This window comes from Sparus aurata, chromosome 24 (assembly GCF_900880675.1).
Source record: "Sparus aurata chromosome 24, fSpaAur1.1, whole genome shotgun sequence".
Lineage (NCBI taxonomy): Eukaryota > Metazoa > Chordata > Actinopteri > Spariformes > Sparidae > Sparus > Sparus aurata.
In genome coordinates, this window is record NC_044210.1 from 8,106,968 (window position 1) to 8,251,146 (window position 144,179).

Sequence of the window (144,179 nt, forward strand, 5' to 3'; positions counted from 1 at the left end):
TCTGTCTCTGCTGATTAGATTTCCAAAAACGACAGTGCTCCTATTTAAAAAAACAAAAAAAAAACAAAAAAAAACAAAAACAACAAAATAAACAAGACTATTAAAGCTGATGATTCTTTATAATATATCTATCTATCCAGCCGATTCTTTTCTCCACCGGTGATGAGACAGCGGCAAACACGGGAGGAGAAAGTGGCTGGAATTGCACCTGCGACAAAGGAGAAGAAAGGAGTGACAACAAAGGGCTGCCGAGATGATTCCACTTCCATAAAGGGGAGGTCAATACGACGCTAAATTACACAGCTGAGCTGAGCTGCACGGGAGAGGACTGAAGATGAGCCGCTGGGACAGGGATCCCACATCTCTTCTCGTCCTTGGAGGACTGCAACGTCTGTTGAGGTGAAGGAGAAGTTGCATTATTGTAATTCCAGACAAAATCTCATTATGAATATGTCTGAGCATGCTGCCGAATACCAGACTACCAGCTGAATTACACATATACCGAGTGTACTTCCATACTCCCTAATTATTATGTCCCATTAAATCACCAGTTGAAAATTCGGACCCTTAGATTCAGCACCACTCCACTGACCAACAAATCTTGCTCTTCTCTATTTCCAAGGTTTTTAAATCATCCTCCTCCTCCTCCACTGCATACATCGTCTCTCCAGCATCCAGTACGGTGATTGTACCTCCACACAACCCCTGTCGTCTCGTCCATATTCCACCCTCCAGCACAGTTTGTACACGGATTGAAAAAAGGCAAATAATAGATTAGAAAAGAAAAGAGCTGGACTTGCACCTGTGACCAAGGAGAAAATGAAATAAACATCAAGAACTGAAACAACACCAGCACTTTTGTAAACTATACCTGACAATAAAGACCTACTGGAAATACATGTATGTTTCGGTCTTCATGATCTCCACTTTAACATGGAAATCCTCCTTACTGTCCCCTCCTTCTCTCAAGATTAGTTTCTTGCTTCCGACTTTCCTAGCAGTTCCTCATCACATAACACCTAGCTTACTGTCCCCTGTTCCAAGAAAAGCTTCTTTCATTTCTTCTTCTCTTCATGCTTCCTCCCAAGAAGGTGGTTTCTCTCATAGCAAGCTAGGACACGTCTCTTCATTAAAGAAGGCTTGTAGCTTCATGCTTTCCAGTAAAGCCTCCAGTTCTGAATGAAAGCTTCCTCTAAGGGTTTCAATAAAAGTTCAGTAGCTGATGGTTCATCATCGTATAACCCCTGCTTACCATTGCTGAGAAACCAGGGGAGGAGACACGGCCCCCTCCCCCGGCTCCGCAGACCAGCAGGCATTGGATTTGAACCGGCCTCTTGCACCTTTGGTTACTGCAGTAGCACCTGTTGGTCACTGAACTGCCAGTTGCGTAACCCTCCACACTACCAAGTCCACTTTGCAGTGGGACTTCTTCTCTGGGCGCTTTTGACTTTCAGCTTTTCAGTCCGACTATTATAAGAATTGAACCCAAACAAGACTCGATCCCACGACCTCAGGACCGCTGACCAGGCCTCTATCAGCCCGAGCCAACAGATCTGACGGATGTTCTTCTTTTCTTTCACATTTCACTCTTTCGAATGTCAACCCTCAAAATTTAACCAAGACTCTGAACCCACAACCTCTAAACTTCCAACCCTTGTCTTATCCTGCTGAGCTATTGTGTTCCACAGAATTGAAGACTCTCTCAGAGTTTTGGAGTCTTTTTTTGAAAAGCAGTTTTAAGAACTCAGACAGACTCAAGGATCAAACCTAGAATCTCTGAGCTACCTGACAGCCCTCCAACCCACCGAGCTACAGGGACATCTACCTCAGGAGAGCTTGGTTGAATTCAATTAAAGCCCCCACAGTGTTGGACTGAGAGACTGGCGCTTCTGATGACAGATATTCTTCGTTTAGCTGTAGTCAAAGAGTATTTCAGAGGTTTTCACCCGTTCTTCCGAGCAGCAAGAGCCAGGAGCTTTTGGCTCTTTTATTTGAAGAGCGGTTTTCAAAACTAAGACTGACCCAAGAATCAAACCCTCATGCTCAGAACTTCACGACAGCGCGCTAACCCACCGAGCTACCTTGACATCTTCTTTGTGACAGGTTGAATTCATTTAAAGCCCCCACAGGACGGTCAGATGGGATTCGAGCACCAGCCGGACAGGTTCAACTACTGAAACAAAGCCTCCTTTGAATTATTGAAAGGAGGTAGGTGAAAAATTCCACTTTTTCCTTAGTTGTTCACACTCCCTATTTAAGCAAGCGAGTAAGATCACGAGAACTTCCTCATTGACTAAGTTGCCTGGGGAGTAGCTGTAATACTTTCTAATTTAGACAGTCTAAGAGTGTGTGTTCGGGGGGTTGGGTTTGAGTGGGGCTAGTACAATATTATGGCACCAGTGAGGGTTGGAAAGTGTGTGAAAACGATCTTGTGAAATGAAAGTCCTGTCTGTAGAGAACCTTATCAAGATGAGTTCCGCGGGACTTAAAGGATGTAAACATTTACTCAGATAAAATCAGCGCCGGCGGTGGAAATGAGGGGGAATGCCGTTCCCGAATCACCTCAGGTGTGTTACAGCGTTAACTACAGGCTACAAAAATGGATTCATGATGAAAATAAAACCATTAGCCCGCTGATTATTGGGCTATAAATATGAGTAGATTATACTTTGAATGAGAAATATTTTTAGTCATAATTAAATAAAAAAAAAAAAAAAAAAAAACAAATGGAAAATGTAATTAAAGTTTGTTATTGTACCACGCTCGTCACTAATCAGGCCACAGTTAAACTTAAAAAGAAAAACCCAATTTGAAATGGAGAATTGAAAAATGCGCCAGCCAAAATAGGAACGCTCGAGCCGAAAATTAAAATTTGTGAAGTCAAAAATTGAGATTGAAACCTCAAACGTGAAACCGGAAATGAGGAATAGACAAGCTTCAAATGGCAACACTTGAAAGTTTAATCGGGAATACGGAATTAATTCCATTTTCCCGTTTGCGTTTCAAGTCCATCAATAAGAAAATATCAAGGAGGAATAAGCAGGTCTGGATGACAGATTGTTTCAGGTCGTAGCTGTCTACAATATCCAGTTTTTATTTTTTGTGCAATCCATTCAATTCTCTTGGCTTGCTTGTTGTTGTTACTAACAAATCTCTGAATGTAAAAACATGTTTTCTCCCAGGTGGCATCCCCCCGAGCTTCAACGTGGACATTTCCACCACCAGCTCGGGGGTGGTGGCTTGAAGCACGCAGTGAAGTGGATGCACTGTGATTCCTCCCCCCTGAGCTCTACACAGTGACCTTGCAGCACAATGTGGGATTTAGACCCGCTGCCTTCCACTAGACGGGTCTCCACGCCGTGCAGGAGCCATGTCCTTTGGACAGAGACAAATCCAGACGGCTTATCCATTCATGAATTTATCAGCAGCAGTTGGAATCGTAACTCCTTTTTTTAACAGCTGATCAGCCTGAGCTTTAATCTTTTATGTCGTCTTCATTCGATCCCCTGTTTTCACCCAGAACATGTTCATCTTTCTCAAATTGTGGCAGGATTTGGGCCGTTGAAGGCTTTATTGATAGGACGGCTTCAGAGATGGCAAGAAACAGGAAGAGAGAGAAGGCGGGTGACACCCAGCAAGGGGCCCAAAGGTGGGACTGGAACCCAGGGGGGCGCTGCTGCGAGGGAAAAAAAAGCCTTGGTTCATGGGACGCACCGCTCTACCAACTGAGCTAATGGGCTTTAACACGTTTAACCCTGGTTAACAGTTATCACCAGTCTGGGATCGCTTAATTACACCTACCCTCCGAATCCTCAGCGCCGTCTATTAAGCTTCAAACGGCACGACTCGACGACTTGCAGATTCAGAAATGGGTCTGGAAATCCCCCGGCCAAACTCCGCGGTGACCCTGGGATTTGAGTAATTTGATTTAGAACCAGTATCTAATTGAGGCGTCACTCTAGGCGGGTGTTCGCGCCTTACTTTTAAAGGGGCTCAAAGCGTCCCTGGGTGTGTGAATAATGCAAGTTCATCAGCAAATCTTTTTGGTTCTCCGAGTGATCCGCTGCCAGAACCCCATTAAAAAAAAAAAAAAAAGTTTGATAAGGCCCCCAAAAATCCTGATCTGAATCTTCTTTGGAGAAATCTGAGGGAACGCCACCAAAGTTTTCTTTTTTTTGCTTTTTGTTATCCGGTAACTTCTCTTCATGTTCCTTATTACGTAAAGATGCTGAATTCTCTGTGGCAAAGGATTAGACATGCCTGCCTTGCACCATCCATGCAAATCCTAACAGGAGAGCGCAGATCAGAGCGCAGGCAATACAAATAATTAATACTCAGGGGCACTGGAGTTCTGGTGCTGGAGGAATGCTGCAATAAGAAAATAATTTAAAAGAAAGAAGAGGGGGAAGGAGAGAGGGTGGGGGAGGAAGGCATTTGACACCTGTCAAATTATTGACTTTTACGCATTTGATCATGCGAGGTGGAGACCTTAAATCGATGCGATGAGCTGTTGCGTTCACCTTGAGGCCGGCGCAGAGCTGTGGAGGAAGCGTGTTACAGGTGAGGTGTCAATCAGCAGGACATGTGGACATCACCATCCATCAAGCGGTAAAAAAAAATCCCCCTCCTCTTGTCGCATCCCCCTTTCTCTGTGTGTTCTCTCTGCCCTCTTCTCTTTCTTTTCGTTGTTGCGATTGCAGCAGCGCACTGCAGGCGCCTTTCTGCTGGCGTGTCAGCCCGCGATGACCCAACGTGGGCAGCGCGAGAACATCCAATTGTCTCCGCACAGCGCAAGTCCACAACCGCACACAGCTCCGAACATGTACCGCCGCTGCTCGGTTACTGCTTCAGGTGAACGTCGTGAGGCTTTATTTTGCAGCAGTCGTCTCACATTTAGCACTGGCACGCATCCATGCTTCAAGTGCTCGCAGTGTTTGTACCAAACCTGCTCATTTGTCTCTAATTAACTGCATTCCATGTTTTTTTTTTTTCTGAAAATTGCACAAATAAGTGAGGGAAAATCACATCAGCAGAAGAGCAAAAACAAGGAAACCTAATTAGCTGTCGATGGCCTGCGTCAGGCTTGATCAACACCCCGCGCTACATCCGTTGTTATTACATGTGATGGGCGCTTTTGATACAAACGGATGAATTGTTGTTGCTTCGGGGATGGTTGACGAGCCAGAGGATGGATCTAAATGACCATCGCTATGCACATTTGGAACCTCGGCTGAAGATTGCGGAGTAAAGGGGTCCTCCAGCGGAAGACACATTGAAGCAACACGTTTAAAGAAATTCTGGAGAAAGATTCATCCATGTTTATGGTCCGACGCCAAAGACCGAGTATTTTAATTTCATTGGTATTTGACAATTGTCAGGGCATGAGACTTTGTGCAGAAAGTTGCATAATGTTGCTTTAAAGTGACAGTGATCAAAAGCAAAGAAGCAAAGGCCCAGATATGCTGACTTTTAGCCCAAAGTATGAAAGACAAAAGAAGAAATAAGGCCAGAAATCTCTTGACTGTTTGTTTGTCCCTCGTATATCTCAAGAACTGTCTGTCGGATCTATTTCATACTTGGCAGGTGCGTCGCTGAGGAGCAACGGAAGTGCAGTGTCAAATTTGGTGTAATTTGGGATCGCGACATATTCATGAAACTTGAGTAAAGAGTGACAGCAGCAGGGGAGGGGCTTAGGGCTCAACCCAAGTCACTCAGTTAGATACGCACACAGGGAGCACTCGACAACAGTAAAAGACCCGGTATTTGATCTTTATTGGTATTTGATGATCTGGGTATGAGATTTTTTGCAGAAAGTTTCATAGTGTTGCATTAAAGTAAGAATCAAAAGCAGAGGCCCCAAGTGTGGGTCAAACTCAAAGAATACTGGAGCCTAACATTCCCATGATGCTAAATAACCCAGATGACATAACCAGTGTCGTCTAATCTAACTATAAAGCCAGAAATCTCTTGCCTGTTTGTTTGTTCCTTGCATATCTCAAGAACCATCTGTCAGAGCTACTTCATACTTGGCAGGTGTGTTGCTGAGGACCAACAGAAGTGCAGTATTGGATTTGGTGTACGCAGCAGACAACAGTCTGAGTAATAAGTGAGTCATAGAAAAATCATTTTACACGCGTGTTCTATATACAGAAAAGTAGACAACGTAAACAAATATTGCCTTTACAATAAAAGTCCCCTTTTGTGTATTTTTTTTTAATTAACTTGTAAAATTATCGCAAAAATGCCTTTCTCAGCCCAGCCAAAGATAAAATCGAAGCTGTTGTTGAACCATTTGGAGTATGGACATGATTCTGGACTCTTTTTGAAAAGTCTGTTTTTTTTTTTCCCCCCAAACAGTCAGAAGCTCTGTAACTGCTTCTGGCATTGATCTACAAGAGTTCGAGCACACTGAAAGATTTATTATTCTTTCTGGTTTTCTTTGGTATTTTTTTTTTTATGCAAAAATCAGCCTGCAGTTGACCTACAACTGCTGCTATTTGCTGTAAAACATTTTGGGATTCTTACATGGACCAAGTTCAAATTTAATGACAGTATCACTGAAAATTCAGATCCAACACTTGTTTAAAATATCCAGATGCCTGGCAAAAAAAAAAAAGGGGAAAGAAAATTGCAATTTTGTGACCTCAAACTACCACTGCCTGAGAGGAAAAGTAACAAAAACTAATAGTAGTTCTTCATGACCTCATTTACACAAACTCTGTGCTTATAAAATGGTCAAAAGCAAGTGCTGAAGTGCATAAAACTATGTTTAGGCCACGGCACACCGATCTTAACTGCATATTCAAGGATTTTAAATCTCACTGGCTACATGATGCGTCTGTCATCTGGTGGCTGGCGTGTGAGTGGCTCAAGGGAGAGGGGAGGAAACAGAGTGGGTCTTCTGTCTACACGATCCTTCCGCTGGCTGTTGTGGGCTCGAGGGCGGGCACAGAAGCTAGTAACTGGTCAAATGTCAATCACCTGTAAATAAGTCGTTTGTCCGCTTCTTTGTTGGTTGGTTGGTTTGTTGACTGTTCTTGCCCGAAGTGGTTTTATTTTGAAATGGTCTTCAAGAATGGAATCGCAAGTATATAAGCTTCTCTAACGACGACCTCAGTTTAAACGTGGTACTCGTGCGGAGTCGGTACACCCAACCAAACTGCAAGTGTGCGACGAAGGTCTGCCTGGTGCTGGCGTCACTTGCAAACGATGACAATGATTCAGATTATAAACTGTGCTGTCACATTGTACAATCCGTTTTTTTAGGTGCTTCTGAGACTCTAAGTTGCCATCGGTAGTGTTTTACATTTAGACGACTGGATCACACGTAAAGTTGAGTTACAGCCACCGCGGAGCTCAAAACGCACGAATTTAACATGCTCCACAGTCATTGTTCTCTTCCCTCCTTTTTCCCTCCGCTCATCTGTCTTCACTGTCCCTCAATAAAGACCTGCGCACCGCCGGAGTGATCAATCATCGCGGCGGTCGGTGAAATGTCACCCGGAATGGCGTCCCACCTTTGACCCCTTTGTCGGCGGGCAGCACATGTGTGCACGTGAATGAAGACGGATGACTCGACGGCGCTCTGGAAGTGGTAATTGTCAGGTCGCGGCTAATGAACTTCAAGGGAAGGACTACGTGGTGAAGAGAGAACAGAGGGCTGATATAGGTGTGTTTATTGGGATATATTTAAAAAAGTACAGGGGATTCTCTCGCCTACAGCGTTGCTTCATTATGTATGGAAATGTATGGCCGACCGGATGAGTTTAATAAGCACCAAAACAGCTATAATGCGCGAGCACGGTTTTGATGACACTGAATCATGTTTCTGGAGGAAAATGGTAATCAGGGTGGACGTGAGACAGCAGTTTCAGAACATATCTTTAAATAAAAGCGATGGTGGGATTAGCGGGAAGAGGACCTGCATCAGTGTATTGCAATAATTTGCCCATTTAAACTTGTTGCTCCGCAGATCTATAAAAATGAAGTAATGACACTTCGGAGGCTCGGCCGGAGTTAAATCCAATCGTATCGATCCTCCAGAAGCTCCCATTGTTCTGCGAGTCTTCCACTGCACTAATCAGTCATTTGTAAGAGATTTCATTTTGGGAGTAACCGCACCAGACTTAAGCATAATGGATGAAGGATGGGGGTGGGGGTAAGATTGGGGGGGGAGATCAATCACGACGCGGTGGAGCCGAGTGTGATGACAACATGAAAAAGCTTGTCAAATAGCCCCTTTTAATGCGAGGAGCACGAGTCAGGTGCACACACACACATACTCATAATCGTGATTTATTCATAGACTTTTACAGTGGTAGAAATGCTCCATTTTCTAATACATCTATTATTTAAAGATGGGACCCTGTAGACATTGCTCAACAGATTGTGGTGTAAAAAATGAATGCAAACTCCCGAAAAACTGGGAAGCGCGCATACGGATATGTGTGCCGTCTCCCACGTGTGTGTCTGTATACGGGCGCCCGTGCTCCCAGTTTTGTTTTTTTTCCCCCCTCCGCTCTGAACGAGCGCTTGCAAACTTCTCTATAATAGATGACAATCACAACAGTTGCCTCGAAAACACACCTGCTCCTCGGAGATAGAGCTACCGCCAAGCTCCTTTTTTTCCCCGATGCCGAGCAAAATGTATTTCGCAGGAAAAACTTTCTCGCCCAAAAACACAATTTTCTGTTTGCTTTGAGATCCTGCGAAAGATTGGAGACCCTATACAGATTGTAAACACGAGTATATGAGGGCGTGAAAGGGGGCCGCCACTGTATATCTGACAGAGGCGAAGAGGAAAGTCGTCCGTGTCCTTATGAATTCCATTTTCCTGTTTCATATACATGAGGGACAGCGTATGTAAAGCACAGATAGGACTGGATATGTGGTAACAGATATTTGGAAACAGGGTCTCACAGGATCAAGCGTAAACAGCGTAAGATCCTGGATGGCTCGCTCTCTCCAGCCGCAGCCTCGCCCAAAGTATAAAGAGAATATCTTTGAATGTCTGGAACATGTCTTCTTCTTTATGCTCTTTTAATTTGCAATCTGCACGAGTGAATGTTGCATGCCGGCGGCATTAGTGAGAGGAGAGCTGCTGGAAAAAAAAGTCCAAAAAGGGCTCAGTTTGACATCAGTTACATGCAGACAGTCTCTTTGTGACTCTGTCTTTGACTCTGACACCAGACACTGCTGTTCGATACCAGTCAACACTGACCCAATGTACACTTTACACATAGTGTTTGAGTGGATCAGAGTGCTCTTAAATATAAAAAAATGTGTAAAAATTGTGATGCATCCACTTGCGCTCCAAAATTAAATGTTCAATCAACACAGACGTGGCAAATGAATCATTGTGACACTTCGGAGGCCAGTGTCCATTATTTTGCTGGTATTGCTGGTAATGGTATTGTACGGAAGAGGATTAGAATTAGATTAGAATTTTTTTTGTAGTTCTGACTTTAAAGTCAGAATTCTGAGAAAAAAGTCAGAATTCTGAGATTAAAGTCAGAATTCTGAGATTAAAGCCAGAATTCTGAGAAAAAAGTCAGAATTCTGAGAAAAAAGTCAGAATTCTGAGATTAAAGTCAGAATTCTGACTTTAAAGTCAGAATTCTGAGAATAAAGTCAGAAGTCTGCACATGTAAAAAAATTTTGAGTTCTGACTTTAATCTCAGAATTCTGAGAAAAAAGTCAGAATTCTGACTTTAATCTCAGAATTCTGACTTTTTTCTCAGAATTCTGACTTTAATCTCAGAATTCTGAGAAAAAAGTCAGAATTCTGACTTTAATCTCAGAATTCTGACTTTAAAGTCAGAATTCTGAGTTTAATCTCAGAATTCTGACTTTTTTCTCAGAATTCTGACTTTGAAGTCAGAACTACAAAAAAAATTCACATGTGGCCCTAATCCTCTTCCGTAGTATTGCTATCACTATCAATACTAATATCCATGCTTTTGCTTTCCATGCTAAGATCATTGCTGAAATATTTGTGTTTCTGGTCACTGTCCATGTTAATATCCAAGCTATTGCAATGCATTTTAACAGCCATGCTATCGTTAGCCATGCTTATATCCATTCTTTTACTGTACATGCATCAGTATATGCAAACATATATTATGCTATTGCTAACCACACTCATATCCATGGTATTTTGTCTATGTGAATATCCATGTTATCTCTATACATGCTAATACCCATGCTAAAGCTGTCCATGCTAAAACGAATGCAGTAGCTGTCCGTGCTAATGCCAATTGTATAGCTGTCCATGCTTATATCCATTTTTTTACTGTACATGCTCATATATTATGCTTTTGCTATCCACACTCATATCCATGGTATTTTCTCAGTGTGAATATCTATGCTGTCTCTATACGTGCTTATACCCATGCTATAGCTGTCCATGCTATTGCAATCCTATTGCATTTACATTTAGGACATTAAGTACATTTGCCGCAAGAAAGAAACCAAAACATATCACCGTGGATAAAGTCAGAATGAAAAAATATAAACAATATAAATGTTGCTTTCCACCCTTGCTATTATTATCCATTCTAATGCCTTGCTTTTGCCATCAATGCTAAGAGCGTTAGCCATTAAACAGGATGAAACAATGGCTGGAGTGGGGCTTCAAACATCAAATGATGGCGGATGAAGACATCTGAACTGTATGATGAGATGAAGACACTGTAAACTTCCTTGGCCCTCCTGAAACAAACAGAATTATCACATTTCCATCATTATTATTTCAGTCATTTTTCGTCCATATGTGGTTTAACTGGCACAATTCTAATTAAAATCATCTCAATGTTTACTTGAAAATTAACATTCATTACCTTTAACTGCTTTTAAGAGACAAAAAACATAAAAAAAAAAACAAGCAAGTAAATAGTTAAAAACATATTTAAAAGACAGTAAGAAAAAAAAGCAAGAATACAATAGTTACAGGTTGAAATGAGGAGAACAAGATTTGTGATGTGGCCACCAAAGACATATATATGTGGCGAGGTGAGAGTGTTTCTGGTCACTGTTTAATAACTGACGAGACGCTTGAACACTTGAAATGACAGGTCTGTCCATCCTGGGAGCTTTCTCTGTTAAAGGTTATTTTAGGAGACTTTCTGTGCAAAGTGTAGAGCTTCTTGTTGTACCATAAGCAAGTAGTGAAAAGCGATCTTTGTTTAACGAGGTTGCGAATCAGAGAGCGACCGCATCCATCTTGTCTGTAAAGGTCATGCTGGTCATCATCTCGATTGAACGTGCGAATTTGGTTACAAGTACCGAAGTGGGGCGAAATATATGAAGTTAGACCAAATTCATCGGCCGCTTCTATTCTGATCCGTCACTTTGTTTGTATGCGGTTGGAAATCTCCTGCCAGTGCACAGAACCGACTCTCTCAATTCGGTCGAACGGGGTGAATGATGGCCGGGGTGACTCGAGGTGGCCGACGAGACGGGGCATGTTTTTTTTAACAGAAAAAAAAATCTATTCTTGCGCGGCTTTCAGGGTAATTGAAATCCTTCTTAAAATTGAATAAGCCATTTTTTTTTTCTTTTTCGATTCCAGACTGAGTTTTTATGGTCCATCTTTAAATGCCCTCGAGGGGTTTCGGTCCGCGGGAGATTCTTGGAAGCGTACGCTGGGAGGGTCTTTTCCACTGTAATCCAGATCTAAAAGTGTCCCTGAGAGCTTTTTTCTCCATTTCCAATCCACCTCATTAACCTTTGTGACACTCATTACAATGTGTGACTCCCAGTGTGAGGTGGGGGTGGGGGGGATTCCAGGGGAAGTCTTTCATTCGCACAAACACACGGATCTATTTGTCGGTGTGCCAATTCAACCCCGACTGACCTTTTTCAGTCTCACTTTCTTCGATATATGCACTTAAATGGGCGCGCAGGTACACAATTATCTCAAACGAGGTCAGGCTCTACGATAAGAGGACCGCCAGAGTTCATTATAGAACTCAGTGGGACTCGTGTAAGTCGTGAACCATCGTCCCAGAACATTCTTTTATCTCCTGGATAGCAGGATGGAAAAGGCAAAACAGATTGTCAGTATTCAGCTCATGCCTCTTTCTACTTATTTATTTATCTCCCCTTCCTCATGCGGGGTGGTGAGCAGGTCTAATTAGTCTCAGGTCTTGGGATCATCATGCTGAAAGTACTTTTTTTTTTTTTTTTTATTCACAGGACAAGAAAAGATAATGTGGTGGGAAAAAAATGATGATACCAGTAATGACAACAACCAGTAGAATCAATGAAGAGAGGCCAGAACTGGGGTTATACAACGCTGTCTATTGTATTTTCTTAAAGCAGCGTCATGTAACTTTTATAGGCGAGCTATGTTGTTGTCTTTTTTTTTTTGTTCTATGCCTGGAAGCAACTAAATAAACAAACAAACAAACAAAGAGTTGATTGTTGAGTCTCGTTCGAAGGTCGTCAAACACCAGCGCATTAGGTCCGACGCCAAAGACCCAATTGGTGTCCGATTTTATTTGCCATTTGACGATCCAGACATGTGGGACAAGTGGGTAGATGATGGATGGATGGAGAGAGGCTCATATTGCAAATGGAAAATTCCGCCAGAAGTAATTTAAAACCGAACCGAAGAGGTTAGCTCTCAGACGGCGCTCTCAGAATGTTAATAGAAATGGGTTTGAAGGGGCAGTATGTCGGAACTTATGTTAATTCACATTCTTCAGTTAAAAGTAAATATTTGAATGTTTTTCAATCGCAGTTTTGACATGATGATGTGCGTGCTGTGCTGCACAGAGTGAATTTAGCATGCTGACCGGCTAGCCCCAGCTCGTCTGCCGCTAAACCTCACAGTATTAGCTGCTAGCTGCTGGTTCAGAGTATGCACTCAACAGGGGGCCATTTCTTATATATAGAACTTTTAAATGTTATTAAATCGAAAGGGTTGAGGGCTGGGTTGTTTGAGACAGGAGGGATACATGTCTAAATTGTTGGGCAAATAGGTTTTTAATTTTCAAAATAAAAGTACGAATTAACAAGCTTTTTAATGCGGTTCAATAACTGTGACCGAAGCCAAGTAGCAGCCCTGGTGGAGGAGGATGTGCCGACTTTCGTGGTGGAGTCTCTGGGAAACAAATTCAAATCACCTGAATAACTGAATAAATAGGGGATGTTGGCTGTTGCCGGTCTTATGTGTGGGCATCTTAGCCTTTAAATCACGAGGGGGGCCCCGACACGAAAAATAATAACGCAAAATTTAAGCGTCGCTCAAAACGCCGGTGGCCACCAGGTTCTGAATCCTCTCATGATCCAAAGTGTTATTTGTAGGTTTCTCGCGAGCTAATTTGCTGGAAACAGAACCCTAATGCTGAGCAAACGAGCGCCGCGCCGCACTCTTGTTAAAGACGTCAATCAAGCTGTCACTCCCTGCGGTGCAGGTGGAATCATCAATATTTCACACTACATGCACAGGAAGGAGTGAGAGGAGATATTCAGGGTTTCTCACTTATTTATTTGTGTTTCTTCCCATCGCATGTTCTTCCAAAGCCTGCCTGTTAAAATCTCTGTGGTGCACGGGGGCCGAGCGGTGGGGGGGTAGTAACAGGAGAGTGGAACAGAGGGAAGTAATGTAATGGCTCCGAGCCAAAACGTTTGACAGTTGCATTATTCAAATGAAAATCGCAGGAAGCTACTTGAAAAAAAAAAAAAAAGTATGAAACTCCCACATGTGCCCCGACAATTGAATTCATCCGACTCGGAGCTCGCACGGCGACGGATGTCTGCGCTGCCATTCGATTCGGCGAAGGGGGTGCGAGACGGCGTGAGAAATGAGCGGGGACAGACTGGAAACTGGAGCCTCGCTGAGTGCCTGTAAACAACCGGAGCATAAGTGGAGTTCAGGGAGAGGTAAAGTACTCAAGCGCGACCCCGTCTGAATAAGTCGCCCGCCGTCGACCTTTTTTTTTGTTTGTTTTTTACGCCGCGTCTGGAATCGATGACAACAGCGAAGCCACGACGGCGAGGGGCCGAGAGTTCCCTCTGTGAGGTCGAAGTGACTGCTCGAAACATTTCATGGCACCGATAAAACCCACAAGGACTCGAAGGGACAAGAGGCCTGTACTTCTAAATGTACCTCCGTCGCACCGCAGTGAGCACAAACAAACATTTACGAAGGACGTCTACCTTGCATCCTCTCCAGGATTGAACCGTGTCCGTCCTTTTCAGCGTAAAAAACAACTGTGAACCTTTTAAACGCAACAAGCTGGCAGGCCTTTGCCTTTCCTCCTTACTGATTTTCCTTTGAGATGAACCCCCCATCTATCCCCGCAATATTTCTATATCTTTCCTTTTGAAGAAGGGGGCCCTCTCTCCGTGAGTATGCCTCCCTTAGAAAAGCGGCATCTGAATGAAAGGGGCTTTTACTTTGATAACTCACTACGAGCTGTTTGATCAAACCACGGGGGCCAAATATTCTGCAACATTTTCCAACGCTGAAGAACCGTTCTAAGAGTGGCTTTTTTTTTCAAATCTCCACCAGTTCAAAAGGCAGTGTGGGAGGATTTTTTAATCAGGGAACATGCACACAGGCCACATATTATTAACATAATGCGTTATAAGTTGTAATTAAGGCTTAAAAAGCTCTGAGAACCCTATGGGAGCATTGTGTCTTCCCTTTTCATTTGTTTGAATATGTTTCATAATTAATTTCCTTTCGGGCTGCTTAATGTATTAAAATTCAGACAAATGTGTCAACTATGCGCCAGTGACAGACATCAAACTGTCATACCGTCACAGAACAAGAGCGTTAGTCACTGTTTGTGTTCCGAAAATCAATGTAACGATCAATTATTTTGGCAGTTATTCCTAATAATTATATTTATGTATTCTAACGATGACTGAAAATCAAAGGGGGTTAAGGAACAGACAAAGGTGACACTAATTAACTCATTAAACTTTAGTTGAAGGAGGAGCATTATGCTTTTGTTATTCTTTTCTTTCCCTCAGTTTGTTATATATATGTAACTGAAGCTCCTCTCTCCCACAGAAAACACTGCTCCTGAAAGGCATCACCAGTAGTCCCGCCTTTACTTCTATTGCTTTGTGACATCCAACTGTGTCAGAATTTGGGCTTAAAGAGACAGGATGTAGCTAGGAATGTTGCTAGCGCTAGCAAGCAGACGTTACCATTACTAATGTTAACGCTGCTAACGCTGAGACCCAAGTTGTACAATGTGTGCCCATTTGTACAGTTCAGTCAACGTTGCTCAGGCTAGTTAATGTCGCTGACAATAGCAGGCTTGCGTTGATCTTGCTAATGCTAACTAGCTAACATAAACGGCGAAAATGTACAGTATGCGCCCATTTGTACAGTGAAGTTAGAGTTAGAAATCAAAGCTGTCAACGCTAGCTAACGAGTAGCTAACGTTGGAGCAGCACAGTATGCTGTGGTTCATACTGTAGAACCATGTTTGCGTATTTTCTTAGTGTTTTTCCCCCAAATACTGGCGAAGAATCCACAAAGACTGTTGATCGCTGACGAAACACAGCTCTCACCAGCGGCGTCACAAACCTTGTTAGCGGGTGGAGCCAACTGTCAGAACTCAGCAATCGTTTTGGACTCGACACACATTATGAAAATAATTGATCAATCATAACAATGATTTCAAGGAAGAGCTCTTTAGACCTTTAATCACCGATACATTTACCATTATTAATGATCTGTAAAAATGATCTGTGAAAGGAAGCTCTTGCCGGTGTCACGCCGAGGTCGTTTGCGAAGCAGAGGAATAACAAACATCGGCAGCAGACCGTTAAGTTTTTGTATTGAAGCCAAATCACGAAGGGCAAGTGTTCGGCTTGAGATTGTTGTCGACTCTGGTCAGGCGTTTCCAAAGGAACCCCGTCAAGATAAATAACTGGAGATGGAGATGGAACAGTGGATCATGCCTTTGACACATGGTGTAGGCCACAATTACAACTGAACGCCCTGTGTGTGTGTGTTGTATGTTCGATCAAGTGTGTGGATCTGACCACGGAGGCGCACTGTATGGATGTGTGGGGGAATTACAACACTGTACTGTACATTCACATTGTGTGTACGCTATATTTAGTCTCTACTTTGTCTGCGAGCGTCTGTCAGAAGCTTTAAGGGAGCATCGCGGCTGAAGCCTGCCAGTTCCCTGCCTTCCTGGCCACCCTGTTGACCGCATGCGTGCACATGCACACACACACAATCTCCGACCACCTCCCTTTCTCCTTTTCCCTCTCTCATGCGTCCATGTGTCAGGCCGATGTGGAGTCAGCTCGAGCCGGGACTGCGGGACCGTGAGCCTCTTTTCCCTTTGCATTTGTTCCAGTACCCATCACCCCGCCGCCTCTGGCTCTCCCCCAGCCGATCGTTGGTGGCCAGGGCCGCCTTACCTTTCCTAACAACAAGCACTGGGCTCGCTCGCTGCAACGCGGTCCAACACAGCTCACTGCACTCCCCGGTAATTTGCCTGTGTGGGTTGTTAAGTGTCGACGTATTATCATAATGCTGCGCCGGGTGATGTTTCATAAGGCAGCAAAGTGCAGAGGAGTGTGATATCCTGTCCACCTCGTGTTGTAGCAGGGGATGGGTGTGTGTGCGTTTGTGTTTGCAGCAAGAAAACAGTGCAGCCTCCAGCGAGGCTAAGGTCAATAATTCACCTCTAGATTACAGGATCTCACACATTGTTGTCTCAGAGACTCGGACAATGCCGCGTGGCGAGTTTTTCTGCTTTTCTGCGGTGTGAAAAAAAGATAAAAATATATGCATGTTTACCTTCACTATGCATGAAAGCACACGTGTTTGCAAAACAAAGATGCGGCAAACTCTTATTCCGCCTGCCAATATTGTGCTCATTCTGCACGCCAGAGCCGGAGGGACAACATATATAAATGAGAAATAAGAGCGAACTCTCAGAACAGCGTCTATTTATCTTGTTGTGCTGTTGCCGAGGTTTGATCTACGGCGCCGGGACGGTGTTCAAGACGCGCGTGTGAGACTCCAGCTGAGCGAGGTAATTCTCTGGATGCTCCTCGTTGAACCAGGGGCCCGCACAGATGCACCGCCGTAATAACGCACATCTGAAGGATGTGGCAAGTGATTGAATTTCCCCCCCTTTTTTAAATCCCCGCATGCCGGTCTGTCTGCCTCCTCGCTTCGCCACACAGGGGATACAATCACTCGATGATTGCGCGATTCCCCCTGTGCAGCGCCGACGGGCGATGCATAGAGCTTGGACACGTATCAAAGAGATAAACCGCGTGTAGGAGATAAAGGTAAAGAAGTGTTTTGGTTTTTTTTTCAAGGGGCACTGTGTGGCTTTGGAGAAGAAATTCAAACTTAGATTTGAATATTTACAGTATAAGAGAGGTAATCATATCAAATCAAAAGGCATTTCTTTTCCATTGATGAAGAAACAAGCTGTTCTCAGAGGAATTTAAGCTCCCCAGAACACAGTTTGAAGCTAAAAGGTGGCAGGGTCCGCCACATATAAACACAATTTGTCATTCAGTGATGAAAATGAGGTTTGTTTAGACATAAAAAAAATCAGGCAATGGAGGCCTTCCTCTATCCTCCCCAGAACTACCCAGTGCACCTTCAAACCTCCCCGACTTGTCAGACCACATGCAGCCCTGCTGGCCCCAAATCAAAACCAATCTTCCTTTGTTTGCCTTCTCCCCTCCGCGTCCCTCTCGGCTCTCTGAAAGAACGGGTCTGTCACGCTGCTTCCCCTCCGCTTTTTGCCTGCTTGAACTGATTTGGGTACGCGGGTCAATAGTTAAAAGCACGCCACAGTCATCCAGAGTTCGATTGGACGACGGTCAATCATGCTAAATGCAGCGCTTTAGCCAGTCTGGAGCACGCCAAGGGCAGCGCTGTTTTCAAGTGAGGGGTGGGGGGGTAGTGGGGGGGGGGGGAGGCAAATTGATTCTGTTGTGACAGACAAGTTGATGTCTGCAACAAAACAGCAGCCGGTTCAATCAGTAAAAACTGAAACACTGGCAGTGAGCGCAGTCACGTGGAACCACATCAAATCTGATGTGGGCTTACACGTCCCTGTACACAGTGGGGTTCAGCTGATATGGGCCCTTTTGATGGAGGGTATTGATATTTTTAGACTGGAGATGCTGGAAGATGATATTCGGTATCATTAAAATCGGAGGATTCTTGCCAAGAGCAGCATCCCTTACTACAACACGGAGGGGAAGAATGGGAATATGCACATCGAGTCGGTAAATGTAGTAAATCTGGGGGCGGCAGAGGAAGAGGCAGACCGCTGTGAGACGCATTACGTTCTTGCCGTACTGCATCACAACGAAGAACATTTCATTTCGCTGATTAGCGGCCCGCTGAGCCCCCTTTCGTAGTCCACTTTTTTGCTCCTATTAATACCAGAAAAATAAATAAATCACCACTACACAGATTCGGTATTTCCCCGGAGAATGTATTCTTGGAAGAGTGAGAAAGCCTATTAAAAGCCTTTGGAATGTTATGTGACAACAAGACTCTCAGCTAAAATCCATATCAATTAAAGTCTTTCAGGGTCAGCAGCTCGTAAAGGCAAGGTGAGCAACAGCACCTATTTAATGATGAGTGAAAATGTGGAACACATTCGGCCTTTGAATAGAGAATTAACTCACTAAAGAGATGCAGACAGAAAATTAGCCCTCTCAGGGTCTGGGGTATAATTGGCCATTTTTGATTTTATTATTATATTTCCCCTTAAAAACTATTTACCGTGCCTTGTTAGGTGTTATTATTTTCAGCACAACCTCACGTGTGTGACTGCACAGTTATTTTTTCATTTTGACACTCTGTATTAACACAATAGACCTAAAATCACAAAAAAAATAAAAAACATAAAATCGGAGTAGGAAAAAGTTAGATTTTTTCGCTGTGAAAACCACAAATATGTTTAACAAGCCATTTTTATTACTTGTAATGCAAATTTATATTGTTGTTTGCTAAAATTGTGCATAAGTTTTTGAAATGTACAAAGTAATATGTAACTATTTGCATTTAAATGCAGGCATTGCCTCAGGCTCAGGGCTCCCTCCGCTCCTTCCTGCCTGCTCCACATTCAGCAGTCTCCTCATTGTTTTGATTCATTAAACAAAAAAACGACTACACTACACACTAAACACACTACACCAAACACTACATAACACACTAACTATACACTCCAAACAGGCTAAATGTCACAAATCTCTCAACTCTTGCTGTCTCTATCAACGTCACTGTCGCTGTCACTCTTTCGCCACCGTCCCTCCCACAACTTCCCCCTGTTCCTCAGCAACCATATCATGTGGTTTGCTATATAATTTTGTGACTGGTTGGTGTGGTGCCTTTTTCCACCAATAGGAAAAGGGGTGTCACATGTTTAATTTGCTTGCAAACACTTCCTGCTTGCGGACACTTTCGTGAGAAAAGCCCGTTTTTATCGTTTCTTCCTGCACCAAATTCGCAGCAAACCCGACAGCAATGTTAGTTAAAAAGCGTTGCGTACATTATTTATCATAAGTCTGGTTTTACTTGGCCTATCCACACAATTTAAAAACTGGTATATAAGTTTGAAAGCCGCACCAACACATAAGTGGGAACTGAGACTCACTGAGGCTGCGTCTTGCTGCTACTTCATCTTAAATTGGTCATGTGATTTGGACGTGCCGGCACGTCCGGCAACCTCAGCGGGTTAAAGGTGTTATTTAAAACATTCTGGCTAAATGTTTTTAATAACACCCAAGTCAGCCAATTTCCTTTTTATTTTTTTTCCCCACAAACTGGCAAAGATCCAAACATCACAGCACCATTGTTGTAGCTACCAGTTTGTGCATTAGCTAACGTTGTTATCGCTAGCTTACTTGAACACAGGTCATTTTGTCTTCAAAAGACCCTTCATGTTTCCTTTGCAGGAGCTAGTAAGTGCAGAAGTGCAGTATTACTGACCAAAAGCTCGCTCTTAAATTGGCATTTTGTGTGACTCAGCGCCCCCTGCAGTTTCTGAGTGCAACACCACTGTCGTATATAGAAATCCCTGGTCTGTAACGATTTGTCAGATAAAATGTAGGTGTTAACTACAAACCAAACGCCAATGTTATGTGTTGAAAACTTGTATCTTTATAGTAAAAAGCTCTGATGGACTCTCTGTATGCTACAAGCCCAGAACCAGGCAGACAGAGAAGCGATTAGCCAGTGAACATGGCGGAATATTTAGCAGCTAATGCACAAAACCAAAACGAGGAAACCAAAACGAAGCTTAAAGGGGAGTAAATATTTAAAATGACATAATGTTGCTTTAAACAATATCACTATTTTCGAAAAATGCCTTTTTTTTTCGTAGTGTGGGGGTCCAACAATCCAGTACGAACCATTTACATTTGGATAAGCAGCTTTTTGTAATAAATAAGTAAGAATTGGCCACCTATCAAATTGGCCACCTATCAAATTGATAGTCCTAACAAATAGATGGTCGCCTATCACCACATTACCAGCTACTGGTGCTAACTGCAGCTACCTTAGCTAGTTACCTTAGTTAGCCGTGCAGCTAGCGGCTCAGACGGTGTGCTCGAGGCACAGGGCAGCGTTAGTGTAAACACTCCTAGCATAGGAGCTTTGGACCAGGACGGGCCAATGCTAGCTGTTTAGTATGCTAAATTTAGTAGGTATCTAGCGGCAACAGAATACATAGACAAACATTCTTACACATTGCCCCTTTAATACAATGGAAGAGTTACGTTTGAGAACCAACCCCAACCCCAAAATGAATCTAGAATATGACAAAAATAAATCCAGCCAACAAGCTGGCCTAATCCAGTGTGTCAGAGTAAACCTGAAGCAATGGTATATGTGGCACCACTGACTCAGCGCATGTCCTCAAGAAAATTCTTGTGTGCCTCGCCACAAATAAATGAACTAAAGGCAGAAAATAGGAGCTCGGAGGCAGGCGGGGACAGGACTGCCGGTGAATGACGAGAGCTGAGCTGTGTTTAATGGGGAATGCTTTCATGCAAATATTGTCACAGCGTCACCACGGCCAGGCGAGGATACGCCGGCTTGTACAACAGGCGATCAGAATGTCTCTTCTTCTGTGCAAATTTTTCTGGAGTGGAGCTAAAAAAATAAAGAAATAGAAATGGAAATTCTCCATTACCTGCAGGCAGTTTCTCACACATGGTCGGGAATAGAACCTAATGAGCTGCCAGACCTTGAGTGGGAAGAGAAGACTTTTACCTCTGGTGGTAGCAGGCTTTCCTCTCCACCAGGCGGTTATACAAAAAAACAAAACAAAAACAAACAATCGACCAGATACAGTGAGGACTCACCTCGGTCTCGATTCCGTCTTTTTCAGACCCCGAGAGTTCACAGCGCTGAACAGTTGCAGCGCAGCACGAAGGTGGATGAAAGGAAAACAGAAATGAGGATTGCTGATGCCCGAAGAAGGCGTTAAGAACGTAACAGTGCATTCTAGGAAGGCTTATTTTTATGCGTTCGCTTTTCTTCCACCTCGAACACCATAAGGGTTTCTGATCAGCGCTGTTAAAATATGAATATAAAAAAATCTCAAAATATAAATGAAAGATATTTGGAAACTTTTGTTCAGTGCTAAAAAAAAAAAAAAAAACAGTAGCAGATTGTAGTAGTATTCCACACAGATTTATATCTTGTACTCCATGCTTCAATTTAATATTCCCTGCAGGCTACGGCGTCCCTGTTCGCTATTTGACTGTGATCCATGGGCTCACATTTTGAGCTACGCCGCTGCCCACGGGAGCTCTATGCCAGACCGTTGGGCCGATGACCGCTGCCCGGGCACGCGTCCAACAAGGCATCCCAGAGAAATAAGTAGTCTCTTTGGTCACTGTGCTGGAGCGGAATGTAAGGACACAGCTACATTATTTCCCAGACACTCATTGTGAATGCAAACTTAATTTCCCGTGATTTATCTTCGTACTGAGAGCGCAGAGAGTGATCTGTAAAAAGACAAACACAATACATAATATCCAATAAGGCCACTACAAGCGTGTCTGTCTGCAGCCCAGCCAATAAAGAATAAAGATTGTAAAATGCCAGATGCCCAGAAATGGTCACCGGCCTCTCAGCTTAAACGTATCCACCGAAATCATCCAAACCATACGAACGCCACCTTCGCCCGACCTCGAGCCGTCACGCCATCGTAATGCAGCGCGTCTTCAAGGGCGTACAGAGTAAACAAAGACCTGACCGGACAGAAACTGCCCCAATCGCCGTGCAAGACAATTATGGGATTATGTGTGTAGATTAATCCAAAAACCTAGGAAATTAAGAAAAAGCAAGGGCACATTATTGTGAGCCCAAGGCTGTGGTTAATACAAGAAACACCGGGGTCACGTCATTGGTAATCATAATGGATGATTTGGGCGAGATTTAATGAGGTTTTAAAAAAGGTCACATTCAAACACATGTACCACGTGTAAGGCATTCTTAGGCTGTTTCTAGGCCTTGTTTTTAATCTAGATAGATTTTGGACAAAAACTGATGAATCCAGGGCCACAACCTGCATACCACCTATATAGTATGCAAACTAACAATGCAATGTGAATGGATCAAATACCAAATCAGGTCTTTGACATTAGACATGGACATAAACTCAAAGAATCATCAACTGTCTCTCTCCACTAGCTTTAGATGTCACATTGTGTTGGCGGATGGTGGCGCTAGGTGAAATATCCCAGGACCACTAAATACTCATAAATAGTCATCCACTCATAGTTGTACCTGATTTCATGTCAATCTGTGTGGCAGCTGATGAGATATTCCAGTCCGGACCACAGTCCTGTATCGACCAGCAGACAACAGACTGACGTCCCCGGAGCCACGCCGCTAGCATGGCCAAGAATACAAACAGCGAGCCTACATTAGCATGCCGGTTTTATTGCCACGCCACTAATGTAGCTGAAAGGGAGAAGTAAGTCTTCTCCACAAGGATTACACACATGGCAACATAGGGGAAGGCTTTGAAACAGGATTTAGGCCAACATGAAGGCAGATACACTCCACGGAAACCATAACTGACTGTCTGGCCATTATGTACCACAGCACCAAGGGCAAATGCCTTGTAGAAACCAACCCGGCAATGTTCATGATTTCTGAAATGAGCAAACAAAATGTGGGGACGTATTTTTGGGAGCGTAGAATGTTTTAAACTGGCCTGAGGTTGTGCTGGGGGGGTTCGTGACCTCAGCGGGGCGTAACGGGCCTTTGTGACCTACATATATCAGTGAAAAGGGTTTAAAATAAGAGCCGAGTGTCAAAACCTGTGTTACTGGATTTAAAATAAATCCACACACATCCATCACCCTGACCACCAACAAATTCTTTCAACACCAACCTTTTCCGTGTCAAGATCCCTCCTTGTTTGGGTTTGTGTCTCCTTCACATAATCCTTTGGTGGCAGGGAAAAAAAAAATAATTTTCCCTCCACTTTTTGAGAGCACACATTTGCATTTCAAGGCACCCGTCTTGCGGTGCAAAAAGTTTTGGGAAAGCAGTTTGCTGTGCTCCGGGTCTCTCTGTGTGCAGAAATCAATCAGTACACCGCCACAGCTGTAGTCACTTTAGGAATAAGAGCAGAAATGGTTGAAAGGGCCTGTGTTTTGAGTTTGAGAGGCAACGGTTTTCTGCCCTTCTCGCTCCCACAACTGTGGTTAACAGCTGCTATCAGGAGGCTTTCACCAAAGAAACAAAAAAAATGGTTTAAAAATGTACAGGAATCCGAAATAAAAAAGCAATGCAAGGCAGGTTTTATTTGTATAACACCTTTCAACGAGGCAATTCAGAGTGCTTTACATAAGACATAGAGGGCCCTAAGCAAGGGAGCGCAAGGCAATATAGAAAGATGTGGTAAAATAGGATTTAATAGAGCAGCATAGAGTAGAAAATAAAAAGAGAAGCTAAAAAAAGAGAATGCAGCTACCTGGCAATGCAACTATAGATTGTGTATTTTGGTGGTGTGTTTCAGATGTATTGTAGCTAAAAAAAAAAAAAACTGATTGCCGTTTCTCTCTGCTTATTGACCTGTCCCAGGGGGAGCGTAGCACAGATCTGGATCAGAGATGGTTTTCGGCCCTATAGCAGTACAGCGTGCTGGGTTCTTTCCATCAGTCGTCCTTCCATTTTGCAGGGAAATGATTTATTCTTAGGCTTTGCACCAAGAGAGTTCCAGAGAAGACTATAACTCGCCGATTTATTGGCTGACAGGCAGCCCTCCTGCTTCTTAGTAGTCATGATGCCAGGGTTATTACAGACTGTTACCCAAATCAAAGTGTATATTTACATGAATAGTCTTGCGAGCTCTTGCAACTGTCAGTAAGTTGTCACTTTGGATTTATATTGTTAATGTTGAAATACCATAGGCTTCAAAGTGGTAGTTTATGAAGCCGTTATCTGCTGCGCCTCATGAACCTGTGTTCAGAGGAGGTATGTCGATGAAGGTTCAGTCATCCAGGTCGTGTGCTGTATCGTAAGCATTTGTGTTTCAGTTACTTGAAGAAGTTTCACCTCTCATCCAAGAGGCGTCTTCAGTTTTAACTAGCTGGAGGGGAGTTGCAGGCTTTCAATGTCTGTGTGGGAGTGTCCTCACAGAAGCAGTAATGTGCAGCTAACGCAAAAATTAGGAGTGCTTCGGAATGTTAGGTAATGTAGCGTTTGCTGCTGTGCCTAATGCACTTGTGTTCAGAGGAAAAACCATGCAGCCAATGCTAAACTGGCAGCCGCATGCTAGCATTCTATTGTTTTTCAGAGTTGGTAAAGTCAATGGTAAAGTCTTAGGGTCCAAGTCGTGGGGTCATTTTTTTCACAAGCTTCAATATATTGCGAAATCTCTTGAAACCAGTGGAGTGACTCCCTACTTGCCATTAGAAAGAATTTAGATCTAAGGCGCTAACACATGGGCTTCACTGTTCAGAGATGAAAGCATCGTCCATATTTCATACGTCAGTGGCGCTAACTAGCATCATCGTAGCACTAGAAAAGGATGTAAAAGGGGAGGTCGAGCAGCAAACAGCCTGCGCGCTATCAAAGCGGGACATTTGTTTACGGTTCGATAAATACAAAAAAATCTCGAACCTACCCTTTAGCCATTTCCCAGCACTGGCAGCAAACCGGGACTTAGTAATTGAAATGAAGTGCCAGACAGAATGAGTCATAGACTGTCAATTAGATAAATTGTCAAAGCATTTGCTCAGCGGGTTCCCAGTCCACACTTATTATCAAATCACCTCAGGTTGGCATCGTGTCATTTTGCACACAAATCATCTTGACAGCACAGATAATTGAGATTATGACAATTAGTATTCCTAAAGCACTTTGCCACCTTGGTATAAGACCATAGCCCATGTTATCACCAACAGTATGTGGATAATCACCGACAGGTCTTTCGGAGGCGGTTCGGCGCACGGTGACACCGTGGGCACGCACCTATCAGTCCATCTGTCTGTCTGAGTGCCTGTCTGGCTGTCAATCTAGTTACAAAACACTGCAGTGCTTAAAACTGTAGGGTCAACAGTATCCCGAGGAAGACAAGGACATAGATTATGACAGAGATTTGGCAACAGCTGCCCTCTTGGATTAACAAAAATAGCGGTAGGGGAAAAAATAGATTCATGGGCCATTAGCCAACAAACGCCAAGCCATTCTTTTCTCTTTTTTTTTCTTTTTTTTCTTTCAATATAATGGCTGCTTCCTTTCACTTCCCTGTTATTTTTAGCCCCGTTAAATCTGAGTCAGCGGCAACTTTCTCAAACAAAAGCTCACCCCGGATCTCCCGAACGCCGCCATACATCACGCTGACGTTGATCCATAAAAATGAATGAACACTCCAAGGCATATGCAGAGGTGCTGAAGGCGAACCTGTAAATGTTTAGCGTGTTGACGCCCTGCACGGTGTGTGATCCGAGAGGGCAAACAATCCAGGTGATGAGATTACCTCGGGGCGGTTTTTCCTGCATAAGCCTCGCTGTATGCAGTCGTTATCTGTTATAAAGAAGGGGGAAAAATGGTATTATGCATTGGATAGGATAAATATAGAATGTTTTTTCAACATTTGCATCCCACAACGTATGTCCTTTGTGCATCATTGCCTTAAAACCTCCTCTCTAAATCCAAATTTTCTTCCCCCCTCCCTCTCTGCTGGATAAAACCCGCCGGTTCCATCTCGTTTCTTTATTCGGTATCATATTAATTTCAGCAAGACCTGCAAATCCACTCTGCCATTGCATAATTCATGGAGCCCCTCTGACAAAATTCCCTTTCATGTGGGCAATGTGCCCTGAACGAAAATCCTTGGAAACCTGGATAAGCCCAAATGGCTTATACCTGATGGCGATGCACAGCTGCGCTCAGGTAAACTGTCATTCTGTCTCGCGGAAATAAGGTCAGGAGTGAATGGTGTGCGATTTGATGTCATCAGCTACTCCAAAGCAGGTGACGCTCGAAATGTTTTTTTCGACAGGGAGAGCGAAGGGGGGATTGTTAGCGGCTGAGGGCCATCTGTCGAGAGGTTCGCTCACTCATACATTTAGCATCTTTTTTTTTTTCCTTTTTTCGCGGCCGTTTCCTCTCCCCGCACCTGCTCCAGACCGGAGATTTGTTGTCGCACCGAAGCAATAAAAGCACGAGGCCGCTTGTGTATCTTTACATTATAATATTGCCATTTAAATCTCCGGACATATATGAAATGAAAGTCTCGAGTTAGTGAGCAGGTTTTTTATTTTTATTTTTTTATTTTTTGATGAATTGAGTGGAGAAGTCATTAAAGTTATTCAATATGCCAGTATTATTCATTGTACTTTAAGGGGGGTTTGAAGCAAAAAGTGGGGAATCGGGTGGGGGGTGGGGGGCCTGATGTTATTAAAATGACAGCCAACTAATTTCTTACAATATCTGCTCAGGCATGTTTTATATTAAACTCATGTCATAAATGTGTTGTTTTTTCTACATCCCTGCCTCATAATCATGCAGCATACATCCACATCAGGGAGCTCCCTAATTAGCAGCTGTGTTAGCTGTTATAGATCATCAATCCGGGATGTACACATCGGGGGTGGAATGCAGATGCGCAGGCGGCGTGTCTCGTGTTCTCCGCTCAGAGGGTTTTTTTTTTCCTACATTCGATGGAATTAACCTGCCAGCTACAGGAGCACCGTGCCGCCTATTAGGCAGCCTGGACTTTCGGGAGAATTTTTTTGAAAATATGGCTGACTGGCGACACAGCGGTCCCTGGTTTAATTACAGAGAACAACTTTGACAAACCCCGAAGAACAGGGCAGAACTTGGTTAGGGTCTTTTGAGGAACAGCAAGATGAAAGTTTCTCAAGTCGCTTAAGGTGGAATTTATACTTATCCTGTGGGGTGCGACTCATGGTAGAAGGGATTTATTTAGAAGCAAGTGGCGGATTATACTTATCGAGTAATGTCCCTCATCCATATGCAATAAATGCATGCATATATACATGTATTATAAACTTTGGTGCAGCATGGCTTCTTCTCTAACGGTGCTGGCGTGGTCACCGTTACTCCTGTTCATACGATATTAGACGGGTCAGGACTCTTCATACTGCTGGCCCAGGAAATGGAGGACAGGCTTCTTTTGGCTGTCTGTCCTGAGACACTTACCAGACAGAAACAAGACAAGCCCATTTGCAGGGTGTTTTAAGCTTGTTTTTAGCAGTGTAGCAGCAAAGCCAGACTGCTCCACAGTTCTGTGACGGCACTGGATTAAAGGAAAAAATCCCTTTACTTGGTTGTATTTCTTTAAACCAGGGCCGCACAAAGGCGAGGGGGGGCGGTGGGGCATGGGCAAAAGTTTGGGCACCCCTGCTTTAAACCGATCACAATCATCTTGGGCGCAATAAAAAGATGGAAGAAGTAATAGAAGAAGAAGAAGAAGTAGCAGCAGCTGCTAGCTAACGTTCATACCGTTATCAAACAGCTTGCCATTTTTAGCATGGGGGCTGCTAGCTTGGAGATCTTTGCCAATGTTTAGCGCTAGCTAGAGATGAGGATTTTGAAAGCGATAATACAAAGGTAGTTGAAACACCAAGGTTTATCAGTCAGAGCAAATAGATCACAATAATGAACTAGCATAAATGGACACAAGGTTTTGGTGTTTAACTCAATGAATGAGCGAAACACTACCTCTACTACGTCTGCTTTGTGGCCGTGTTGTTATCTGGATCTGTGTGCGCGCGCGTGTTTGTGTGTGTTTGCATGGCCGATTCACATGACCGGTTGGACCAAACTTGCATCCACCACCACCACCAGCAGCTAAGTGTCTCATTAGCTGCAAATACCAGCAGTCAGCCTTTTGCACACACCCTGTGATCCGATGCCTGGGACAATCACACCCCCACCCCTTCTCACTTCCTCCTCTTTTGAACTCTCGCTTCATGTCTCCCGCTCTTTACATCCCTCTCCCCCAGCGTCAGCTATTTCAACACAGGCCCCTGATTGGGGCCAAAACGTTTCCTGCCAAATGGCCAATCCCAAAGTGCTGTCTGCTGGATTAATACCTGAGCTCGCCAATTTATAATTGCCCCATTGTGGCATCCGTATACTGAGCAGATGCTGACAGGTTGGATCGCCCTCTCTCCCTCTCTCTCTCTCTCATTGTCTAATCATGATGCCCTTCTCTCCGCACCCTCAGACTTTTCCGTTTCTATCTTTCCCCCGAAGAAACAATAAATAACCCACTGTAAATTCACCGAAGCGTCTCCGGGATTCGAAAAGACCTTCCGAGACAACGATAAGAGAACAGAGTTTGATCAGTCCCCTCATTTTTCTCCCGGGGAAGTCTGTCTTAGCAACACGCGTCTTCGCATTACTTATTTCCGTAATAAGACTTGAGAGAGACGACTTTTTCTTCGAGAGGGGGTTGGGTAAAATCGAATGAATCTGTTTCGAGTCCCATCAGAATTCAGGGCATCTACCACAGGAATTTATCTCACGGGGCGGGCAAATTCAAAGCTAAATTAGGCAATGTGACATTTATTTGAAGAAGAATTTGCATTCTTCTTCATTGCCATTCCCAACGCTTGCCAGCGCGAAGTCTTAAGTGATTCGGCATGAATGAAAGCCGATTAAATGGAATTTGGATGAACCAGTGTGGCTGCTCCTCTGACAGGATCCATGGCAGGGCAGAGCGGTGCCAGAGCCGAGACTCCTTAACCTGTTGGACTGCATTTTTTATTCATGAGGGGGGGGGGGAAAAAACTGTTTTACTCATTTATCATGGGGATTTTTAATTAAATGTTAATGAAAGACAAAGAAAGGCAGATGGTGTTGTCCATTCTAAATGTTTCGGCCAATAAAAGTGCTACGAGTTTTGACTGTATTTAACTGCTTTGGTAGGTTAAGGCACCAAAACTACTTGGTAATGTTAAATGGGGTTAGGGTTATCTCTAAAAAAAACCACCTACATCTTTCTACTGCATAGACAGCCCAGTTTTATGAAAGGGCCGTCTTTTCAGTGGTGAAGTACATGCTAAACCCATTTGCCATGCAGCGTTCTTGTGTTTGTGTATGGTTTTTTTTGTTGGTTTTTTTCCCGCGCACGGGGGGGGGGTTTATTTGCTTCAAAGCCTTTGCGTGTACTGTACAGCCCTTTAGGTTGTTTATGCTCTGCAACTCAAAGGCTGAGTAAATCCTACAGAAATGTTCCAGAGGACATAAAAGGGGACAATAAACACATCACAAGCGCAGCAGTTAACACGCACGGCAACATACGGACGTGACACATACAGGCGTATAATGTCAGGGAACAAAACTAGAAAGTCGTCCTAGAAAGTAATTTTTTTTCATCATCATAGACATTGTAGTCTGTAAAATCTTCTCATGCATAAAAGTTTTCCACCACATCTATGACAAATATAGGCAGCTGCCATGTTGTCTTGGACGTTTAGTGCACAGAAATGGAGCCACTGGCAGGCGCGATTATGTTTTCCCCCTGGTTATAAATTAAGGATGCAAATGCAAACAAGGCCAGCTGGCCTAAAGTGATCATTGCACACTGGTCAACAAGACCCCGAGCAGCTGCCCCGCTCCACCTACACCTAATGCCGGGAGGAATCAGTGCTGTGTCAGCACAACAGAACAAAGGGGGGGTGGGAAGGACGAAAAGCGAGCTGGTCACGTGTCGCCCTCGTCACAAGGTGTCAGAGGCTGTTGCAGAGTGCCAGGGTGTGTGATGTTGAATGGTGATCCTGTAACAGCTTAGTGAAAGGGAAAAAAAAAAAGAAAAAAAGCCTTGAGTGCATAAAGAGAGCCACAGCAAAAAAGATCTTTCTATGTTAAAAATGCACTGCGCAGTCACGAATTCAGAATCAGCAAAATGGGAAGCTTTTTCTTCTGACAAGCCGTGAGAGCACTCGAGACTCACCAAGGATGACTCAAATTGCCAGCAAGTGTTTTTCTTTTTACTCCCTCCGCCCACGGCAGCCACTTGAAGAGAGGAAATTTAAGTGCAAGTTCCGTGCAATTTACTTACCTCACACAGACCGCCGTCCATAAAGCAAGATTTAAGGCTGTGTTTCTGGTGTTCTCTATTGATTCAAGGTTGCTTGTTCTCGCAACCGCTGTGGAAAAATCTGAAAAAAAAGAAAAAAATTACGCACCGTCATTTACCTTCACCTGAGTGCTAAAAACAGATTTCAAGAGTACACATGCGAATGGTGTAAGGCAGTGGAGCAAAAACTGCGAGGAGGGGAGGGTGGAAGGGGTTGGGAGGGGGAGCTACTGCGTAAGGTCCATTGAAAATAAAAATAATAAAACAAGAAGTAATTTGGATGTTGCGGGGTCAGCAGTCGGAACTGCCGCAACACTTATCTTGACATCACCTATTTGTTTGTGGACCACTGTTGTGAACCCTTGAGTTTGGCATTAAAGCTGTTGCCATTTTTGTTTTTGACGAGAGCATACCCTGCTTAACCATCTACTTCTTTCTAAACTGGGACCATAGATTACAAAATGAACATTGTGCTGTATTGAAGAAGACTTGAAACTAGTGATTCGGGCCACGAGCTCATTAGAAAACTGTTCACTGAGGTTATAAATCAAGCGAGAAGTAGGGTCAATCTCCCATAAGCTGACGTGCAACCGGATCTTTTCTGCAACCGGTTGTTACATGGGAACTTCAAACTGCTAATAACTAATTTGGCATTCCCTAAACAAAGTAAATAAACAATCTATCATCTTTTTCATGGCTGCATAAACAAACTGACCGCAAAGGACAACACAACTTCATACTGTTTTATTTTGTTTGTATTTGGCGGACCCTGCCACCTCTCTAGTTTCAACACAACTTATTTTCCTCGTAGAACAGAAAAAAATAAATATTTCTGAGTTTGTACTATTGCCTCATTAATATTGTAAATATTAAAATTCTGAGTTTGAATTTCATCTCTGCCTCTTTAATGTGATCCTTTAAAAAAAAAAAAAAAAAAAAAAAAAAAAAAAATTCAAGACCCTTATTTCTTCCCACCTCTTGAAAAGTGTGAAGTTGCGGACCAAACATGATGACGGCTGCGGTTTAGCAGTGTCGCGGCACACACCTGCAGGCACTTGCTCTTTCTCTCACACTCCCTTTGTCTCTCTCTCTCTCTCTCTCTCTCACACACACACACACACACACAAACACACACACACACACACACACACAGAAAGCAGCTCCTTTTGTTCAAATTACAAAGAGACAGAGCGAGAGAAAAAAAAAAACTAAATAAAAAATGTAAAAAAAAAAACTCCCACACACAACTCGGCTCTCGCAATAAACAAAACGAGAGGTTTGTTGGAGTAGTATTACTCACTTTTGGCGTCTTTTTCCTTGCGAGTGTGAGAAGAGAATATTGTTCAGTAACATCAATGTGACAGAATTAGAATAAAAACAATCCGTCAGTGAAAATGTCCCTTTGTGATTGATTTTTATTGACTTTGTAATAACAGATCAAAAGGAGGCAGGCTTAGAGGCGATATCCACATGAGATCAGAGCTCCGGTTACCCCATTTTTACACCAAGTACAACAAGTGGGATCTGCTTTGACACATTTCGCTCACCTGTTGGGATTCATGATAACAGGTTTGTGCAGTCGGATGATGTACATGCTCATTTGATTTGAAAGCAAGCCGAGAAGAGGAAGGCACAATCCGGATCATCAATGGCAGAAGGAGTGCGCTGTGGCCCTCGCGGTCACGGAGCAGTACGTCATGTGGTTTTTGATGTATGTTCCGGGAATACTGTCGCTGTTCAGTCAGTAAAACCAACAATAAGGCATCACTTATCTAAAATGACCCCCAAATTCAATGGCGTTACATTCAACTTTGTGTTACGGCAGCAGCGAGGTCTGATTGCAGCTTCTCCAGGCGATGCTCGCGGTTCCACTCGGCATGCCAAGGCCAAAGGAACAGCATACAGCACTCGGCCGGTTTCAAAGTAAACCACTCACATTTACAGCAAGTCAGAAATCACACTTTAAACTACCCATGGTAGAACCACAAAAATCAAGGAAAATAAAACAACTCTGGTAGGTTAGACGCTCAGCTTCAGAACGCTCCCAATGGGGTACGTTAAGGAGAGGGCAGGACAACGTGACCTGTGTAATCAAGGCATTAGGTCACTGGAGGCTTGTATTTTTCCGAGAGCCTAATGGCCTTAAATATGACATAATGAAATGAAAATGCAAGAAGCAGGGCTAAAAGAGACATGCATACCTGCCACCTTTTCCCTCCAAGGGACAGAAGAAACTGCCACAGTTTAAGAAATAAAAATATCCCAAATCAGATGTTCCAGATGCACCAATATCTTCTTAAGAATCTTCTTAGATTCTTTCTTAAGTTGTTCTTAAGAGGTTCCTTAAGAAAACCCTACAGTCAGATTCACCAACTCGTTCATAAGCCTCAGAATTGTTCGCAGCTGTGTTCTTACATTGATGAAGGCCGCAGGAGCAATATATATGCCTTGTTTCTTGTTTTGCGGGCCTTGGATGGAGAAATGCCACGTATAAATAGGGTGGGGGGGTTACTAATTGATGGCATGTTTCCAATTTACTTGATTTATCTTAAATCATTGGCACATTTAATTTATTTTAGAATTTAAATTCTTTGTAAATTACCAAAATTATGAATTAAATAAATAAATGAATAAATATGACAGAATGATCACTGTAATATTGCATTTTATTGAACTACACAAGAGAAGAAAACACAACCATGCCAACATTTCGGCACTGAAATGTGCGTACGAGTACTCCTGAGTGTTCGTAGGATTTGTTCTTGCCTAAGAAAAAATCCTAGATAAGAAAAAATTCATATATGCCTCAATCTTCGTAAAATCTTCTTAAGTGGGACTTCAGAACAAATTTGTTTGCTTTCTGTGTCTATTCTGTGCACTGCTGGTTTATCTGTTCAGGAAGATGCCTCCTCTGTCGCTCCTCCTGAGGTTTATTCCATTTTTACCCCATCCAATGGGTTTCATGGGGGTTTTTCCCTGTCCCAATTGAATTGGTCAAACTTTCTCAGGCAGGCACCTTCCAAGGAGGAGACGAGTCCCCTCTTTGGGGAACAGAATTTAGCAGAATCTTTCAAAATCTATCCGTCCTGCCTCAACTCAGCTCAAGAAAAAAATCTTGTCATTAGTCAACCCTGACTTTCAACGCTCAATGAGTTAATGCCCATAGAAACAACAAAAGGATTAGAAAATATGCTGCAGCTGTGGGCGGCTGCATATACAAGTGTCATATAAACCTAATCTATTACAAAACAAGGTGCTTGTAGATCATAATGGCAGCTATTATTATGGTGGGCACAAAATCAGAGGAAAACAAACACCCGGGAGTATGTATTTTGAAAGGCAACAGAGGCGCAGAAAACCAGTGATAAGGGACAGAAAGTGTGTCTATTACAGATAATGTATTTTGTCTATGGAACCAGGGCGATGCTAATTTACAGGCAAGCCCACAAAAATACATCATCTGTGCCGCCTCTCTATCGTTCTCTAACTCTTTTGATCAAAAACACTGATCTAGAGCTCAGTTCCGAGGCTGCTCTGTAAAAAGTTTTCTAATAAATATTAGCTATAGCAACGTGTGATTGACCAAAGTAAATTTCAGGCTTAAACTAACAACTTCAGGTTAGTCCCGCCCACTTTTGGTCTAAGCACCAGCAGCTACTGGTTAAGCCTTGCCCATTCTGTTGCAGATACACATCATTTCCTTGGCCAAATAGGTGCAAAAATGGGCCGACGTCTTCATGAAAAATTGGGATTTTTCATTGAATTATTCCTGAAAAAAAGAAATTCCACGAAAAGCCCTTTAAACATTTCAGTGAGACTACTACAGTATGTTGGTTCACACTGGCTCAACTTTCAAAAGTCATTTCACCAAAAACTGCATGGACCAAGCGCCTACATACAAGCACATTTGTCTTGATTATAGCATAGATAAGCATTATAAGTCGATTAGTCTTTTACATCACTCACATCAACCCCTTTTGTTATAATGCAGCGCTATTTTTCATTTTGAACTAGAACTAGAGATTTGGTTGTTTCCCTTAGATTCAATTAGTCAGTCACTTCACATCACAGTTGCACTCTGGGCACTTGTACTCTGGGCAATGATAGAAATTAGTTTTGACAAATTTGATTTTTGGCATTAAGATTCTTTCATTGCTTAATCACAGTTCTGGCTCGGTCATTGGGGGAGAAATTTCCCAACTGGGGTTTAGTGGAGCATATTAGGCCAAGTGTGCACATATTCAAATAATATTCCAGGCCAAGAGTTCCTCCTCATAGAGATGTCTAACGGCTATTGACAGGGGCAGACCAGCTGAACTCTGGGGCCAGCCATCTGAATCATACTGAAAAGGTCAGTGGTTTGATATATAAACACCAATGGTAGGCTCTCAGCTGGAGCTGGAGAGTCTTGAGGCCCGGACTGCAGGCTGCTGATGTGCACTTGAAGTGAAGCATTTAACCCGCGGGTGCTGTGCTGGAGCTGACCCTGCCCCTTCTGCGTCTATGTGGACTGGAATATATTGACATGACTTCAGTTATGCATGCCAGTGTGAGCTCTCTTGTAATATCAATGAATTTCAGGTAAAAAAAAAAAAAAAAAAAAAAAAGTCCTAAGAAGCAAGTTGGAGCAAAGATTACCCTTTCCAGACCAAACAGTCAATACCGCATATCAGTGTGCACAGTCTGAAAACCTACTGAACACACACCGAATACAAATATGTACCATATGCACCATAATCTAGGATGAGCTGTCTATTCATGTCATTACTGCATAATCCTTATTAGATACATGTAATCTTTGTTTAACCAGGACACATGAGTGGGAAAACATGTATTTGCTACGACAGCTTTGGCGTGCAGCTGCAGAGAGGAGGGAAGGACAAACAGAGACTTCCCTCTGGGAGCTGCCCAGTAAAAACCACAGTCTTTGCACTGAGCAGCTCCACTAGTGTAGCTCAGGGGTTGTGCATCACTCTCAAGCAGTGCTTGTTTACTACTCCCCCCGTCTAATCCAGATTCTCCCTGCTGGTCTGAAAGCAGCTGCCCTCAGGTCAGGACTGTGAAGTTATCAGCTAAACCTGGAAGGGACTGACTTTGTCTAATATATTCTTGAGAAATCCCTGTAATATAAAACCGTATAATGAATTGCAAAGTAAAGGAAAAAGAAATAAACCTGCGATTGCAATCAGGCAAACATAAGGAGACATAATGAATGCGTACCCACACACACACACACACACACACAGACGCAGGAGCGTTAAATGGGAGGAAAGCCCACGGGGAGCCTGTTGGAGCAAATTAGCTTTATACGTAAGTCTATCAGCACTCAACACTAATATGCAGCAATACAATTGAATCATTGGCGCAATTATCTCAGTGACTGTCAGCTGTGTTTTGTTGTTCGGAGCAGTCGCATTACCCCAAAGTGACTGCGCGTCTCAATTAAGGCACACAAAGCACGCGAGGTAACGTCACCACCCGCTGCACTCATTGCACCACGTCCCAGGTGGTGAACCCTCATAATAAATTCCCACTTTACTCCCAGTGTCAAATATCCCTTGGAACAGAATATCTCCCTTTATAAAATGAAAGCGGGAGAAACAAACGAGATTAGTTTTGAGGGATATTAGATAACGTAGCTCTTGGCTGACAATTTCAACACCTTCCTCTATATTTTGGAGATATTGAAAAATGGTTGTCAGAGTCCCAGAATCACTGCAGTGCATAGCAATTTTGAAATCAGTTCTTTTTATGTTCGCAGAGCGTACTACCTTATTCTTTTTAGGCTGGTAAAAACACATTTCATGAACATTAAAACTACGGTGTTAAAAAAGGAACAGGGCTAATTGCAGAGTAGGTGAACACCAGTTTGAGCCATTTGGGGTATAATTATCTCACTGCATGTTGGGGTTTTTTGTTGTTTTTTTTACATGTGAGCTCATTTTCATGGCCTCTTTTTTACTACAAAACCAACAGAGGCCAGCTCAGGATACTAACTCAGATATAAACAAGGCTTCAGCCATGCTAGCAGCCCTGTGAGGCACTACTCTGGCAATACCTCAATGCTAAAATACTAATATTTAGCAGGTGTAATATTTGGATGCTTAGCTATATTCCTTAATATGTTACCTTGCTAATATTTGCTAATAAGCACTGTCCATCTAATTGCTTCCTGGACAAAGCTAGCCAAGAAAAAAGTCAGGGAGCAGCTATTTAAATCTGCAGCGGCATGACATTGTTTCCGTGCTATCATTAACATGCTCACATGCCCACAATGACAATGCTAACATAATTATGTTCAGCGGGTCAAATGTAATGTGCTAATGTTTGCTAATTAGCACTATCCATCCAATCGCTTTCCAGATATTTAAGTAAAAGTGAAAAATGTCTACCTCATGCTACAGCGGGCTAGGACAAAAGTCAGGGAGCAATTCAAATGACAGTTAAATCTATGTAGGCTTGGCTACAGTGTCCAAGAATCACTGTAGTGTATAGCATTTTGGAAATCTTTATTTATAGCTTTATTTATGCTCACAAACGTCACTAACCTCTACTTGTTTTGCCATGCTAGCATCTCTTCCCGGCTGCATTTTTGCACAATGGCGCTTCCATGCTAACACTGACATGCTAACAATGACGATGATAACATGATTATGTTTAGCAGGTGTAACATGAATAATGCAACTTTACTAGGTTAAGTGCATTTGTTGCGTGTGTTGGCATGCTAACATTTGCTAACAGCCCAGTCGCCAGGATAAAATGTCTGTTAATTGTTAAAATGTAACAATTCTGCACACCACTGAGACGTTCGCATTTGCATTGGGTTGTTGCGTTGGAGGCGGCAGCAGTTAGCGTGGCTTAAGAAAATTGCAAGGCTGTATTCAATTAATCATTCATTCCATGCACCAAGGTCATGTCTACATATACAAAGTAATTGAATCTGGCAAAAGATTAAATACTGAACTTTAAACAGCTAATGAAGACACATCCCCCATCCCGCTGTGTATTTGTTCCGCTCCCTCTCCACCGAGGACCATCACATCTTCAAACCCGAAGCTTTAACGTACAAAACCGCCCGTCTCTGAACTCGCTGAGAGTAATTAGTAATGGATGCTCTCTCATGTAATCTCTCTCCCGTTCAAGCCTTCATTACATCCTGATCTGCGGGTGAGATGAGCATCAGCTAGCCTGCTGTGCCGCAGCTGGGTTTCCACTGATGAGGAGGTCCACACCAATCGATTTCCCAGCATTCACTCCGAGGCTCTGATCAACAGAGGCTGCCTATAACCAACCTTTTTTTTAATTGTGACTTTCTCTTGAATTTACTTTTGCAAAGCAGCTGAATCAACCACACACACACACACACACACACACACACACAGTAAACGAAGCAAGAAACTTTCCTTGCAGTTCACTTCAGGGCTTACAATTAAATTTTGGGTTTGTTTAGATTTTTGCGTCTGATTACCGCAGAACTATTTCCAATGGATTAATTCATTGAGTCCGCAAAACTCAGAAGTGCCATCTGCAATTCATGGAGTCTGAAAACAAGGCGACAGCGCCACACAGATGAAGCATTAGAAGCACTGAGAGACCCCACAAAAGAAAGATCACCGGGAGTCTGTTTTGACTAAAGAAATGTTGTATTTATAAAAGCTGCTGTCACGACAGAGAATGGGTAATGGCTCCTGGTGAAAGAAGTGAATAAAAAATATGCACTGGAGCAAAACGTTGAACTGAAACAGTAATGTTTATTGGATAATGTCCTCTGGATTTCTCCTTTTTTGGACTATTTTTGTTAATTTAGGACGGCAGCTGTTGGCAGATCTGTAAAACATGCGGCTGTATTTCTGGCAACCCTCTGGATATTGTTGACCTTCCTGCAGTGTTTTTAATTTCTGTCTTTTAAAAAAGGTGCACTAAAAACGAAATTAAGTGTGTAAACAAACTAAATAAGCAATCTCTAATTTATTTCATGACCGAATAAAATGAATCAACGAACCGACCTTAAAAAGGTTAAGATTATCGTTTACTTTGTGTATTTGTGGCGGACCCTGCCACCTCTCTAGCTTCAAACAGTGTCCTGTCAATGTTATTTTCATCTGAGAACAGCTTGTTTATTCACTTCTGGACAAAAACTAATTCTGACTTGGTATTATTACCTCAATAATACTGTAAATGTTGAAAAACTACATAATGCCCATTTAATGCAGTCATTTTCTAGTACGTCTCTCTCCAAACAAAGTAGAACCTGCTTTTGTTCCAACACAGCCTTCTATTTTTAACAAAGAACTCGTATGTTCTCTGCCGATGGCTCGCTCTGCCTTACCGTAACCCAGTAAATCACTTCCTTGTCAGTCAGAGCTCAGTCGGATGTAATTCAGGGGCTGATTTACACCGGAGATCTGAGGTGAATGCAATCAACTATAATGAATGAAGTGGTAGGATGGAAAAAATAAACAGAAGTTTGGCTCCTGATGATCAAGCTGAAGGTCACTGCATTTAACAAAAAAAAAAAAAGAAAAAAAAACTCTCCCGTTCACACATTAGAATATATTCATGATGGAACAACGTGAGCGTCCAACTTTCACCTGGGTCCACCTTTCGTCTTTTTCGAAAACAGTGAGGGTGACTCTGATGTCCCTTCCGTTTGCTGCACTCTGTGACGCAAAGAACATAAGCGGAATGTCCTTCATTCAGAGGTTCTTGCGGACAGCTCTCCTTTTTGTATTCCCACAAACACTCCCGGTCCTTATCTCGACTCTCAAACCACCCAAACTGCAGAGTAAGGGGGTGCACTCGGTTCCACGTTAGCGCACTGTCCTCCTTTGATGTCCTCCCTCCAGTGGGCCCTCTAGCGATGGAATTCGTCACGTCCAAAAGCGAGCGGTTCCTTCTGTTCTCGAGCGAGGGATCGAGTCGAGTTCACTCGGAGTGACCCTCACAAGAAGGGAGACGGTGGGTGAACTTTCCACTTTCGACTGCAACCTGTTCAAACTTTGCATTGCCCACCTCCACCTCTTCTAACTTGCTACCCTGTGACCTCACAAAACACATACTTTTTCAGTACTCAACAATTCAGATGATAACTATGACATTTATTACTACTAGTGGTCAGAAACTCTTCAGGATACAATTAAATTTCAACTTACATTTGAAGTGCCTTCGAAATGTAATGCCGTAGCACCTCCTTCAGCATCTAACATGGGCGTCCTTGAACTGGAGAGCACTGCTAGATGAAACTTCATGCTGGAAGAAAGCATACGTTAGTTTCACAGATTTGCTCCCTTAGTTGAGGGAAGTCAAGTATTTGTACATTGAACCTTCACTGTGCAATGTTATCTTTAACATTTAACTATAATCTTCAGCTCACCTGATTAAGCACAGTTTAATCCACAAAAACACACTATGTAATCCAATAAGATGAAATACTAGAAGCCTTAATTTTGGATCCCTGCATTTCAGTCGAAGCTAGGATAGGTAAGAATGAAGAAACTCGCAAGAGCTGGAAAAAGTCCAACCGAAAAATATCTGACCATCTCATTCAGACCTCCCTCCGAAACACATGAATATGCACTGCCTCTCTTTGCTGAAACCAACTACTGCCCGGCTCAGCGATGTATGTTAGAGGCTAATTCGCTACTTTCCGCAAGCTACATAGCTACGTGAAAGTAAAGTAAAATAGCTGTTACTAACATACCTCAGTCTGAAAAGGCTGGCCAGCACGATACCTACTACTTCCAGCTGTAGGTCAGGGGCTGTGTGCTTTGTGCTACTCACTTAGTATCTGAACAACAGTCTGTAGCTGCCACACACTTGTTCTTATCCTCAGGGGTTGTGTGCTTTGTGCTAATGAGTTAGCTGGCTGCTGAACAACAGACTGTACTGTGGCGAGCGCAGCACATCCGTCGTCAGCGCTACCCATATCTAACTACTGAATGTCTCACTCACATGTAAATAAGAATCCAACATCATCATCATGAATGTGAAACAACAGACATGGCTGTTTGTTAGCACTCGCCGCTTTCAAGCTAGCATGTTTGTATTGGGACTTTTGCCGCACTCTCCTCCATTCTTGTGAGACTAGCCGGCTAGCAGCTTTAGCAATACATCTGTTGGCCTTGTGAAAGGTTAGGTTTAAAACTGTCTATGGACTAATCTAAGTAACTTGAGAACAACCAAGACTTCTAGCAAGATGCAGCCACAGTTCAGATTAATATAACGGGCACGGTTGTGCTATTGTGTGACACGTGCACTGTTCATCATGAGCCACATACATCAATTCAAAACGCCCTCAGCCGCATGCTTGACTCACCCCGAGGCGACTCTGAAAGCCTTGCTCTGTGACTCTCAGAAAAACACCCAGTCACTCATAATTACTGCTACCTAGCATGATTCCTAAACGGATAAAGCCATTCTAGGGAGTAGAGACAAATGGCTTGAGGAAAAAACAATCAAGCACGGCGTCAATCTCCTCGGTTTTTTTTTCCCTGACAAAGAAAAAGTCGAGGCTGCCGCAGCGTGAAGGCCTCCTCGGTGGAAGGCGTGCTGTTAGGCCACAGAAATAAAAATAATTGTTCGTCTGAACAGTTATTAGATGCAACTCAAGAATAACAATAAATTTAAAAAAAAACAGGGAAACACAAATGAAATTCCAGGTGCGAATTCTCTGCAGGACGATGTTATTCCCTCGCTTCTGAAATTGTGTTAACGTGACAGCCCGGTCTCGACAGCACGGCAGCACAATCAAAAAGAGAGTAAAAAGTGAGAGGGAGGAAAAGAAAGTAAGCCAGGAGAGCGAGAGAGAGGGGTGGGTGGTGGGGGGGAGAAATGGAAAGAGTCACAGATAAAGTCAAAAAAGGAAAAGAGTTGGTGGGGGAGGGAGGGAAGGGGGTGCTAGAAAAGTGGCAAGAAAACTGCAGTCCCACTCCGGGGACTGTTTGGAGTCTGAAGTAGTGCAGTCTCTTTGAATGCAAGCCAACAGGAATCTGTGCCGCTGCTGCTGCTGCTGCAGAAGCGATTCCTTTTTTTGTGTTTGTTTGTTAAAGGCGGAGGGGAGATTCCTTTGCACCTTTCTGGTCTCATCCTTTTTTTTTTCCCCCCAGCGCTCGAGCTTTAAATGCTTTCTTCTGAGAGAACAGCGATCTCTAAAAGCAGCATTTAACTTGGATTAATTGTAACGCCGTCTTAGATGTGTCACGGGGGACCGCTGAGCTGCTCCGAAGCTTTTAAAACCAAAGCGATGACACACGCGTGTGGACGCTATTGACTGCCTTTACAAAGCCACTCGAAGGTTGCTTGCAGACAGTGCTTTAACAGTAAAGACTGGTACTTACAAATCTAGTTAACAGTGCCTTAACTGGATGGGAATATTGGCATTTTCTTCCCACAGACAAAAAAAAACAATTCAAAACCTCATAAGAAAAAGACACAATTTAGACCTGCGCTGTCACTTTCCTGCCATTAATGCTGGAATAAATCTCAGCCCAAATCCAGACATATTAGAAAACAGGGCCGTCGCTGGAGCCTATAAATAGAGCAGTATGGTGCTTTGTGTTATAGCATCTTCTTTTGATTTTGACACTAGCTGCGGCGGCTGTTTGATGTGAGCAGAGACGCCGTTTGTATCCTCGCAAATTAGGACACACACACACACACACTTTGCGGGAGTGGATGTGTCACTGCGCGCACAATGGCTCCATTTCGTTCCATCCGATTTTAATTAGATGTGATGTGTTGCCGGACTGTGCGCGCAAAAAGGAGACAGGCAGTTTATTTGTTACTTGATTACTTTCCGGATGTGGGTCTTCACAGAGGTGAATGGATTAATTGATCGTGCCGACATAAAAATGGATGCTATATATCTGTGACGGCCAACCACCTGCAGGGGTCTAGGCGGGTGGAGTCGGGGAGGATTTGTTCAACTTTGTGCCACTGAATATAGCTTTTTTCGTGAAGACTACAATCCCAAAATGCACCAGTTATACAGTTCAGCAGGAAATGGCTCATATTGGCCTCTCGATGACTGATGTTTTCAGATGCACCGTTTCTGATATTTTGTCACGCGCTGTTCACCTGCAATGCCGTGGCGCCCGTCGCCATCTTTGTCAGGGCTGGAGCTGCCATTTTGTCAACAGGGAAGCTTAGATTGCACAAGAGTACTCTCAAGAGTTAATCTTCGGAGATATTCAGACCCTTTTCCCCGCAGGAAGAGCACATGTGGAATTTGAAACATTTCTGGCCATCGCACTCGCTGACATGGCTTCCTAGTACACTTGAGAGAACGGAGCCGACATAGCATTTCTCCTTTTGACAGGCCAGAGTGGTCTTTGTTAAAAGGGTCTATCCGGTCCTCACTTGTACCGAGAAAAATTCTGAGACGTGGTGTGCCTTTTTTTAAGTCTGCTTCTGAGAGGCAATATCAAGGCAACGACCGCGGATGGTCAGGGAGGATGGAAGCCCGGCGTCAAGGATAAAGAGGGGAGAAACACAGAATGGATATGGATTGGAGATTGATTATCTGTTGTGCCTTTATGCAAATGTGTCGCGTCAGCCCCGGTCGTTTGGAATTGGAGTGGATTTCCTTCACCTTGCAGACGATTGCACAGTTGTCCAATTTAATACCTCGCAGATTTAATTAATTTCCTGAGGAAAATGAACCCCTTCTAATTGTCGCTGTTCTACTGTCCCCGTTTGCCCTCTATCTCCTCCGACTTTGTTGCCTCGACTCGGCATCACAAGTCAACATGACTACAAGCAAGTCATCCCGCCCAAGGATTACCGGTGTAAGCTGTCACGCTCAGGCGCGCCACAGATGTGCCTTTGCTTTGCTAAACCTTTTATAATTGCATTTTTTATTTATGGAATTTCCAACTATTACCGAGCAGTAAATGGATCACGGTTAGAGCTCCGTGTTCGCGTGCATTTATTTTTATTTTTTTTTGCGACAATCAATTGTGAGGCAGAGAAATGAAATGCTGTGATTACACTGAATCTGCTCCTTCTTGTGTAATTTATCATGCGGAAGAAATGAGGCATAGCTTGGCTGAGAACCTTCTGTATATCTGAAATTGCAAAGAACAAAATCTTACAGTATGAGAGCGGCTGTTTGTCTTTTTTCAAAAACACCTGATTAGTAAACCAGAAAGCTAGAGATAATGACTATAATGCATTGATTTGACAGTAGCTTGGATACAAATGGGTTGGTAAGCACTCAAGCAACCCCCGTTTCACCACTTGCAGGGAATGGTTTGGTAAGCAAATGGCTGAGACTGGAGATGGGATCACGAGTTTAGGATTTTAGAATTATTTCATTCTACACTACACTGTATACGATATAAACACTGTTGGACATTCAAGTAGCCACCCTCAAAGTGACTTCCTGCTTTTTTCCACATTGATTCCTGCTCCACACTGGGAGCTCTGTAAGGCTGTACTCAGGCATTGTGGTAATTTAAAATGCTATATTGAACGATGTTTAAAAAAAAAAAAAAAAAAACTGGGCATGTGCTGAATAGAAAAACAAATAGGAATATAAAAACTGCTAATAATGTAAAATAAATAAATACATTTCATTTGTAAACATTTTTTTACATTCATCGTATTCAGGGATCTACAACAGTCTCTAAACTCAAAGGAAATTGGTGTGTTGTCATATATTTGACTTTCTTTATTTAGTATTTTGCCATTATGAAATAAGCACATTCACATTCGCAATACCATTCCATACATTACATCCAAATGTGATTTAAATTAAACAGATACATATTTCAGTTTAACCATTCGTCCGTTTGTTTCCAAAACAGTTGGGCTCAAGCAGTGAAACTTCGTGATTTCAATATCTAAATTTGACATTACCTTTTTAAAATTGAATCTTAATCTAAGGCATTCACTGGAAGGATAAAGATCTTTAATTAATTTTCAAATTAATCTCTTTATTGTTGGGTAATATGGGAATATGTGAGAATTCCATGTTTTTGAATTGGGCTCATACTCCCATAGATGGTTTCTAGCTTATGTGTTTACTTCCTGGCTATGCTGCCAGTTGAGAATGTGCGATGAAGCGTTTTCTTGCTGCCTGCGAGTTCACACATGGTCCACAGACTTTACGTTGTAAAGACATCAAAGATTTTTGAATTGCTTCTTTGACTTGAGGAACTTTGGCTTTCATGAAATCTTCACGGCTCAAATACTCATATTGAAAAGAGTCGTAATTGACCTTTTAAGCTGTTCAAGGTGTCCTGTCAACACTCTTTAAGACATCACTTTGAAAAAGGTGGTGTTTGGATGAAATCCTTTTGGGGCCGTTGGGGAATGTTTTGCTGAAATACCTCAAGTTAGAAGCAGAACGTGGTGTATCCAGGTCTCATTATACATCCATGTTTAGCATATCTTTTTCAATTTTTTATACAGGCTAATGGCAACTCCTTTAAAAGTTGTGCAGGTACTTGATTATAAAAGACATCATTTGACATATAATGCCGCTAGGTTGTAGGATGGGAAGTTATTACACTCAAGTAAAACTGTATTTCTGACTCCAAGTGAATTACTTGTGCAGGATGAGTTAACCATGAAAGCTTTACCAGTCACAGAAAGTGATTTTTTTAAGTGGGTTAATGGACCTATTATGGGGGCTTTTAAGAAAGTTATATTTCTGTTGCTGAACAATTACCAGTCGGCAGCTCAAGGCAGCTTCAATCAATTGGCCATTGTTATGAAGACCAAGCACAGCTTCCCCGAGCACAATCTGACACAATGTACGCTACCTATAAGCACAAAAGAACTGAAGAAGCAAAGCAAACCAAGATTGAGTAGTTTGCAGTTGAATATTGGAATGTGCTGGGACAAAGTCCTCTAATGGCATACCCACTGAGACTGCTTGCAACACCATTAGCCATTAAGAAGTGACCATCAAGGCTCTTGGACTCAACTTTGTTTTGGATTTGTTCTTTCGGCAGCACTTGAAAAAAACAAAAGCATATGTGCACATATTCCTACAAGTGTAAACGTGCGTATGTTCAAACACCATGTGTCTGTGGGTGTCTGGGAACTACAGGTGTAACCGCAATGCGACCTACTTCAGCGACACCGGTGGAGACAACAGTCAGCACCGCTGAGGCCTCCACTGTGGATCTAAGAGCTTCTTAACAGCACTATGCCCTGCAGGTTAGCTTGATGAGCAAACATTAGTGAGGTATTCAAGAGTGCACTATGTCGCAGTCAGATATAATGAGCTACATTGCCCGCAGAGCTTTGTCTCTTTCTGTCATAGCATGCAGATATATTTAGCATATTAATAAGTTACGGATAACAGACACATTTAGCATGTTAATAGGACGCTGATAACATTTGTCTGTGGGCTTCGGGGACTGGCCTCACATCATTTTAGATGCAAAGCACCTAATGGAACTAGCTCTTGAGTCACTCAGGCTAACAAGTTGTGCATTGACGCTTGGCAGACTGCAGGTTGTCAGCAAGGTGACTATCCAGACCAGTTGTTCACTTGCAAACCTCACTGTTTGGAGTCAGAAAACCCCCTGATGAGTAGTAACGTAAATAAGAAAAAAAACCTTGGAACATAACATTACATAACAGTATGTTTTGTGCTAACTCGTGTTGTGGAAAGGACAGAACATTTTCTCTAAAACCATCCACTTCCTCCGAAACAATCAAATCACCCAAAACCTATCCAACACAGTAATGGGTATGGTCAAATTGAGGGGCCAAAGAGAGTTCAGACATGTGGTAATAACAGCAGAACAGAGTGAACCAACTGGTGTCAAAGGTGACTTCAGAAAAAGTATTTGCACCACGACTTCCAATAGTAAGTGTGGCGACAGATACAAGTGGATCATCTGACCCGGACAAGACATTAGGACCTTCACTCTCCATAACAGCAGCCATTTAAACTACTGCAGGTGAAGGAAGTAAAATGGGAGGATTATTCCAGCCGAGCGAGTCGAAATTACAGAAGTGATTACCTACTTTCTCTTACCAGCTGTTGGCAGGGCAGCTCTGCAACCATTTGTGCCTCGTTTCCAATGCTTCACATTAATAACACATTATGCTTATTATGCCAACATGAAGAACCTTGGCTTGTACTAATTAATATTCTCCTCACTTGGCGTGTTCAAGTGATTTGTTTTGACTAATATGTCTTTTCTTTCAAGTGTCTGCAATGCAGGAGACGTGGTGAAACAGAGCTGAAAGGAACACCTAAAGTCGAGCTAAAATAGAAAAATGAACCCTTTTAGACTACATCCACTGTCATATTGTCGACCCTCATAACAATAAATGCCAAAAGAATAAAAAAAAACCCAAACATTTCATTGTAATTTTATGTGAAAATAGTCATTTTTTCTTCCTGTAAAGCAAAACATTTCCAGGTCTTTACATTAGCTTGAACTAACCGATTTCAAACAACAACATAATGTCATCCACTCATCAGTCATCATCAAGACTTTATATGTTATGGCCAAAATGCTCTCAGGTTTCTTCTTCTACCTGAGCTAACAAGCTAACAGTAGAAAAAGTCACGTATCTAAAAACACAGGCTCAAAGTGAACGGTGTCGGTATCAAATCTCTAAGACCAACCGCAGTCAGTTTGACATCAGAGAACCCAGCGCTGAGGGGGTTCACAGACAGTTGTTTTGGCGCTATTGTCTCAGATGTGCCATATTTCAGGGTAAAAATGCAGATTGCATTGATTAACGTGTCTAACGTCTTTGCTAGCCTTTCTGTTTTATTATACCCAGTGTGTTTCACTTCCACAACTTAATAAAGGCGTTTGTTTACCAGTAGCTTGTGCCTGAGCGTGATGGCCGCTGTGTGAATAAGGTCAATTGGCTACTTTAAATACCAATCAATTCCTCTGACAAGCCTCTACAGGAAATACTTAACCATGTGGACAAATGGCAACAAATATGGCTTCCATTTCACGGGGACTTCGACATTTCCGGCTCAGCAGTCAGAATAATAATTAACAGTATAACTTTTATAAAGTGATATTTTAATATCTAGTCATAGTAATATAAAATGAAAACGTTGACCTCATTTGCTGGGGGGTTCAGTTAATTAGTTTCAATAGAAAATGGAATTTCTAGCTTAAAATCGTGGCCTGAGGGAGTCCACTCCCTTTAGCAACAAGCTCCCACCTGCAGCCTATTGATAAAGTGATGTCTGACAGTGTCTCATGTTTTTAACAGTTACAGTTACATTAGTCTTGGAATCCAATGTCACCACCCACATTTGTGATTTCCTTTTTATTCCCGGCTGCCAACACTGATAAGAGAAATACAGGAGATGTTTCCTCCGAGGCTTAACGGGTTGAAAAACGGAAGGTTACAATATAACCTCAACTTACCTCATTTCTCAGAGCTTAAAATACCTGCATCGGTGTTCACCCTCATTTCCTGCCAGACTTGTATGTTTTTCCTGTGTCTTTTAATCTTTTCAGGCAGGCATTATTCAGATGTTCTTGTTGTTCCTACTGGTAAGGTAAACACACACTGAAAGGATTATGTTTTCTTCGCAAGCCCTCCATTTTTCCTCAGCTAATGGCAGCAAAACTCTGTTTCATCTGCGATGACTAAGCTGGTCTGAATATGGCAGGTGAACACAGTGGCCTTCATAATGGGGACCCATGCTGTTTCATAAAATACCTCAGTGTCGGCCTACACAATGTTTTCAGTCTTGATCTGCAGTGACTCGAACTCTGAAAAACGTAATTAAAGTCCTCTTTCACTTGAAAAATGTGCTTTCGCTCATTGTTACTTCGGCTGGATGTTCGACCTTCACTGCGTAGGATGAGGTGTGTGTTAAACACTAGTAGGCTGTTTTTAGTCATCATTCATGTGCTAGATGTGCCCATGTGCAAGTCTTTGTGATGTTGCAATTTGTCATAAAAACATAGCCTGGTGTAATGGAAAAGCCCTTTGACCCAAACATTCTGATTCCAAACAGTGTATTTAGTACAGGATATGTCTAAAACATATCTGGAGGAAATCCTTGATGAGTAAACAAAACAATATATTTTTTTTCTAAGGTTACATTATCTTTCAGAAAATGAGCTTTATAAAATAAAAGTTTTGGTCTTGTTGGTCAGTGTCCCTTCATGGTCCAGATTTTCAACTAAGTTAATGGGATGGTGAAATTGATTCTTTAGGCTTCACCTCAAACTGTCTTCTCAGCTAGACATGAGATTTGAACAGGAAACCTACAGGACACATGCTTTATATCATATATGATTATATTATTTATGATTCAAACTAGCAAGTAGACAGGTTGCTAACACGTGCAAGAACACAAGACATAGCAAACTAGCCAGTATTACTTAAGCTAGCAGTCCAATAGCAAGAAGTCGAGCTTGGTGTCTTTCTTGTAGGCTTTATTTTATTTCATTTTTAAACTCTTGCCAGTGACTAAAATCCAGACTGAGATTGACTTCTTGTTCAATTAATCCCTCTTTTTCTATTTTTCCTATTCTGCTCTTCCCAGGTCCGTTGTCCACATGCCCGCCTCCAGTTCTGGTGCACTTTCTGGCGTTGCCTCCACCCAGTCTGCCGGACCACAGAGGTCAATTGTGAAAGCAGCTTATTATGACTCATTTAACGTCATTTAACGTCTAGTGGCTGTACTAAAGCACGAAAAGCACGAAAGTCAAGCATTGTAATATAAAGAGGGACAAAGTCTTCATCGGGAGGAGGTCGTGATGGATGGTTGGGTCACACAAGTGCGGATCTTTCAAGTTGTGACTTTTCACGCATTATCGATGCATTGGTAACTCAAGTCGCATAAGAATCTTAGTTATTTTAAGCCAATCCACAAACTTGATAAAGGTCCTGAAAGCCTGACGCTGGTATGCCACAATTGTGAAGTTGCCCTTTCGGAATGGTGATTTATGTTGTTTTGGGAGTCACTGGTAATCAACTGTCCTCTTTTGGTCCAACACTCGCAGTGCTAGCATTGCTAACCGTCAGACTAGCAGCTATTAGAGGTTACTTTTGCTGCAACTGAAGCTACCTGTCCATCAGGAAACTCTGTATATCATTTAGAGTTGGGGCAGAGCAGCTGGAGGACACCTTGCCATAAAAATGATCAGTTTCACCAATACAGCTCTTGGTGTGTGGGATTTAGTTCTGTGAAGCGTTTCACACTTCTTACATTAGGTCATACCCACTCTCCCAAGTTACATCGTGCAAGAGCAGGCATTCAGATTTTGAAGAAGAAATGAAAGAGGCACTATTCTCCCGATTGTAAATGAGCATGCCATTTAGCTGTTATTTAAAGGTGTAATTACGTATTGTTGCTTTTTGAAACTGGCAGCTCAACAGCAAACTACAAAAATACCAATGTAAGAATGGATGTTTTTCCTCCTAAAAAGATGACAATTTAGTCTGTATTGCTTTTGTGTTGCAACACTGGTCTGTACAAAAAGCATTTCCAATTGTTTGGTACAATACAAAATCAATGGGCATCCTGAATGGCAAGGTGAAGAGTCGAGATAATACATGTAAAAGCATAAGAGAGAAGATAACGGAGAGAACCATGCGGCGGTGGAAAGAGAATGGCACAGTCAGAGATAGATGATGGGTTTATGACCGATACCAGCATTTCAAAAATTCCATCACTCTGGAAGAAATTAACTTGACATTTCTAGGACAGCACAAATTGAAACATTAACGGTGTGCGGCCTCCTGCGAAGCAACGAACAGGCTCGAGCATCGCCGGAGCAATGTCATTTGTTTATACAGAGACTCTCAGCAAGCTAAAGGTCATGAGTTTTTTGAATCAACATTATGAAATGGATTTATGGGGTTGGGTAGTTATCTACAGCGCACCGTGGCTTTTTTTTCACATCTGCGGAATACAGCAGAGTCAGGTCGGGCTGATAATAAAAGCCAGTGCCAGTCAGTTATAGGGCAAGCAAAACAAACGCCATCCATTTGCATTTTTCTTTTATTTTTTGCTTCAGCCGTGCCATTTATATCAATGCTATATGAAGGACTATATTTAAATTTTCTGACATCTTCCCAAGGAGATTTGTAATGCATATCATGTAGGCTTTGCTGCAGTTTGTACACTGATTGATATTCATATAATGCGTGTTGTATTTGAGCTGAAATAAAGCTTCAGATTAGCCTCCTCGCAGGCACCTTACAAAGCCAATTGGAAACGCTGCAGAAACATGACTGCACGATTCCATGTTATTGGCACAGGGTACGATCCATGCATCCTTATTTACTTACTTTTCCTTTTTTATTTTCAGCTTTTGTTGGTTGGCTGGTGGCATAGTAAAAATTCCATTATACTTGAGATTTTTTGTGACTATAACCAGCTTTTTTCCACAGGAAAGTTGGACCAACTCAAGCCATTTTTGTGCCAACTAAGAACAGATATTATACACAAAACCATGATGTTTTTCCTAATCCTAACCCAAACGCTACGGGTTACAAAAGAGAACTTAAAATTTGAACCTCAACAAACTCCAAGTTGCAACATAAAGATTTAACTTAAATGTGGTTTTGCAGCTTCACTAATAGCAGAAACCTCTCAGCTTTTACCCTCTCTGAACCTCTTATCCCGTGTTTCTACTGCTGGCGGCACCGTAGCAAAGACAACACTGGCACGGTGGCTACCGCTGACAGCCTGGCTGCTGTCCAAAGCAAAAAACAAGCATCAGAATGCCAATTTGACCTGGAAATCTTGGTGCAATGAAAGGGCAAGTAAAATGCTTGGTTGTATTAATAAGCAGGCACATTTGAATCCATTTCAAGTCCTGGTGGTAAGGTGAAACACACATTGATGTCTTGGTTATGCAAGATAGTTGGCCACATTCCAAACCACCTTTGGGTTGGCTACCAAGCGCTTTTTGACTAGTTTGCAATGAGAATCATCAATCGTCACTCTTATAAATTGGACCTAGTACGTATAGTATGGATATGATTCCTGCTGTAGATCTTGATAGAAGACTAAAAACACATCATGCCCTATACATTTTCAGCAGAGGTTTGAAAATGTATTTTTTTGCCTCAGTGCAACACACTTGCAGGTCGGATAAGCAGGGTTGTGCCGACAAGGTCAGCAGTTCAGATCCCTGTGGTAGCTGTGAAATAGCTGCAGAGAGAAAGTGAGTAAGTAAGTAATTCTCCCCCCCACAGTGGTCTAGCTAAGTGCTTTCTGTCAGGGTTTAAGCCCCGCATGTATCCAGATTAGCCCTGAATAGCTTTTGATCAGGGAGTTTAAGTAACTTTTACATAATTCTCACCATCCCACCTCCCACTGTCGTCGTGCTTCTATGTGCACTGCCTACAGAAGTTCACTGTGCACAAAAACTGCAGGTAAAGTTCACATCAGCAGCCCCGGCAGCGGCGGCGTTATAATCAGCTTTGAGTGCGTCAGAGAACACACCGCGGTTGATGTGTCAGTGTGTGTAGTTTGCCAGTCATCTTTCTCCGTGTCTGAAGGGAGATGATCCATATAATTATTAAAACAGTGCACTGTCTGGGTCAGAGGAAGCAAGAAAGTCTGTTCAGCCTAGAGTGTCTGAGCACAGACATCAGAAAGAGCCTCATTTATCAGAGCATCTCTCAATCCTAGTCCAACTGTGAACCTGGCGTAAAATAGGAGTGCAGTGTAGTAACTACTTTCTGACCAACCCAAGTCTTTTTCATGTTCAGCATCCACAATGCCTAATTAGCACTTGCTACCTTTCTGTGTGTGTGTGGGTGTGTTGGGTTTGCTGCCTCAAGATAGCAATGTGCTAACAATGACACCTGACTACACATATTTTTAAGACCAACACAAAACCTGGTCTGAAGTCAACGGCAAGGATTTTATGTTTGTTTGCTTGTTTTTAAGGGCACCGTGCACTTTAGTACATGTGCAACAGATCATTCTTGAAGTCATGAAACATGGTTAGATCTTGTCCGTTTTATTATGGATTATTTTTCAAACTCCTTGTTAATATTTGGACTTGGAAATATGAGCAGTCCAGCGGATCAGGGGCCCCTTGGTCTGACAGGGCTGACAGTTTTCTGACTGAATAGGTTAATAGCCATTGACTCCCAAAACAGCCTGACCTTGTAGCATACCAGCGACAGGCGCACCAGACCTTTGTCCTTCGTCGTAGGGTTGCAAGTTTTTTCAGACTGGTACTAAAACTACTTGGTCAGATAAGAACAACTTAGTTAGGTTTAGACAAGTACTTTACCATGTTTAGGGACTAGAACTACATTAGATTTAGGCACTGAAAACACTTGGTTTGGTTTAGGGACTAAAACTACTTGGTTAGGTTCAGACACTAGAACTGTTTGGTCAGGGTTAGGCTCTAAAACTACTTGGTTAGGTTTAGGAAAACTTTGCCGTTTGGCTTGAGTCACCATTGTACCAGCGTTATTTATTAATATTAATAATTTACCATTGACTATTTCTTATGTGGACTTGCATCTTTACACCACTTACCTGACTTCCTCCCTTACCTCCGTAATAGTTACTACAACCGCTAGAGGTCACCACCTAACAAAATGTGTATGTCTGGGTCGTCATGAGCTGCGTTCTAAGTCAATCCACTGCATATGGTCGTCCTTTGATTCACCTGGCCTATCACAGTATTGTGGCCGCACACCTTTCCTTTCTTATCAGTTCTTTGTTGCAAGACTCAAGCCAGCTTGCCTTGCATGTTTTTTTTATATAAAATATGCCAAGTTTTTAGTCAGAAACACTTTGAGAGTATTTTGATGGTCCTATTTGTTTTGTCAGCAGTCTGTCTGGTCCTTCAGCTCTGCAGGGAAGCTATTGTTCTTATAATATCCCTGCAGCACCGACGTTATTGTCTGAGCCCGTCTCATAGCATCACACTCTTCCTCGACCTGTTAGGAATTGAATTACGTTTGGTCAATAGCTGTCTTTATAATTGAATAAACTGCATTAAAAATGCTGCGGCCATCTGTTTTGAACACAGTGATGCAGCCCGAATAAGCCCATGGCTTCACACGCTGCACACTGGCAGTTCTAAGTTTATCAAAGTCGTTGACCTATAAAATCCAAGGTTCATCGCGTAGTCCCGGGGTGAGATGGGTCTGTAAAAAATATCTTGCTCTGGGGACCGTCAGAAGCCACTAGTTACAGGTGTTCAAGTGAAATTGGACAGGGCTGAATTGTACAAGTGCCATGAGCCAGTGAATGCTGAGTTTTGGGGAAAAAAGGCACTCAGGCCTTAGGAATTTCCTCAGTGGCTTGCAGCAAATGACAATGGTGTGTATGTGGATCAATCTGTTTCTAAGATCCCTCAGCAGGAAGGAGGCAGCACCCCGAAAAAGGACCAAGCAAAGATAATTTCAAAGTTTAACTGCGTTTCTCTCGATTAGGACATCACATAAACGTGTATGTGTATGCCATGCACTTTAATGTAAACCCTTTCTCATATATATTCATTCATTTCCCTACCAATCTCTCAGGCTTCCTTATCTCAAATCTGCACATTAAGCACATGTCAGAGTCGGGTAAAGTATAATTCCTGACACATCGATTTCCATCTGCTTCAGACATTTTCTGATTTATAGCGTGTCATTTCCGTCAGTCGAGCGGGGACACTCATCAATATTTTGTGCACACTTTTTTTTTTTTTTTTTGGGAGACAGAGGGCAGAGCAGGGCCGGACCGAGATGACTCAGAGTCATGAAACATTCATACCGTATGCATATTTTCTTATCATGTACTCTGCACATAATGAATCTTATATCGGCTCATGTGCTTTTTGACCATTTTGACAGCAAAAACTTTGAGAGCAAATGTCAAGCATGATATGTATGACTGCACACGCGTTAAAGTTGATATGGCGTGCAATTCAAATGGTTTCACACTTTACATGCGTCAAATATTACACATAAATATTGAGGCAGGGTTTTCTACTATGGAGGACGCATCAAGGTTAAAGGCAGGATAATCTTCATTTTGGTGTTCAAAGTCTCTTTACCAGAACTGCAAGAGAAACTTCAAAGACAAGATTATTATTTTATGGGGTTTTTTTTATTATTGGGTTTTATTTAAATCCACAGAAATCGTGACATAGCAGGCTCAAAGGCATATTCTGTTTGCTACATGCCCAAAAGGACACTCCTGTCACTGAATTATATAACAAATCTTTGTTTCGATTGTCATCATCAGCATGGCAGGCCGCTGCTGCCCCAGAGAAAACTTTGAAACCTCTGAAATTTAGTCAGACATATTCCGGGTAGCTCCACAAATAGAGCTTTTTTTTTTCTTTTTTTTTTTGCATAAGCTGGAGGAAAGGGCTACGGGCAAATTGCTTAGGTTAATGACTTTGTGAATTATTCATGTTTAGGTCTAAGTGAAATGGGGGTGTCTGAGTAATCTGGCCGACAGTGGTAGTCATAGTGCTGGCAACTGAAAATCTCTGCTTCTTGATGTGAAAACGGAAACCCTTTTTACTTTTAACCCTGCATAACATTCCAGCTGTCATCCTCTTTTTTTTTTTTTTTAACAGTTACCTCACTTTTGAAGATTGGTTTGAATTTTAATGACGTGATAATTGAATGAGGTTTTTTATAACAAAGCGTTTAGTTGGAGAAATCACCATTATGATGAAGATCACCAGTGTTCAACTGATTGTCTTTGTTTTGGAGGCCAACACAAAAGCCACAAAAGGATTTATATTATTTTCTTTTCCTTTTCTTTTTTTTTTTTTTTTTTTTTTTTAATACATATGCAGTAGCATCCCCGAGACGTGTTAGCACACTATAATGTGTAAAATTGGTGGAGTTACTCCCTTACCTTACTTACTGGTTCAAAGTGAATAAATGGTTGAAATAGTGCCTTAAATCAGTGGCTAACAGATGACATAGTTCGCTTAACAAGTAAAGAGCTGATGTAATATAACTTATACAGAGTTAGCCACAAGTAGGCAAAACAGTTGTAGTTAGCTTGGAGTAATACATAAGGCTTAACAGTTGAAATAGTTAGCTTAAACTAAAACAGTTGGTAATGAATAAAGCTAAAGGTAATGAATAAATAGTTAAACTAGCCAAAGGTTGTGGATAAACAGAGTTAGCCACAAGCTGTAAGCGAACGGCTGTAGTTAGCTCAAAGTAACAAGGTTAAACAATATCTTGAAATACTCCAATTGAGCTAAAACACTTGAAATAGTTTTCTAAAAACAATGGATAAACCAAACAGCCAAAAGTTATCGAAAAACAGAGTTGGCCACAAGTCCTAAGCTATAGTTGTAGTCTATTGTATATAGGCTTGTGAGGTAGATGGTTGAAATAATTAGTTCAACTGATGTATAAACTGTTGCAATAGTTATCTTAAATTCAAGCTCAGTAATTCATCTATTCAGGCTTACTCCAATAATGGATAATAATTAAAAGTGTTTAATGATAATCCATGTATAATTAGATTATAATTATAATCTATTCATAAGAACATATTTGAATGGAGAGGACAAAGGGGCACTTGAGCTCATCTCACAGGGCTGTAGGGGCGGCGTCATTCAGAGAGCGGTGCTGTATAACCTTTTCTCTCTAACATTTAAAAATGAGCCTGAAAAATATTGTTCCCCGGTGGAATTTTTAAACTTTCGTCGGGCTGGAGTGGCTTTTAATGGCTCATTTTCAGCGGAGTCCCCCTTCCTTACAATGCCTGATTTGATTAGGGGGAGTCAATTTCCTGAAATACGAATATAATTAGTTTTGAAAAGAACTTCGGTCGGTGCCGAGTTTCAGCTGAAATGCAGTGCGATGCCTGCTGCACTCATTTATCACACACAACAATAGCGCCAGTGATAAAAAGGCGAAAAAAAAAGAAAAAGGTTTTAGTTTGTGGAAAATAAAACAGTATGGCGTAGAAGTTGCATCACTTAATGATTCTTCTTTTCCTTTCGACTCTTCCGGAGATCAAACATGTGCATCCCTTTTTATTTGCGGATTTACCTCGGGAGGCTTTTGCATCATTTTTTTTTCCTTTTTTTTTTTTTTTTTTGCGCGCCCCGCGACCCTGACAAAAGCAACCACCCACTCCACGCGCCCACTTGATCATCCGTGCTGGCACAAATCACCTTTTTTTTTCCCAGAGAGATTGCCGCCTCCCTTGTGCAGTTTTAACTTCAATGGGGGTTAGGAACACAATTACCTTACCGTCCCCTTGAAATATAATCTGGGACAGTAAAGAAAAACGTAGAGAAGGGGAGATGGATGGTGGTGGTGGTGGAGGGGGGGCAAGCAGAAATGAGGGCAGGTGTAAGGGAGATAAGGAACGTTAGCTGTGCTCATAAGATGATGATTCAGAAAAGGAACGGTGGGGGGAACAGAGTTCAAATGGGCTGAGCTTTCAAACAGCGCCTTAATCATTCCCTCCGTGTATAGCCTCTTATGGTTTGCCAAAACCTCTGCAGGAGCAAAGGATGATTCCTGCATATGAAACTGGGAAACAGACATCAGAATAGACTTATATCACAGCGGGAAAGACTTCACGCCGACAACATGAAAACACCCAACTGTAACGCGCAATACTGTACTATATTTGCAGCAGCCGTCTGAGCACATTGTCAACAAAAGAATCATTTTGGTGTTGCAGAAGCAGAGTCATGCCTGGATGAGAATAAGATGTCAGCTATTAGACAGAATTAATAAAAATCTGTCTGAAACCAGCGAGGCTGTCCTCCCCAAGGCTTTTTACATCAAATTAGATAGCATTCACACCTGCAGAGCTCTTAAAGCTCTAATTGCATGAGATAAGGCAATCAAAGGCTTAGCAAATCTGTTTCATAACAAAATCATGTTTAAAAAAAGAAACTTTCTGCCTTCGCCGCGCCGGGTGACTCACTCCACGAATCAAACACGCGCGCACTGAAAGACGACAGGTACGCTGAATCGTGACGGAGTTTCAGACAATTATTCCGAGGTGCGATGCTTATTTTAAACATCGGTAAATTATCGTTCCGGTGTTAGATTTTTCTACCTGTAACTGAGTCAGTGTTTTCTATTCAATACTCATATTAAGCTTAAATTAACTTCACTGTAGTGAGTCCAATTCAGCTTTTAAGGTAATAGCTTTCCTGTTCATGTGCCAGTTCTCTGCACAAGGAATACCATAAATGGGTGACGTAGTTGTTTAAGGTGAAGGCCTTGGATATAAGTAATGAGATGTAAACATTTACTGTAGTTAGCTTAAAAGGACAGTTTAGTAGTTGAAATAGTTATTTCAAAAAGTTGAAATACCTAAAAGTAGTCTAATGTGTAGACAGTTACCTACGCGTCATTAGTTGTAGTTAGTCTAAAATGAGTAAGGTTCAAAAGCTAAAAAAGTGAGCTTAAAGTAACAATTTAATAGTTGGAATAGATAGCTAAAACTGTTGAAATGGCTAAAAGTAGCTTAATAGACAGTTAGCTACACACTTAAAATGATAAATATGTTTTAAAAGCTAATAAAGTTAGCTCAAAGTAACAGATGGCAAAATAGCAGAAATAACTCAAAGTAATGGATAAAAAGTTAGCTACAAGCAAACAGTTGTATTAGGCATAAAGTAGGTTGAATCAATTTGAAACAGCTGGCTAAAAGTAATGGGTGAACCTCTGAAACAATTAGCTTGAACTAAAAGGAACAGCTGAAATAGTTAGATTGAATTTAAGGTTCCAGTTCCAGTTTTAATAAGACTACAGGATGTGTTCAGCCATGTCTTGGCACCCAATGCAGATGTTTTTAAACCAAAGCATTATATTTGACTAACTGTAAGTGTTTTTTTTTTACACCTATACCTAACCAGATCATAAGCACGGTGTTGGACCGAAGTGGTGAACCGACTGACAACGGCCTGACGCATACTGGCATCCCGAGAGCAACAGTGCAAGCATAACATGCCATTTTCCAAGTTTTCTTGCAGCCATGTTTGGAACCCAACCATGGACTGCCGGTCCATTTCCTTAGATGCCGCTGTTTCAAACAAACCACTGCTATTGTTTCCATGAATGTAAAATGCATTACTGATGTACCCAAGGTTCCTCCCCGAATACCACTGCACAGTCTGAGATGTTTTCAGCAGCTTCTTTAACAAGTGGATATACTCCCTCGATTTCTATAGAGAGCAGAGAGGCATTCCCCCCCCCACCTTTATTAATCAACCACAAGTCTGCTCCTATGTTCTTTTGAGAAATGGTGTTTACAGAGAAGCCGAAACAGGAAAAAAAAAAAAAATGTGATTTAACACCACCTCAGTATGTAGTGGTGGAGAGTTGAAACTAATACAGTTCTGACCTACAAGCTAAAAAAAGGAGAACTTCATGCATAAAAAAAGAAGTTTAAGCGGTGGAAATATTCCTCGCCTCGTGTTTTTGGCGTCTGGAGTTCAGCCCCTCTCGACCGCATCTCGTGTTTCTCCCCAGCCGTGAAAACTTTTCCTGTTTTCCGAGCGCGGGCCTTATCTGCGAGGAGCGGGCTGTTTTCAGGTTTTCGGCGCATGTTGTGCAGACGTGCTCCAAGTCCGTCCTGATTTCACATAAACTTCGGCTTAGCGCCCTGAGGACGGCGCACTTTGAGAAAAAAAAAACAAAAAAAACAACGCCGATGTTTACATCTCGAAGAGGATTAAAACCAACATGTGGACCTTCTTTACATCCCTCGCATGTATTGGATGCTCTTGTTGCTGAGAGCGCGCTAAGTGAGCAGCCGGGATGATGGGATGATGATGATGGGGGGGAAGCTGCAAAGCATGTCCCACTCGACGCACTTCAGAACACGAGATCAAGGCTCGCTCAATTAAGAATAATTTTCCATGGAGCTTTATGCTAAACCGGCGCTCCAGCTCCACTACGGGTTTGACTGCGGTACATATTTAATACATGCTCCGTCTCCAGGAGAAGACGGGCTTCAAAGCGCCGATGTGTGTCACAAACGACGGCGGCGCTGCAACGTTTACCGGCGGGTCTTCTCGACACTGTTTTTCAGAATGACTCACACAGCTGGGGACTAAAAATAGCCTCCTTGGCTCGCAATCTCTCCCTCTTATCTCTTCACCACCACCACCCTCCCCCCCGCAACACTCCCTGGCTCTGTTTCTCCATCCTGTCTCTTCACTGGTGTCTTCGGCATTCTCGCGCGCTTTTTTTTTTTTTTTCACGCAAATACCCCCAAACTGGTGAGTTAGAGTGTGAATCATCAGTGTCCTCTGGAAATGCAAAAAATAACACACAAGGAAAGAAAGGGGGGGTAAAAAAAAAAAAGAAAAAAAAAAAAGGAAGCGATGATGTGGCACAGCTGGGAAACGACGAACTCGGAATATAGGTCACAGCGAGATGATGTTATCAAAGCTTAAAATCAGACAACGGGAAATGATATGGCTTTGTTCCATATTTATTGTTATGCAGACGTAACCTACTTTTTCCCCCAGCCCGCTGTGTACCATGAGACGCTATTATTTTTATTACTATTATTATCTTTGCAAAAAAAAAAAAAAAAAAAAAGCAGAGTGAAATTAATCCAAATGAAAATTATTCTGCAAAATTGCATCCCACACTCTCCTAAAATGCTCCTCTGGTTTTTTTTTTCCCCCTCTTCCTCCGCCGCCTCGCTCCCCTCTCATTCACTCGCCCCGGATTTTTCACTTGGGAGTTGCAGAGTACAACCGCAGGCTTGTAGCGATGGTCACTGAGCTGTTCCACTGGAGCAGTCAGAGTGTTAAGTGCCGGACTCGAAAGCACCTTGACAGGAGCCGCTGACGGGGGACAGATTGTTCGATGTCGATACGCGGAACCCGATATCAGGCTTTTATTAAATACAAGCAATCAGGTAGTGCAGTGTTCCCCGGGCGCTGTGCGTGAGCAAAGCTTAAATACTACGTGTTCTTTGATTATTTACATAAAGGCTTATTGTACCCTCGCTCGCTTTAACCGTCGGGTTCAACTGAGGGTCAGCTCCGGAACCGATAAGACAAAAGGCGTAGCAGGTTATCATGGAGGTCTAAAATGTGATTAGAGCGCAGAGCACTCTCTCAGTTTACAGCAGGTTCAACATGTTTTACAATAACCGGTGCTTGCCGATATGGCCTGACAATAACGCTGCAGTATTTTTAAGCAATATTGCGCTACAAAGTTCATATCTTGATGTCTGGAAATCTCCTTAAAAGTACTTCATACGTGCCATTTTTCAGTCAAATACCTACTTGACATATCGTAGGGAGGACTATTGGTACTTTCAAAAAATAATAACACAATAAGATTTTTGATAAGGAGGGTTAGGGTCCATTAAGAATTTGGATAGAATGACTGAATAAAAGGGTTAAGGCATTTAATTCAGTGTAATGTAGCCTTTACAACCAGAAGAAGTCAACACTTATGATTGAACAGTATTGGAAGTCGAAAGCTGTTATTTATAAGCTCTTATCACAGTAATTGCATAAGATTGATCTATTATACATAACATTTGGAAGAATTGGAACCAAGAATCAGTATCTCAGTGTGGCAGGCTTATATCACTGTAATACACAACCGCAGTATCACTCAGTATCAGTCCGCCAACCAATTTCCATTAACAGATATCTGCATATGATTGCAGAGGATTATGGTTGAGAAGCAAGACTTTGTGTATTCTGCTTTCTCATGTTTGAGCGTGTTTAGGTCGCATGTCAGTGTTGAGAGCAAAACATTTCGGACACATTAGCTGAAAAGGCAATCTCGGAACCCTCTGGCTATCATCTGAATGTGATTGACCATATAATAAGTTCTTTATCCGTATCAGTCTACTTATAGACATAGATTATATAGATTGGTAGAAACGCAGATAGCACACATCTTTCTTGCAGACGTTAACCCGACAATAAGAAGTTGCATTTGCGTTCTATGGGGAGCGTTTGCTGATTGGGAAGACGTTGGTGAGATGTCGGTATTTGGGCCATGTCCTGCTCCCCATACTTTGTCTTTCCGACGCAGGCATCTGCAAGATGTGTGTGCGCTATTGGGGAAGGTCGTCTTGCGTACATTCTCAAGCTGCTAATCGGACTGTAATAAACAACTAGTGCGCAAAGGAGGAACTCTTGCCCACGATTTCCTTTATCCACTCATCCGCTGGCTTCATCGGAAGCCCGTGAAACACCGGTCGTTTTCCCCAGAGGCTTGATTGTCGGACAGTGTCCAATTGATGGTTCCAAAATTTAACGTGTGACATAATTTGTCTGTAGAATAAGAATAAAGAATGGATGTTTGCTATTGAGGGTCAGTTCAGCTCGGAAGGGCGCTTGCGTTCTTTGGATTGACTACAGGAAAATGAAAGGGCTGTTATGTATTACTTTACAGGTCTTGCATAAAATCAACACTGTTATTCCCAAACCCCCGTTTTGTTTCCCAGTTCCGTACCCCACAGGTACCCAGTATTTACAGAAATAATTCATTCCCTCTATCCTCTAAAATCCCCAGTTGTTACTCCTTTGTTCCCCAAGGTCCTATTATCTCCTACTGTACTGCGTTTAAGCACCATTAGAAACCGGTGTGTTTTATTTTCTATTGATACAGCCAAATTGCGCATTAAATCACATGCTGGATAACTGTTACATTTTACCTTTTATTGTTTAGATTTAAATATGAACCATACAGAAATACTATTTGTAGCTGGAATCTGACTACCAGCCTGTGTTTGTAGCACTACATCCGCACTGCACTGTACTGTACATGTTGTACCTGATGTTTCAGTAATGCCTGCAGGTGGTTTGGGATGTGCCATAGATTCCATCATTCAACAGCCGTTCCGCTTGCATGGCTGTCTGGTAATGTTCAGAGTCCAACCAGTATGCTCTCGCACGCCCTCGCCAACTGACCTTCCTCCCTACAAACTCCTGGCGAGGAAGATTTGTTCATTAGTAAAACCAAGAGCTCAGACCTAATAGACTTTCATCTGTGTATCCAAGTACGCCGCATTTTCAAAAACATTACTAAGTGGTGCTTGGCAGGAACAGCGAGTGGGAATTTCATCCAGTGAACCTTGTTTACTTTAATGGCTTTAATACTAGCGGTGTTAATTTTTTTGAGCGCTATAGCTGCTAATAAAGAGGCACAGTTCCATATGAGTCAACGCTGGCACCTGTGACGCTTGTGTGGTAACATGGAAACTGCGCCCTCACATTAAAGCCGCCCGTTCTGCTGTATTAAGGAGCAGTTTGCCTGTCATCTGAAGCAGATTGGAATCACTAATCATTTTAAACCCTGTTTTGGCTGGAACGATCCTCCTCATAAATTCAAAACATGCATTCAACTGCTGACACTTGCACCTTCCCCCCGGCTCTGTCTATTCCTGTCCAACCAACGTGTTCCAGCCCCTTTCTATGTTTTTATTTTAATGACATCTGAGAGTCGTCATCCTTTAATCATGTACTGACGGATAAAAAGGTGCAGTCTGTAAGATCTGGCCACCTTTCCAAATTCACTCCAATCATATAGGAGAGCAACCACCAGAGCAACCGCTAACTGTGCCTCACTATACTATCTGTTAGCTATAGTTGTAGATACTAGACGCCAAAAACTAATTAGCTCAGTTAGCTGCAGCTGTAGATATCAATGGCTGCAGCTTCTAGATGCCGTTAGCTAGGTAGCTCAGTAAGTGGCAGCTGTAGATTTATATGGCTGTCGCTGATAGATGTCGTTAGTTAGTCTGCTAAGTTAGCTGTGGCCACTAGAGGGCGTTAGCTAAGATAGCTGCAGCTGTTGATAGCTATGGCTGTAGCTGCTAGATGCTGTTAGCTTATTAGCCATGCAGCTCAGGAGCCGGATCGGGACTGATAAAGCCTCCGAGATCGACAGAGGCAAGTTTGACGACAGTGGCTCGGTAAACGAGATTCAGAGGGTGTGCAGTTGCGTTTTTAAAAAAATTGAAAATAGATGTAAATCTATTTTACATTTTGTGAGTTGATTTTAAATATTATTTATTTGACTAAGGTCAGTACAAAATGGTATTTTGGACCAGGGGCTAGCTGGTTTGCATGCTAACTTCAGTCGATAAATTTGTAACACAGATCATAGACATTGCCGTTTGTTTACATTCTGTTGAAAATGTCAAATAGATTTTATGTTTGAAACAGAATTTCAAGCCATATCTTACGAATGACTCTTTTATTCTTTAAATTGTTAAATCATTTCGCATACGCAAGTAAATATTATGAGGTGATCCAGTAAATGTGACTCACTCTGCAATATGCCTTGGACAGTCCAATGTCGAAGGAAGTGGGAGGAAGTGCTTTTGGGAAGACTTAAACCTATAATGTAATTACCCTTAGAAGTGCCAGTGACAGAGAGCAAAACATATTTGCTGGGGAAGACTGCATTGAATTAGAGCTGAGCCCCCAAAAATAGCAGCTTCTTGGAAACAACATAACAGCATAGTATCCAGTAAGAAACAACACGATATGACAGTGGTGCTGCATCGGTGCACGCGCTCCTTTGATGTACACAGGGCTGCAGACACCTTGGGAGACATCAGCCGGATGGTGACAGAGTCTGCTTTGTGTGACTCATGGCTCTTCTCCTGCAGTGGTCTGTGAACTTGTTGCTGTCGGTTGTTTCTCTACTACCGCTGCTGCCTCCAAGTATCTCCTCCTATTGTTTTTCACTTCATCGGATCTTTGTTTTCTCCCCCCCTCCTTGGGTGGGGAGGTGAATCTCTCCGCCATGTAGAAATGTTTTACCATCTCTTTAACTGACTATATTTCAGCATCACTGGATTTCCTTTTTCTTTTTCCAGAGCTTGTTAATAGCTCCACCCTCGAGAAATGTTTCCTACCACAGTGTGCATTAGGCTCTCCTTCACTCAAAAAAAAAAAAATACGATTAGTAGGCAGTCCCAGTCGCTGACTGCGTAATTACAGTAGCTGCTGCCTTAGTAAATCAGACAGTAATTTCACACAGATTGCAAGTGCATATTGCATGAAAGGCACTGCGGAATATCCACTGCACCTTCTCCTGGAAACCTGGTCTGAGTGACTTATTACAGTATGATGTGTCTATGTTGTCTTTATTTCTGATGTGTGGTTGACTTCTCTCAAGCAGCATATCCCATGTGAGTTCAAGAGATTCTGCAAATGCGAGGCTGAAATGTCAGGCTAACGCTTTGCTGATGAGACCAATAGAAGGCTTTCCTTTCTGTAACACCGCCTAAACTGCGTTTCCGTCAAAGCGACGGACAGAAATCGGAGAAAAGCAAGATTGCCTCACTAACTAGCTCCCTCGTCGCTGCAACAGTTGGTGTGGCAATCATTAAAGCATGGACAGCTCTGCTCTGGGAATTATCAGCACGGCTGGAATGCGTCTTCTACCAATCAGCTGGCTTGGACGACAGTACCTGTTGCGTAAATTATCGAAAGGCCCAGAGACGGCTGGCGTCCGGCGCCATATGCTTGGTTGGACGTGTGTGGTAGGTATGTGTGGGAATTCTCTCTGCCTTCACCTCATATCAAAAAAAACCCCGACTACCTCACAGGCCTCAGCGTCTGTTCTTCGGCGAGGTACAGACTCTGAGCCCCTTCCAATCCATTTTTGATTGCCGCTGTGCCTGTCAGTCATCTGATTTAGAGGGAACCCGTTGCAGCCATGTTATCCGTCCCGGAGACAGTTTGACTTGACAGACTCGTTCTGAAAGCCTGCAGGAGCAGCTCGGCTCACCGAAGCAGCGGAATCATCAGGTTATGTCAGGTAAAAAAGAGCAGGAGAGTTGCACTGCCTGATGGGTCTTGAAGGGAATTTCATCATACGTCTTTCATGAAATTAACTAAGTGGTTTTATCCCTTGAAAGCAGCATGACTCTGGCGTGGGTCGGTATTCATGGGCCCCCGGAGGGCTGAATCCCGGGGTGGTCCGTTTAGCACAACTGTCAAGCTGACATTTAACGGTCCCATATTATTCCATTTTCTAAAAGTCCATACTTTTATTTTGGGAGCCTACAAGAACATTTTTTAATGTAAAAAAAAATATAATTTTCCCAAACTGTCAGCACCTTTACTCACCCTTCCATTTTAGTGCCTGTCTTTTTGAACTCTTTGACTTTAAATTCTGAAGTAAACGCTGATCGCAAAGTGTGAGAGCCGTGCAAATATTACACCCGTGTGCCAACCTGTTTACTTACTACAACTTACTTGCCCACTCTACCTTTTCAAAAAACACCAAAATCTGGATTTCTAGGTGAAATTCTTATGGTTGTTTTTTGGTTCGGACAGTAGCCAGGCTGCTAGCTGCAGCCATGTTGCTAACGCTGTGTTTGTGAGCTTGTTAAAACGCTTAAGGGGCACCATCACAAGGTCACAATTTCAATTAATTAGGCACTTTGGATTATGACTAGATACTTGCAGAGCTAATGTAAACCCCATCAATGCTAGCTGTATTTTGAGTTTAGTGCTAATTGGTCAATTTTAGCATGCAAACACTGTAAACTAGTACGGTGAACCTATTATGAACACATTACTGTGCTAGCCAAAGGTAGCATTGCCATCGTGTGCATCCTGGTGCGTATGCTGACGTTAGCATTTGGCCTTAAGGACAGCTTCACCGAGCTGCTAGCATGTCTGACTTCCCCTTTTAATTGTGGACAATAGAGGCCAATGAACAGCAAACCAGATGCTTCATCGTCAGTGATTTATATTTCATTCACCACCAACCACATTTGAATTTTAGCCATCTAGATAGCAGCTGTGTCCACTGACACCAACAGTCTGCATTGTACAAAATAATTACTTCATGCCCTGCCAATATTTATGTGCACATATCAAAGCGTGTTTCCATTTTAACCAGACAGGAGCAGGTTAATTTCAAATGCCGTGGACGCACATCAGCGTCTCATGTGTAAAGGAGGCTTGGGGAAGGACTGAATGAAGCGTATACATGCTCACACCAACCAGACAGCCCCATTACACTTGAAGTCTGCCTATCACCGCCCACCTACACACACACACACACACACACACACACACACACACACACAATGCTGCTGTGTTACCATTTTCTCATTCCCTTTATATCTTTCTGTTCTCTCTTTTCAGCTTCCAAGCGCAGGGTGTGGGGAGTCATTTGCTAATTGGTTTTGCAGAGGAAAAAACGTATTCGCTCGCCTCTTTCTCCTCAATACCCCAGGGCTCTCTTCCTCTTAGATGATTCCCCTGTCTCCTGCTCCTGCCAACTCAGCCGAGCATTCAGCGAGGCTTGTTATTCTTCAGCGCAGTGTAAATCTGCCGAGCTGCAGGGGCTTTCGAAAACACTCCCCCCCCCCCCACCCTGCTCCAAAAACCTGGAATCCAGAAAATGTTCAAGGGGGGGGGGCTCGGTTGCCTTACACGGACAGTTAAAGATGTGACATTGGCCAACTTCTGCCAGCAAAAAGGCTCGATGAATAAGTGTAATGTCACGATCACTTAGAGGATTGGAGCGGTAATGTTTTCGCGGCGTTTTTCGAGGATTTCTGCAAGATTTCTTGAGCTCAAGTTTGTTTTCCTGATTAATTAGTTCGGGGGGGTTCTTGCAAGCGGGCGCGAGAATGTGCAAGGGAACCCAAAAAAGGAGCGAAACTCTCAAAGCCAATGTATCGCCCCCAGCAAGAACTGAGAGTTTATATTTGAACATGGCACTACATGAACCAGTTTTGTGTTTTTTGTTTTTTTTTTTTACAGAGAGAAGGCAAGAAAAAGGCAGGCTTCAACTCCAAATTAAAAAGGGAAACCAATTATATGGTGCAGATGAAGGGGCGCTATTTAGAGAGACCCGTCAGCGGGTGCTAGGTCACAGGTCAGGGTACTGTTGCTACATTCGCTGAAATCGCAATCGACCCGGGAAATCTACGTCACTGTCCTCTCATGTGAGGATATTTTATCCCTGCATGCGAGACCGAGAGCGGCGGATGTGCCGAATAACAAATCCGAAGCCAAAAACTACCAGTCACTGCAAACGTCTCAGGCAGAGCGGATAGCTATTTGATCTAAAAAGTGGTTTGGCATAATTACAGTGGTCCCGACAGTCAAAACACAGCATGCCAGGAAACACAGCATTGAGCAAACAACAACATTCTGCACAGCAAAACAAGACTTCACAAAAACACACCTCTCAAAACTGACCGTTATTTCGTTACTGTTATACAGGCATAGAATTTGTCAAGTCACAGAGTAGCCTACATGTGGCTGCAGCAACACACTGGGACAAAGCTTGCACAGCATTGCTCCATACCGAAAAAGGAATTTCAAGGACTTACTGTGCTACATTTGCCCAATTTACAAGATGGGAGGAGTGATTAAGAATTTGTCACAAAGTCTATAAAGTTTTCCCCATTTCTTTCGGGGCGCGTCTGGATTTTTATCTGATTTCAGAACTTGGTCCCTGTTCCACGTCTGGTTACGTCACATTTCGAGTGCACTATGCATATGATGGTTCACTACACAGGCAGACGATGCACGCTAGTTATGCGACATCAGGTGTAAGTGCAAGTAGAGCTTTAAATATTAAATGAACACAAATTGAAACTATAGAGGCGCTTGGATTGATAGAGGCTTTGATATATATTTGTGGCTTTTTGGTGGCGGTTTATATTTGGATCCATTTACTGCAGTGTATTGTTGTCGTGCGGTCGTTTCTGAGGTTGATAAAACTCCGTAAATTAGCGGTCTGCTAACTTGATCTCTCGAGAGGGAGTCTAACACAGTTTCACGGTGTGTTAGACCATGGATTAAATTTACACCAGAATATCCCTTTAATAGTCGAATTGATACAACGGTAAATAAACCCAGAAGCAAATTAAGTATAAATTCACAACACATTATCCCTTTAATTTACTTTTCCTTTTAATTTTACATTATTTCTGCATTCTTCTCCCTTTGCCTCTCCACAAACTTGACTACTCCATTATTTTCCTTTGACTTTTTCTTCCATCCCTTTTTGCCTCATTATAAATGAGGGGGCTGTCAATCACAGTGTGTCACGGGGGCCACCTTGTCGCCTATTGGTTGATCCTCATCAGAGTTCGTATCCTAGATGGCAGCTGGATGACGTGCCGTATTTCCAACCTGCGCCCACGCGGATCTTTCACAGTACGTCAACCTGAGTAGCTTGGATAATAGTGATGTAGGGGGACAGAATTAGATGAGTTTACTGTTTATCATACCACAAATGGGACGCCAATTATGCTGGAATTGCGTTAGACGCTGCCAGAGCTTAGTGACTCTGCGGGGCCTCCTCTTAAAGTATTGTCATGGCATTTCACAACCCTTCAAACTGCGTTAACACGTCGTTTGCACCGTGGATCTGTCCCTAGCCTCGGCAAGCTGTTCTCCCCCTCATTCGTTGCGGATGAGACGAAAACCACAGATGGCCACATCTGCTCAGGGGTATTGAGGAATTTTGGAAGAAAGAAAATACAGCGGCAAAGTCATAAAAACTTCAAAAACATCCCGTGTGAGGGATGAGAAAAGGACTGTGAGTGCTTGTTCTCATTCCAGATACCCTTAAGTCGAGCCTCAAGTGTCGGAAGCTGTACGTCTAGATACAGGCTCTCGGGATTGGTGATCAATGAGCTTGTGTTCAGTTGCCTTTTTTTACCCTGATATTGAGATAAAAGCTGTACGATGTAAGAGACAAATCTTTATTAAATGATTTTTTTATTTTTTTTATGCCAAAACAAACTTAGTAAACAAACAGCGTTCTGTGGGCCTTATTTTCCTCTGAGAACAGCTTTTTTATTCAGTTATGGACAAAATAATCAATTCTGAGTTTGAATTCCGTCTCCGAAACTACATACCCACAACTTTTAAATTAAGTTTTCACTTAAGATCAGTAAGTTGTTATGTTATACCAGAATTACAATCGAGCTAAAAATCATCCAGCTTTCGTTGGAGGGTTACTTGTTAAGGAAACCATCTCAAGTTTCCATTTGTCAGCTCCTTTCAACCACAAAGTTTCCATACCTGACATTTAAAGTTGTAAAATGTAAAAGAAATAAAAAATAAAAACATTTTTAGAAACATTCAACAACACCAGCATGTGAAGAAATAACAGTTTTGTCAAAGACATTCATGTATTGTGCTTCGGGGATATCTACTGAAGGGAGCATGCTAACCAGCTAGCGCCAGCAACTCCAAGTTCTCAGTCCAGACCACTAGCTACACAGCTAACGAAGGCCCGCCCTCCCGAGCACCCTGTCTCCTCTGATTGGTTAGTTCAGAGGAAATGCTCACTGCATTTCAGTCTGTTTTTTTCCCAGTTAGCTTCACTTGTGCAGCAAATATATTACATACTTTATTCGTATAGAGGTAACTAGAAATGTCACCTACAGCGCGCAGCATTTAGCGTTTACCCTTGTGCTAGCCGCCCCCCTATTTGTTTGGAGGTGGACAATTGTTCCATATTGCACCCTGAGGTGTCTTACACGAAATACATAGTTTTTGTTGATGAGACGCTGAAAAGACATTTCTTTTTCTTACATAATAGCGCCGAGCACAGCTTCAAAATCACCAAAAATGTTGTAGCTACCACCAGGAATGAAACAAAAACAGCAGACAGGAGCCGACATGCTGGCTGTCACCCTCCTGACAAGTTCAGAGATGAACTCTCAAGTTTCACCCGTGTGACTGCCACTGTCTCGTGTCCTCAGGGTTATGTGTGCATCTCAGAGCAGAGATGAAACTCCATGGGCAATGTTTTGTCTGCTGTCATGCCGAGCTTTATTTACACCCTAAGCTCCTTTGACTTTTGGAACTTTGCTGCTGTCTCACTGCTCATCACATCTCTGCGATACTGAGAGAAACTATGCAACTTGCGTGTCTGAAATAAAAAGAGGGAACACATTTTTACCATCGTTTGTTGCCATCTCATCGTAAAATACATTAAATCCACTACCCGTGCTGCATATATTCTACAAAGGAGGGGGCATGTTGAATACAATACACCATTATGGATTTAAGAGGTTGCAATAAAAGAAAATTCAACCCCAAACATACCAGATTTGTTGCTTGTAAAACTTGCTTTAAATTAAAGATGTTAAAATGAAAAATGTGAGTAAAAACGATGACTGTGTTTTTATTCTAGCTCCGTGAATACAGGAGGAGCCCTCTAACAGCACTCTGGGGGTTTAACCCCTCCATCCAAGCCGGTAACGGCCCACATAAAGATAAAAGCTCCACAAAAAAGAGGGCTGCACTCAGCGCATCCGAGCTCAGGGCTTAATGCAATGTAGCAGAGTTATATTACAGTCATGATTGATTAATTCAAGTGAAATCAGTTGCTGTGGGTTAGGGTTAGAGCTGTCTGACAGAATCGGAGTAACAGATATCAGAGCTGGTTGACTGCAGCCACTGACACCACCTCAGTCCAGGATCTCACTAACGCAGAAGATGCTCAACATGGGCCGAGGTACAGGCATTTCAATCCTGCAAGCCCTTCGAGGGGTGGTCCACTGGTCTTACTTTTTCGAGAAAGGGCGTTTTGTGGAAGTAAAGGGTTGGCTAATAGAGAACAGTTGAACTCAGTCCATTGGGGGGGTCGTCCAGGAACAGTTGAATGCATTCTATTCATCAGATTTATGAGGCTGCGGATATGTCTGATCGTGTTTTATAAATCTGAATCATTGTAGAATTGGGCACATGTTGCTTATTTCTGGTAAAAATCACCCAGAAAAGCCTCTACTTATTAAGAAACCTGCACAGCCCAGCCACAGTCTGTTCACCCAGCAGCTGTCTGGCAAAAGATACAGAAGTATCCGCTTCCATACCACCAGACTACAGAGCAGCTTCAGTCCTTTTCTCATGTCGCCTAAAGCGTCAAAAATGTTTTAAAAATTGTAGTAATTTGGGTACAGCAGCGCACATTTTCAGCATCTTCCAGAAGGAAATTAAAGGTGCTGCTCTCAACATCCAATTGATCCAATTTTTACTTGTGTGCATCCCTTTCACTGCTGACCTGAAGGACCACTCAGTTCTCTCGTACCAAAATAGCCGCTTCCAAAATGAGTGTGTGCGCCTGGATGTCATGTTTCCATCAATGCCGATTGGAGCTGGTGCCAATACACACCGACGACTTCTGCTGTTTTCTTGATCTGAGATGGTGCCAACTGCAACCTTCTGGCTTAATCTAGAATAATTGCAGTCTCCAAGAGCAGCATCTTAACAGACAGTAACTTGAGGGACTTGACGGTTAAAAAGGTGATCTAGTTGCCAAATTTATCAAATTTATCAAATGCACCCCTCTCTAACTTTTTAGAAAGGCTCATCTTCTTCAGATGTTTTAGCTCCTCCTTGTCTGGTGGCGGGCTTAGTTTTCAGTGATGAAGAAATCCCAACATGCAGCCCTTAACCCACGAAGTATCACACCAAAACTCACACGCCATGATGGGAACAATTGAACTCTGATTTTACTGACATCCCAATCTTGTAAGCCCCTCGAAAGCAGCCGGCACGATGATGCCGAATGTCCTCCAAGCAGTTCTGACAGCGATCAGGTAGTCTGCTCAGAGCGACCGCGGGAAGGAAGCTTCTCTCCCAGCGGCGGAAGAATCGCCGCTGTCAGATGAAGACAGGATCCCATTACCTCCCTCATCCATCTCCTCATTTTCTCCTGCTTCTTCTCCGAGGGCGTACGTGGAGATAGACAGGAACAGATAGTCCAGCTTCACCGGAGCTGTGGACACTCGCCTACTAGCTGTCCGACACGCGGACCTCACGCAGAGCTCGGGGAAAGTAAGCCAAGAGTTGTTTATGCTGTTCGACTGGGACAGGGGGGGTCATCATGAATGAAAAGTTATCTTGGACCACTTCCTCTTGTCCCAAAGCAAATGGTTATTGAACTGTTGTTTGGAAAGAGCCCTAAATGTGATAGATTAAAGTGGATGGAGTCGTTATGTCGAGCTGATATAAGTGCATTCTTCCCAGATTGGCAGGCTGCGAGAGTGTAATGCAGATTTTCAGTGTGTACCCAGAAGTATGGGAGGTCAAACCCACTGAGCGCCTTGGAAAACAAATCAAACTTTAGATTAAAAAGGTTTGCTAACGGTTGAGCAATCTTTGATGTTTTTAAAGGCGATGCATTATGCTCATTTGCAGGTTCATGATTTTATTTTGAGTTTTACGTGCTTTAACATCAGTCACCGTCCAGTGCTTCTGAGACGCTCTGTTGTCGCTCCTGTCTCTTTAAGGACTCCCCCCCCCCTCCTGAGTACCCATTCTCCTCTGATTGGTCAGCTCACACACACCCGAGCCAGCACCGGTCGCCTCGTCTTCGTTCGCCTCTGCCGCGTTTTCTTCGAGTTAGCTTCACTTCTACAGCGAATACACTACATTCACTTCTATTGTGTGACATGTTGACGTAGTGATGGCAGGAAGTCACGGAATTAAAAGGTGGGACTACTGATTTCAGGCATTTCAGGCACTTCTGGAACAGAGGTTTCTGACTGGAGCTCCCTTTGGCGAGGACTTTTTAGCTTTCAAGGCCGTTTACGAGAACCTCTATAAAACAGCGAAGGACAGGCAGGAAATGAAAAAGTACAACGGGTCGCCTTTAAAATGTGTCTTTGACAATTTTTTTTATATTTTTATATAATCTACAGATTTATTATGTGACGACAAAACTCCTTAGCTCATGCTACGCTGAACATAGGATGTGCCACGGAGACCGTTTGGACATAAGTGCCAAAAGCTGTACATTTAGAAACGCGCCTTTTTAAATACTTGATGACCTTCCATAAATGTTACATAGCGGTTCGTCTCACTCGGCACACATTCGTGCTCACAGCAGGTCAGTATTTATTAAGTCTATCGGTGGCTGTTTGCCTGAGAGGTATCGTCCTCTGTCTTTGACGGTAATTCTGACTGACACATCAGAATGGATACATGTGAGTCATCCTGATGCGAGGATAGCCAGTTCTCCGCATCTCACTGTCAACACAGGAATGGCACACGTTTGTCCTTCTTGGCGACGGGAACAATTAAAACGCAATGTGACAATCGTGTGGACGTGACTTAACATGCTTTACTCTTGCGAAAGGGCTAAGTTAACACTTTTGATTACTTTCAGCTTCGTGGAAGCGCACGTGCCCAGATGTCACAGATACAATCAAAACAACACGATACATGGGTGCAGGCCGTGGGCGCAGCCTTGCATTTAACACACTGCGGTATCTCTGCAGTTAATTGCCTCACTGTTCCGAGAGGGATGAATTGCGAGGTATGCACAGATGGATTAAGGTGCAAATGATCTCAGGAGTGGAGAGCGTAATTGCACGGTACACGCGTCTAAGCGCAGCATTACAGGCGGACTTTAGAACGCCACAATTAGCTGGATCGCATAACTTGAAAGGAACGGTTGAGTGAATGAACCCTCTTATGTGAACCTTGGAAACGTTTCAAGCATATATGCGTCAGGCCCGTAACGTGACCACATTCAACATTACATTACTTACACAAGCGGCGCCACGAAACACTGAAACAATGAGCTGTAATTGAAATATAGGTTACAATATAAAAACATGAGAGTGATTAGGCAGGAGGCTCGGTAAGATCTGTGCGGAACGTACACAGCGTTGTGTAGATATTGTCCTGAATGAATAAGTTGACTTCATCCTGTCGTGTTTTATTTGAGCGTTCAATTCTCTCGTGAGATCTGGTATCTGACTCCATTAGCGCAGCAGTGGCCAAACAGATTGATCATTTTGTGCTAGAGGAGAGAAAAACAAAAAAACTAACTTCCCCGTGTCTGAGACAGTGCTACTGGGTTAGCATTGTGGATAAACAGATTGATTAGAGTATCTCAAGCTGTCTCTCCCTCCTTATGTGCATCCCCGGGCCCCAACCAACTGCTGCGTGACTCATTATTTAATAACAAAAAAAAAAAGAGGACTGTTTGCGCCACACTTACCGTCTCGGTTTGTGTGTCTGCCACAAAAGCAAGAAAAAAGAGAGAGAGCGTGTCAGGCAGCGTGCCAAGACAATCATTTTTCTTGCTGGATTAAATAGAAGATCTTTTAAAGTAACTAATGAGAAGACGGCCTATAATTTCATTTCTGATTTATGCCTGTTCGTGAGCAGAGCGGCTGCACTGCAAAACAGCTCGCTGTGTGTGTGTTAGGCCGTTAGCTTTTGGTCGACGACACCGAATCGGACACACTTTTTTTGCAACGTCGAGCAAACACATTGCCACGATGTCGCAGCGGCTTAATTACGGTGTTTTTTTTTAGTGTTCAGAATTAATGCAACTCGCTGTCAGCGCTTAATGTTGCATTGCGCAAGACTAGCATGGGCTAGCTAACGTGAAACAACGGCAGCTTGTAGCAATGACAATGCCAAGATTACACAGACATTTGGCTTCACAGGTAATGAGAAACCACAGAAGCACCCGCAACCACTAAGAAAAAATAAAAGAATAAAAAATGTCCAGTTTCAACACATTATCTTATATTACCAACATTAATTCTGGAGATTGGGTTGGAAAATATTCACAACAAGTTCGTAAGTTCCCCAATCGGAGCTGTAACAGAACAACTGAAGCCCCTGCTTGTAAGATGAAAACATACTGTTTGTTTTCCCTGTGAGGTAGAAGCACATTGTAGCTTTTAACCCACTGTTATTTCTTCCTCCACATGTACAGGCCCCAGACGTCTCCGCGCTATACATCTCCACACGATCGCATACACACAGCCACTCTCTTCCAGCCAATTTAACTCACACAAAGCTGAATTAACTAGTAATCTCTGTTTTCTCCCCGAGGCTGTCTTCACTTTACACTTGTCTCAGTGAATTATCGGAAGGCGCCCCCCCCCCTCCTCCCCCCCAGGGCTGCATTTATACATCGGGAGGGCCCCTGGAACAAACGTGACACATTCAGCCACTTCTGAAGCGTTTTGCCTCTTCTGAGGCTGCTGCAGTCGTGCATTCGCTTTTGATGCAACGTTTAAAAAGTATTCCCCCGGACTTCAAGATGGCAATTTCTGCAACCATGACAATGAAGCTAGGCGCTTGGCGATAGCTAAAAGGGTAACGCAGCTCGTTTTCCACTCAAAAATAGGTTTGAAGGTAATCAACCGCCATTACTGGGAGTAAGAGGGAGGGCTTTCATGGCAGTGATTGTAACCTGACAAATTACTTAGTCATTGATACAGAACGTATGTAATAGAAATCAGTATATGGTCCTTTCACATGGCGCTGAAGTGCCAAGTGAGGGATGTAAGGACAGACGGGGCTTGTTATCAATCTGTGCCGCGCTCTCAGACATCATGTCAACTTCCCTCTCAGTTCAATGGCTCTCCAGTCAATCAGTGGGCGAGGGAGCGCGAGCCGTGCCCCAAGGCCATGCCGCGTCTGTGCATCCGCAACAGTCGAATGCGAAACAGGCCGTGGCTCGCCCGCTGCCACTCCGAGAACCGCTCGCCTCCTCATCCCCACCTCGCCTCCCGTTTCACCGTTAATCACGGCCTCGCGCTGGACATGCTAAAGCAACGCGAGCAATTTGCAGATTAAGTTGAAAATGAATGCGGCCGTATACATCAGCTTTGCATGCAAGAGGCCTTGTGATGAAATCTGCTGAGTCGGGGCCTTTGGCGCAGTGAGTGTGCAGACTGAGAGGGGGGCCTCGGGGGGGGGGATCCTTGAGTTTTGAGGGCGTTTGTCTCAGCTTTGTCTTATTTACAGAATCACTGAGTTTTAAATTTGATTTCAATTAGGATTTTTGGCTCAGTCGCTGCAGGAAAACGATATTCTAATTTGAACGTTTGTCATGTCGTTTGCTCTCATTTAGACCCATTTGGTCAGCGTTATTTTCACTGTGTGTGTGGATGACGTGACCAAAAAAAAAAAAAGACACGTGGGCAGCAAAGCTTTCACACGTCATCGTCTTGAAATATCACCTAACTCTATTGTTTGGGATTCACGGCGCATGGAGAAATCACAAGGTGCTTGACATAATTAAAAGAATTAATTGACTTTTATGCTGGGAGAAGCTCTGAATCATTCCTCCACATTTAAACCCTTCACGCCGCCTAATTAATATTAAAACTCTCCCAGGTTTTGTGCTTCTGGCAATGTTAATGGCGATGTCTCCTCGGTGGCGCACCATTAGGAAAAATGCCTCCTACTGGCTCTAAACCAAATTCCTGGAATAAAAAAAGAGTCCTTGAACAGGGAACTACAGTAGGTCAACCCGAGTATTATGTATTTTATCATGCACGTACCACATAACACATGACTGAAGGAATATTTTCTCATTCGGTGTCATAACACATTATGTATTTTGTCTCCATGGTGAAGTTAACGTTGCTATATCAAGCAACATCCGTGACAAACGGTTTGCATCGTATGACATAGGAAGACTTTTGTGTTTGTGTTAAATGCGTTTTCAAACTGTTTTGGTTCAGTTAGGGTGAGGCACAAAAAAACTTTGAAACAAGCGATTTGTCTAGAATATAGTTACTTCAGTATTCAAGCAGGATCCTGCGCAAACAGAGAGTGTGTTTTCTTTAATGATCAATTTATGTCACATTTCATAAAGTCATTAATGCCTACATTTATTTCAATTGTTATATTTGATGCATTAAATGAAAGTTTATTATTTACCAAGCCATTTATTTATTCATGTTTTTATTTATTTTTCTAATCCATAAACTTCACTTTACCTAAAGCATACATTGATAACTTATGATCATTCATGAAGTATTATAACATCCTATGAGTCCTTGTAACAAGTGATCGTTGAGGTGTGCGTATAGAGGGTTATAAGCAGTCATAATGTATTATAAGCCCCATCAGTCAGACAGTCATTATAACCAGTCAAGAGCACTCATAAGACCGTTGGATTTATAAGTCATTATAAGCTAGATTTATAGTTATTCATAACTGTTGATATAGTGCATCATAAAGTTTTATGTGTGTAGTCATAATGCATTATGATTGATTATAATACGCATTATAATTCACTATGAATGCGCTCATAATGCATTCATGTGATGTGGTCTTCATAGAAAGTGTTACCGTAATGATTTATTTATGCTTCTTATTTTTTTTATTTACTAAGCTATTTACTTATTTCTAATGTGCAATCTTATTACATGACAAATGCATAGTTGTTCAATTATTCGAACTGAACAAATGCACTTTTTATTGTTTCTTTTTGAATGTATTCTGTTGTTATTCATTGTGGCAGCACGGGCTTAAGTCGGTCGCCTCAACATGTGAAAGACGTTTTTTGTCTTTATCTTTTGGTCACTTGGATTCATTTTACAGATTCTGTTGAATATTATTATTTTTTATTTTTTTTGCCAAATCGACTGTGTGTCACATCTGCTACCTTCTACCACTGTTCTCCCTCGCGTTGAACTACAACAGTAAAATCTCCATGTCGGTGCAGCGCTACTGTGTGAGCGGATCCTTGGCTGCAGTCCCACGGATGGAGGCCCGAGTGAACACAGACCTCATCCGCGGCGGCAATTGAACGGCCGATCGAATTTTCCAGCCTGTTGGAAACACTGGCGAACACAGACGAATCCTACAGCGTACATTTGTTTGTTTTCAGTCCGTCTCTGCGGTGACAGCGCCGTCATGTTGGGGCAAGCATTTGGGATTTCAGCGGGACGCCGCAGTTGAGACCACCACGACGCATTTGCATTCGATCTTAAAATATTTTGACACTCAGAACGAAGAGCTCGCAATATAAATTCAAATCAACAGCGATACAAGCGGCTTTTCATGCTAGGTCATGTTGTCTTTGACCGCCTGCTGGACACTTTTTTTTGTCCTCTCCTTCCTCTGTTACTGCAGCCTGAGTTCAATGGAAAATATTCATGACTGCTGACAAGTCCCTGTGTGTGGGCTCCGCTTCTCACAGCTTTCACCATGGAAACTGCAGATGGTTGAATTAGAATGACAATGGCTGATATTATAATCCAAATGGTCCTCGTTGTGGCAGATAGAGGAGCGTGACGATGATGATGTGCGCTCCTGCATGATGACGATGATGCTTTGCTCCTGCGGATAAAAAAAACCCAAATAAACCCGCTTGACTCAGTGTCCCGATTGTTGATTTCTTTTTTTTTTCTTTTTGCCGCCATCCTTCCCGTTCCTGCTCCAGCAGAGGCGGTTAACATTTCAAGAAGTAAGTTTGTGATTAAAATGTCGCCCGGTCAAACCAGGTTTGGAAAAATCCAACCTGAGGGTTAGCGGAGGAGACACACTGTGCCCCCTCGCTCGACAGTTACTGTCAAGGTCTGGCTGTATAGTACGAGACCGTGGCAGCGCTACAGTAGGTACATCCCCAACACGAGTCTGTCTGGTTGTAACACTCCCTGCCCACGTAGCTGCTCCCACCAGTTTACTGCTGTCACTCTGAATAGTGGAAAATCCCGAAAGAACCACAGACGTGTGTGATTCTGTTAGGATCCTGCGTTTCTTCCGTCCACTGGAAGCCTTCTTACAGAAGCTGATTATGGAGAAACGGTCATCATTGTATTGAAATGAACACTTCAGACTACAGCCAGCATATTACAGTTACAGTAGTGTACAGTTTTATTTAAAATGATGGTTATATACTGGCCTGTTTTCTCTATAATTGTATTGTAGTTATAGGGGATATTAAGAGGGGCACTATGTAGTCTTTGAGAAGAAATCCAAACTCGGTATTTAAATGCTGACAATATTAATGAGGTAATGATGCAAACTCCAAAATATTTTTATAAGATCGAAGGTGGAAAGGTGGCAGGGTCCACCACATATAAACAAAGTGAAACAGTATGAAATTGCGTTGTCCTTTAAGGTCAGTTTGTTTACTCAGTTTATTTTTCATTTATCTGTTTTTTTTCCCGTCCTTACTTTCAGTGTTTAATATACGTGTCTGTGCATGTAAAAGGTACATAAAGTAAAAAAGGCCAACAGACGTTCTCTCTCCCACCAAACGCTGCTCCTGAAATGCCTCGTCAGTAGCCCCGCCTTTAATTCCGTGACTTTGTGACATCACTATGTCACCACATGAAATCATATTGCATATTTTGTGCCTAGCTGCTAGTTTGGCACGTAACAACTGATTTAGCACAGCTGCTCTGTTGTTGCCAGTGCTGCTGGCTCAGGCGTATGTGCTCTGGCCAATCAGAGGATACAATTAAAGTAGTTTGGTTACCCTTTCATCAGCGGGGGACTCCGGATGATTGAGGGGCATGAGCGGAGGGCACCAGCTGAATGCAGTGGGGCAGAAGGGTGCCCTGATATGTTTTTTTTTTTTTTAAATATGGATGCTCACCCCTGAGGTGTGGCAGGGATTTACATGTCCAGTACAACCGGGGTTATCCTGCTTAAATAAATGTGTATCTTCAACTGGTGACACTTGTCTTGTCTTAGAAGCAGCTGTAAATACTCTTCTGGCTCGCAGCATTACCCAAGAATAGCTGTGAACAAACCTCTGCTAGCCTGGAGACAACATTTCCTATAAATTCTTGACAATAAAGTCAGCTGTTGTTTGGTGATATAAAAGCTTGCTATTATGACCTGTGAAATCAGGAAATGTTGGGTTTTTTTCACCAGTAGAAACAGTCTTGCAATCACAATAGACACTAGATGTCGGGGCAGAGAGGGGTCTTTTATCGGCAGTCTGCACCTTGATGGTCATCTATACGACCCTTTCCAGATTTTTCAGAACCCAATCCTAAAAATGTGCCAGAAAAAAATAAGTCTGAGTCAAAATGTCAGCGTACGTCTGATCTTACTCATCAAATATTAAAGAAACTTCAACGTTAAGGTGAATCTGGAGATTTATTCCCCTCTAAAGCATGCCTCCGTGCCACAAGACCTTTTAGTTCTTTACTTTTCAAAAAAGTTTATCTGAGTTTACCGCAACTTGTAACTGCTCATCCATCACCTTGGTGACAGATTATACAAATGCACAAATGCTGGAAAAAATGAAATGAATAAAAATAGCAATGTGGTGAACCTGACTGAAAAAGATGCACCTTTGGTTTTTTTAAAAAGGTAAACAGTTCAAGAAACCGTCTTTCATTTGCACAAGAAGTTGCAATCGTTGTACTTTGGGGGTCACAAAGTCAGAAACTTTGACTGGTAAAAGCAACCTCCGTATGACAAGCAGGTTTAACATTTTTAAATGGAGCAGAAGCTCCTGTCAAATCCACTGACAAGCTCAAAGGTTAGATGGAGCTTTTGGGCCACATACTTCGCAAGTTTATTGGGTGTAAAAACATGGACAGTGATTCAGAACACAGCCTAATCCCAACTGTGAAACATGATGGCAGATCTGTGTTGCTCGACTCTTGCTTAAAATCGCCTGTGGAACTGAGGAATCCAGGTACCGTGAGGATTTAGATCAAAATCTGGATGCCCATGACAGGAAACTTGGCTTGTGGTTGGATCTTTTCCGGCAGGATAATGATCATCTCCACATCCACACAAACACTAAGACCACAGAGTCAGACTTTTACAAAGCACTTCCCAACCTCATGCAATACCCAGGGACTGTGGAGGATGTGGCCCCCTCAGGATCAACTGTTAGAACTTTATTGATCTCTTCATTTAGCACTATCAACTGGTAAAAACATATTATTCGTCCAAAACTTGTTAACGACCAAAAACCTCAGAACTAATGACAGTCCTATCAGCACCAGTTGTGCTTTATGTTTAATGCCAATAACCAAATGTTAGCATGCAAACAACCTTAGCCAAGATGGTAAAAGTCACACATTTACATTTAGCAGATGCTTTTGTCCAAAAGGACTTATTGTGATTCACACATACACTCATGCACTGATGGTAGTGGCTGCCATGCAAGGCGCCGACCATCACATCTGGAGCAGTTTTGGGTTCAGTATCTTGCCCAAGGACACTTCGACTTGAAGACCAGGAGATAAGAACCAATGACCTTCTGATAACAAGATGCTAGTTCTACCCCTAAGGCCCGGCCGCCACATACCTGCATGTTAGCGCAAGTTAGCATTTACCCGAAAGTGCTACTGTGCCAAGGTAAGGTTTTACAATGACTGTAGCGTCCTAGAAGCTAAACTACATTGACCCTTGGATCATTTCTGTTTATTTACCCCAAAAGCTAGAATGCATTACAGTCTATCAGCTGTATGCTGGCGAGCAAAGGCAAGCACCGAGGGGTGTGTGTTAAATATTTGTATTGTTGTTAAGTGTGCAAACCCAAATCTGTGATTCACCTACTGCTGCATAACCATTGGTTCCAGTCGCTTCGACTTGCGGGAGGTCAGTGAGCGAAGAAGAAAGTCGATGAACGGGACTGGACGTGACATGAATAAAATTAGCACAATACCTCATTCCTGAAATTTTCGTCAGAAATTAACAGCGTTGCAAGAAATACAACAACTCCCATGATCCCTCACGGCAGAAATTACATACTGTGCATTTAAATCATGTTTTCATGCCTTTCACGTCCACGCTAGTGTGAGAAGTGCATTTTGAACCTCTTGGAAATGTGAGAAATGTAAATGCAGATTGAAGATTGAATGCCAGGGTGTATTTTTCTCTGTGTGTGTTTCAGCCTTGTTGCTGTTTGCGTTGACTACAGACCTCTGACCGGCCCAACTCGGTCCTCTTGACGTCTTCTTCCACGCTCTGAGAGATCTATTGGAATTATACTAGAACTACCGAACTTTGGTAAGTACCAAGAACTTTTTTGTCCTTGCTTGAACTGTCTTCAACATTTTAAGTGTTATATAAGATTCCTTTTTTTTGTTCATAGTGTCATTCTTGGCTGTGAAGTAGCTCAGTGGTAGACGGTGGTAAGCAGGTACATGTGGTATAGGGTCCACCTCATGTCAAGAGCCCACTCCAGCCTGAATAGGTTTGGGACAAAAGGGTTTAAGCAGCCGGTGCTATCTTTAAGCCTCCTCAAGGTTGTGCCACTTACTCTGTCAGGGCCACATACTGGTTCTTCACACAACATGACCCACTGCGCCACTGCTGCATAATACATCACCTCCTTGACACCAAACGGGGAGAGACACCGCTGCAGCTTACATCTTCCGACTCGTGAAAGACAGGTCTTTGAAGCTCCACTGCGTGTTAACTCCACAGAGTGTCAGGAGCATCGCGACCTGACATTGCCTCTGAAATAAATAAATAAAAAATACAGGACTTTGAATGCAAGGCGGCACTCGGAGAGCCAGACTGTCTGTGTAAAGATAAATTTGCTGCTGGGATGGAGGAAGGGGGTAAAAAAAAAAAAAAAAAGAAAAAAAAGAAAGACTGAGTTTATCTCAAACACAGTGTTGTACGCACTGACAGGTAAATAATGATGCGGTGTTATCGGGACGAGGCCAAAAAAGGCCCCTGTTTTCTCCCAACCTGACAATTTAGTGTCCTTGTCATGTGCTACAAAGACTGGAGTTACGAAATCAGGCCTGTTCTCATTTCCTCGACGGTTGTGTGGGGAGCCAGCAGGCTGCCTGTCCTTCAGTATGAAACAGGCACAAGGGGGAACATGTGATACTGCAGGGTATTAGATAGATTTGTTCTCGGTCGGTTTTGAAATCAAAGTCAAACTTCCGCGCGACGGACTAAGTTAGAGCAAGTGGGGACCGAAGCGCTGCAGGATCGAGATCAAATTGGTTGCATTTCTCAGTTACCTGCCTCTGTCGCCTCCGTCTCGGCAAACAACAATCGACTCGACTTGACAGCAATTATGTCCTTGTTTGACAAAAACTTTTAATCCAATGTGCTATTGATTTCGAGGTCAGCCTTAAATTAGGGGCAGGATTAAACAAACAGAGTTTACTTCCAGGGCCGCGGACATCAAATTGCAATCAGGCCGCTTTGTCAAAAGCTCCACCGAGGGAAAAATAGAGCCATGGAAAAAAAAAAAAAACGCTTGCAGCGTAGCATCGGTGTGTGCAGCTTCATGATCAATAATGAAATTGTTATTTTTGTGTCTCGCAATGTTGGCTGAACTGCGGGAGAACATGCAATTAACCGTTATTGAATCTTGTCCAATTTTCAGTTGTAAAAGCTCTCACTGAATGACAGAAGCGCGGTATAAAGAGGCCGTGTCGCACAAAACGTTGTCATTAAAGCTTCTAAGTGTCGGCTCCCTTTTGTGACAGATTAATGCCGTTCTACAGAAGGAAAAAAAAAAGAAGCTAATTAGATGTTCAGACAAAAAAAAAAAAACCTGCGGTGTGCTCAAGTTTGTTATTCCTATAAATGGATGCTCATGGGGAGGTGTAGTGCGTGCTGCCATCTTAAGGTATATTTACACTGTCAGAGAGCGTTTGAACTGTAATAAATCTGGCAACCTTGCGCTCAACTCTTTGTCAGCAGGCTGCTCATTTAAACTTTTAAAAAGTTGAGCCAGCCGTAACTTGCCTGACAACGCTGCATTTCTTTTCGCGAGAGCTCCTTGTTTTGTCTGTCTGCGGTCTGAAAGGCGAACACAGCTCATTTTCTACATTAAAGTCGGTCGTAAGGTCTTGGGGAATGCTGCATATGAGAAAAAAAAAAATATGTGTATACCCTTTTGTGGCTGCTAGAAATAAATAACTGACCAGACTTCTGAAGTCTACTCCTCGGCTCAGCTTTGGGGCTAGCAGCTTGAGGCTAACTAACAAGACACACCTGTGTGCCTCACCGTGCTGGTGGAGGTTGAGTTGCATTGTGGGTAGTGTAGACAGTAGTGTAGTGTTTTGACAAGGCAGGATAAAGTGTGAAATAAAAAAAAAACTCAATGTTTCAGTTCCACCGATTGGAGAGACCATAATGGCGAGGAGCTATTGTAGTTTTTTTTTTTTTTTTTTTGGCACCCTCCAAACTTTTCCACAAAAGACAAAAGCATGTGATCTCTGGAATGAATTATGTTGGATTATAGTGACATACCCTCAAACACTACTGCACTGTTTGAGGTTGGAGTTGGGCAGGTTTGGGCGAGGCAGAAGAAAGTGTGTCATAAAAAAAATATTTTTTTTTTGTTGCTGAAAACGTTTGTTGTCGACCATGTCAAGAAAGCTTTCTTCACAGTGCAAACATTTTAGGGAACCAAGAGTCAGAGAGACCAAAATAGGGAAAAGCTGTTGATCCAAAAATAAGCACAGTCGCCAGAATATTTATAAGTTGTTCCGTTTGCAACAGAGCTAATGAGCTAATTGACAGTTAACAGAGAGCTCTCGTGAACAGGATTTTGACTGATTTTAGCTTGTTCCTAGCTTGCTAGGGTGTTAGCCATTAGCTTTTAAGCTAAACCAGCTCACTTTGTGACCACAGCCCCTACAACACAAAGCCTTTAAGCACTGCTTATCTACCAAACTTTGTTATGCCACTACTTTGTAGAGTGATCAGAACAAGTTTCCGAGTTTCTGTGTTGAAGCAGGACTGGCACAGAGACACTAAATCTAAATTAACCAATCTTGACACTGCAAGTAAGTTTCCTTCAATAAGTTGGTGTACATCTTTCAGCACATGTTCACTTGATTAGAATACAGAGAGAAATCAGGACAGACTGTGGAAAGTTTTTCTCATTGAATGTGACTTTACGTCGAGTTTCAGGCGATTATAGGCGTCATGCCCGCCTTGCGCCCTTCCTCGCTGCCACAACACTCCGGACAACTCTCCTCGCCACTCATTCAGTCTTTTTCCTGCATTCAAAGCGTTCCGTCTGACTCACCAAATGTCTGAACTCGACAAGAGAGAACAACAGCGCTAATCTGAACAGATTTCCCGTCCGTCGTGTTGGAACTGAGCGGCGGCTGGCACGCGCGCTTCAAACGCAGTGGATTTCAATAGCAATCTGGCAACAAAGCGACCAGCCCGACAAGACTGACTATTAGCTCTCTCTCACACACACACACACACACACACACACGCACCCAGAAATCAATTACCTACTGTTGCCTAAAATGGCGCCTGAGTAAGCAGAAGTGTAAAAAATGTAAAGATAATTAGCAGGAGGCGTTAAGTCGATTTGGAGGCCCCGCTGAGAGTGTCTGAGTGCATCCGTGCATTTTTGTCCGTGTGTGGGTAAGTGTATGTGCATAGCTCTCTACAAAACCACAGCCAAGGGTGCCATTGTGACTGAAATCCACTGCGTGTTATTGCCTGCCACAAACATCTGTACAGCACGGAAGACATACGGAATAACAGAAACACTGCAGAGAGACACTTTCTACTTCTACTACATAGCCAAAAGTATGTAGACCCCCCCCCCTTCCCACGTATAGTGTGTAGATATAAACACCCATATGTGATTGCTCAACATCTCATTCCAGAACCACTGGCACAAACATGCTGCTGTAACACGCTTCTGCAAGGCTTTCAACAAGATTTTAAGAATCTGGCTGAAGGGATTCTGGTCCCATTCAGCCCGGAGAAGAAAGAGGGGTTTTTTTTGTGAATGGTTGTGCTTTTGGTAGCTCCTTTTTTTAGTTGTCAATTATGTTCTTGTTTCCAAACATGGCATTGAAATGCAAAAAAGCCACAAAATGATTAAGAGTTTTTTGAAAAACTGGGACAGATCAAAGTGTTCCTGACTAAAACATACTCTGTAGGGTTTGTGTACGTGTGCTTGAATTTGCCCTTTTTTCCTCCAACAGCACAAATTAAAAAAAAACGGAGAATGTGCACAAATCCAAATGAATACATTTTGTCAGTATTTCTACATTAACACAATCATGATATCTCCCCTTAACCCTCACCAAAGTGAATTTTATCAAGCAAAGTCACTGTTTCCAAAACTGTAAATATCTTTTCCTGACCTTAACCAAAGTGCGTTTGTTGCCTAAACCTATCAACAGAACCCGCAATGTTTCAATGCGGAGAGTAAAACTATTTAAAAGTTTGTGTCCATGTACACAAATCCTGTGGCTTACGATTCCTGACAATTTCACAAACTACCATTATGCTGTGCTTGGACTTGGCGGAAAGGAGGCAGAGCCAGAATTCGGTACACTGTCGGGCCGGGGAAACATTTCACGAATGTAAAATTGAATGTCAAATTCTGTGGGGAAACAACAGCGGTGTAACAAAATGTACTGGAGTTACAGAGAAGTTTTGATTGACATCGTCCTCAGATTTGTGTAACCTTTGCTGGGAAATGTCGGCTGTGTGTACCTAAGAAAACAAATAGAGAGAGAATACCATACATGGCCAAAAGTATGTGGACACCTGACACGTTCCACCCATACAGTATGTGATTCCGCTTCCCCCCCATCCAAACTATGCCATTAATTGAATAATCACCTTGACGTCGTGCCAACAACAGCAGTCACTTCTGGGTAGACGATTGGCTCTCGATTTGCATCGCTGTGATGCGTGAAATTGGCAACCTTGTTTATTTCTGCTGTCATTTCCAGACGTAACCGTGTCATTTAAAGATATGCAGTAAAACACAATGGTCCGACCTATCTGATGTTTCTGCTGCGCTGCATTTATATACACTGCGCTGCTTCGCAAGAGTCTTTCGCGTCCACCGAACAGAGGCGTCCTGGACTAACTACCAGTTTGGGGGGAAACCCCAGCCAACAACAGCTGATTTACATTTCCAACCAAACGTTAGTGAAGGTGTTATCATTAATAAGATACGGGAGCATCAAGCATGCATTTTAGATGAGCGAGATGTACTCACTTTGAAACAATTGAATGAAAAAAATACAATTAAACCATTTGTGAGCTAGAACGTGTTGCAGGGGTTTTATACCCGGACTTTACTGTGAACAAGCATTGCGATGGTGGTGGTTCTACATGCTGCTGCAACAGCCTCCATTGTTCCCAGATTTAGTCACAATAACATTAGTGTGTTCTGTCGCTGACGTTGGGTGAAGAGGCCCATTTGGATGACAACGAAATACAACATTCTTGAGCATTTTTCAACACGGGAATGCAGAAACATGTTCAGAAATGAGATGAAAGACGTATATAAATCTCCACGCTACATGTATGTGTCCCTTGTTATCTGTTCGCCTGCCCGTCTCCCTCTCTCCCGCTCTCGACGCTCAAGGTGAGTTCAGCCCTTCACAGCCCAGTGGGCTGGTAACATTTCCTACCCATTAGGATGGCTAGCTATGCACACACACACACACACACACACACACACACACACACACACACACACACACACACACACACACTTTCACAAAGGCGGGGAAGAAAAAAGGGGAATGCAGGACGGCCAGCCAAGGTTTTCCGGTACACAGGTCTCATCCCGCCACACGCCACCCTCAATTGTGGTTAACGCCACCGTGATCAGAGGCTCCCCGACACTCCTCTGTTGCTTCGGCACCCAAAGGCGAATGAGGAGCAGTGAGGAAGAGAATGGGAGGAGGTGGAGGGGGTAGAGGGAGAGTAGGAAGGATGAGAGATAGTGGAATAAACGAGGAGGGAGGAAGGAGGAGAATGCGGGGGGATGCAAAGAAGGAGGAGGAGGTGAGGAGTGACGGAGGTGACAAGAAGGCGACGGGTGAACAAGGAAGGAGGCGGGATGGCATGTGTTGTGTGTGTGTGTGTGTGTGTGCGTGTGTGTGCGCCGAGTTGAAAATAAGAGGGGAAGGTGAAAAGAGACTGGTGGGGGGGAGTGTCTGCGTACGACACGAGGGGGGGGTGTGTTTGACGGAGCAGAGATACGTCGAAAAGGAACATCAGCGCTGTTATTTCTGCTCCACTCTCCTGTCATTAGCCGGCATGGCTGCGGCGGCAATTATCTCCACGACGGCGTGCGCTTGTGTGTGTTCCAGTGTGTGCGTGTGTGTGCGTAAATTAATTAGGAGTGAGAAAATGAGGGATGGAGGGAAGGAGAGAAGGGAAGAGTGATCATTCTCCTCATCAAGCACTGACAAAATACCATTCAAATGCGCACACACACACACACACACACCCCCTCTGGGATGGTGTGTGTGTGTGTGTGTGTGTGTGTGTGTGTGTGTGTGTGTGTGTGTGTGTGTGTGTGTGTGTGTGTGTGTGTGTGTGTTTTCAGTCCAATCAAGCCTCTAATTATTTGATGTGTCCGTTTAACTGTGTTTTTGTGTGTGTGTGCCTCATGCCGGACTCAGTCACGCAATCATATGGGTGAGTAGGTGTTTTTCAAACTTTGTGCGCGACTTTTTGTGACTCAATCTCAATGTGTGTGTCGGCGTGTGTCGGCGTGTGTGTTGGCGTGTGTGTGTGTGTGTGCCAGACCCAGTCAAGAAGCCTCCCTCAGTCTGAACTCTTTTCCCATTACTCTCTTGTAGCTCCTTTTCCTGTCCCTCCTGTTTCTTCTTCTTCTGTTTTCCATTTCAGCAACAATTTGTGTGCGCGTGTGTGTTTGCGAGTGCGTCCCCATCAGTGTATGTGTGCGTTTCGGTGATAGTAGACTAAGCCGAGCAGTTTTGTTGCCCCAGTGTGGCCCCGGTGATTCACCTTTTTCTCCTCCAGGTTTCCACCTGGCCACTGGAGCGAGGCACTGATACGACCTGACACCTGTCTGCTTGGATGGCCAGCAACAGGCCTCACACAACATATACGCCTGCGCACACACACACACACACATGCACTCTACGCACCCATGCATAAACACACAATAGCACGCTCGAGCCCTCATTTGCACACATACAGGCGAAGGCGCCGTCCCGTGCTGTGGCGCAGGGGGCTCGGCGGCGAAGGTAGATCATACGCTCGCGGAAGTGAAGGCGTTCCTTTTGTTTCCCCTCTCATCCGGAAACCTCACAGTGAAAAAAAATTTCCCGACAACACTGCGCTCGCAAGTGCCTCGAAAGCTGACAAAACCCTCCTGTGTTCTATAAGAGAGTCACGCCGTGATGTGTGTAAATATGTCAGAGTTTATCTTGTGCTGTTTTTTTTTTCGGTTGTTTTTTTTTCCACGAGGCAACGAGGCGCCGCGATTCACAGCCAGCCCGACTGCATTCACGCAACGCCGCTCGGCATGCTATAAAGAAGAGCACTTGAGTCGCGTATATATGTAGAGACGCTCCGCCAAAGCAAAATGAAGCTCGCTGAACACTGTGGCATTTTCTAAATACCTTTGGGGTTGCGAGTATCAAATATTCAGCAACCACCAAATACGTTTTCATGAAAAAATAATACAGTCAAAGTCTGCGGTGAGATAAACTGGCTGATTCTATATGATTTAATCCCAGCAGTTTAATGCTCCTCAGGCAAAAAGAGAGGCATGAAAAACAACCTAGAACATCATAAATACTTACGCTACTAGAGTCTACAGCAGACCAATTAACTACTTTTAATGAGGCGCCAAGGGGCCAGACTTTTACATTCCATATGTAGCTTTGAATTGACCTGTAGCTTTGAATTTAAATGTTAATGTTGAAATGTTAAGTCTAAATGTTAGTGTTAAAAGGTGCAATTCATACTCAAGACAAATGGGAGGCGGCATATCAGTAGAGCAACCACTAATGCTGCTAACTGTAGCTGCCGTTAGCCAGTTAGCTCAGTTAGCTGGGCAGCTACCGGTCCAGATCGGGAGCACGGACAACTGGGGGCTATGCATGGCTGCACACTTTGGACAGGATATTCACAATGACATACTCACATCGCTATGCTAACCAATATAGAGTGACAATGCTAATGCCAGCAAGCTTTCGCAAACTTAATGATAATGCTAATCCTGCCGTGCTAACATACGATGACTGTTCCATAAGCAAGGAAAGTATTCAGCACGCTCACAAGCTTACATTTGCTAATTAGCACTAAACAAAAATACTAATACTTTTGGTGCTGGTCTATGCTGGTTTTTCCAGCAGTGAAGTAACTTTTCATGAAATAATACAACCTTATGTAACAAACTGACCAGCTGGTCAACACAACTTAAAACGTTACCATTACTAACAAAATTAAAGGAACTGTAGCTGCCATTAGCTCAGTTAGCTGTGGGAAAGGCCTGTGTCTACACCATTGGCACAGCTGGTTAGCATGCTACACATGCTTTGTAACACAATGCATGGACATCATCACAACTTCGAAACTGTTATTCTGTCACATTCTGTTTGAGAAGTGAAGTTTTGAATGATTTCAATTCAAAAGTCGAACATATTATACCATTAAGTATGTGTTAATAACACAGTCATGTTTGTAGCTTTCGGAGGCTGACGTCTACCTCGGCACAGCAAAGCTAAGCTAAATGCTAACGTCAGCACACACAACATATACACAATGACAATGCTTACATACTTACATGCTTACCGAAGTCACCATCTTAGTTTGGCATGCTAACATAGTAGCGCTAGCTTAAAAAAAAGCTTCACTGACTTTATGGTATATCCACTGGGATTCATGACTAATCTATCAAATTGTGTGGTCAGCCATCCAATGGATGTTGAGATTTTTGACAGGATAAGAACTAAAATGTAACTGCTTTTGGTGCTAAAAGAAATTTCAAGGGAACATCAAAGTCATTGGGATTCATCGTCTGGGGACCATGAATGTCCGTACAAATGTTGAGACATTTCAGTCTGGACCAAAGTGTTAGCTGTATGACTGATGGACATCATCATCATCATCAGCATCAGCATCAGCAGCAGCAGCATGCTAAAAAAAAAAGAAAAGAAAGCAACTGACATTTAAAAAGTCTGATGCGTCTGATTTATCCTGTCTTTGACTAAGAGTTAATATAGTGGGCAGAATGGGTATGATGCAAGCATGTGAGCGATAAAAGCAAATGCAGCGTGCGTAACTGTACTCATCTTTTTTTACAACACTCTGCTCTCAAGCTGGCATTATCATCACCGCCGAGGACAATGGCAGCAAGTGCAATCAAAGCCTGGGTAATGTGTCATCGCTGTGATACTTTAAATAGACCTGTCAAAGTGAATTTGTTGCCATTGGAAAATTCTGAATGCCGGCCGTGTCAATATGACCCAGTGTTCTCGGCTTTTATCATTTTTGCTGGCTCTGTCAGATAAATTCTGTTTTTGTTTTGTTTTTTAAACCAGATGAAAAAAAACAAAAACAAACAAGTCTTATATAAAAAGGGGACTGAAATGATTTGTTAGCGTGATCTCCCTGGCACCTAGTGTCTATCTGGAGTCATTCGGCAGAGCTGAAGTTGCTCTTCAAAGCATGTGGGTGTGTGGAAGCTTGTCGAAAGGCCAGGCTACAGCGTGCAGACTACACATTTGATGAATGCATCATTACAAAGTGTGTGTGTGTGTGTGTGTGTGTGTGTGTGTGTGTGTGTGTGTGTGTGTGTGTGTGTGTGTGTGTGTGTGTGTTTAACAATCCATATGTCAAATTCACATAATATTCTGTTTATAATAGTGGCCACTCCATAAAAAGAGTGCAAGTATGCCAGTCATCAAAGATTCAAGAGACACAAGATTCCATTGAATGCATGATTTAACAAGTGCAAGGGTTAATTAAGTGTATAACCACCATTTCCTTTGCGAACACCATTTTTCCTAAATTACACTTACTTGTTTAGGCATCTGTGGGCAGATGCCGTCTAACAAGTCACAACTAAGCAAATTAAACATTAAATGCAGTTCATTATACTTGTCTGTATTGTATTTGCAGGGTAGAACCCTGGCTCCAGCAAAGTATGCCCTTAGTCATATATATTTTGTCGGGAACACATTGTCTTTGCTGATCACTGGCAGCATGTTTTTAATCCAGACACTGTGATGTTACTGCAGAGAGGCAGAAGGAGGGACAACAGGGCAGGATGGACAGATGGTTAGAAAAGCTACAACTGTGAAGCTAGAAGAAAAGGATTAAAATCAGAGGGATATACCCTCTAGAAACAATGAGCGCTTTGCCAATCCACACAGCTGACTTTGAGATATTTCACAAAATAGATGAAAACTTTTAACTTGCGGGAGGAAAACTTCAGGAAAAGTCACAGGCTCGTCAAAGTCATTAGGAATTCATCCTCTGGGAACCATGATTGTCAGAGCTGACTAACTAAAAACTCTGTCTTGTGCTTGAAGTCCTGTTATATGTTTCAATGTTTGACCAGGGGACTACAACCTTTTCCTAACCAAGTTCTAAGCTTATAACATACAAGATAACAGTGACAAAACTGAAAAAAAAGGGGAACAAATCCATACACCAGCAGACAAACACGTATACAAGTGTTAAATAGAATTAGTGGACGGTTTACAGAGACAGTCATTGTGCTGACATTGCTAAGAGGACATCCTGTAGGGACACTAAATGAAATGTGTTGGCAGTGAACACACATACTGGCAAATTAGTTTAAATTGGATGTTATTGTGTGGAGTCAATAACAATGCAGCGGCTTCAAGTAGATTTTCACATCAACGGAGATGTTGCATTTAACTTGATACGATATAAGCCCAACAAGTCAACATCCTTCCGCTTCTCTATTCAGCACCATCAACGTGACAAACTGTATGAAACACGGTGCGACCGTTTCTCTCCGATAGGCCTCTACGTCAGTGCTTTACTGGATGCAGTCAGTGAAGATGGGAGCTGTATCAGTGATCGTGTCCTCCCACTCTGTCCAGCCTCCACGTATTAGCACGGCATTTCTTCATTTTGTGTTTGAGTAACACTGTAACAGCCGTTGTCCGCGTCTCTCCCCGTGATTTCTTCTCTCGCGCACACCCTCGATTTCCATGTGACGAATTGCATGATTCAGAGCTCTGGCAGTGGTTTCAGCAGTTTGTGGCAGTTTTGAGCACGCTGACATCGAACGCTGTGAACAGACTTGCTAATTTGTGGTCTGGATGCTGTTTGCCTGTGTTCTCATGCAGGCGGTAGGCAAAGCGGAGCAAAGCTCTGACAGTGTTACAGCTCACGAACCCCCGTGCCACCAGTGTTGATGACAATGGATCCGGGGAGGCAGCCCCAAAGACAAATTCAAATGATAATGTGGTTAATGAGCAGATACGGAGATACCCGAAACGAGTGCTTCACAGGGTTGCATTCAGGCTATTGCAACAGAGCGGCAAGAATTTAGCAAATGATGCTACCCCAAAACAAATAGGTCTGTGCTCGTTTCATCCTGATCTAAGTTTTGCCTTCCATTCTCTGAGTTTTTGCCCAGGGTGCCTTATCCAGGGCCAAAAAAGCAATACTTCATTATTTTCCCTTGCTCCTGCGGATGTTACAACCGCAGACGTACTACTTTTAACAACACAGGCTCCATGGCAACAGTGTACTAATGATGCACTGTTGCTCCATCCTCTGATTCACATTGTTTGGGTTGTCATTGTGAGCTCCTTTCAGCCCGGGAAAGTGTGAGGCTTGATGAGGCACTCATCAGTCACTTAGGGAACACAAGCACCAGGCTGCAAAATTCCTATCTGGAAAGTTTTGCGAAAAAATAAGCCCCTACAAAATGTGGGGCAATTTGCAATTTGGTTGTCTATTTCTTATGCGATAGCCGCAGCACAGTCGAGAAAGTATTAGGTGCAGGTATTTTGTTTTCTGATGTCAGAGGTAGGCCGGCTGTTGTGGTCGACCTGTCCACTAAGGGTGAGACCAGCAGCACCCTCTTCAAAGCATCCCATGGCGTTTGACACCACTGATGAAGACTAGAAGCTGCCCCCGATGCAGGGGTGTGTCAGTGATGGAGGGGGCCTTACAAGTTCCTCACGTCTAATGAGTCCATCTTTCCTCCCTCCTGCCACCTTTACTTTGATTCATTCTAGCTTCCACACTGAGCTGACAGCGACTGGCTGATTTTCCGAGCGCACGCTGCGGATGTGTTGACCTAACAAAGGAAAAAGGGAGGACCGGCAGACCAAAAGTGAAAAAAAAAAAGATTGAAAAATGAAGTCACTGCTGTCCCCTGTGGTCAAAAGTGACAGAATGTCATGAATTAAATTATGTGCTGGCGCTGGAACTGACAGAGCAATGTACATGTTGCATGTCAACATGTAGCACCAGAATGTTTATACATGCAGTAACTGTCATTCTACTGTATTACACTGCCTTCAGGATATCAGAATCACAAGTTAAATGTATGTGAATGATGTTAAGCTGCAAATTAGGATTCTGTCACCTCCAGTTTGCTTACATGTCAGCCCTGACACATGCAATATTAAAATAGCAAAGCTGTGGTCCAAGTTATGTAACGATAACATCTTCCAAATGTGTTTTAGATGGAGGTGTTGCATGCAAAATGCGAGATGAGAAATGGCAAGAAGGAGCTGGCATTACATGAACAGTAGGTCACAGCTCAAACAGAATAGACAGATGCATAGAAAACTAGTCAAAATCAATGCAATGAATACAATATGAAGCAGTATTTCAATGTGAAACTGGTATGTTTTAAGGAGAAATTATCAAGGATTATTTTAACTGTATATTTTCAAAGACTTACATTTTCCATACATTTGCCGACTGAAGATGCATTATAGGAGGAGATCCAACTGAAAGATGATTAAAAACCCCTATTTTTTTTCTGAAAAAGATAACACAATATGGTTTCACAGCCCAACGCAATATTATTTCACAACAGCACAATATTGATCATGACACAACATTGATCACAACACCACACACTATTGATCACCACACAATATTGATCACAACACAATAACACAATATTGTTTCACAACACAACGCAATATTGTTTCACAACAACACAATATTGATCACAATACACTATTGACCACAACACAATATTGTTTCACAGCCCAACGCAATATTATTTCACACCAACACAATATTGATCATGACACAACATTGATCACAACACCACACACTATTGATCACAACACACTATTGATCACCACACAATATTAATCACAGCACAATATTATTTCACAACACAATATTGTTTCACAACACAATGTTATTTCACAACACAACGAAATATTGTTTCACAGCACAATATTGTTTCACAGCCAGACGCAATATTGTTTCACAACAACACAATATTGATCACAACACAACATTGATCACAATGCAACATTGATCACAATACAACATTGATCACAACACAATACTGATCACAACACAACACAATATTGTTACAGCCCATGGTGCAACCACGGCCTAGGGGAAACCCTGGCGCAACATGAAAATGAGACTCACCCCTTCCTGTCCTCCAAGCACCACCAGCAGCGAAGCATTTTTTATTCAAACACATCTTGCAGACAGTCGAACATGCTGGCAGTCTGGCAGACTGAAGAGAGCACACAGGAACTGGGAGGAGCCAGCCCTTGAACTCCTGGCTTCAAGGCAGGAACCAGCAGGAATCAGCTCCCTGGACAACCTGCATTCACTCATACACACCTGCAACCAATCACACACTCAGTTAACAGAAGGTTACCTGAGGGTGAGACAAGCAGAGGGAGACAAGCACAAATAGAAACTTGTATATGACCTCTCGGCTCGTAACAGCCCAACACAATATTGTTTCACAGCATAACACAATGTAGTTTCACAGCAAAAAACAATATTGTTTTACAACAGCAAAAAACAATTTGTAAGAACACCACACAATATTATTTCCCAGTACCCAGAGGAACATTTTACTGCTCAAAGCTTGCTCCTTTATGGCTATGGAGCCGTAAAGGAGCTCAATGAGAGTTCTCATTTCAGTCTCATTGTAGTCTTTTTTGGTCTCAAACATTTTTCATTTGTTTCTCCTAAAATTCCTTAGGAGCAATAGGTGAGACTTGAGACTTTACAGCTTAAACCTTGATCCTTTCCAGCACTGGGGAGACATTCTGAAATTTCATTGAGAGCTTGATGAGATCTCCTTTGAAACTTTCAGGGAGCCCAAGTTGAGATTTTCTGCACCTGTTTCTCAGGAGAAACAATTGAGAAACAGGAGAAATCAGCCACAGCCTCACTTTGGTCTCACATAGATCTCATTTTCCAATCCGATCCAATTTTCGTTTCCTCTGGGTAATCACATGCAGAATTCTTCTTATTATGATTCTTCCAGGCCTTTTTATCTTACCTGTGGAAATACACAACCATTTTAAATACACAGTTGATATATGGATGTGTGTACTTGTATGTGGCTTTATTATCATAACATTTACTGGCAACTGCATATTTAATGAGCTATTTCTTAAAACGCAAATATTCTTTAACATCTCCTCCTAGAGTTTTAACACTAATATGCTAATTGAGCTGTTAAATCCTGTGTAATTTTTTTGAAGGTGCTTGACGTGACCTTCCTCATTGACAATGACAGATATAGACAGCCACTGTACAGGAAAAACTCCCTCAAATACTAATATTTGAAAACTAATTTACCTAAAGTCTTGCAGAGATAACGTCAGTGTCAATGTTTTCTTCCAGAAAATGCATTTCTAGTTTTTAGAATTAACACATACCAACAACTGCCATCATGCCAATCTTGTGACTTGCTGCCAGTCCCGGCTGACTGATCCCACTCATTAAGCATTTCACGAAGACATACAGCGATGGATTGCAGTTGCCGCTGCCAGAGCTAATCAAAGGCATGAAGGAGGAGGTTAGCAAATTTTAATGCCGACGGCCAAAAATATTGGAAATGTTTCCTCTTGCTTAAGTTTCAAATGCCAAAATGGCTGAATAGCATTTTCAACTACATAAAGTAAGACTCCATCTCTCCCTCGCCATTCAGAATATAAAATAATATTCTTATTCACTGCTCATGGTCAGCCGTCTACAGACTGAAATGTCTATGCTTCGCTGTTGAAAAGTAAATGATGTAACATTTTATATCAGAGGGTACAAGTGAAATCGTGGTCGAAAATGTGTTTATTTCTGTCACATAAAAATGTAGCTTTTTAAAAAAAAGTTGTGGATACTGTCACATCTTAAAGCCTCATAAACACAATAAAGGTGCAAAATTCAATAACTGGCCACCTGCCCGATCAATACTCTGCAAATTTCTGCTAACACTTTAGCTAGTTAGCTTAGTTAGCCATGTATCTAGCGGTCCGAACTGGGAGGTGGGGGCACGGGGGGGAGTTTTAGTGTTTCTGGGTTAGCTGGACCAGGAGCTTTGTACTGGGACAGACCAGGGCTAACTGGTTAGCATGCTAACTCCAGTAGATACCCCCGCAACACAAAACATTGATTATCATAAGGTTTTCAACTAAAATTCTTACATATAGCAGCTTTAAAATAAAACCATCTCAGAGTAAACAAAGCAGACGCCACTTCATTTTAAGGGATCATAAGCCTCAATGGGGTTCACTGTGAGATATTGGTCATTAAAAGTTCATCATAAGTTGAATAATTTGCCTGGCACCTGCTTGCATTTCTTGTGTTTTGCCATGCGCTGGCCCCTTACAGAGCAAGCAAGTGCTCATAATTCTTAAATTCCACAAATCCAAACACATCCGTCAATCCATCACTCCAACTGAATCCGTTCCTGATAGCAATCTAACCCCAATCTGGTGCCAGATCTGCAGAGGATTGCAGTTTCCCTTCTCCATTCCACTGGCTTCTGCGGTGCCAGGCGGGATCAATCAAGCCCTGCTGAGGCACCTGAGAGGAAGTGAAGTTGTGTTTGACCCCGTAGGTTCGCTGCCAGACGATGATAGTGAGCGGAGTGGACAGGTTCAGCCTGCCTCCACTCTCCTGACAAGCAACCTGGACTAGACCGGACAGCCGGGGGAATAGAGATGAGCAGTGGGATGACGATTGTATGAGAGTGTGTGTGTGTGTGTGTGTGTGTGTGGAGATATGTAGGTGAGTGCGCTCTCTAGTGAGAGTATGCACTTGTATTTGCATGTGTGCATGTGTTTTGATTGTGAAGTGGCTGCTGTGCATGTGAGTGGGGTTAGGAGCTAGAGCGATGCAGTGGGGGCTGTGGCTCTTAGAAGTTTGGAGTGTGTGTGTGTGTGTGTAGTGTAGTGTAGTGTAGTGTTTGTGAACGCTTTGCATGCAAATCCATGAAACCATAAGATACTGCCGCAATTTTTTACATATCAATAAAATATTCAAAACTCCATAAGAAAAAGTGTTATTTAAGTGTTAGAGGCCCTTCAAAAAAAACCAAAAAAAAAACAGACACTTAACACTTCAGGCGTGTTTTGTTTTTTCATGTTGACAGCCACTGATGCCTTTGATTGATCTGCTCATTAAATAGATTTCACAGATTATCTCACAGGTTATTAAGCCACGCAGGCTGCACACCTGCGATATGATTTTTCTGATTGCAACTGAAGCGACACACCGTGGGATTTTCTGCGGAAAGATAGTTGATTGTTGGCTCAATTTCCACCCGTCCGTTCATTATCGGATCTTCTGCGGTGTCATCGTGGAGAGAGGTCGATCCAAGCTGAAGACAAAATACATAGATTAAACTTGTGAAATTGATGTTTTCTGGGGAGCTGAGCCGTAAATAAGATGGCAACACAGTTAAGAGGACTGTAATTGAAGTCAGAATAGGCAGTTGTATGTGTGAATGGCATAGTAAGGTAAGTAGACTTGTAAAAGCAAGCATGTAAACAGTAATTAGAATGGATGAATTAATTAGCTTTGCCTTACTGTGCTTCATTCCTGAACCATAGCCAAGAAAAACCAGCTTGACACAGGAACACAATACAAAAGCCTGCCTTACAACATTTTTTTCCCCCTTTTGTTTTTGTAATAATTTAGTTCTACTGAATAACCTTTCTCTTCGACCATGACACACATGGTACACGACAATCTGAAACAGAAATGTATTTCATTCAACCCACATAGCTGACAAAGCCTGTCCTGCAGTTGTAAGACACAGTCCAAGGACCACATATCTGTGTGTCCCACGGTCTGCTGTCAGCCCAGTCTGTTCCACTGTCTACTCATACAAACAGCCCAATGTCCTGTTCTTCACAGGGTTCCCTTCACATGTCACCTGTCGCTGCCATGGCTGGAGCAAATATATTTATCCTGAAAGAGCAGTGCTGGAAAATAACCAAGCGTGTGTACTCAGCACTGACATTTTACACATTCTGAACACATTCTCACTCCCAGGTCGTCAAATATTTACCCCTCAGCTTCAGCTTTGCATGTGAAGGGAAAGTTACACTCTGAAAATACATGTTATTGACAAACATTTCACATACTATGACATATAAATACTTAAGGTTACTTCGTGGTTTGGCTTGGTTTAGGTACCAAAACCACTCAGTTAGGTTTAGGTACAAAAGCTTCTTGGTAAGGTTAAGGTAACCAAAATTACTCGGTTAGGTTTAGGTACCAAAACCATTTGGCTTGGTTTCAGACTCTCGTAACTTGTGTTTCACGTATGTTACTTACATAACTCAACTTGAAAACAAATTAAACTTAGTATTTGTCACACACAGGATGCAAACCACAATCTTAAGGGGTAAAGTCCTATGTATGACACATCCACCATTCTCTCACTCTTTATACGACTGCACTAGAATGGCACTCTAAGAAATTACACTAGATAACCACTACTGTAACATCAGTGTTAACATTAGAGGCGCTGGGCCACTGACCAGGCTGCTGTATTAGACATGCTGGCAGCGAGAACTGGCTGGATTTGACATATTCTGCAACATGCACTCATAGATTGCACTGTTAAAGACACAATCACCACGCAGGATCCACTGTCACGTTTTAGATGTTTGTGACTTGTCTGTCGTTGCACCAAAGAGACATATTTCCCGCCAAACTTCTCACATCTTTTCATTTGAATAACTTTCCGAGGCTCATACAGGCCATTTTCTTATCTTTTTTCCTCCAATTTATCATCTCACGACCCTTCCAAGGTTTATCTGGTGAACCTTTGGAAGGGGGCCAGACCCCTACTGCTGAGAACCACTTGACAGCCGGGCTGTATATAAAGTAGTCGAAAACAAGCCCCACCTCAACCAACAGTGAAATGCTGCTTACACGTTGTTGCATCACTGTAAAAAAAAAAAGAAAAAAAAAACAATGCTGTAATGTCGTATAGAATATTATATCAAAGTGGCTATTTTTCTGCAGAAATAGTACTTTTACATCTGATTCTTTAAGTGCATTTTGCAGATAAAACTTAAGATTGCAGACCTTTTAATGCTCATATGATGTTATAGGCTGTTCATCTATACGCCCAGAGCACAACATGAAACACACAATATCATTAGAAAAAGACAACATTGGGTAAATTGTGTTTGTGCAAACAGGCCCACTCAAGACCAAACCTTTATATTTTATTAGAACATCCAGGCAAATCCTTCTCACTGTGACAAACCTGCATAAATAAATAATAAGCATTTAACCCTCCCCCCCCTTCGGCTCGCTGGAGCATCCTGTATATCTTCATACGTGTAATCAATTTGCCTCCACTCTATGCCTCTCATAGAGTGGAGCTGACAAAACATGCTGCCTCTCTTCTAATAGGGGAAATAAAAGACACCACAGAGGCAGGTGGAAACTGCCACCGAGAACAAACAGAGCATTGATTTCCAGTCATTGTTCCTATACGCAGCCCCCTTTCGCCATAGGAGGAAGAGGAGTGGGTGGAAGTGGAGGGTCTCCGCGGATTTACATTATTGAAAAGCGGTAATTGGCCGGGTTCAGTGTTTCAGGATGTGTCCCATTCGTCTCAAGTGAGCCGCTCCTATAGTATCAAGCAGTTGTGATGCAATACGTGAGGTTATAGTTAGAGCTCAGGTGAAGGCGGGGCGTTAGTGTGAAGGGATTCATGAAAATAATCGAAGGAGAAACGGCTCTGCGGTTATAGGATGTCATAGTCAATGTCAGTACACTCAATGTGACCTTAAACACGTCGTAATCTAGTGTTTCTGCGCTCTTTTTTATAATTCCTAAAATCCAAAAAGGCCCCCTCCTCTCCCTCGACTGCTATGACATTAGCTGTTAAACTTTATAGGCAAGGGGCCCGTAAAAACGAGCCACACCTGGGCCTTAGCCCAACGTTGCCAGGGGCCCCCACCATGTAGTTAGGTTTATAGGAGAGAGGCAGTAAAGAGATGCCATCCAAAATGAGATACCCACCACTCTAAAAATATTGACACCTACTCCTTACAAAATGATTGCTGACATGAAAGCCGAGCTCAGGATGTAGTGCCGTGCCATCGAGGGGTATTTAGTGCGCGCCTGTGTGTGTATGTGAAAGATTAGGAGCTCTGGCCGCGGCCAGCATCACAGGGCAAATTAGCATTAATAACACCATTTGATTCCGAATAAAAGGAGCAAACAAATGCGTACACGCACACCTGGCTTCCCAAATTCAGTCAACAGATGGGTACACCGCAGGCCAGTTATTGTGGAGGGAAAAATGATAATGAGCAATTCACTGTAGGGCACAATCACAGAAAAGCAGGGGGGGAATGGGCTCATATTTTTTGGCCAGCATGTCGTCCAAGGTGCGGCGATGCCCAGAATAGGGGCAGCGGTAAGCGGGATACGACAATGTTTTTGAGTCTTGGTGGCCAGCAGCTGGCTGGAGTGCAGCTTTCCTCTGCCATCAGAGAAACTCCTGACAAACATGTGTCCATGTTGAACATTTGTACATTATGGACTGTTCTTTTGAGGGCCAAATACAGAGTGAAAAATTGGCATGACAAGATCAACTAGCAGGAACTGGTTTGCTTTAGGCAAGAAAAATAGTTGCTAAGGTTTAGGAAAAGATCTTCAATTACAAAAATGCATATGATTAGTGCATTATGTGATGCGATTTAATGATGTGAGCAATCATATATAACTCACCATTGACTTTTGTCCCGGGGTCAGTTCTGTACTGCCACTAGAGATCAGTGCATAACAGGAACATATATAGTTTATAATAACCTGCTTTCACAGTTGGTCATTGGTCTGATGAGGACGGACTTGAAACTTGACACAAGTGGTCACCTGCTAAAAAGAAAGTACACCCTAACTATGGGTTGTAATAAACTGCATTCACAAATGATGGTAGTTTGTCCAATGAGGACAGGCTAATTAATTTGTGCAAACTTTGAACTCGCCTGTTCCTTTTGAAGGCTCAGTGCACAATCTGCAGTTTGGCGAAAATAGTCATGCCCAGTTTACTAATCTTTTGACTGTAAAGGACGGACGGGGCGTACCATACCAGGGAGAAAAAAACATGCAATCTCATGCAAATAAGGTAATGTAAATTTGCAAATTGTCATTCAGCATTTAGACATTTTTGTGGTAAATAGCGAGGTCATGGTACACCGATCCGACAAAGGACTGATAGCCATCATGAAAGCCAGGGCAGGGGAAGCGGTAGCGAATACGTTTTAGCGTCCTTTCTCAGGCCTTAGCCTCTGGAAGTACATGTCCCTGAAAGCCAAAAGTGAAATATGCACTCAGCATGTTGCCCGCAGTAGCTACAGGTAAAAAAAAGAAGGGCTTACCAAATGGCATATTTAACAGCTTCCCTTCGCTGTGACATTTTTTAGTTACAGCCCTTTTTTTTTTGCAACTTCCTCTCCATCCCTGTGGTCACCTCTGTATCCGAGCCCTTTATGTGGACACATTAATGGAGTGGGACTGACATACACGCATTTGCCTTCTCTAAAAGTGACCTTTGGAATGCGCGAAAATACATTTTCCAGATGGAAATTAAAGCGTGTGTGTGCAGGATGTGTGAATAATTTTGTTACAGTTATGCTTCCACAATCATATGCTGATTTGGATTGATCTATACGTATAACGTTTGCCATAGACTCAAAATCTATTTTGAGCTTGGTTGACTGGACATTTCTTACAATAAAGCTCCTGGGCAGGGGTGTACTGTAGGTGGTTAAGTATTTTGGAGAACAAGGAGGATGTTCAACGTTTTCTCATCCCTGTTTCAGATTTGATTTCATTCATGCGTTGTGAGATTTAGATTCCATTTAGATTTGGATTTTTAAAAATTGAAAAAAGTCAAATAGTAACACAATACGTTACATTGCAGTTATTTGTCTATGTCAAGGGGATGGTCCAAAACAACCGTAACTCTAAAACATCAATAAAGCTGGCGAGACCCTTGCTTTTTCCATAAAAAACTAAAAAAACTTTAGATTCCTACCCATACAATCTGTGATTTTTATGAACATGGGTTTCTACCTGTATCTATTTCTAACAAAGCTGCTCACCTTTTGTACTATGAGTCAACCAGGAGTTTAACGTCCATCCGAGCCGTGGAAGTGCTCCAACAGCCGGGCACTCGATATAGTCTGTGCAGAAAATGATATTGACTTTTCTTGGCCGAAATAACGGCTCCAAATTCGCAACTCTGTCGGGAACTGATGACATCACACACATGCCATTTCCTCGTTCTGATAGCTGGAACTAATTGGGTGCATAAAATAAAAATGCATTAACCCTAACTTTATCTGGCTCCATCGTTTTGGAAGAGTGACATTATTAAAAAGTGGCACCTGAGAAATAAATTAAAGTACCAAATTAAACCAAATCACAACACTTCATAGGATTATACTAAATCACTGGGATGCACGGTCGAGATAACGATGATACATCTGCAAAGTGCAACCCCTGTGGATATAATGCATTTAGCAGAAATAACTCTGATGATTATGCCGTGTCTTGTGGGGCCGGCGCTATGCAGAAAATGTGTTTGTGCATTCCGGAGGAGTGAGCAGCAAGTCATGACCTCAGATGATTTGGTGAGGGGGGGGAAGGCGTATCAGCTCAGCTGAGCTGGTTTCAGGTTGGATTGGCAGTGTTATGGCAGGGTGATAATGCTGCTGGATCAGAATCACTCACTCTGTTTGAGGATGCTGGTGCTCTCTGTGTTAATTAGGCCCCTCTCTGCTTCGCTCTCTCTCTGACAGCAGCTTTCGGCAGCTTGCTCTGTAAATCTGAAAACAACCCTCTGCCTCCTCCTGTCATCCCCACACATCACTCCCTTCCTCACTCTTTTGTTCTCCACATTTGATTGTGTTGCTTTGTTACAGTGAGTTCTAACGATTGGTTCCTGTACCGGCAGGGTTACTTCTGCAGGAGCCAGGGGGTACGACGTTTTTGGAAAAATTGCAAGAAATATGTTTTTCCACCCCACCCGTTGCAATCTAGAGTGTAATTACCAAATTTGCAGAGAGGTACCTGAAATAGCCAACTAAAGTAATTCATTAACAGCTTAAATAGTTAGCTGAAAGTAAAGTTGAGGAATAAATGGTTGAATTTGCTTTGAATGGATAAACAGCTGAAATGCCACAAAGTTATATGCGGCTGTACCACTAGACTGGTTCAGACTGGGGAACTACGCAATTCAACCTCCACAAATCATAGCTATAATTTTCGATGACTTATTTATTGATTGATTTATGTAGTACAACCCTGTGTTGTGTCATGGCGAAGCTTGATAACTAGTTTTAACTAATTAATCTTAGCAATAATTGACAGATACATAGTTTTAACTAGTTAGTATTAGTACCAATTAAAGGATAAGAAGTTTTAACTAATTAGCATTAGCTAAAATCAACAGATAATGAATTAGCATTAGCAAAAATCAACAGATAACAAAGTTTAACTAATTGGCATTAGCTAAAATTAATGGATGACTAGTTTTAACTAGCTGTTATTAACTACAATTAACAGATAACCAGTTTTAATGAATTTATTGTTAGCTAAAATTAGCAGATAATTAGTTTTAACTGGCTAGCATTTGCCAAAATCCACAGTTAACTACTTTGAACTAATGACCATTGGTTAAATCAACGCGTAATTAGTTTTAACTTGCTAGCATTAGGTCAGTTTAAAAGATTTAGCTGGCTTTGTAGTAGATAATGTAACTAGAATTAAGGAGCAAGCTATAATTGTATCAGCTTTAGTAGCTAACAGTAATACATAAATGGTTTGAAGAGATAGCTAAGATTGAATGGTTGGAATAGCCCTGGTAATGGGTCAACACTAGTCAATTATATGAAAACATTGTTCCGTTATATCATTTATAGTGTTAAATCCAGATTGAGTTTAAAACCAATGAACACATTCTGAAGTCAGTGAAGGCGTATTCATCAGGAAGGAGGTGGGAACCACTGATTTATTGCATTCTCTTCCTGTTTTGACATTTTAGATTACATATACGTAGCTGACTGATACCATGAAGCCACCCAGCCCTTACCGTGCACTTCTGACCAGCCTTGCCTTTTTTCACTTCGCTCGCAGGTGAAATGTTATTGACAACTCGGGAGCACTTCCACCTCCTCTTTACATCTCCCCTTCCAATCGTGATTCAAGCCAGATTAAATTGTGGAAATTCATATGAAATCATAGCTTTCGCTTGGATTTACGCTTGTCAGTCTCTTTCTCCGGAGAGCGTAAACGCTCCCTTTAGGACACTCGGAGGATTTAGCGCCTTGTCTTTCATTTGCTGCCGTCTTGGCTGAGTCTTACCTTGAGGAAGAGATTGTCTTCCTCTCCGAGGCATTGGCTGAATAAATGGCTTAACTGACTTCTAACTCTGTCGCTTTTGCACCCTTTCATTTTTCTGTCTCTATCTTTCTCTGCCGTGCTTTCTCTCCGTCAGCAGAAAGCGATGCGGAGATCAAATTGCAGAGCAATAACGTTCTTATAGCACTTTGGTCAGACCGGCAGTTATTAGAAAAGAGCAGAACCCTCTCTCGTTGAAACAGGGCTTCGGTCTTTTACCCGCAATTTTGTGTACATAAAGACATGCTCAAACGGGCTCTTACTGCACATGTGCAAGAGAGAGCCACAAAACCAATTAGATGAATAAATGAACCGATAATAATAGAAATTCAGCCGTCTCTGCAAGTGGACCCATGCCAGGACCTCTGACTGGCTGCTTTTGAATAATGGATGGCTGAGTGACAGATGAATTCTGGGAGGTTCATATTTGTCACTGTCCTTGTGTGGCAGACACATGCACGCACGCACGCTCATGCATATAGTAGGATTCCGAGCTGTCGCCACTGAGAGTCCAAGATAAACCTGCAGCTCTGTCGCTGCCTGACTGTAACCATGATCATCTGTGTATGTGCACCTACATGCTAGACGCACACACACCCACCCACACACACACACACACACACACATGGCGGCATCCACATGTCCCCCATGTCATCAGCGGGTTGCGGTGACTCCTTGAACCAACGAGAGGTATTCACTGTTGCGGTGGAGAATAATGATTGACTGGCTGGAGCCTGATCTGCGTCAGACAGAGTAGGAGACTCTGAACTGTGCTGCAGGCAATTACTTTGTTTTAGAGGGAAAGAAGGAGGGAGAGAGAGAGAGAGAGAGAGAGAGAGAGAGAGAGAGAGAGAGAGAGAGAGAGAAGCATAGAGGGGAGTGCGAGGGGGGGACAGGAGCAGGACGGGGGAGGGATTTGGCAGGCTTGGGGGGGAAGGGCTGCTGTGAGTTAACAGTGGCACCTGCTGGTAAACCACAGAACTGTGTATGTAGTCATATCAACTGAGGAATATACTGTGGAAGGAGGTGATGTTGTTATACCCTCACTCCTGTCTGTCTGACAGGATGTAATCGCCCATATGTACTTTGTACTTTCAAGGGCTGGTAAAAAACGTTTAGCCATGTTCTACATACACCGGCACGTATTTCTGTCTGCACCCTCGAGGGCTCCGCATTGATCGCATTGATTTCTGACCTCTTACCCTTTAACCTCAAAGGTGCTGCGTAGTACTAAATGCACTTTTTGGCACCTGTATTTACATGTTTACACGTCTCAATTATATCATTATACAGCAAAGGTGATGTTTCTGTTTCTGGGAAAATAACAGATATTTGTGTTGTGACGTTATAAAGGCTGACTTACAAGTGCCTTGTTTATGCTAAGAAATCATTCAAAAAATAACGTATGATGTAATTTATTGCTGTTAAGACCAGTGTTAGGATTAGGGTTAGGTCCATTATCTATGAAAGCTGTGGCAGACTTTGATGGAGGGTTGGTCCAGTTCTGTAAGTTAGCCTGGGCAGGGGGCTAGGTGGTTAGCCTCTACCCACACAAGCTTGTTCCGTGACTAATTCATTTAAGTTGTGTGCTCTTGACTAGCTTGCTAATGTTACCCACCGATAATTCTTTAGCGTGTGTGAGGATTCTGGTCATGCTGTTTGCGAACAGGAAAATTAAGCTAGCTGCTCCTAACTTCAGGCTTGCTACTTGTTAAATTGCACTCGCTCTTTTGTAACTTTCCTGAGGCACAAACCCAATTTCTAAAAAGATAAAGGCAGAAAGTGTGAATTAAGCACCAGAGTAACCAACAACTACTGCTTACTAAAGCCACAATTAGCTAGTTAGCTGAGTTAGCAGTGCATCTAGCAGTCCAGACTGGGAGCTCGGATTACCAGCTATCATCATTTTTCGTTAGCGAATTCCGCTGCCTATTTTATCCTGTCCAACACTACCAACAGACAGACTTGTTTTCTTTGTGCTTTAGACATCATAATAAAGTCATAATTGGAAGTCGGTTGTTAGTTTATGTTGTGTATATGACCCCATGTCTAAATTAATGTCAGCTCATAATGTGCTCTGTTAGAGAAGGCACTGAGGCGAGGCAGTCGAGGCATAAATGCAAAATCCTTTGAACTGTAGCGAAAAACCAAACAAAGAATTCCACAGTCGCATTTAAAGCGGCTTCAAGTGCTACTTACGACTTACGTATTAAAATAAGTGTTAAATAGCTCTAAATTCCAACAATAATTACTGTTACAGAGTGTTTGGTCAGTAACCTGTGTCTCTCTTATGCAGTAAAAAAGAAAATTAAGGTATCCAGCTTTCCTTGCTGCGCCACTGCCAGTGCATGTAGACACTTAAGCACCCACCCCTTAAGTGTATCTAGATTAGCTATGTCCCAAAAATGAAATTTTACCGTGACTAGAAGAGCTGTAAACAGTGTTGTAAGGCTGTGTGTACAAATCCAGGGGGCAGCTGACTTTATGTCAGCTAATGTTAATCAAAGCAGACGAGACCGTCACCACCCACTCAGATAAGCAGAACTAATAACGTTATATCTATGATATAAAAATATATATGTTAGGCTAACCGTAAGTTACATGACGTTAAGTTACCTTCGTCCCAGAATGTTAGCTTCTTCTTTTTTTGTTCTTCTTGAATGTCTGCCTCGTCCCAAAATGTTCGCTGAGAACTAACCGCGCCTACAAATTCAAAATTCAGACCGCAGTGATCGCGTTGCATCATGGGATGCCACTGGCATCCCATCATGGGATGCCAGTGTAAAACTCCGCTTGTACAGTGAAGTTACAATAATAATACAGGACTCTCCATAAATTTCCCATGATGCATTGCCACTTACAGTAAAAACACAAATACAATAAATTGTTGTAAGATTTACTGTAGAAATTACATCAATTGCTAACAGTGCAGAGGGGACCGCCTACACTGGCAATGGCGCAGCAAGGAAAGCTACAGATTCCAGTGGGCCTAGTAACAGCTAATATTACCAAATGATGAGAAACGCTTTAAGAATAAAAAGCAATAGTCGTGGTACGAGCAATGTGCAGAGTGAAGGGAGGGGATTGCTAACCGCCAGACTGACAGGAAGTTTGCTAAACCGATGCCTACAGCAGCTTTAAACATCTTAAAATAATCGTCCACAGGCCTGTCAAGCAACCGAGAAAGACGTGGATGGTTTAATATTTCATGTCACACTCTGCTCACATGTGGCCAATAAAAAATTGAATGGTGTAAATTGCAACAAATCGTGACACAGACAGCCTTTAAACCTGTGCTGCTGCTGGCTCGACACTCAATCTGGCAAAATACAATGGCGTCGGAAGTGCCACTGAAGCGTACTCGTGTGCACCACCATGCTGTCAACACATTGACACATTCATTCAATACGGTGCATGTTCAAAAAAAAGCGGTTTACAAGTTGTGAACTGTACAGCGTTGTCATGTCTGGAGCTAGTTATCTCACGGATCAAAGTGAGGGGTAACTGTCATGACGTGGTAATTATAGCTATAGCTCAAAAGGCGGCGAAGACGCAAGACAGAAAGTGAATTAAGGGCTGCTTTGTGATTGAAGGATGGTGCAATTCCTTGAAACGCCGTCACGTCACTATCGGCTGATTTAGGTAGAAAAATTCATACATTTCAATGTTTTTTTCCTCAGCTCTGAATTCCTTCCTTCATACATGTCGTCCTGGTCAAATGAAAAGTGAAGGCTGGCTATAGCTCCTGAGACGGAATTTGTTATGTTAAATAAATCATCTCTCCTGACCAGCAGACCTTAAGACAGACTGCGGTTTATCGATTCCGAGACGGAATACGAGACGAATTTTCAGCTGTGCATTAATGATACTGCCAGCTCCTCCCGTAGGTTCTGTCTGTGCTACTTTCAGACACTTAATCTACTTTGAAAACGCTTTCAATCATTCAAACCGCCTCCAACTTGATGCAGACAAACAGCATCAGATAAATCTTTTCCCTTTGTGCAAGAGGGATGTTTGATAAAGTATGCTTTTTGTCAGATCGGTCCCAAATTATGTGCACTCACACCTGAGTCCCTCCCGGTGCGACTTCGGTTTAGTGCTGCTAGCCATCCAGCGGCTCCACTGGAAGTGTCTGGGGTTAATTGCCGAGTTAAAGGGCGCCCACACAGAGGCTGTTAAAAAGAAAGGAGTGCATTACTCATTCACTTTCCTCACATGAGTATGCCCAAAACAGTCGGCCTGAAGACTCAAAGGTGCAGTCGGCCGCCACCCACAAGCGAGCTTTCCTTGTGCTCGCGCCGTTTCAAAAACATTTCGAAGCAGTCGTGCCCGATGCATCCTGTCAGACATTCAGCGGCTCCAGCGGCTGGATGCCCCACTTTCAAGACTAATATTCAGAGAATGCGTTCAATTACTAAATCACCTTGGTCTGGTTGCCAGGCAACATTAATACCAGAACCGCTGCTTCCATTTCCTTTCAGCCTCTCCGGTGATTTGTCTTGTGTTGTTTATGTACATTAGTCTGAGAGAAAACGGAGGGGGGGGGGGGAAGCCAAAGAAAGAAGAAAATGTGTTCGAAAGGATTTACAATCGAACGCGGCGCAACGGTAAAGACACAGCTCCGTCGTAATGCATGCGGGCGCCCACGTGATAGCACACACACTCACTTTGACTTCAGACTTTCTTCCACTGCTCCCGCTTGTTAATTACGTCCACGGTGTCCTTGGCTTCCCCGTTGAGCACTTTGTGATGTTCTGCAAAATTGTTCCCCATGAATAAATCTGACACCGTCTCTCCCGGGATTGCGGGATGAAGGCGGCTTTATGGTAAATGTTGTTGTCAAATGCATTAGGACACCCTATCTATTGTGTGTTTTTGTGTGCGTTTCACTTACAGCTCACACGTCTGCACAGCACCATTTGTGCATGTTTTCAGAGGCGCGTATATCTCTGTGTACTCCAGCTTCTGCCTGAATGTAATGCGTAGGTGGCTATGTGTGTGTGTGTGTGTGTGTGTGTGTGTGTGATCAAGACACAGACAGGTAGAATCTGTCATCCTCAACGTCATCCGTCACCGCGGGAAAGCCGACAAACGCACACGTACACATGCCCGTCCAAAGGTTAACGAGCCCTCCGCTCTATGTGTGCTTTGCTTTAAGTGGCAGCGGCTGCGTGATGTATGTGCCGCTCCCCGATTTTGCCGCTCGGAGAGGCAAACGAGTCAATTGTTGCGATTCCGGATGGGACACATGGGAATTTGTCTCTCCTTTCAGATTTGGGATAACTTTATTTGCCGGGAAGAAGTAAATGGGCTGGGGGGGGGCGGGTTTGTCTTGTGGACACTGATGCAGCAACATTTTGACAGATAAGATTAAGGTGACAGTTTGTGCTGTTACACATGGTGGCAGGCTGTCTTCCACGCTGTCCGGAGACCACAGTTTTTGACAGCTTGAATGTATTTTGTGTTCATTTTAATATCTATCTTTGTTTACCTCGCAATTTTCTAGGATTAGCGTATCTCCATGTTCTCCTGTTTTGTTTGTGCACTCAAACATTACATAACAACACATTTTTTACAGTATGTAATAGACCTTATTATGTAATACCTCAGCACAGCGATTTTAAAGGGTAAAGTACCACAGAAAATCTTACTTAATCATTCAAATTCACAGTAAAACTATGTGTTACATATATCGTGTGAAGATCGCAATATTGCCCACCAAGCGAATCCATTCTCCAAACACAGCACATCACCAGAGAAAATGCTTACTGTGGCTGCCGTTAGCTAGTTAGCTCAGTTAGCCATGCAGCTAGTGGTCTGGACTGGGAGCTCAGATCACCAGAGGAGTGTTGGTCTTGTCTACACCACTTGCTATGGAGATTCGGCAGGGGCTTGCTAGTTAGCAGGCTAACTTTGGTAGGTGTTGTCTGCAGCACAATACATAGACGTCTTCGACACAACGCAAAACTGTTATTGTTCCTCTGATATTCTGAATTTTAGTTATATTATGATTAGATCTTTTAAACAGATATTATTACATATTGAACCTTTAACTATACTTACTCCATATGCACTAGTACATAATGCTCCCTGGAAATAGCCACAGCCCTGGGCTTTGAGTCCGACACTTTTGCTGCATTCACATGAATTCCGGTGGTGGGTAGACAGCAGATAGACAAGACATCCGATCTTGCTTAGGGTTAGGTGAGAAGACTGATGCAACCCTTGTGTGTGCAATAAATATGATTCTACCATTAGCTTAGCTTAGCACAAAGACTGACAGCTGGGGGTAAAAAGCTAGCCCGTAGAATTATTTGTTAAATAGTCAGGTTTAGAGGCGCTGATTGGTGTATTTTGTTTCCTTTGGACAGTCTTTGTGCAAGGCAAAGCTAACCCCGAGTACCGAAGAAAGTGAAAAGTCAAAGTGATGGTGGACCTTTCCAATAGTTATTCATTTCCTCATGCGGTAAAACTGCTGCAAAACTCGACACAGATGTATTCTCAAAAACTCTCTTCTGAATACCAAAGTGCACGGTAACATCCTTCATCTTCCGCGATCCCTTAAGTGTTTTTCTGTAAAAGTGATAGCCCATAAGGTCAGATACATTATACAGTACAAACCCCATTGACAGACAAGCATACAGTTCAATTAGAAAAAGGTTATGGCCGGGCCGAAGATTCTCTAACAGCATAATTATTAGAGAGGGGGACAAATGTCAAAGCCCTCATTAAATCCCTGTGGTGCCAGTGTGTCCAGTGAATAAATCCAAATGACCTCCATTCCAAGAAGGAGGGCACTGATGTCATCCCCTCTGTGGCAGCACTTAACCTCTTCCTCGCCATAAAATCTGACTGGGGTCAAGAACTGTGCAGTGCATTTCCACGGACAGTGGATGAGAGTGAGTGATGAGAGACAAGACAGTACATAAAGTGCTAGAAAGCTGCAGTTGTGTACCTTCGATCACTCATAAGTGGGCGCAGTGGTGTAACTCCGACCTGAACCAACTGTTTGAATTTGTGCATTGTGCTGCTATAAAGGAATATTACATAAAGTATACCCTTTGTCCTGTTCTTCAGTGTGTTATAAATGTCATTGTGCATGTAAAAGGTCTTGAAGGTTAAAAAAAAAACCAAAGCGCTCATCCCTCCCACAGGAAACACGGCTCCTGAAACGCATTGTCAGTAGCCCCGCCTTTAATTCTGTGACTTCTTGACATCACTACGTCACCTCATCGCACATTTGTATAATTTATGCCTAAATTCATGGTGAAAAGGAGGCTGAAAACACGTCCGAAGACCCGTTTAGCGTTGCTGGCTCGGGCGTCTCGCCAGCAAAGTTGACTGAACAGCTGAACTGTGCTCGGTGCTTAATGCTGTTTCCAGAGCTGAATTTTCATTGAGCCTTTTGTGTTGCCACCGCTAAGTCCCTCGCCGCCTCGAACAGTCGGTTAGACTTTAATTGTTTTTAGTGTTTTCTTCTATGTTGTGTTTCAGACCGATGAGTTATGAATGAGGCGTGTGGATTGAGATTTAAAATTCATGTCTTTTTATCAGTGTTCCTCACTCAAGATGCGCTTCTTCTCTCGGCGGAGAATGTTTCGTAGGAGAGGTTGGTGGAGTTTCGAGTGTTACATAACTTTGTCGTTAAGATTTGATATATGACATTGTTGGATAGTGTGCCCCGCTCTTCTGTATCTTTGCCGGTGCCTCGTCTGAAAATCGCAGCCGATCTTCCAAAACAACACACAGTGGTGGTATTTTCCTCCCATTACATTTATGATTTGTTCCATTTTCAGCCCACAATACTGACGTATACTCTCAGGATGTATTGTCTGTTTGACAGCCACTAAATTCTGTTTAAATATTCATGGTCTCCTGTAGATTTAGCCTACCACCCCTGATTTTTCCTCTGGTTTCACCATTTGGTTTCGGATAATTTGTTATTTAGCCAGTGTGTCTCAGCAGCTATTGGATGGATTGCCACGAAATGATCTACAAGCCAAAACATACAATTTGTCAAGTGAAATATCTTAATGATTGATTGATTGATTGATTGATTGATTGATTGATGAAAATCTGGGTTCACTGATGATGAATCGCACTGACCTTAGTGATCCTTTCAGTAAATGTCCACCCATGAGGTTGAAATGTATAAATATGTGGCTTTGAGTGAAATTTCTCACAATTATTGGACGGATTTCAATTGATTTTGGTACAAACTTTATGTCCCCCACCAAATTAATTGGAATTGCCTTGGAGATCATTTGACCTTTCGTCGAACACTGGCATCAATACAAAATTGTAATTTGTCCAAAACTTTGCTTTATGACCAACTAATGACATTCCCATCAGCTTCAGCTACGCTTTGAGTTTCGAGATAATTACCTCTGCAAAGAAGGTTATGTTGTTTTCACTCACACAATGGATTTCCATGAAACTTGACTTGACTTGAGGATAAGAATCGTTTCTCATGGATTAATGCATGGCAAAAATCCAGAGCATTAGCAGGCTGGTATCTGAGTGAGCACAATGTGATGAGGGTAAAGAGGACTGTTGGGCCTTGGTGGAGGTATTCGCTCTACTGAGTGCCATTCTAGCTGGCAAATGTTAGCATGTTATCAGTGTGGTGATCGTCAACCGCCAACACTAGACTTGTGGATCATACTCTGACCAACTTTAGCCATGTGTAACCTCGTGGATGGAGTCATTCCTGTGACAAAGCAGGGAGGCCAAGCTCAACTTGTGGCTGCTGTAACGCAACACAAGGTGCTGCATTGGCCAATCATGGTCAAGCAAGCAGCACACGTTCCTGGTGGACTACTTTGTTACACAAACACTTTAAGATGCTGCATATCCAACTAGACTATCTGGACCACACTTAATTGTCTCACCAGGACCTTAAACAACACAACCAAATCGGCGACCCATCCCCAGGGGGCAACGGCCAGTATTCGGGGCCTCCAGTGTAGCCAGTGGCACACAGAGGAGGAAGTCTTGGCCGTGACATCCTTTATATTCAGCAACTTGATACATGAGAATGGTGTTAGAGTCGGAAGACGGCTCTCTGTATGAATGCACATACATTATTTATTTATTTTTAAAAAAGCGCTTGAAAAGCTAAATCATCATCAAACGATAGCTGATGGGTTTCCGAGATTGCAATTTGGCCGACGCATTACGCCTCATTTGCTCTCCGTACGGATCGCTTTGCCCGCTCATTAGTGATTGGTCAGTACTACTCGGTTCTGAAAGCAAAATCTTGTCCCTTGCCTACAGATTGTACATTCATATGCAGATATCTGTTTATAGAGATTACAACCCACACAAACTGCTCTGAATCCCTGCTTAATCTTGTTACTTCGTGAAATATAATTTAACAGTCTTCTAGTCTCATAATCCTCATGTTCATCTTGCTGTAATCCACAGATTTAGACATTAGAAACAATACACAGGGTGTTCATCACACAGTACTATACAATATGACTGACAGTGACGTCAGTTAATGGATTATTCCGACACTGCGTCACGACAGGTTTTTCAGTGGTTTCCCAAGGCAGCAACGGTATTAACATCCCCACAACCAATGAGATTCAAGTCCTTACGTAACTTTCCCACGGGATGCAACAGATCCCACTTCCCTTTTTCATCAGGTCTCTCCATACATCACGTCCCTCAGGAGCCACCTGGGTAAAACAGGGTTGACGGAAGTCTATTATTAGTTCAAGTGCAATTTCCTTCCTGCGTCAGTACAAACTTGTGAGCAGTAGAAAAGAAGTCTCTTGCTTCAAATCTGGACTCGTTGTTTGAAAAGAAACTCCATGCACTCCACCGTCAGGTTCTTATCCCGCCGGCCAACTGTAGTTCCTTATAGGTTTGGATTTTGTTGAGGCTAAAGTATATTGAATTTGCTGCCAACAATAGAGCTTGGGAAAGTCTGCTTTTGTACGGTGATCGATATAGGTAGGCCTTGCATTTCCAGTGAGGAGCACAAGAAAGAAAGAAAGCAAGATTGGTAGAAATGTAAAAAAAAAAAGAAGAGGGGTGGGGGGGGAGTCGTGCTCATTGTGCCGTTCCCAGTGCGAGACCCAGCTTCTAATTTCACTATGTTTTGCTTGGTGGATTAAATATTCTATTATAAAAGGCCTTTTTTTCAGCCGCTCCGATCAAATTGCTCAAGGAGAAAGAGAGAAAATGTGGCGATAGCAAAGACGCCAGGAGGGAGGGAGAGCGAGAGAGGAGAAATGTTTGAAAAAAAAAAAAGATGAAAAAAAAATTAATTCCTAGGATTTATTCAGCTCATATCACTCCATCCTATCTGGGCTTATACTCCGGCTTCAGAAAGAAAGTTGAGGGCGTAAGAGGAGGCACACAAAGGACGGGGATAAAGATGGGATCAGAGGGAGGCGAGGGAGGGCAGGCGGCGAGCGGCCGAATTGGGGGGAAGCTTATCGGCGTAACGCACACCTGGGCCACCGTCCTCCGCCCGCTTTCTCATGTCTCGCGGATGAAAGCTCTCATAGGCCAACGGCTGCGCAGAGGTCGGCGATCTCGCCTCTCCCGCGCTTGTATCATCCGGGGCTCCCCCTCTCGGCCTCGATGCTCCTCGAGCTCCTGAGCTGTTTTTCTCTTGCATCCGCCCGAGCATTAAAAACAGACGCCTGTAAAGCTGTTATGATTTCATCTTTTTCTGGTTTCTGAAAACGAAGCAGCAAAGGAACCTCACACAACCACAACATGCAATTTTACTCTCATTAAGAGGTACCAGGAAGTTATCCGTCCCCAGTCATGGGGGGGTGAAATTTTGATTGCAGGAGTGCTTCCACCCTGGTGGTCCACTCCATGTTTCGGTTGGAGTGATGAGAAAGTGTAATATTTTATTCATACTGGTGCATTTTTTTTTTAGCCTTGATGAAACCTGTGGCTGTCCTTACAATCATGTGTGACAAAAAACGAAATTAAACAAAGTCAGCCTTGATTGTCGTCCAACATCCAAGCCGAACATAATCAGTGACGGCTGATTCTTACCTTTTCGCCAGGACCAGTTTACCAATAGAGTGTAGCAGGGGTTTTCTAACACGGAAGTGCGCATCGCTCTGGTTCTGGCAGAGGCTCAACAAATTGCCTTTGGGATTTTTCAACTTGATGATATAGGAATTGTCTGTGGCAAACCCAAGTTTATGATATGACAAGATAGCCCTCACTCGTAATTTTCTAACTTTAACTGCCATTGCCGAAAGTAGAAGTATAAGCTTAAACGTGACTAGACAGGCTTTACTCTAAACTAATAATTTGGTAGATTTATGGTAGATTAGTTTGCAACTTAAGTCAAAGTAAAGATTTGACTTGTAAGTTTCAAAGGAGATCTCATCAAGCTCTCAATGAAGTTTCAGAATGTCTCCCCAGTGCTGGAAAGGAGCAAGGTTTAAGCGGTAAAGTCCCAAGTCTCACCTATTGCTCCTGAGGAATTTTAGGAGAAACAAATGAGAAATGTTTGAGACCAAAAAAAGACTACAACGAGACTGAAACGAGAACTCTCATTGAGCTCCTTTACAGCTTCATAGCCATAAAGGAGCAAGCTTTGAGCCGTAAAATTTTCCTCTGGGTAGGGCCCCTGAACTTTATCTGGAATTGTAAAGGAGAGTGTCCAAAAACCTCCCAGCATAGGCTAACTTTTTGGGAAATGTGTGCAAAAGACAAGAGATAACATAAAATATTTCAGTTGGATGGAGCGGTGCAGCACACATCATATTTCGTTCTTTTGTTTCTTGCTCGTAGTGTTGCTGCAGGGCTCCATCTCATTAAGTGAAAGTAATATCAGGTGTGGATCATTACATCCCCTAATCAGTGACCGGAGGAAGGTTCAACTTTTGGGAAATGCTGCCAGTTTGTTCACTTCAGGTTAGCTTTATGTTGTTTTGAGGGAACTTTCTCTCCAGCAGCTCAGCCCATAAAGATTTAAAAGAGAAAAAATAACCTTGTACAGGTCAAGATACATTTCCCATACACCTCATTTTGTATGACTCCCTCTCTCTGCCTGGTAAAACCCTCCATGCATTCAAACTTCCATGCACCAGGTTTGTAACGCAGGCTTTCGGTGAAAATATAAGCTGTACTCTAAAGCTCGGATAATCCTCGTGACATCGCTTGAATTACTTTCTCAGACAAGACAAACTCCTTCCCTTCCAGTCTTCAGCACCAAATAACATCCACGGCCTTTTTGGATGGGCTGTTTGTGCTACAGAGACAAAAGTGCCACCAGCTCATCAGTGTTTTCAAAGTCTCCCAACAAAAGATATCAAAGAATTGTTTCCGAAAGTCGTCATTGTGATCGTAATGGTGATGGTTTTAGTGTTGTTGTTCACAGCAGGGTGTTTTGACGAGCGGGGGGCCTCATGCGCTGTTAAAGGGTTTCCGAGACAGCTACAACATTACTCACAAACGTGGAGTGTTTACAGGCACAACAACACATCTGAAGACCGAGCATGCGCTTCCCATAGCCCCCCCGGCTCATAGCTTCCATGATCAAAGACCACAATGTGGATGCGGGATGGAGAGAGGGAGGAAGGGGTGGAGGGAATGGACAGATGGGGGAGATGGGTGCGGGCTTGAATTAAGCATACGATTATAGAGCATTTCTTTTTTGAGTTGTGGCTGGACAGTGCATCAGTGAATATTTTTAGCTTCTACCGAAGCAGCAATATTGAGTGAAGTGATTTAATATTCATAGCAATGCTCAGAGGAACTGGGCCCGACAAGGATGGACGGCTGTACGTGCACTGTACTAACATATAGAACTGAGGTGCTATGCTATGTCTTTGCATTGCTAAAGAATATTAAGAAAGTGGCTGCGGTAAGAAAGAACATGTCCTATTTGCTGCTGTATTTGCTGTTAGCAGCATGGCTTGTGTTTGTGTGTCGCTTGGTCGGTTGGTCCACCATTTTGGTCCCGACTGAAACATCCCTTCTATTGTAGATCGTCGTGAAATCTGGCAGACATTCATAGAACCAGCTGCATTAACTTTAGTTGTGCCTCCACTTTTTGACCAATGGCTTACGACCAAAAAAGGGGTCGAGTGAGTACTCGGCTGAATTAAGTATCCAGTACAGATAATGCAGAATGAATGTGTCGTTATCCACACTCGCAATGAAGGAAAACATCATTTGGTAGCTTACATTTATGAAATTTGTTCCGTAAATAGTTCTCGTACTCCTTGGATCCAATCATTGATCTGAAGATCATGTCTGTAAATGTTTTTCTTATGATAAATACAGCAACTTCTGATCAACCCATTTCCGTTTCAGGCTTCAACTGACAACTTGTGGTAATTTCTTAGCACGTCAAGTCAAGTGTTCAAGTACAACCCACATCACGTTGAAGCCCCGCCCATTACGAGTACAGATAGTATAGATGGTTGAACAGACACAAATAATGGTGTACTCGCTCATCCATAGTTAGCGTGCCAACACACTGAAGAAAGATCATCCTAAACATGAGCTTTGTCACTGTTAACATGTTAGCATATCAATTTCAGTCTTAGATTAACAATGGCCGCTCATTTCTACACACATCCGCCTCAAGTTTCAACCACATCCTGTTTAAGCCCCGGCCATTTTGAGTACACATGCTGAAAATGTAGTTGGTGAAACAGATAGTTAGCATGCTAGCACAGTGAAAAAGATGTTGAGCATGGTAGACGTAGCTCCTAAACATGAGCTTTGTTCCTGTGTTAGAGTATGAATTTCAGGCTTATGTCCAGTCGTTTCTGTCCACTTCTGGTTCAGTCTCTCAGAGCCACTAGCATATCCTCAGGCTCTTACGCCCTGATCGTGCATACTGACGAAAAAGCACCAGGCTACCTCTAGCCTCTCCTGAGGCTTTGGGCTCCCATGTTTGTTTGAAGTGTTTTTCGTAGTTGAGTTGGAGCTACGCATTCAGAGCTACAACAGTGCAAGGGGCTGTGTTGGTTGTTATTTGGAAGTTAAGAAATGAAGTCAGACCCAAGAGGTCCAGTTTGAGTAATAGATCCATCAATTTGAAGGGCTTGTCAGAGGCCAAACCACTGCACAATCATTTCTACTCCTTTTTTCTCTGGAAGCTTATCACTGGCAGCAAATCATTTTGTCTCTCGGAATAACAATTGCGAGGTTGCCAAGATGCCATTTGGGAGGGTTTCAGTCAGAATGAATGACAGGCCATCAGCGAGCACTTACTGTATTCAAAGTAGAAGCGAACGCCCTTAAATTCTTGTACGCACACCTCCAATCTTGCCTAACTCACACAAAACTATCACACCAGATCAACAGAAGTAACTGCTGCCTTTTTAAGACGTTAACCTGCCACAGCGAGACGGCGACTTTCATTCGCCTTCTTTTTCTTACTAGCTTAGCAGAATAACAAACTGTGCCTTATCACCGCTGCACTGGAACACTCGAGGGATGCTGGGCAATAGAAAATGCGTTGTGTGACTGCTCGTTTTCTGCAATATAAATAGAAATCATCCTCATAGGAAGGGTTGGGGAGGTTGGCTCTATTGTATCTTGCAAAGAGAAGAAAGCGTTCTGTCTCGGTGGACGGACTGCTGTTTGATTCCAACTCGTAAAAAAACCAACGTGGGACAATAGCAGGAGTCTGAAGACAGCCTGTACAGTGGCAGCAAGCGACTTGCCAATGAATGACCCCCATTTTGCCCTTAAAAAGTAATTATAGGAGCTTGATGTACCTCGGTGACTAATTTCTCCACCTTATAGGCACAGAAAGGCCCGAGGCGGGGGATGTTGGCACAGGCGTGCTGCTATACAATGAGACGGAGAAGAGAGAGAACTCGAGGGGGTCTGGACATACTGAGCATTAATATTTTATACTCAGCCTCCATTTGTCTCCCAACCCCGTTTTTTTTTTCCTCAAATCTAATAAAAGTCAGGCACGCGTGAGCAAGACAGAGGGAGGACGAGGAGGGGGTGTGCTGCAAATGCATGTACGCTTCCGACGGAATCATTTCTACATTTAGACGAAAAAAAGAACTCAGGCTCTCTAATGGCCTCCTTAGCAAGCTCAACTATTGAAATTACATGCTGGAAAAAAGAAGAGGCACCTTATTTTCAAGGTTGTTTACCGTTCCCACGGGGACCAAAGGTTACTGCTGCAAACTCAAAGGCACAGGTTTGCGCGAGGCAGGGACATTAGACATCATCCTATGATAACACTACAGAGCGGTGATTTCTAAAGGACAAGGATGTGTAGGAGTGAGGCGGATAGACGAATCAGGGCCAGGAGGGCGCTGTGGTCTCGAACTCAGGGACCTCGGCTCGATCTTATTTCGAGTTTTGACCCCTACCCCCAGTTATCGAGTGCTCCCCTTCCCCCTCAGATCAGACGTACAGTCGTGGTCAGAAGTTTACATAGACTTGTGAAGAACATGTAAGTCATGGCAGACTTGAGTTCCGATGGTTTCTGCAACTAATTTTGGAATCTAAGTTTGCACTCGTTTGCAACTTAAGTCCAAGCGTGTGCAAAAGGCAAGACATAATATAGAATACTTCAGCTGGATGGAGCGGTACAGAACATATCACATTAAGTTCTTTTGTTCCTTGCTCGTAGTGTTGCTGCAGGGCTCCAGCTCATTAAGTGAAAGTCATATCAGGTGTGGATCATTACGTCCCCTAACCAGTGACCGGAGGAAGGTTCAACCTCCAGTAGAAAACACGGCATTGACGTTAAGAATACATTTTCAATGTTAGCAAAGTATCTTTTGCCAATTATGTTGCCCCCTCTGCAGCGTCCTATGTTGAACTCACCCCCGTGCTCCCCTGAGCAGATGGTCCGTTCCAGTTTGGGCGTGGCTGAGGAGATAAAAATGCCGCACACTGGTTTGTGGTGAGGAAACGCAGCCAGTTTGTTTACTTCAGGTTCGCTTTATGTTGTTTTTCAGCCCATAAGGTTTTAAAAGAGAAACATTTCCAATATGCCTTCCTCAGCTGTTCCTTTATGAGTCCAACTTTTCATTTGTGAGATGAACAATGTTTCTATATTTTCTCTAGTGTTTGACACAGCCTGTATAGTTCTAATGCATCACTGAATGCTGCTCCAGGGCTTGAAAAACCGAAGGGAAAAAATAATCTGATTTGATTCCAAAAAAAAGGGCTGTAACTTTTTTTTTTTAAGTAGCGTATGATATGAAAAAAGGCTTTTCTCTGTGAGAACAGTTGGGGGAACTGCATTACACATCGATATGGTTCCCTCCCCCTTAATCCCAACCTAAACCCTGGTCAATAGCCAATATACGTTTTCTCACAGAGCTACAACAGACTGCCTTTTGTTATGAACTCAATTCCCATAGAAGGGCAAAATTAGTTCACTGCTTGAAGAGGAAGGAAAACAATGCTCTCATTTCCATGAAGACCGGGCCAGGTGTATAAATACATTGATCCCATTAGACAGTAAGGATGTCAAACCTTTGGCCCGACGGAAATCTTAATTATCGCTAATCGCCCCAAAGGAAGAGCCGGCACCGGTCGTGTGACAAGCAGAATTAACAAGCAGCTGCTGAGTGCAGTGTGGATAGGGATGACCACACACACACACACACACACACACACACGTCAGAAACATCGGCTTTTCATTCTGACCTCTGGAGGGTTAATTTGCCTCCCGCTGCACCATCGTGAGGTCAGAGGTTTCCGCTGGTCTCCCCAGATCAGAGAGGACAGAACTGTGAAACAATTTAAAATCCTGCTGCACTCTTTTCAATATTTACCCGCTCTGGCATTTAGCCGCCCTGGCTCCCCCTTCGAACCCTTAGCTGCGTGCATCGGGGAAGGATTTTAAAAATGGCTCCCGAGGTTGATAATTTGCTTCATTTGCCCTTGACTTTGCTCTTCATTGGCAATCGGCGTGAATTCCAGCCCAGTTTTTTGGGGGGGAAATGGTAATTGAAAATGGCATGAAGTAAACAACATCACAAAGGGACACGAAACAGAGGGTGGGGGGGGGGAGTGGAGGCTGGCTCCGGTGGTCTGCCAGATGGTTTAAAGGTTCAAAAGCAGATTCAGATTCATCAGCAGTTTCCCAGTCCAATCCTTTGTTGGCTTTTTTTTGTACAAGTGTTTGTGTAGATACATGTACAAAAGGCCCAAGACGCAAACGCGCTGTTGATTGGCTTGACACGGCGAGCGGTAGCAATTACCATTTAAAAAAAGGAAACAGAATTATAAAACAGAAGGAGCGAGTTTGCAACAGATTTTTCCTCTGAGAATGAAATGGCAAATTAAATGGAGCCTGGCATCTGTCAATCATCTGACTACTGCTAAATCTTGAAGCAGCTTGGAAGGGTCGTGACTCCCTTCGCTTAGGACTAATACACGATTTAAAAAAACAGCAGCGGCATGAAAACTTTGAGGGTGGTGGGGGGGATCATAGCGTATAATGTGCTATAATGCTGCAAAACCAGAGAAACGAATGGCAAGGTAATTCGGGATTTAGTTGAAAAAATACACACAAAGAAGTGTGTAAGTTTGTAACTAGGAAGAGTGTTTCAAGTTTTAAGGTTTCTCTCCTCGCAGGCGAGATAAATTGGGCCCCTCAACAGAAAACCAGAGCGAGAGCTGAGGGGCAGGTATTGTGTTTTGGATGCTACAGAAAATGTAAGAAGAGGGACGGGAGCTGCAGGTGAACCCGAAAGGGATTTTTGGTTTTCAGGAGAAAAAAACAAAAAACAAAGCATTGACGTGTTCACAATAGCCTCGGTTGGCTTCACTTATTATCCAGGTGACCTTGTTGATCCGTGTTGGAGCCTTATATTTCTGTGGAGTTACTGTTTCTTCTGATGCAGTGGCAGTGAAAACAACAAAAAAAAAAAAAAAAAAAAAAAAAGCCTTATATTTCTGTGGAGTTACTGTTTCTTCTGATGCAGTGGCAGTGAAAACAAAAAAAACAACAAAAAAAAGCCCTGAAAGCTTGGTTTCAAATCTTCAGCGGTCTCTAGAAACACTAAATAGAACTGAAAATAACATTTCTGTAAAAAAAAAAAAGCACCGTCGGGTATTAAGAGTTTAACACCGCCATTGTGCCTCATCAGGACTGTCTGTCAACACAAGTAAATCTCCCCGTGGAAATGAAATTTTCATGGGCAGGCCCGTTGAGATGCTGCTAATTCCAATCATCAGCGCAGCCCTCAATTTGCTTTCATGTTGTCGGTATCGGTAAAAATGCACAAATGCTTGTTCTGGCTGGAATGGAAGTGGAAAGATGATTGAACAAGGAGAGTGGCAGAGGCAGCTTTGATGGTAAGACAGCGTCTCTTTTTCCGCCGTGTCTCACCGCTCCGGTGCTAAATGCTAGCCAAGTGGGCCGAATCCGGTACCATTATCTTTCTCTGCTGGTCGATGTAATCACAACAGGCCTGTTTCACAATGCCATGAGCACAAAACCGGATGGTAGGAAAAACTCCCTTATGTTGACAACCCTGAGATATTATTAGATACCATGTTGACTGAGGCCATCCTTTCACTCATTGCAAATATCATAAGAGACTGACTTTTGTGCAGCTCAGCTAAAGAACTCAAATATGGAAACTTTGACAAATGTGTCAACTGAACAAAAAACTACTAACTCACGGAAATCGAATGATGCTATAATGAATAGATGAAGAGCTTGATTTTGTCCAATAGCTGAGTTCACTTGCTCAACAATGGAGTCAACCCAAAGGGATAGGTTGAAACAAAATGGTAGTCCACAAACCAAAGGGTCCTACCATCTTGAAAGCCTTGACTTTGGCTCATGGCCATCGCCATCTTGTGTTTTTGGATGGAGAAGTGGCCATAGAAACTAACCCACTGAACTAACTAACCAGGGATGTCACCCATTGGTTTGCGGACTACCGTTTTTGAAATAAACCACCATCCATTGGCCGTTGGACTAGCATTTTAAAGGCCTTGAGGATGGCTTACGGCCATCTGCAATCTTGGATTTTTTAAAGCCAGGAGTGACTAATACGTGGATGAGGGGATGGAGCTGATTGGATCTGACTGAGAACAGGTCAACACCCCATGGTAGCAGCTTGTCATCCAAAAGGTAGCCAAGCCCTATAGCATTCCCCGAGGTGGGACCATAACTTACCAAATAAACATCATGCAGAAGACTTGAACTGGCGATTACAAACCAAAACCCATGAAGAAACTGATAGTAAGAAGGGTCATCATTTTCTCATAAGCTTGCATACAGTTGGGCGTCTTTTTGCAACCAGTGCAGGTTAAACTCAGACTGGCTTCGCTTTTACTCACAAAAAGTGGTTCTTTCATTGACTACATAGCTTTTCGGTCCAAGCTCTGTCACTGAACGATATCGAGGGTTGGAGTCACAGTTGTCCTTTTCACCGCATCTGAACCGAACAGACAATCGCCTCCATTTCTGGGTACAACACTGACGTCGGGGCTGTTGGCCTGCTAATAAATCTCCTATTGCTTCTGGGAAGGCAAAACCCAACTGAGGAATCATGTTCATTAGCGCAAACAGGGAGACGAGCTGTTTGTGAAATAAATGCGGCTGATTAGAGCGGCGAGAGAAATGAGAGAGCGGGAGACGGGACGAGTGAAAAGGAGGGCGGTGGGGGTTCGACGGAGGGGAGTGAAGCGGCGTGAATGTGGGGGAGATAACCTTATCGAAACCGAGCAAAAGAAGAGACAGAAATGGAGGGAGACAAATAAACGGCGAGAGGACTAATGCAGCATAAAAAAGCCAATTTCCTAAACCTCTGAAACCCCCCCCCCCTCCTGGGTGGAAACAATTACCGCGGACGGGGGGAGACAGTTATGATTAAACAAGTGAATGCCTTGACAGTGGAGATAAACTTTAGAGGACGGGCTGACAGAGTCGTGTTTGCTACAGAATATGATAGCTAATTCGCCGGCCTGATTCGGCGCCCGCGGTGAGAGCTGCAACACGGTATATGACAGCTCAGAGTCGGATGCGGTGAAAACCCAACCCACACACACACACACACACACACACACACACACACACACACACACACACACACACACACACACTTGCAGGAAGAAGTCGACACACAACTGCGTGCTCAAGAGAAGTCGAGGCTGAACTTTACATGACTTCCTCCCCCCTTCCCCTCCTTATCAAGGATCACACAGCCGGCTCCCCCAAAGAAATAAAAATGACGCTAATTATATTTATTTGATTGCTATGAAAGGCGGGATGGAGTATCTCATGGAAAAACTAATTTCAGGAATAGGATGAGTGTTCAAATGAAATCACGCTGGATGGCCTCAGAGTGCCGAGCCTTCGTCTGGACCGGCTGCATCTTCGCCGTCGGACCAGGAAACAAGGGGACGGTTGACAGATTATCCGAAAAGCGTCAGCCGAATTAATGAATTAAAAGAACTGCGACGTCAAAGCGGCGGCAGGGGGGCCGCTTTGGCATCCGCTGAAAGCAGAGGATTGTCATCAAATAAATAATGTTTGGCTGGATCGGCTTCACCCTTTGGAAAAAAAAAAAACAACACTGCTGTGAAATTGGTACGCCTCTCCAAGGGAATCATAAGCAGATAAATAATTGTTACAAAACCGTGCCGGGGTTTTTAAACGGCCACGCTTCCATTTTCCACTAGAATTAGTCATGCACCGTTTTAGTTCGGCCAGTTCGGCCTGACCCAGAAAACTCAATTTTCCCCCCAGAACTGACTTTCTTTTTTTTTTACGACTTACCTTTTATCATCATGCAATGAATAATAATCGACCTATTTTGGACGTCTGAAGTCTCAGCGGACAGTGCAAAAAAGTTCAGCTCCTAAATAGGAATGAATATGGAGGAAAAACAGCCCATCCAAACACAGATTTAAAAGACTATTATATATTAAGGTGAAAACTATCATTTTAACATTTTAGAATCCTCTTCACCCTCAGGAAGTGTTTGAAAAACAACTTCTTCAGCTCTTAGTGCTGAATTCCAAACTATTTTGTACCCGGGCCTCGAACCTGGCTTGTGCGCGGGTCTTTAAAGGTTCATTATGTAAAGTTATGTAAGTTTCGGAAAACTCAAATGTTAACTCGAATTATCAACGGGATGTAAAGAAACAACAGTTTTGACATCATGTTGAAGACATCTTCGTACTGTGTTGCTGGGATATCTACTTTAGTTAGCATGATGGGACGCTTATCCAGCTTATTAGCTCAGTAAGCTGTGTCGCTAATGGCAGCTACAGTTAGCAGCAGTTAGCGGTTACTCCGGCGATATGCTGCCCCTTATTTGAGGGCATTTTTTCACATATTGGACCTTAAGACCCAACCCTGTTGGCCAATGATGGAATGTAACCAAGTACTCAAATACTTCATTATAATTTTGAGGTACTTCTCTCAAGTATTTAGATTTTCAGCTACTTTTATACATCCGCACTACGACATTTGAAATTAAATTGATCACTTTTTGTCATAAGTTAATTGGCCGTGTTATGCTGCCAGTGTTCCCAACTGTTTCCCAATAAAAGTCGCTCTTGCTAAGTCACTAAAACTCATACACTGGTTGACACTGATGACGTCAATGCGCGTTCATTTTCATTCGCATTCAGTGCGGCGTTTGCGGTGACGGATCACTTTAAGCCGTGTAAGAGCAGATGGAACTCGCTACAGGGACATTGAATATAGAAGTAAAACAAAGAAAAAAATGTTTAAACAATTTTTTACAAGCTATAGAAACACCCTCATCCAGGATTAACACCTTTAGAAGCTCCATTTCAGTGGAAGTTTCAGAGCCAGAGTGTGATGTAACTACAGAAAGTCTATACAGCTGAACTCCCCCCACCCACGCGCCTCACCTACTGACAGCCTGCACACGACGCAGGAGGAAGAGGGGGGAAACTCCGGCGCTGAGGAGTTGTAGACTTCCCTCCCTCCTTTCCTCTCTCTCTCTCTCTCTCTCTCTCTCTGCCTACCCTGCGCAGCGAGCATGGGGGAACCAAACACGATGTAATATATTTGAATATAACCCCTCGGCATCTCCCTGATGGTCGGAGTAAGTCGCCAGATTTGTCACTGGCTCTTTAGAAGAGGGTCTGGAGAGTCGCTGCATGCGGAGACTAAGTCGGCAGGTTGGCCGCGCTGCATGCTGGGTCAGAGCCAAAGCAGCGCGGTTATAAATCTGATTAATGTGATTGCCAGTCACATTTTGCAGAACACTGATTCTGATGATCAGAAAAATGCTGAATATCAGCCGAATGTCAGTCAGCCTATAGTTACAGTATATACACATGTCAGTATGTACAATTGTACTTTGGATTCTTCGGTATCAAAAGTCTTGCAGAAAATCACCTTTTATTATCAGATATTTGAAGAATTCGTGATGAACGTGTGGTTAACACCAAATCCTGAGCTAAATATGTGGCTCTTCAGCCGCTAAATGGTCTGCTATGTTTCCCTAAGCGTGTTGCTAAAGAGAGCAGCGAGACCACGCCAGCAACCAAAACAGTAATTTTTCAGACACCAAACGTTCTGTTGGTGCAGACACTTGTGTTTAAAGTTACAGTAATCTGAACGATTCCTCATCTACATCCAGGAAAAACACATTTAACCTCGGGCTGTAACAGCAGTGGGCATAAATAAAAGATGATGTAAACATTTCATTTAAATACCCTGTTTCAACTGGAAATGAACTGTTGAGCGGTGAAAGCAGCTCTTTAAAGTACCTCCAAAGCAACAGTAAAGGGAATTCATCACGTAAGAAGTGTCGCTGCATGCCACACTCATCAGCAGCACATCAAGATGAGATCTGTGCTGCTGTATTTTCAGGAAAATTGTCAATAACCACGTTACATGTAGCCCGAAGCGGGGTAGTGACACCAGTTGCTATGATACACATCCTTTTTTCTTCCTTCTACCGCGGCAGGTCTTGCTCTTTTCTCTCTGTCTTCCACGGTCTCTTGGTCTCTATAGATAGATTCCGGCCTCTGTTCCAAATGTTCATCCGGTTCTCTGATGTAGCCTTTTCACCCGCCTTGTTTACAGATATAAAATGACAAGATAAGTGTGGAGGACGGCTCAGAAGCGAGCAGATGCCAGCATTTCGGTCCTGGTAATGGCAGTTTATGAGGAACAACAGAGGGCAGGGTGGGGAGCAGGGGCGGCGGGGTGGGGGGGCGACCATTTTTGGATCAGGATTGCAGCCTTTGGCTCTGAACTCATTACCGCACAAATCAAAAGGATCTGCGCGAGGAGCACGCGGCTGTCACTGAAATCTCTGCCCCGCTCTCCTCGTCAGAACAGAACTTTTTTCTCTTCCTCCACGTCATTTTGCCCCCCACACCACCACCACCACCACCTTCTTCCCCTCCCGGTTCCCTTTCTCATCCAAAGATGACAGGCAGCAAAGACTTCACACGGCCGCTGCAAACTGGGTCAATAACAAACCGAGGCTGAGAGGAGAAAAGAAGGGAGCGGGCTGGTTGCCGCTCCAGATTTGAGACGTGAATAATAAGACGTCACAAAAAGGGTAATCTATCATATGACGTTTGTTTTAATTATTTCTCCCTCTCTGTGCGTGGGGGTGGACACGCGTTTGGGCTAGACTGAAAAAAACGCGCTCTTTAGCGTCCGCAGACTAACAGTCGTGCCGCGGCTCCTTCCTGCTGCCGGTGAAGGCATCGCCGCCTCAGACTGACAGTGACAGGATGCGCAATTGCAATTTATTTTTTTTAATTTTTTTGTTTGGATGTTCTTCGATGACTTGACACTCCAAACGTGTCTCCGATTAGCAAACAGAGCAGCATTCTGGAGCAGTTTAGGGTTCAGGATTAGTGGGCACCATTGATACACAACAGCAAGGTGTAGGTTTGGTTTTGGAAGTGTGGGGACAGGGAGTGAAATCAGGAGGGGAAAAATTTTCCGATCCATTACATTTGTACATTTCATACAAATAGCATTTCTGCGATATGCGTCATCAGGTTCAGATTCCCGGAGGAGGAGGAGGAGGGGACGCTGGTAGCGCTTCAGCTAGGGCTAACTGTTAGAGTTATACCACTGGGTGTTTAAGAGACCACTGTTTGTGAGTGGTTTCAACATTCGAGAGCATGAAACCACTGGATATGTTGAGCGAGAGGCCCGCTGTTTAAGGCACTGTTGCAACATTTTCAAGAGTGAAACCACTTAATGTGTTTTAATGTGGCACCGCTATTTGCTCCTGTGTTTCAACATTTGTGAGCATGAAACCACTGGATATATTTGACAAGAGGCCACTGTTTGTGGCTTGTTTCAACATTTGTGAGTGTGAATTTACTGTATATTCTTAACGGCAAACCATTTTTTAAGGCACTGTTCCAATGTTATGCATGTCAGCTTCCCCAACAGGCTGGCAACAGAGTTAGCTTCCTTTTGAGTGGCATTTTAATCAGAATATTTCAGCGTTCATGTTGTCTGTTTTTCTTGGCTGAATACAAAAACAAAGTGACCTTAAAGGACAACACAATCTCATGCGGTTGTTACTTTGTTTATATTTGGCGGACCCCGCCACCTTTCTAGCTTCAAATAGTGCTCTGGGGAGCTTATTTTCATCTGAGAACAGCTTGTTTATTCACTTGTGGAAAAAATACATATTTCTTTGTGTTATTACCTCATTAATGTCGTAAATATGAAAATCCTGAGTGTGAACGTCCTCTCTCACATTGAGTGCCCATTTAAGGTAGATTTCAGACTCAGGAAGTTTCTGTAATGAGGCCCCTGGTCTCTCTCTTGAAGCCAATATGCAGCTGCGAGTCCTTTCACACACTTCTACCGACCTTAAATAATTCCATTTCAGGCACCTTTTTTAATTTAACGACATTTCAAAGAGCGGTCCCTTCCCTATCCCGTTCAAAGAATCCGAATCCGACTCGTTTTTTATTAAATAGCTGCAGCTGCCACACTGACTGTAGTGAAAGCAATATAACAGTCAAAAATGAGTCGCTTCTGGTGCACCTGCTCATTCTTATTGATGCACGTTTTGACAGGAGGGGGTTTTTTGTCGATTTTTATTTTCTTTGGAAATGAATACAACAAAAAAAAAAAGGTCAAACCTGCACGAGAAGGCGGGGGGGGATATGTTGTCCTAATAAATGCAGAAGACGCCCACACAGTTAAGTGAAGGTCTCGAGCCAAATAGCTAGCAAACAAAATCTGTAATTCTGAATGTGCAAGCGGAGAGGTTGCGTGGGAGCCTTTCCATGTTTACTGTTGTCTGTCTGGACTCTCTGTGCTCAGCCATCAGTTAGAAAAAAAGAAAAAAGAAAAAAAGAAATCAGCTCCAGGTGCTCGGAAGATTTCAACTCTCAGTCTGCGTCAGTGCGGTTCGGTGACACGCCACAAGTGTTGTTGCTGTTTTTAAAGCACAGATTTACATTACAGGCTGGAGGAGGACAAAAAAAACAATCTTTCCGCAGACCGAACTCGATAAGAGGTCGGCGAGAGATTCAAAGAGACAAAGTTCTTTTTTTTTTCTCATCTCTTTTTTATAAAAGAGCTTTCAGCGAAGTCAAGCATCAACAAAAGCTTCTAGACCATCCAGGGACCGGTCTCCCATGACCCCTGACCCCCATTAGCCTCCCGCACCCCTGCCACATGGATGGCAGGTGTTCATCAGCGTCTCGTCCCAGCTGTTAGAACTTCTCTGTCTTCGCACTTTTCTTCCGGAATGAAAGTCACATCTTGTTTATAAAATTTTAAACTGCAAATGGATTTCGGGTCACTTCCTCCACCCCTGGCTGTCTGCAGAAATAACTACAAACCCGCCATGTAACACGTAGCACATGGGATGTCACCTCGATGCGATGAGCTGTCACAACAAGGGGAAGATTCTCTCCCACTGCTGCTCAGTAACTAGTTTTTTTTTTATTTATTTAATTTTTTTTTTAAGAGGTATTATTTTTAATCATGCCAAGTCTTTTTGGCTCCCTCTTTTTCTGACTAACCCCAGTGATTTCTGAAACATATTTCATGGTGCTGTTTCTTCGATTACACAGACAAGGAATTTTGTTTTCGAACTTTTTACTGTTTGTTTTCAGGAACCGTGGCGCTGTAAACTCTGTTGGGGCCATAAAGCAATTAAGTCCTATACAATGTGAAACGGTGTGTAATGCTGTCAGTGTACTGGTGTCAGAAGATTAGCAAAATGTTCATCACAGCACAGTTTGTGATTTCTCCAGCTAAGGGTCTCTCAATAAAAAGACGGAAGCAGCGCGGGATTGTGGGACTTGTTGTCTTACTTTACAACCACCACCATCACCTGCTGCTGAAAATCAGACGTGACTAAAGGCAGAATTTGAAAACAAAGATGAGGTAAAATTACAGATTTCAATGGTTTGTACAATGTTGGAAACACATTTGAACAACTTTCCAAAATGACAGAGAGACACCGCTGTTTGGGTTTTTCAACATCTGTTAGCATGAAACCACTGGATGTTTTTAATGAGGGACCCCCGATTAAGACCACTTTCAACATCTTTTAGCATGAATCCACTGGATATTTTCAATGAGGGACCACTGTTCAAGACCACTTTCAAGATTTGTAAGCGTGAAACCACTGGATATTTTTTAGCGGGGGAACCACTGTTTGAGCTTTTCAACATTTGTGAGCATGAAACCACCTGATGTTTTTAATGAGGGACCACCATTAAAGACCACTTTTAACATCTGTGAGCGTGAAACCACTGGATGTTTTTAATGAGGGACCACCATTAAAGACCACTTTTAACATCTGTGAGCGTGAAACCACTGGATATTTTCAATGAGGGACCACTGCTCAAAACCACTTTCAAGATTTGTAAGCGTGAAACCACTGGATATTTTTTAGCGGGGGAACAACTGTTTGAGCTTTTCAACATTTGTGAGCATGAAACCACTGGATGTTTTTAATGAGGGACCACCATTAAAGACCACTTTTAACATCTGTCAGCGTGAAACCACTGGATGTTTTTAATGAGGGACCACCATTAAAGACCACTTTTAACACCTGTGAGCATGAAACCACTGGATGTTTTCAATAAGGGACCACTGTTCAAGACCGCTTTTAAGATTTGTGAGCGTGAAACCACTGGATATTTTTAAACGAGGCACCACAGTGTAAGACGCAATGTGATGCAGTAAAAAAAACAATGTGAGGGACACAGGACTGACATACAATAAAACACAAGCAAACCTTTTCAATGTACAGGAAATAGAAACATTTTCACATTTGGGTCAAACATTTTGATTTAATTACAGTCCTATCACAACAGAGTGGCACAACGAACTCACTTATTCTCACAACATATTAGATCCATCTGAAGGTGATACAATTTGGCACCTTGGGGACTCCATAGCTGTGTGTAGTTCCACCTGATATTCAAAAGCTGGCATTTCTAAGTAGATTAACGCGGTAATATTCACATACTCGTGACTTTCCTACACTGTACAGAGCAAAAACAACCTGGAGTTCAGAGGGTTAAAGCCATATGTGCTCATTGCACTTCCATGATAACTATTGAGTGTGTTTCTAAGAATTTAGTTGTGTAGATATCCAGCAGGACAGACATTACAATATCAATCCATAAACAGAGGGGACTTCTCTCACAGTCCCGACTCACTCCGGGCTCTGCAAGCCAAGCCCGGCCATTAAACCCCATTCGAGCCCGCTGCTCACAAGTCTGCTCACGTTGAGCCTAACAGCAGATTGCCCGGCCTGCTCGAACGCAGCACCACTATTGGCTCATGGCACATTGGGTATGGCTGAGGCATCAGCGGCTTCCTGAAAACATTAAGATCTTTTCTACTGCTCAGACGGCCCCGCTATAGAGCCCTTTGTGCCAGGAAGAAAGAGAATGGGGAAGGATTTAAAAGGAGGGCGAGAGAGTGACACATCGACGGAGGAGGAAACCAACTGGTGCTCACATAATGACATATAGTTTGAGCCAGAGAGCTTTGGGATTCATATGCGCCCGGCGTCTTAGCCTTCATTCACACCCAGGAACCGAAAATCACGTCTTTACCCTCGTATGACCCAGAACTAATAGATTTTTTGGAGAGGGAGAATAGATGCGATCTGGGGTGCATTAGGCTAAAAATCAACTTGTCTTTTCCTGTACACACACACACAGCCTCGCAGAAACAAGATCTGGTTCCTGCTGTGACCTAAAATCCTATTTCATCGCCGCTCAGCTTTGGCAACAACTTAATCTTTTTCCCCCAACTCAGACGCTTTGGCACTCTATGCAACAAAGACACAGCCCTCCATAAGCGATGGCTTGTGCTTTTAATGCTGAATGGTGAGCGGTTTTTCACAATAAAGCTGAAAAAAAAAATAACGCAGAGGACCGCTGATGCACTTCGTCGATATTTACGGCTTTGCATTGAAACCTATGATGTCCTGAGATTTATTTTATTCTTAATGCGGAGGAATTAGCTGGAAGAGTTGTCGGGGTTGCTTCTTGGCAGAGCGGGAGGAGCGATGTACCTTGCTCTAGTACGCCGTCCTGCCAAAAATCCAGTCGCGATGGCAAGATATTTCCTCCACCTAATCCATCACCTGTGTGGTTGAAAAACAGTTAACCGGATTTTACATCGAGAGCGAACCGAGGATAATAAATCCTCCCCTCTGTTCTTCTATAGCCCATTAACTTCATGCCGAGTCCAATATTGTTTTTTCTGCCATTTTCCGCTCGCGCTAATAATCAAAATGCTTATTATCTCAGGTGCTAAGTCCATTTCTCAGCTTAAACATCTCCATCTTTTTCTAACGAAGAAGTAATTTCCCATTTCTATGCAATCTGGCAAATGCGGAGCCCCCTTTTCATTCCTGTTTCATAATTAGCTGCTGGAAACAATGCTGTTGCTCGGGAATAACTCAAAATCACAGCAGCTCGAAACGCTGTTGATGATTTGCATGAGTGAGCTGGCAGCGGGAGGCTTGTCGGGGATTTGGAAAAGACACTCTGCTCGCGCCGCCGCCGCCCGTCGCTCTCATGTACAGTCAGAGTGCTGGTCTCCGTTGTCCGATTGGACTTGGCCCTTGATTCAACCCCATTTAGAATACGAGCAGTGTTAATGAAGCTAAAAGTGTGACTGTGGCTTACCAAGGGCGCAGCTACGGTTATAAAGAGCCCCGCGAGTGTCTCAAAGTGATATGTCGCTTTGGCTGAACATGATCTTTTTTCCATTTTAATTTTCACTCTTGAACATGATAATCAACCGGAGGTCACGGCTGGTTAAATAGAAGCTGGCACTGCTTTTCCAATCTTAAAGGCAGCGTGAGCATAGATGTGTCCGGAAATTACCTTCTAACAAATCATGGTTTACATATACCAGGTACAAGGTAATTTAGTCGTCATTATGAGGTCGTAAATCAAGTGAGAAGTCGGGTCATTTTCTCTTAAGCTTACATGCTTTCAAGGTTTCTTTTTGCAACCCGGTGGAGCTAACCCCTGCTGCTATTCAGTCAATGGCTAAAAGGCTTACGAGTCAGTGGCACAGGCTGTTATACCTATAAAGGCGAACATGTTGTCATGAAAAGCAGAATAACGCAAGGAGTCAGGAACTAAAAGCAGGAAACACGGAACAGGAACATGGAACAGGGTGACACAGGAACACAAGGGCAAAACAGAACACATGAACAACAAAGAAAGGATTAAATAAGGACTTAATTACATGGGGTAATTAATTAATTAACTAATTATTAGAACACTGGGGAGGAGCAAGAAGGGCGGGGGAAACAGACAAAGGGAGGAAATGAAACGTAAAACATGATACAGAAGGGCAGAACTTCAAAATAAAACAGGAAATAACAAAACCAAAAACGCAGACGACGACATACTTGTTATGGATGGATAAAAGAAGCTTTAAAATGTGACATGGCGCTGAAACAGGACACTTTTTCCATGGGGTCAAGAGCCAAAAAGGTTGAAAAAGACAGATTTAATCTTGAGCAGTGCTTCGTATTTCAGAAACTTATTCTAAATATTTGTGCCGCCAAATACAGGTGGTTAAAAATATTAAATATTAACTTTTCGCCACTGTTTCCAGTCTCAAATGATGTTCCTCTGACGCACCAAATCCAACACAGAAATTGCAATATTTTGAAATCTCTGTCTGGCATCATGCACAGTGAGTTGTATTCTTTTTGAAAAGTGAGTTTTTAAAAAATAGATATACGAAAGAGTCATTGTTTTTCTCTCCGACTGAGGAATTATTCACAGAGAGAGTACATCTCTGACTAAACCAAAGAGCTTGTTTTCTAAGACCAGCACAGGGAGCCCCAAGAGGCCTGGCTCTTTGATACTTTCTGTAAGGTTGAGTAAACAAAGATATATTGAAAGAGCATAATTTGCAGCCCACGCGTTATATATACACACACGCAGAAAGACTTGGCAAATGTCGTGCTCTCCCCGTGTCTCTGGAAAGAAAAGTTCTGCGACGGGCACCCAGCGCTTGATTATGATTCTCCGTCCGTCCGTCTCCATTTCCTCCAAACATTTCTTAACCACCTGGCGCCGACCCAAATGGCTCAGTGATGCCGCCGAGGTGTCCGTGGCTTTGCCCGGGGGAAAATATCTATTATCCTCCCCTCCTTGTTTTTCTTGCCTGCCAGAGGAATAACCGCTCAACGATCCAGGGCTTTCACCTCTACTCTGATAAAGGTTATCTTGGCAATTTAGTGCCGGCGATATCGCATTATGGAGAGAGTTATGAGGCGGAAATCAAATTTTGCTCCCAGTGACTCTGAGGAGAGGGAAGATGAAAGGTGTGCGGGACTGCACAGTAATGATATGGTGGAAATAGAGGCGTGTCTCCGCATGCAAGGATGTGGGAAGTGCATACGTCTCATGTCTACTATCCCACACGGCCCTCCAGGGAACGTCAAAGCTGCCATTTCTCTATAGTGGAAAGTGCTTTTTAGCGGATTGGCTCATCCTACTGTGTGCTTATATTAAACATGAAAATCGTCGATGGGTATTTTCAGCCGAGCTGCTTGATGGACATGTTGAGTCCTGCTAATAAGTCTCAGAACTGCTAGCTGGGCTTTGCAGGTTGCTATATGCCAACTGTTGAGGCAGCCAGATATCTAGTTAGTCAGTTTGTTTTTCTTTCTTTTTATGTCCCCCCCCCCACCCCCCCGCCCGCATACTTCATCTTATATGAAAAACTGTAATGCGGAGGTTTTTCAAACCGAGCGTGCGGAGGAAGAGATGTGTGGTGTCAGGCGCAATTTGCGTCAAAAACGGCTCAAAGAAACAATACGCTTATACATAGATTGTACTTTGGAGATAACTGCATCCCCTGGAAGTGTGAGTCAGTTTCCACTGTGAGTAAAAAACAATCCATAAATCAGCATGGAATTCATAGAAGAAGAAAAAAGACGTTTCCTTTAACTGCAGAACTTGCCTTAAAAATCACCACGTTTTTAAGTTATCTCCCGTATTGCACTCATCCAGCTGTTGTTCTCTCTACATCCATCGACACAAGATAAACAGAAAGTGCCGATGGTTAATTCGGCCATACTTCTAACGGTGCCAAAATGTGATGTAGTCCATCGCTAAAAAACTGACTCCATGGCAACCTTCCTCTTCACTTTTGGATTGGAAAAGTCTTTATCGCCCCTGAGGGGCACTTTGACCAGGCCTCTATCTAAATGAAGGGACATAATACATATAACGCTCTAAGAGTTCATCAGTTGTTTAGTGTAATAGCAACTAGACCTACAGCTACGTGTCACAGATGGCAAACTCCTTCTCACAATCCAGCCTCTCATAACCAATGAGGTGAGTGACGTTAATCATATAACACCTTTGGCGATGAGACCTTAGCTACGGATTCCTTCAATCGCATGGGAACTTTAATGTAAACAATATTAATGAGGTAATAAAACAAACTCAGACAATTTTATTGTTCCAGTAACTGAATAAACAAGCTGTTCTCAGAGGAAATAAGGTCCCAGGAACAGTGTTTGAAGGTGGCAAACAAAGTAAAACGGTGTGAAATTGCGTTCTCCTTTAAGGTCGGTTTGTTCAGTCATGAAAACAAAGAGTTTGTTTATTTAGTTTGTTTAGGCATGAAAAAAAATCTGACAATGAAGATCTTTCTCTTCTGATTATAATGTCCTCCCCAAAACCACACAGCGCACCATTTTCTTCACATTTGCCCGCGCATCTGGATCTGAGCGCCCTCTGAGGCCGCCCTACATTCGGACGGCTCATCAGCGGAATTCCGTGAATCAGATCTCAAGTAAAACTGTTCCTCCGCCAAGACAGATTCAGATTTATCCGGGTTAAAAAAAAAAACCTTCTTTTTCTTGTCCTAAATTCCCACCACACCTCCCACGACTTACATAATCAGAGAATCAAAAAGAATAATAATACAAGTTTTTAAAATTCCATCAATATTAGATTTTTCGCTGACCCTGCCCGTGAGGTGCAGATAGTTGCCTTGCGTTGAAGGGTTGCAGATGTCCGATCGAGGAGACACATTCACTCGACCCCTTTTTTGCCATTTGCATCACTGATGTGTTTTCCCTGCGACACTGGCGGGCAGCTATAAGGGAAATAAAGTGCGTCCTGGCACACCCTCCTGTACACTCGCACCGTACGGACGCCATTCATAAAAGTGAGGCCGGCAACCCGGCGTGCGGAGTAACGCCTCCCTCCCCTTTAGAAAAAAAAACAGGAAATTAGAGAGACGCATTGCGATCAGGGCAACTGAGGCAACCTACAGAGCACACCATCACATCACACCTCCCGTATTTGTCAGATGCATTATCACATCATTATATTCACAGTTTACCCAACTCCCCGGAGAGCAAAAAAATAAATAAAAAATATGCTGTTGCGAGGCTCATTCTGCCAAAAAGGTTGCCATGACAATGAGATTTTTTTTTTTTCCTCCCCCCCGTTCACTTATAGTGTGTTCAACTCTCCTCCTTCATGTACGATTATTAAAACATTACCATTAGAACACTTTCGCCTAAGGATATAATTCCGGCCGCTGCTTTGTATTTTGTAGAAATTGTTCTGGTTTATAAAAAAAAAAAAGACACCGTGCAACCTTTTGCACCTCCGAGGTGGTCGCTGGGAGCTCAGTTTCCCGCAGCAAATTGGTTATGTGATGGTGTCCCTCTTAGTGCTGGGGATAAAAATACATTTTCGAGCAAAGCCGGGGAACGTTTTTATATCATGGTGAACTCACACAGTCGAGTTGTGTCCTTCCTCCCTGTTACATGACGTCCTCGAAACAATTTCAGGTCACGCGAAACACGAGTGAATGGATTATATCTGTTTTGTGTCCCCATGACCCCTTTTGATACTGCTTCATTGTACTGACTCTCAAGTTCTGCTGCGTACAGAAAACTGTTGTCAAACTTAAAGGAACAGTGATTCCAGGAGGAACTGAAACGGAGAAATGGTTTGAAATCGAAGCAGCAGAGGCGAGCAGACGTTGGATTTTACCCTGACACACACCTCCAGTTTGTAACGCAGACGTTTTTATGGAATTACCGTCCCCGAGCCCAAAATGAGATTACCCCGGTGACATCACCGTGATGTCACCGGGCTTTTGTTTCTCTCAGGGCATGTTGAGACAGACAGCATTTTTTCATCTCACATCACAGGCGCAAATTTGACCACTGTGCCACATGCAGAGACAGCCAACGCACCTGTTGAAGGTATGGACAGTAAGCTAGCTGGCAATGGACACTCTAATCGCATCTTTTACCGATCTCAATACTCCTCAGGAACTACATTTCTTTCTGTCTTTTTGTTCGACCAAAACTGTGTCCAAACTGTAGGCTACAGATAGCTTTGAGCTGGCTAGAAATGTCATGGATCTATTAAGGGAAATCCGTTCACAGTGTCTGAGGTCCAGCCGTGTTCAATCCTAGGAAAGCTGCTCAGCGGTCCACAAAGTCCAAAAAGTTAAGATTCCTGGATGTAAAAATGACAAGATCTCCTACAAAACTTCTGCATTGTGGCCTTTTAAGTGTGCGCACTAGAGACTTCCGGTTTAGCCTTCCGCTAACTTGAATTGGAATACAATATTTTAATGATGTGGCTCTTACAGACTTTCCAAAGGTTAACTGGGCTAATTGTCAATTGTCAAGGTGGCTGCCGAATGGAGAGACTTGCCCCAAAAGTACTTGATTTTACACCTGATAATTAGCACAACAGCGTTGTCAATGTGAGCATGTTAGCACACTGCCAATTCATTTAGCACCAAGCATACGCATCTTTAATAGCCTCGCAGTGCCACTAGTGTTGCCGGCGACCTTTGGTCCTGTAATAAAGCTAATTGATGTCTGATCGTGTCAGCTTTTCAAACGCACAACAGATGTCGAAGGGCTGCGACTCAGTTTCCTCTCAGTAATTCTCCTCCTTCGGGTTCAACCTACGAGTACACTTTTCTCTTATTGTGATAGATGACTATGACACACACACACGCACAGAGAGAGACTCATTAAACACATCACAACAGTGACCCCAGCTGGACAGCTAAAATCCTGAGATCTGATACCACGTCTGGGTTAGTGTGCGGGGGGGGGAAAAAAAGGGAAAAAAAGAATGACTCCCTGCACCTCCCACAGCGGTCACACCTCTAACCCTTTTCATCACTTCACCGAGAGGGGAAAAAAAAGAGGCTTAAGTTAAACCCCATCCAGAGGGCTTTTTGCTCCGCCGCTGTACCACAGAGTCACAGGCTGAGAGCATTTCAGTGTCACCGAGAGCATCTGCACTGTCTGTGGCTGGTTTTATTCTCACTACGCGAGCTATTTCGCTCTTCCCCGCTCCACAGATGGTTCTGTTGCGTTTGTTCCCACTTGAGCCATACATAGGAAAAATGCCTCCGGTCCTGAGACGTATTGGATGAATGCAAAACCTCTCTTCCTCTGTACAATTTCTACATATTTCATTTTAAAGCCTCTTCTTTTTCTTATGTCGAACACAGAAGTCCTGCAAACATAAACCCGTATCTGTCAAGCTTAGATATACACATACATATTTAATATTTATGAAAGAGGAGATAACCTATGCAGGCGGGAAATGAATGTCTATATACTCTGGGGCACAATGCTGGCACACACAGGCCTCCACACTCACAATGAATGCACCCTGCGCCAGCTGAACGCCCTTGCGGTTTCAACACCCTCCCCGCTAATACTAATCTTTGACATTTCCGAGAGCGTGGAAGCCTCTTTTCAATCTGCACTGCATGTTTTTATATACTTGAGCTTGTCCTGAAGGATGATATTGTTAAGAATGAGATTTGAGACCTTTTTTTTTCTCAATTCGTATGATAGTCAACAAGAAGCACAGAGTGACCAGACAATCGGTGGGAGACAATGGGATCGAGTCCTAATCCATAGGTGTGTGCTGCTGGCTGTTTTATTAAAACCCAAATCAGTAATCTTCCCAACAGCAAGGAGACGTTTTAAGGGAGCTTTTTTTCCAAATAGAGAAAAAAGTTAAATCAATAAGATGGTTTTTATGTGTGAGATGAGTCAAAAAGATACCTTATGGCCATATGCAGAGTACATGTAATCCAGGCAACATACAATAAAACCATTTGCTATGAAGTTGAGACATGCTGCCAGTGTCCGTTTACAGTTTGGAACATTAATGAGATTAACGGTTTGATTAATGCATCAAAGGTTCTTTAGTCCAGGTGATATGAACGCACACTTTATCACTGGGTCGTCCACAGCTAACGGAACTGTTAGCACGATATTTAGAGCGTGTACACATCACCAAATCGGGGGGTCGAGGAAACCAATGCTGTAAGAGTTGTCTTCAACCATCTACCGCAACGTATTCTCACTCCCAACTTGTAAAATACAACAACATTTTCAGTGACAATAAGCTACAAACTATGATGCTTTACTTAGCCTGCTAGCATCGGTTTTGCACTTGAAGGGCTCTGCGGTCAAGTTAGCAATAATGCGTGTGCAGTGACTGGTTTGACCTCGAGGAAGTATTGTGACTTTCAGGCTGTTTATAAGGTTATGAAAAGGTTGCGGTTTGGTTAGGTTTAGGCACCAAAGCTTCTTGGTTAGGTTAAGGTGCCAAAACTACTTGGTTAGGCTAAGGCGCCAAAACTACTTGGTTAGGCTAAGGTGCCAAAACTACTTGGTTAGGTTAAGGCGCCAAAACTTCTTGGTTAGGTTTAGGCGCCAAAACCACTTGGTTAGGCGCCAAAACCACTTGGTTAGGCTAAGGCGCCAAAACTACTTGGTTAGGTTCAGAAAAAGAAAAAAGCTACCTTCTGTCCAGTCAAATTCTTTGTAATACACAGGTCTCAAGAGGTAAAGTCCTATGCATGGCCCATCTAACCACCCCGTCCACCCCCCGACTCGGCCTTCTCTCACTCTTTATGCACTAGAGAGGAGCTCCAAGAGTTAACACAGCGTCCATAGTAGAAGCGTGGAGGGCCACTGACCAACCTGCTGTTTCCGACGAGTAAGAATTTGCTGCAACTGGTGGTGATTCATTATATAATTGTATAACAACATTATAATTGCAGGCCTTTTATGCACCTCACAAAAACAAAAGTTTCACAAATTAATGAATAAATAATCAATCATTAAAATTAAACTGTTTTCACGGTTGAGTGTGGAGAAGGATGAGGATGATGATAATGATGATTAACTTCTGTTTTAAAATTTAATGATGGGCCGTTTCGGGTAGGAGTATTATTTGTAGCACAGCGACGAGAAAATGCGCAAAAAGAAAGGAGTAAATTTTTGTGTGTGAAGTCATTTCACATCATTTATGGTCTTGAAATTACATTTTTCAACAAAATGAGAGATTTATTTGCTTAAGAGGAAACAGTATTGAAATACGGAAATGCACTGGAGCCAAATTAAATACTTCTCACATATTGGAAGAGCTTTTAATTCAACCACAAAATCCACAATAGTAAATTAGTCATCAATTTGGACATTTTAGTATAATAGTGTTTCCAGCCAACTTCATAGCCAGGTTCTCACCACCCACACGAGAAAATGGGTTTACCCGAGCCTCACTCAGTACCCATATCATGACTCCAAGCACCAACGGCAACTATTCTGTGATTCCCTTTTCTCCTCTCCAATTCTGCCCCGACCAAGCCTGCTCTGAGCGTCCACCGAGACGCTTCAGTATAGCCTCTGTACTGCATGTATTCTCTGTATTGTAATGAAAAGGGGAGGCGGCGGAGAAGTCAACAAGAGCTGGAACACAGTCAGTATTCAAAGCCGTGAACTCTATAGGGTCATGTTATTCATGCAGGCCCACAGAGTGAAATGCAGAGAGGAAAATAACGGACGCGAACAACGATGGGTTTATGTGCAGGAGTGGGAAGTCGTTTCAGAACATGGATTATTTCCCTTTTGGTGATTATCTGCTCAAAGTTCCAGAAAAAGTGTTAACGCGCAAAAATTAAATGGCCGATGTCCCAAACTGTGTCTCTATTTTTATTTTATTTTTTATTTTTTTTGCTGATTTCGGTTCTCGCATGTGAAGTAATAACAGCGCAAAAATCCAATTCATTTTATTTAGGTCATTCCCCCAGAGTCTGCCACAATAAAACACCCTCTTGATCTGAGCCAGTCAGATATTGTTCTGTGTCTGTGAGGATACCAAGACCAACTCGCTCCACACTGCAATGCAACGCAATAGGCCCACAGTGTTTGTTGATAGTCCATGCAGAAGACCTGGAAATGAAACGGTGAGGATGCTGGATTCTTCCTCGGGATGTACGGCAGTAATGTCAGTTCTGTAATTAGTTTTCTGATAAACAAATGAACATACCAACTTGTGTTCTATACATATCAATTTCAAGCTTAAATGAACAACTTCCAGTCACGCCCACGTCCAGTCACCAACTTTCTCAGAGAGTTTTATTCATCCTCAATGGGAGCATCAAAAGGGTCTTGCTTTTCATAAAACCTTGGATATGCACTATTAGCATCAGCCTTTTAGCGTGATATCAAAAACGCAGCCACTAAGTGCATATTTAAAACCCCTTTTACCCTACAAGATTCTTGTTTGAAATGAGTCAGTTTGAAACAGTGTTTTCAACCAAGTCATGGTGTTAGCGTTAGCTTAATCAGGCTGTAAGAAGTTTTTATGCAGCAGCTTTATATTTAAACAAAATCCCTGAATTTGTGTCACTTTGTTATGTTCGCTCCAGTATTTCAAATTGATATACTATTCTATATTAATGGGCAGGGTTTGAGGGGGGGTTTTGTAATATCTGGGACATACAAAATCACCCTCAGTGTTTTAACTTGATATCATATATGTTGGTATCAAGTGACTTTTTAAGAAACATTTATTAGATTCTTGTTGTAAAATGATTTTGTCGAAAAAACAAAATGTCAGCTGGAAACAGTGTTTTCAACCAAGTTGTGGCGCTAATGTAAAAGAAGTGTAAATTTAGCAGGCTCTATATGAAATAAAACAC

At 42.9% G+C, this 144,179-nt stretch overlaps 2 long non-coding RNA genes across 3 annotated transcripts in view; one reads left to right on the forward strand and one right to left on the reverse strand.

Moving 5' to 3' along the window:
- The window catches only part of LOC115577262 (uncharacterized), a 2,711-nt gene extending 1,812 nt beyond the window's left edge, over positions 1-899 (forward strand). For both annotated transcript variants that reach the window (XR_003983069.1, XR_003983070.1), the window contains exons 2-3: positions 141-399; positions 623-899. This is a non-coding gene — a long non-coding RNA (uncharacterized LOC115577262). The remainder of the gene's footprint in view (positions 1-140; positions 400-622) is intronic.
- Positions 900-9,911: 9,012 nt separating this feature from the next.
- Positions 9,912-95,591, reverse strand: LOC115577308 (uncharacterized). The gene is made up of 4 exons (XR_003983082.1): positions 95,495-95,591; positions 39,698-39,794; positions 30,528-30,615; positions 9,912-10,710 (listed from the first exon to the last, which is right to left on the reverse strand). It is a non-coding gene; the product is annotated as an uncharacterized LOC115577308 (long non-coding RNA).
- Positions 95,592-144,179: the final 48,588 nt, after the last annotated feature.